The 144,179-nt window shown below is 41.0% G+C and overlaps 4 protein-coding genes and 2 long non-coding RNA genes across 9 annotated transcripts; 3 read left to right on the top strand and 3 right to left on the bottom strand.

The window, feature by feature from the left end:
• The first annotated feature begins 6,461 nt into the window (after nucleotides 1–6,461).
• bmp2b (bone morphogenetic protein 2b) lies at nucleotides 6,462–12,708 on the top strand. 2 transcript variants are annotated; one of them, XM_088324527.1, is made up of 3 exons: nucleotides 6,462–6,992; nucleotides 7,458–7,807; nucleotides 11,559–12,708. In XM_088324527.1, exons 2-3 carry the CDS (start codon nucleotides 7,471–7,473, stop codon nucleotides 12,464–12,466), a joined length of 1,245 nt encoding a protein of 414 aa, XP_088180653.1. In that variant the 5' UTR covers nucleotides 6,462–6,992; nucleotides 7,458–7,470; the 3' UTR covers nucleotides 12,467–12,708. The 2 variants fall into 2 exon arrangements, with proteins under 2 accessions (XP_088180653.1, XP_088180654.1); XM_088324528.1 differs by lacking the exon at nucleotides 6,462–6,992 and having other exon boundaries at nucleotides 7,338–7,807.
• Nucleotides 12,709–68,268: 55,560 nt separating this feature from the next.
• LOC148346094 (uncharacterized) lies at nucleotides 68,269–78,952 on the bottom strand. Its single transcript, XR_015848268.1, has 3 exons — nucleotides 78,887–78,952; nucleotides 70,734–70,850; nucleotides 68,269–68,914 (listed from the first exon to the last, which is right to left on the bottom strand). It is a non-coding gene; the product is annotated as an uncharacterized LOC148346094 (long non-coding RNA).
• A 7,457-nt stretch (nucleotides 78,953–86,409) lies between these two features.
• fermt1 (FERM domain containing kindlin 1) lies at nucleotides 86,410–107,487 on the top strand. Its single transcript, XM_088324949.1, has 16 exons — nucleotides 86,410–86,486; nucleotides 88,958–89,110; nucleotides 91,557–91,654; nucleotides 93,901–94,036; nucleotides 94,110–94,247; nucleotides 96,909–97,092; nucleotides 97,515–97,617; nucleotides 100,274–100,381; nucleotides 100,446–100,577; nucleotides 100,690–100,739; nucleotides 102,418–102,542; nucleotides 102,611–102,717; nucleotides 102,784–103,008; nucleotides 105,556–105,680; nucleotides 105,754–105,895; nucleotides 107,088–107,487. The coding sequence occupies exons 2-16, from the start codon at nucleotides 88,960–88,962 to the stop codon at nucleotides 107,259–107,261; spliced, it is 1,998 nt and encodes a 665-aa protein (XP_088181075.1). The 5' UTR covers nucleotides 86,410–86,486; nucleotides 88,958–88,959; the 3' UTR covers nucleotides 107,262–107,487.
• Nucleotides 101,730–117,137, bottom strand: LOC148346092 (uncharacterized). 3 transcript variants are annotated; one of them, XR_015848267.1, is made up of 3 exons: nucleotides 116,937–117,137; nucleotides 116,150–116,300; nucleotides 101,730–101,838 (listed from the first exon to the last, which is right to left on the bottom strand). It is a non-coding gene; the product is annotated as an uncharacterized LOC148346092 (long non-coding RNA). The 3 variants fall into 3 exon arrangements; XR_015848265.1 differs by lacking the exon at nucleotides 101,730–101,838 and adding an exon at nucleotides 102,006–102,166; XR_015848266.1 differs by lacking the exon at nucleotides 101,730–101,838 and adding an exon at nucleotides 102,177–102,985.
• On the top strand, nucleotides 111,689–130,722 carry trmt6 (tRNA methyltransferase 6 non-catalytic subunit). Its single transcript, XM_088324950.1, has 12 exons — nucleotides 111,689–111,969; nucleotides 112,167–112,300; nucleotides 116,086–116,195; nucleotides 116,266–116,357; nucleotides 117,823–117,906; nucleotides 117,987–118,111; nucleotides 121,313–121,477; nucleotides 123,315–123,457; nucleotides 123,524–123,609; nucleotides 126,886–126,988; nucleotides 129,483–129,569; nucleotides 129,645–130,722. The coding sequence occupies exons 1-12, from the start codon at nucleotides 111,866–111,868 to the stop codon at nucleotides 129,789–129,791; spliced, it is 1,380 nt and encodes a 459-aa protein (XP_088181076.1). The 5' UTR covers nucleotides 111,689–111,865; the 3' UTR covers nucleotides 129,792–130,722.
• Nucleotides 130,723–131,446: 724 nt separating this feature from the next.
• chgb (chromogranin B) lies at nucleotides 131,447–142,832 on the bottom strand. Its single transcript, XM_088325420.1, has 7 exons — nucleotides 142,749–142,832; nucleotides 142,588–142,634; nucleotides 139,763–139,853; nucleotides 137,910–139,686; nucleotides 137,738–137,834; nucleotides 137,573–137,674; nucleotides 131,447–131,793 (listed from the first exon to the last, which is right to left on the bottom strand). Exons 1-7 carry the CDS (start codon nucleotides 142,813–142,815, stop codon nucleotides 131,716–131,718), a joined length of 2,259 nt encoding a protein of 752 aa, XP_088181546.1. The 5' UTR covers nucleotides 142,816–142,832; the 3' UTR covers nucleotides 131,447–131,715.
• Between the last annotated feature and the right edge of the window lie 1,347 nt (nucleotides 142,833–144,179).

Raw genomic sequence — 144,179 nt, 5'->3', positions numbered from 1 at the left:
TCAAAAGTGGAATGTAGGTGATGACAAGCAAGGGCTGTCCAGAACGAAATGTAGACGTGAATACACGCAACGTGTCTTTTGTAAAATAAACAAATCAGGTTTTGTATTGACTCAAAAATCGGAGCACAGGAATCCGTCTGGAACGGATAAGTACCGCCTGACCAGCATCGGACGTCTTTCGAACGTTGGATTTTGGGCTAAATCTGGTCTGTTTTCGACATGATTTTGTCCAAAAGTAAACATCTAGAACTGAGTTTTGTTTTGCCTGTCCTACATAGACCAAATCTAGTGGTTATTTATCCTGCCTCGAGAGGGGTGACCGACAGCAAGACAAACACATACGCATAAAGAAAGAAAAGAAAAAGGAAAAAGTAGCAAAAAAACACCATGGCCAACCCAAATCCCCAAACACCCAACAAGTTAAGCACCTCAGCACCAAAGTTGGTCATGCTTTTGTCCATCCAGATGAAACGGGACACAAGAAAGAGGCCATGTCACCCAGGGTCAGGGTGACACAACACACTCTTCTGTTCAACAGCAGGGCCCGGCGGCTTTCACTGGTTTACCCCTGCCGCATCATACAAATGCCCTTCCCTTCCCTTAGAACACGTCTAAAAAACACACTATCCTTTCACAACACATCTCCACTCATTCCTATCACCAACAACAGGGTTGGGTAGGGTTACTTTAACATGATTACTTTCAATTACTATTGGATTACTCCAATACCAAATATGCTAATAAAAGACGAAATAAACTAAATATGAATAAAATTACGACTCACAACACGTGGTAAGCTTTATCTCCTGGCTTTGATCTCTTTGATCTCCGGCAAAACTAACATAAAATGCGACAGAAACAAAATGAAAATAAATCCAAACTTGCCAACATCATTTTTGCCGTTCCATGTATTCCGTTACTCCCCAAGCCTGCACAAAATTTTGTAATTTTATTCATTTTTAGTATATTTTGTTTTTTATTAGCATATTTCGTATTGGAGTAATCCAAAAGTAATTGAAAGTAATCAAGTTAAAATAACCCTACCCAACCCTGACCAACAAGAGCTCAAGCTTCCACTACATTTAGACCTCTTTCCTGCAGTGCACTTATAACACCATCCATCCACGTCAATCGCGGCCCTCCACTTGGTCTCCTTCCATTTACTTCTGCTCTGTAGATCCTCTTCCACCTTCGCTCCTTATCCATCCTCTCCATGTGTCCAAAACCAACAGAGTACTCTCTCATCCACACGCTTGCTCAGTTCCACTACTACTCCAGTTCTGTCCCTCACAATTTCATTCCTCAATCTATTTAATCTTGTCTCTCCTAACATACTCCTCAAACATTTCATCTCAAGAACATTTAATTTTGTTCTTAAATCTGCATTCAGGCTCCAAGTCTCTGCACTATACAACACAGTTAGCCCAATCACACTCTCAGACAGTCCTCTCTTACACAGCATCATCTCCAAACAGAAGAGCAGCTTCAGCGACAGACTGCTGTAACAGTCTTGTTCCACGGAAAGACTGAGGAGATCATTTATTCTTCATGCCATGAGGCTCTTTAACTCCACCCGGGGGAGTAAAAGCCGACATTAAACCCCACCCCAACATTTGCATATTACCCTATTTTTATTTCAGTGTGTATTTTCCGTAGCACTATTTAAATACTCTATATCAACACGTTATATTGGTTATTTTTGTATTCTATATCTCTTATTTTATTTTCCAACACAAGGATACTGCTGAAAGTGTGAATTTCCCTACGGGAATGAATAAAGCATCTATCTATCTATCCATCTCACATATATAGCCCCCCAAATCTTTTCAAGCTATTGAGACAGACGTTTTCTCAGCTTTGACTCTTCAAACCAAATAAGATGTCTTTAGGACGTCCAATTTGAGGCTTTTTAAACAGGATTTAGTTCATAGGTACATTTAGAATTGGGTAATGTGTTGCCCGTGCGACATGGATCAAATTGAGTCATTGTTGAGTTTATCCCCGTGTTCCAAATTTAGCCGAAAAAAAACATCTTTTCAACGTCATAAGACATTTTTACAACTTTGACTTTTAAACCAAAAAATAGATAGTTAAAATTGTTCTTAGTCGTCGTTGTGTTTACCTTGTGTATTGTGGTCCAAATTTAGCCCCAAAAAACATATTTTCAACAAATAAAGATGTATTTTGGATGTTCGCTTTTGAGCTCCATTCTAGATATATGTCAGTCCAAAAATAGACACCTAGAATTATGTTTTTGTGTGCCTGTCCATCGTGGACCAGATTTACTCGTGGTTATGTTTACCTCGTAGAATGAGGTCCAAACTCAGTCCTCAAAGACGTCTTTTCAACATTTTGGGAAATCAGACATCATGGACCAGATTTAGTCGTTAAAATGCTTACCTTGTTTATCGTGTTCCAGGATTAACCCTCCAAATGACGTCCTTTAAACGTCTTGAGAATGACGTCTTTCAACTTTGACTTTTCACCCCCCAAAAAATGTCTAATTTTGTGGTATATCTGATTTGGTTTGTTTTAGACACGATGTGGAACGAGACACACCTGACCCCAATCTCCACACACCTGTGCCTAATTATCCCAACACCTTATATTGCCTGCTGGGACAGCACACTGCGTCGGGTCATTCCATTTCTGTTTACACATTGGTCTTTGTTTTGAGTTTAGATATTGTCTGGATTATTTTCTTGGGACATTTTATTTTATTTGCGAACCCTCGTTTTTTACGTTGTTCTTCGTTTTGTTACTAACTACCATTCTTATTTTGAGTCCCTTGTTCCCCTCACTTCTGTAAACCCGCAAAACGAAATAGAATGGTCCAACCATCAAAGGACCCAGTGGTAAGCTCCCTCACCTCATACTGGTGGTGAGGAGAAAACCTGGATCCTCATTCTCATGTTCTCCAAATTCAGACCCCAAAAGATTTTTTTTAATGTCTTAAGAAAGACAATTTTTCAATTTTACATTTTCAACAGAATAAAGACATCTTTTAGACATTAATAGGTCCAAAATAGACATTTAGAATTGAGATTTGTTCTGCCCGTTTAACATAGTCTACATTTAGTCGTTTTAACTCATTTTAATTTGCTCCAAATTTAGCCCAGAAAAGACGTATTTTCAACGTCTTGAGAAAGACATGTTTTCAACTTTGAGTGTTCAATCAAATAAAGATCTTTTTTAAATGTTAAAACGCTGGTTATATCTGACCAGTTTTAGACATGAGTTAGTTAATACAGTTCAGGAATTGTTTTATTTTTTTCCCATCTAATGTGGAACAAATTTAGCCAATAGATGTCTTTTCAACATATTTAGAATATTATTCTTTAAATTGGAATTTTCAACAAAAAAATAGACATTTAGAATTTGGGTTTTGTTTGTTTATGTCTTTCACGGATCAAATAGAGTCATTTTTGTGTTTTACCTTTGTCTAACGTGGTCACTATGTAGCCCGCAAAACATAACAGAATGATCTTACCGCCAAAGGACCCAGGGGCTAGTTTCCAAATCACTGTCCCTGTCAGGACCAGAATGGAAACAGGACCCAATTGCGTTACGTTTCTCACAAGTTTTATCAAAGGAAAGAGGAAGGGCTGCGCCCACGATCCGATGTTCGCTAGGCGCGGGAGGCAAGTCGCTCGCGACGCGGAAGCTGATCTTCTGTGGCGAGCAATGGCGGTGTCGGGAAAGGAAAAACGGGTCAGTAACCGGGACAGGAGAGCAAAAACGAGGTCAGGTCGTAAGCGAGTCGTAAGCCAGGAAAGGGGAGTAAACGTGGTCGGGGACAAAAAGAGGTCGAAAGCCAGGACTGGAGAGTAGCTGTGGTCAGGATCAAAAACGGTTTGAAGCCGGGGGGACAGACGGGAGCAAAAAACTGGTGGGAAAAAAGCTTGCCTAGTGTTAACTGAAGTTCGCAGACGGACTGACAACAGGAGACAGATAGGAGTGGGTTTAAATAGGGACATGGAGCCAATCAGAGTCCGAGGCAGTTATCGCCAAAGGTGATTGACATCGGTAATCATGACAGTGCTGGGGAGACATCCTGTTTTCATCCTGTCCAAATTTAGCCCCAAAACATGTCTTTTTAACGTCTTGAGAAAGACATTTATTTTCAATTTGGCTTATTAGTCAAATAAAAACATCTTTTGGATGTTGAATTCTGGGCAAAATTTGGTCTGGTCCATAACAGGTCATTATTGTTTGCCATCCTCCTGCTTGGGGGACCCAAACACCTCAAAAAGGCCCTGGTGATAAAATGAGAAGTTAAATTGGCATGTTTTGGTCACTTTGTGTCTCTGTAGTTGGCTTTCTTCTTTGTGTGTTTTTAGCCCTGGCGTTCCGTTGCACTACACCACACAGTGACATCTAGTGGTCAACGAATACACAGTGTCACTTTAAGAAATTAATAGCAATCCATGTTTAGTATTGCTAGACCAGCAGAGGCCTGTCTGTATTTTAATTTCTACAGTAAGAGGATGAGCCGGGATTATCCCTCATTAAATATCATTGTTCGCGGGGAGGAGACAAAGATATCTCATGATCTCTGCAAGGTTTCACGTTGGCTGAAATAAGAGCAAGCACTTTGACCAAAACACGCAAGAATAAACAAAAAAAGAGCAACAAATACTTGATTCCACCACACACATCGCTTGACAAGTTCTCCGACGGCGGCAACAGGAAGCTTCCGGCCGCAAAAAGCGAAATAAGCAAACAGGTCCGCGCTATTTCCATTCGCACGTACTGTAAGGTCCGAGGTGTTGACTTTGCCTCTATTTTTATCACGGCACAAAAAATACACGCATAGTCAATGCGGTGGCTTGTCAAACAGTTATGGAAACGGAATCGAGGCCATATGTCTAGTCATGCTTTTCACAGTTAAAAAAAAAGAATACATAAAAAATACGTATATAATAAGTGAAAAAAGAGAGAAAAACCAACTATTTTTCTTGGAAGATCATCCTTTTTTGTTATTGTGGTCCAATAACTTCATGGTATTTCTAATTTTAGAGTGAATAACTAAGACTTTCCCCCAGGTTTCCTCCCACATTCCAAAAATATGCATATCAGGTTAATTGGCCGGTCCAAATTGTCCCTAGGTGTGAACGAGTGAGTGAGTTGTCCGTCCCTGTGCCCTGCGACTGGCTGGCAACCAGTTCAGGGTGTCCCCTGCCCACTGCCCTAAGATAGCTTGGATGGGCTCCAGCACCCCCGCGACCCTACTGAGGATAAGCGGTGCAGATAATGGATGGATAGGCAGCACGGCGGCGCAGTGGTTAGCGCTTGTGCGGCACAGTTCATGTCATGGGAACCTGTCGTGGGTTCAAATCCAGCTCCAGACTTCCTGTGCGGAGTTTGTATGTTCTCCCCGTGCTTGCGTGGGTTTTCCTCCAAGCACTCCGTTCCAAAAACATGCATTTCAGGTGAATTGGGCGGTCCAAATTGTCCCTAGGTGTGAATGAGCGAATGAGTTGTCTGTCCCTGTGTGCCCTGTGATTGGCTGGCAACCAGTTCAGGGTGTCCCCTGCCCACTGCCCGGAGATGGCTGGGATGGGCTCCAGCCCCCCCACGACCCTAATGAGGATAAGCGGTACGGCTGATGAGATGAGATGAGATATATTTAGTCTTATTTGAGTTCTATTTTTTGTTTTTTTTTTGGTTAAAATTGGATATTAAAATTTAAATAATTTGATAAATTATTGTATTCTGCATCAACTTTAATTTAAAATCCACCACAGAAAAAAGGGGCGAAAGGGGCTTTACATGTTTAACCAATTCAGATACATAATTTTTATCTAAGGCAGGGGTTTCTAACATGGTGCCCCCAAAGGGCAGCTGAAGTGCCCACAGAGCTGTTCTGATAATAGTTCATTGCAAATTTCAAATGAAATGATTTTTATTGGTGACTGAGTCTATTTAACCCTACTTCCGATAATCAACCTGGTTATAACATAGTAATAACATGTTAAATTGTTATTTTAGACATGCATTTAAAACTGGGTGCCCGTTGCACTAATTAGTAGCAAATAGTAGGTTTCAGCTTGAAAAAGGTTGGAGACCCAAGATGTAAGGTTTTGCAATTTGGTGTTAATCCAAATTAGCATTGTTATTTTAAGGTTACTATAGCTTTTCTTTATCATATAAGCCCCCCAAGGTGAGAAACCCGAAAGAAGCTTAAAGCGCTCAAATTCTATGAAGGAAAGAAAAGTTCGGGGAAGAGGGGGGTCATTTATTCTTGTTCGTGTTTATTTGCTGCAAGAGGGGAAAAAATGAGGAAAAAACTGTATCGGGTGTGACACCCACACCCCCCACTAGCGCTACTATACCGCCCGCCCCTGGCGTAAAAGTCCGCAGGAGGCGCTTTCATGATTGACAGCCCCTTGGTGACATCACCGGACGACAAAAAGAGTCGCCAACCGAGGGGAAGGCGCCTATCAATCGCTGCACTCCGCCTGTGGCGCACGGTGCGCGCGCAAGACCTTGCACCAATATCGCCTTTATAAAATCTGTTTTTTGGGACTTTTTTCAAAATGCAAACTCTTTTTCACGACCAGGAAAATGTTTCACTTTGAGAGCACGCGCTTGCCTGCGACGAAAACACGCCTGGTGTTTGGTTTTTGTGCGTAAAAAAAAGAGGAAAAGGCAACTCAGAGCTCGAGAAACGCAACCGAGAACGCGCCTGCTGTCCGGGTTTCGTGCGTAAAACAGGAAAAAGAACGCGGGGGCGCAAAAGACATAACCACGAGAAGGCGCCTGGTGTCTATGATTCGTGCGTAAAAGAAGAGCACGCAACGCAAGTGCTCAAGAAACGCAGCCGAGGGCGCCGACGAGTGACAAAATGTGCCCGATTGGATTTGGAAGCCAGTCGGGCTTTTGGTTTGTGGTCCTCCGTGGAGAAGCGGCGTGGATTTAACGCGACTTCATGTGGACTTTATTGGAGCCCAACCGTGGAACGACGACCGGACACAGCGCCTCCTCGTCAGGTAAGACGAAAAATATGTTTAATCTTGAGTTGACTTTGATCCCGTTTTCAGAAAAAAATCATTGGAACCATGTTTTTTTTTCCATCTGGCCCGAGTGTGGCCTACGTCAGATCTAACACCTGCAAGGCTCTTGAAGTAACCCTATCCCTTATGATTATACAGTCAAAGCCTCCGCAAATTGACGCTTGTAGCACCCGGCCGGCTGGCAAGCAGGCTGGGCCTCTTCTTTTCCAAATTCCCCCCCTCCCTTCTCACCCCCCCCCCCCCCTCCCTAAGAAGACTCTTTCATGCCTCTTCTGATCTCCTCGCCTGCATTCCTTCAGCGTATTTCTAATTGGAGACTTCTTTGATTTGCCCTTCCTGTCCTCCGTAGACTTCCTCTATCCTCATGCCGCCGGTTTATTCCCGACCCAAAGCCGATAGGCAGACTGACAGGACCCCCCCCTGTTTTCTCCTCCTTCGCAGGGACTGACTGATCATGGTCGCCGTGCTGGGCTCCGTCATGGTACTGCTCCTGGTTCAGGTGTTGATGGAAGGCGCCGCCGGACTCATCCCAGAGGTGGGCCGCAGGCGATATAGCCCGCAGCAGTCGTCGGACGCCCTGCGGCAGTTTGAGTCACGGCTCCTCGGCATGTTCGGATTGAAGCGGAGGCCCTCGCCGGGCAAGAACGCGGTGGTACCGCGATACATGGTGGACCTGTACCGGATGCATTCGGCCGACGGCGAACACGGCCCCCGTCGGCCAAAGAGCATGGGGAGGCATGCCGAGCGAGCAGCCAGTGAGGCCAACACGATTAGAAGCTTTCACCACGAAGGTGCGTATTAGCCGCATACCGTTTACCTACTGGCTCCTTTAGACATCTCAAACATGTACTTAAACATGACTCAGGTTGTTAGCACGCTGACTTCAGAGCACTGTTTTTATCACAGTGTTTTCGGAGTCATCCACAAGGTGGTTTGGTTCTTACCGTAGTTTCTGGATTATAAACTGCACACGTCGATGAGCCCCATTCTCTGGTTTTGGTGAATTATTGTTTTAAACGGTTTGGGCTAGTTAGCGTTCTAACACTTTGGAGCAGGGATGGGTCTTGGAGATTGCTTTTACATAGCTTTGATGACTTAATTGATTGAAGACTCTGGGAAACATTTGTCTGTACTTGAAATTCGGGGACTCTGGCGGTGACAAGAGGCCTCTGAGCAAACAAAGTTGTCTGGGAACTGGCAAACACTCCAAAACTAGAATGCAGTAGATTTTTCCGACAACCAAACTTGATCATTTACTTTTATGACGTTCTCACTCCATGCATTTAAAGTTATTCTTTTCAGTTTTTAAACCATTAGCGTCTGTACTTCTATCCACGTCTCCTGGACACAGCTGTCGCGAGGGCATTAAAACAACTCTAAGCAGCCGTGGAATCCCAGGGGGGGTGAATTTGTTACTTAATAATTGATGGTGTTTGCAGTCCGCCTCTGAAAACAGTTTTTCCAGACATGCACCAGAGGAGCGGGATAAAGGACTGCGTTTGCCTTTGTGCAGGTGATCGCTCCGGGCCCTGGTTACTTCAGCAACACGCAACAAGGCATTAGAGCTGGATTCCAAATTGTTAACCGGGATAAATAACAACCTTTGTGTAGGATTTACGATTAACTTGTTAACCACCTGCATCGGTGAACATACAGAAACCGTTGAGTGTGTGTAACATGAATAAGTTTCCATCTGTGTGAGTCAGGTTCATGTTTACTAGAGTGTGATGACACCCGGTGATGATTCAGGTTAGTGTGTATTCCAGACTACGTGAGGACCCTAGCAGAGAGTGAGCAAACGAAGAGTTTCGGTAAAAAAATAGAAAAAAAAGTTGAACACTGGCATTAGAGCAAAGGCTAGACCTGCTGAAGACTAGAACCGAGTAATCGATATGTAAGACAAAAGGCATATCGAGGCAGTGTGGCCCACTCCAGATGTAGAACAGGAACACATGCGTGAGATCAGAATTAAGAGATGAGACATGTTTTTTTTTTACTGATTAGAGAGTAGGCAAGACCAGTTGAGGATTAGGAACTTCTGCAGGGTAGTGTGTATGTCAGACTATATGAGGACCTTAGTAAAGGTTCAAGAAACAAAGTGTGTGGGTATAAAAACATGAGAACAAAAAGGTAGAACTGATGAAGAACAACAAATTTACAAATGAGGAAGAAGTGGATAGCAAGGATGTGAAGCCCAGAGCAGATGAAGAACAGAAACTCCTGCATGGAAACAAAAATCTTAAAAGAGGGAGCAGCTGCTTTTTTTGATTAGAGAGTAGCCAAAACCAGTTGAGGATCAGAAACCTCTGCAGGAGATTTGAAACTTAGTGGGCCCTAAGGTAATGTGTCAAGGATTACCCCAGGTTCTCAAAATTGCTTAAAAAATCTTTCTGATTACATCTTCTCTATAACTGAGCCATGCGACACCTAAGGTTGAGGACCAGGAAATTTTGAAAAGCTCTGCAAGCAGTCGGACACCCAGAGTCAGAGAGTAGGCCAGATCATTTTACAATTAGGAACCTCTGCAGGAGATTTGAAATGCAAGGGATCTTCACAACTTTTCTGAGGGATCTAACCCAAGGACTTCATAACTGAGTCAAGGTTTAGGACCAGGAAACTTCTAAAGGTTGCTGTTCGATGAGGTTTTGGTCTGTGTGTAAACTAGACTGATTAGGAGCCCTGGTAAAGGGTGCAGAACCAGGGCCAGTGATCACTTGATTTTAGGGCAAAGAGTGATGCTGTTTCTAGGTCTCAAGTAAGTGTAAAACATAGACTTTTGAGATCGTGGTTTTCTGTGTTTATGCTCCCCAACGACGTTTCCATTCCATGCAACGGCTCCTCCGATCTCTAGAGACGGATACAAACTAAATAAACTGCTGTTCACATCTGCTCATGATAATCGTTTTCCCCACACCGCCCATTTAGCCGAAACCAGGAGACAGAGACCGCCAGGTACAACTCGAACAGACTAGTTTCGTCTCGGTGCGTCTAAAAAAAAAATCGGCAATGTTAATCAACGCAATCTATGGTTTCTAACAAGCCTGTTCATGTCGGCTGAGGAGGAGGAGGGCCGGGGAAGGGAAGCTAAAGACGGCGTGACAGAGAGCGAGACGGAGCAAAGAGGATTTGCTACACGGAGAACAGGAGGATTTGGGTGAAAAAAAAGAAGGAAAGACAAGGTGGAGTGGGGGCAAGCAGGGGCTTTCCCACATCAAATAAGAAGCGATACGCCTAATTGAGGTCTTTGTGCCTCTGGTGGGAGCTTTAGGATGAGATGGTGGAATTTCCTAAATGGCTCCTTTGAGCCATGGCGTGCACAGTTCAAAGTTTTGCCACGACGTGTGCGCACTGCCGCTCGTCATGCTCACAAGTAAGAGTTCAAAGCGGGACCGCGGCTAAGAAAATTGCACGCCGCACTATAATTTGTGTCACTTACCCAGCGAGAAGGGAAATACCAATGAGTCTATATACTGTGCTTACTTAAACCTGCCCCAGGGCAGCCGTAATAACCTAGCCACTCTACTGTAAACGCACTATCAAGGAACGAGATTGGTAAAACTGTCCTGATCCTAAATATATATCCAGTTTTTCTCCTAGTTCTGCAGAAACAGTAGTCTTAAGACCCTTATGCCTTTCAGTAACCTAAAGTCATATTCATGGTTTTGTAAGCCTGGATTACACTGGTGATTTGTAATTCCAGTGGCCCGCCAGGCTTTCTTGCCCTCTAGAGTTCAGTGTTGACAAACAACAAATGATAATCCCTTTAAATTGGTTAGTCAGTTGTCTGTTGTATTAAATATCGGCAGTTGTCGTTTAATGACCTCGTCGTTCCCTTCCATTCCTTGATTCTCTGTTTGTCTTTGACCCCCATAGTGAGAAAATTTTATAAAGAAAAGCCTGCACAACCTTCTAGGTTATTAAAGTTTAACATGAGAAAAATCAGTGTACAGAACTATGAACTATACCATGCCAAAGTTGGATTCCGGCCTTCCAATCAGTGGAGGGGGGAAATCTTGTACTCTAAAAACAGTTGGGTTGAAAGAACCCTTAATGGGGGAAAACAAATTGTAATACTCTGGGTTGTTTTACTCTAATTGATCCCATTGTTTGGGTTGTTCTAAACAAAATAACCCAGACAGTTTCATATAAAATTCAATTATAAAAAAACCATGACACCATTTTTGTGGGGGGTTGTTTCAAGGATACAACACAGGATGTCGGGTAGAATAAACTCAAGTATTGAGTTGGTCCATTTAAACACAAACTTGAGTTAATTTCACCTAAACGTTTTAGTGTGAGGCTAAGGTTTTCCACTAAAGGTGCAACAACTATTCAATTGTGACTCTTGTGAATCTAGTACAAAACGAATCACTTCATCAATATTCTTTAAAGTTCCATGGACTCACTATTCTTAATCCCAAAACTTTCAGTTTTTCAACTGTTTCACGTGACAGTCACGTGCTAACACAGAGTTGCTGAAGATCTATTTGTGGTAGGTCGCCAGAACTACTTACCTAATCTTGTGTGTTTTGTCTTTTCCAGAGTCTATGGAAGCCCTGGCCAGCCTGAAAGGCAAAACCACCCAGCAATTTTACTTCAACCTCACTTCCGTCCCCGAGGAGGAGCGCATCACCTCTGCGGAGCTTCGCATCTACAGAGACCAAGTCATGGGACTCAACACCGCCTCCCCCGGCAACCTTTCCTCAAACGTCAGCTTGGCAGACGCCGGCTTTCATCGCATTAACATTTACGAGATATTTGGGGCACCCAAATCCGTCAGCGGGGAGCCTCTCGTCCGCTTGCTAGACACTCGGTTGGTGAAGGACTCTTTGAGCCGGTGGGAGAGCTTTGACGTCAGCCCTGCTATCTCTCAGTGGACCTCCGGGAAAGCTCACAACCATGGTTTCATGGTGGAGGTGCACCACCCGGCCGACTCTCGGACCAGCGAGGAACACGCTCGCAAGCGGGGCGGCCACGTGCGTGTAAGCAGGTCCCTGCACCGGGACCAGGACTCGTGGCCTCAAGCCAGGCCCCTGCTAGTGACCTACAGCCATGACGGGCGTGGGGACTCTGTGCTGCACTCTCGGGAGAAGCGCCAAACCGCGCCTCGGAAACCGCGGCGCAAGCATCAGCACAAGGCCAGCTGCAAGCGGCACTCGCTTTACGTGGACTTCAGTGACGTAGGCTGGAACGAGTGGATCGTGGCGCCTCCTGGCTACCATGCCTTTTACTGCCACGGGGAGTGTCCCTTCCCTTTGGCAGACCATCTCAATTCCACCAACCACGCCATTGTGCAGACGCTGGTCAACTCTGTGAACTCAAATATTCCCAAGGCTTGTTGTGTTCCCACGGACTTGAGCCCCATCTCCCTCCTCTACCTGGACGAATCCGAAAAAGTCATCCTTAAAAACTACCAAGACATGGTAGTGGAGGGATGCGGCTGCCGGTAAGAACGGCAGAGCGGACATGAAAGAATTTATGGACACCCGGTTTCCCAATGAAGACATTATTTATATGAAAAGACACAAACAAAGCTATCCCAGAAGAAAATTAAAAGAACAATATATGAATATATTTATGTCTATGTAAAGTTGGGAAATAAATATTTTAATCAGAGGAACATATTCCTTTTACTGGTTTTGGAAATTGTATTTTTTATTGTACATTTCCAAATGGGTGCAATACCACATGAAGTATAATGCTCAGATTTTTATTTTGTATTTATTTCTATTATAACCACTCTATTTGTAAATAAATGTGTATTTATCGTGACAATGTGTGCTCTGCCTTTTCCGACGTAGAGATAATCTAATCCCTCGTTTATTGTAGTCAATGAACGCCCGCCATATGCAAAAATCCGTGACATAGCATCCCTCCATTTTTAACACGTGCTTTGTCTGCCCCAGTTCTCTGTAATAGTCTACTGAGAATAATGGATCGCGGCCAGGCAGACCCTCTTCATTTTAGGCTTAAAAGAGCTGCCGAACTTGACGGAAATGGGGTATCATGGCTCTAGCATAGTCACCTGGGGATAATGGTTCAAGGCTAAAATAGCACAGTTAATTTAAGCATCCCACAGTTGCATGCTTTTACCTGCCTGAACTGAAAGAAATGTGTTCTGTTTGCGTGCTCTCTAAGCAATGGTTGGCCCGGGAAAACGGGTTGTGGCAGCACAAAATCTGCTCAGTTTTAGGCTAAAAGACGGGTGAAGGAAGCTGCCATGCATGACGGATATTTTATCTCCCATCCCCGCTCTGAGCAACAGTCGACTGGGGATAATGAACGGTGGCAAAATAGTGTAGTTCATTTTAGTCGGGACACAAGAGCACACTAAAAAAAACATGCCCTTGGGATAATGGATCGTGGCCAGACAGATGCTGTTCCTTCTAAGCAAAAGAACTGATTAAAAAAAAAAAAAAAAAACACAGATGACTCACATTAGGTCTCTTGGCTTTCAGCAATAGTCAACTGAGGTTAAGGGATCACGGCCAAAACAGACATTTAATTTTAGGTGACCCACAATGTCGCGCTTCGGTGGTCTCCCGTGCTCTCTGCATTGGTCAACTGAAAATTATGGGTCGCAGTCGCACAGGTACTGTTCATTTCAGACTAATGAAGGGGAAAAGAAGAATCACCACCCAGGACACAGATTTTTACTTTGACCTCACCAATAGTCAATTAGGGATAATGGAATATGGACAAAACAAAGTGAAGTTCCTATTAGGTGGGCGATAATAGCACCCTCCTGCAGCACCCAAAAAAAACAGCACTCTATCGGCTCCTGCTCTCAGCAACAGTCCACAGGGGACAATGGATCTTGGCCATGGCGGTAAATTAAATTTGAGAAGAACAGCATGCCTCCAAACAAAAGTGTATTCTACCAGGCCCATCTTGCACCAATATGAGATTGGGGATAATGGACCTCGGCTGAACAAGCAAAGTTCATTTCAGGAGGAAAGAAAACAACAAAAATAGAGCTAACAGGCCCAACAAAAGTGCACTCTGCCTTTCCCCAATCATAGCAAAATGCAGTTGGAGATAATGGATTGCTTCAGAGGACCGAACTGTAAAACAAATGCGCTTCAAAATCATTCAACCTGTACATATGCCGCAAAGCTTGAATTTTTGTTTACATATTTTTATAATTCATAGTTTTCAACCTGTGACGCACAAAAAGTGCAAATTAGCGAGGGGATCGCAGTATAAGCAACGCGAAACCAGAAGCCCCTTTTCTAAAAAAATAAAAAAAAGGTAAGTGTAATTGGAGCGCAACGACAATAGTGTAGCCGGCGGAGGTCAGAGTAACACCCAGGCGATGAGCCGCACTCGTAGACAAGTTACACGAGCGCGATAGACTCCCACAGGGGGTCTTATAAAAACATGGAGGTTCGTTTTCCGAGAATGATGGGAAAGACCCCCTAGACTCTTGCGAAAGCCAGTTTGTGGTGTTTTTCCCTGTCAAATTAGCAGACCAAAATGTGTGTTCTCACCTGACAGCTTTGGGATCCGCGTATCCGGGTCTGGAAACGGGGGCTGGAGCGTCAGTAAGGGAACCCGGACCTCCCCCGGCCGCCTCGTCCAACTCATCCGACGGGCCGTTTCCAAGGCGAATAACCAAATTGAAGGAGTGAACAGGGCCCGAATGTAGTTTGATGTAAAGGAGGACCAAAACATAGGTTATCACCTCGTCTTTTGGACTAGACGGGCAATGTTGACCAACATTTTCTTACAATGGACGAGTCTAAAGGGACAGTGTGTATTATTTAGCTCCTTCTTGAGCTACAAAAACTTTTAATCAATAGGAAAAAAACTATACTTATTTAAATAATGAGCAAAAATGCATGGGCGCATTTTTAAAAATACTCTATCGGTCCATCCATTATCTGCACCGCTTATCCTCAGTAGGGTCGCGGGGGTGCTGGAGCCCATCCCAGCTATCTTCGGGCAGAGACCAGGGGACACCCTGAACTGATTGCCAGCCAGTTGCAGGACACACATGAACAGACAACTCACTTGCTCATTCACACCTAGGGACAATTTGGACCGGCCAATTAATGTGACATGCATGTTTTTGGAATGTGGGAGGAAACCGGAGTGCCCGGAGGAACACCACGCAAACAGAGGGAGAACATGCAAACTCCACACAGGAAGGTTTGATCTCATGACCTCAGAACTGTGCCGCACATGCGCCAACCACTGCGTCGCTGTGCTGCCCTTTAAAATTACTCATAGGTCAAAAAATGTACATTTATTTTACATCGCCTGAGCCTAAGTCATAAGTTTATGGTTTAGTAGACACTCAATAAGGAGAGAAGACATCAATGAATTTTGAACTTGCAGAGAGAACAGGAGAGAACTGTACAAGAAACCCTCACTGTGTCAAATTCCAAATCTGTTCTAAAAGCCTTCTTTATTGAATCTCTTAGGTTACATAGATGACACACAGATCTACCCTAAATAGTGTGAAAAATCCAAGAACTGCAACATTATTGGCCGTAAAAAAGGAAAAATAATCAAAGTAACAAACAATAGTGAGGTACAAAATAACAAACTGTCATTCTCTGCAATCTTCTCTGCAGTTTGGTAGAAATAACTAGAAATAAAGTCGCCTGACTCAAAATGCTAAGAGCATTATTTTATATTCTGTTCAGAAGCATTAAACCAAATAACAGGTCTGAACTTGGTTCTTAATTAAAGAAAGGAAGTTGATTCACCGTCAAATTTCGTTTTCAGGCATCAAAAGTGTCAGACGGAGACTGTGCCAACGGGCCCTTAGGGCAAAATTTCTTCTTTTTTTAATGAATTCAAGACAAACCCACCTACACCTGTTCACAAACTCATGCTCAGACAGATGAGTTGTTTACATGCATGCAATAATGCGATTAAAAACGGAATACTGCCAGTGTTTAGATTCTGTAAAGCAAAGAAATCCAATTAAAATTTGAATCCCACTGCGAGTATTCCAATTGTAATGGTTGGGTTAATCATTAAATTTCCTGATAACCCGTGCCCGCATACACATTCAAGTAATCCAATTGCTCGTACGCACAGGCAGTTTTCCTTATTCGTTCATGCTACAAAGCACTGTGAGACTACTGTAGTATAATACGAATTATATACGCAAACTGGTTTACTCTTGTGTCGTTTCCCTAATTTCTCAGGGACATTTATTTCCCTTGGATTTTCTGCCCCTAGGCCAAAATGCCACAGTTGTATCCATCTATTTATAATGTAAGTCTAAGCCACGGATAAGCAGACCTTGTAAACAAGCGCGGTAGTTTGTTGAATTTTGTGAGTGGTGTGAATGAATCGTCCTTTATTTCATGTCAAAAATTAAATGCAAAAACGATGTCTATTTGTGTAATGACGTAGCTCACGCTTTGCCCTTGTCATCGGAAAACTGTTATCCCTCATCTAGGAAATCTACAAAGCATTCTCCCCTATTTTAACATTTGCTCTGACTGCCCCCAGTCGCACCAAGGATAATAGATCGCGGCCGCACAAGTGATGTTGATTTTAGACTGAAAGAATGGAAGAAAAAAAACACCACTCATGAGACATATTTTTTATATTGGTCCCCGCTCTCAGCAATAGTTAACTTGGGATGATGGATCGTGGTCAAAAGAGTGCAATTTGTTTTAGGTGGGCCCCAATGGCACCCTTGAGCGTTCAGAACTCCAGAAAATAGTGAATGAGATATAACGGTTTACGGACACAACTTTACATTTAGTTTTAAGTAGGCCGACAAAAGTTCCCCCTGCCAGTCCCTGCTCCCATCAATATGGTATTGGGCATAATGGATCAAGACCCCATGACTGCAGTTCATTTTAGGCAGAACGAATGGAAAAGAAATAGCCGCCACCCATGTCAAAAATATGCTCTCTCGGCCCCCGCTATCAGCAAACATAGATCACAGTCACAACCATACATTTCATTTTAGGCTGGCGAGAACAGCACGTGTTCCGACAAAATTGCCACCTTACGGTTCCTACTTGCAGCAATATTACATTGGGGATGAGGGATTGTGGCCAAATGAGTGCAGTTCATTTTAGGCAGAAACAAAATAGCTGCAGGAGAAGAGTCGCCAGGCCCTCTGCCAGTCACTGTTTGCAGCAGTATGTAATCGTGGATTATGGATAACATGAGTGCAGTTGACTTTCTGGTGGAAAGAACAGCAAAAATAGCCGCCTGGTCCTACAAAATTGTGCGCTGATGGCCCCCACTTCCAGCAATGTGAGATTGCGATATGGGATTGTGGTAGCATGAGTGCAGTTCATTTTTGGGCAGACAGAACAGCAATGATAGAACCTTGATAAAATGTGCTCTGCTGGCCCTCGCTCGCAGCAATATACAATCAAGGTTAAGGGATTGTGCCCGCTCGAGTGCAGTTCATTTTAGGCAGGAACACAAAAACTGCAGGAGAAGACTTGCCAAGTCCTTTGTTTTGCAGCAATATGCAATCAGATATCATGGATAACACGAGTGCAGTTAACTTTGTGGTGGAAAAACAGCAAAAATAGCTGCCAGGTCTGACAAAAATGTGCGCTGATGGCCCCCGCATGCAGAAATTCGGGATCGTGGCAGCATGAGTGCAGCTTACTTTTTGACAGACAGAACAGCAAAACAGAACTTTTAAGCTTGAAAAAAAAATGTCCTCTGCCCCCCGTTCGCAGCAATACATTTAGGGATAACGGATCGTGGTCGCTCAAGTGCAGTTCTTTTTACGCAGAAACTCAGCAGCGGTAAGCCCAATGAAAGCGCGCTTTAGCAATCTCCACTCGCAGGAGTATTTGATCGGGGATAACGAATCGCGCAATATTTCATACCTGCGATGCAATGCGGTCGCAGATTACAAAGCCAAGTAGCAGGGGATAACGGTAGTTGCAAATGCCATGTCTAAAGGATTATTCGACTGTCTCCCGTTCCAAAGATCGGAATCCCGATCACTGTTGGACTATTCCCTGCGTGTAAACCAAGTCTATAGCATACCTGTCAAGCTCCACGGCTCCATGCCCTTACAAACTGTCGTATTTTCCCTTACAAAATACAAAATAATCTTACACCATATTTTTTTTATCAAACATATTTATTTATGTAGTTTAACATGCTATATTGTACATGTGTTTCGTTATATCATATATATTGTTAATTAACATTTTGTTGTGAGATACTGAGTTGCTCGACATGAATGAGGTTTATTATTTAAAAAAAAATCAAAAATGAAGTCGCTGTGACGTTCACTGTAGAAGGAAAAATACATGCAAATATAATTAAGTAGAATAATACGTTTTCTTATTCAAATTATGGATTCATTTTCTGCATTAAATTATTGTTGGTAATATACTGATTAAAGGGATAACCACAAATCTGTCTTTTTTCATTTTCTCCTTTTATACCTTTTTTTCTGAACTTCTTTATACAACATAATAATTCGTAATATAATGCATCAAAGTAAGTGAGCCGTTTGACAGCCTCTCTTTAATGAGTTGAGCCGAAAAAGCCGGTTCTCTAAAAAGAGACGGACTTCCTTTCACTACACAACTACCACGGAATGATGCATGATGGGAAATCCCCAGGCGGCAGACGCATCCGCACAGTAGCATCAAACCGCTTGCTTTTTACAACGAAAAAAACGATACCGAGATAGAGGCTACCGCGGCGAACTCGTTTGACTTGATTGATTTGCCGTTAGTCGGTGTATACCGGGTGGTACCCATAACTAACAAATTTGCATTTTTCCGTTCGGATTTTCTTGTACGTCTTAAAATGCATAATAAGCGTACTTTGTACGGCAAAAACGTACAGGTTGACAGGTAGGCTATAAAAAAAGGTCAGAATTGAGGAATGTGTCACAACTGCAAAACAAAAAGCGCTACGCTAACAGAGAGAAGGGAGTCTTATTGGCTAAGACAGTGGGAATGGGGCGACTGGCAGAAACCAAACATATCAAGTGTTGCAGCGAGACAGTCTCAAGCAGGAACACCTGTGTCAATATCTTCCTGCGTGCAATGTTTGGATGATGGAGGCACTGTCATTTTCAGCCTTCGCTAAAAACCAAGCTATATATAAAACTGCAGTGGGGGGGCTACAATGGCAGAATCAGATAATAAGACGTGGTGCGTAAGAGAAAACAAGCCCGGGGTAATACTCGCACCGTTTTTTGACCCGTTCGCCTTTTCTGCCGTGTTTGCATTAGAGAACGGCTCTCTCTAAAAGCTCTAAATAGATTTCTTTTTTTTTTCACGAGCGCATCGGGACCGAGGAATGTTGGTTTTCAATCTCGGACACATGAAACGCTCGCATGGAAAAGCAGCGCCGCAGTTGTTTTTTCAATCATCTATTCGAGGGCTTCCTGGTGGCTGCGGAAAAACAATCGTGGACGTTACGTTTGAAAACGCTGGCAGCAGAGTCGGATATGAGCGGGCGAGGGAGAACGGCGCTTTTGAGGGGCCGGTGGCGATAATCGATTCTCCCGAAATAATAATGATTGACTTCTGTTCGTGCTGATGCGACTCACCTGTGCCCCCTCATTTGGCGCCAACCGCCGCAGGTTCTGATTGGCTCCCTGTCACTATTTGAACCCTGTCCTGTCAATCCCTTGTTGTCAGTCCGTCTGCGAATCTCCGTGTATACTAGGCAAGCCTTTTTTTGACCCTGACTCACGCCTGTCCTGTTTTTTGCTCCTGGTGGTCTCCCGCTACAACCTGATTTGATCCCGACCACGTCTGCTCTCCCGTCCCGAATTACGATCCGTTTTTGATCCCGACCACGTCCGCTACTGACCAGTTTTCCGCTCCTGACCCCGCTAAGAACCACTTCCGCGTTCGGCCACAATCCGAGTACGAGAGCAACTTGCTTCCCGCGCCCAGTGAACACCGGATTGTCTCTCTTTTAATAAAACTTGTGGTAAACGTCACGCAAGTGGGTCCTGTTCCCGTTCTGGTCCTGACAATTTTGCCTATTATGAGTGCATTTCTTTCTTGTTTTAAGATAATAGCATAGGCCTCCTTATAGTATTTTATCAAGGTGAAAGGTTGCATTAATTTGTGCCTTCTAGTGGCAGAAAAAAAGTTATATTTATTTTACATAAGATGAGCGTCATCTAGAAGGAGCCGACACAACGGTCTGCCATGGTTACCCCCCAAAACACAAAAACCTGAGCAGAAAAAGTTTTCCTAGTTTAGATTCTTCCATGTGTTTTGTAGAATTAGATTAAGAACATTCAACAATCCATTATCCCTGATCGCAAATTGAGTCAAGCATGGGCCAGTAGAGTGTACATTTGTCAGGACTGGCGATTCTTTTTTGCCGTTATGTCCACCCAAAAAGTGAACTGCACTCATGCTGCTGCATTCCATTATCACTACTTGCTAATTGCTAAAAGCAGGGTATTTTTGAGCATACATTTGCCGTGTCTGAAGACTTTATTCTACCGTTCTCTCCACCAAAAAGTGAACTGCACTCATGCTGCTGCATTCCATTATCACTACTTGCTAATTGCTAAAAGCAGGGTATTTTTGAGCGTACATTTGCCGTGTCTGAAGACTTTATTCTGCCGTTCTCTCCACCAAAAAGTGAACTGCACTCATGCTGCTGCATTCCATTATCACTACTTGCTAATTACTGCAAGCAGGGGATTTTTAAGCGTACACTTGCCGTGTCCGGAGACTCTTTTTAGCCGTTCTGTCCACAAAAAGGGAACTGCACTCCTGCTGCTGCATTCCATTATCACTACTTAATAGTTGCTAAAAGCAGGGGATTTTTGAGCATACATTTGCCATGTCTGGGGACTCTTTTGTTGCTGTTCTGTCCACCAGAATGTGAACTGCAGTCATGCTGCTGCGAGCCTAAATCCCTACTTGGAAATTGTTGAAGGCAGGGGATTTTTGAGCGTACATTTGCCGTGCCCAGAGATTTTTTTTTTGACGTTTAGTTTACCAAAATTGAACTGCACTCATGATGCTGCGATCCATTATCACTACTTGCTAATTGCTAAAAGCGTGGGGGGTTTGAGCGTACATTGGCCGTGTCTGGAGACTCTTTTCTGCCGTTCTGTCCACCAAAAAGTGAACTGCATTCGTGCGGCCTAAATTCTCAATGCAAATGTCAGTAAATCAAATAATTTAATCAAAACAAAAATATATAATACAACAATAAATACTATGACTCGATTCAAGTCGGGTTTTTTTTTTTTAACTGCCAATGATTTTTTCCAATGATGCTTTCGCAAGAAATATCACTTTACTGCCGTAGTGGATGACTGAGTTGATTAATCGGATAAGATTAAATACCTTGTGACCAAAATTCCAACATATATCTAAATAGTAATTTAATTACAAGTATTTTTTTATTTTTTTATTTGTAAGGAATATTGCTAAACTCCAACCCCATACATTTTACGATATATAAATGCCAAATTTCATTTGGACTCTTCATTATATTAGTTCTTAGTTAGTTAGTTAGTTAGTTAGTTAGTTAGTTAGTTAGTTAGTTAGTTAGTTAGTTAGTTTGTTCCTTTGTGTCTTTGTTTCCTTATCCTCACTGTAAATGTGGAACTGGAGTCGTCCAATTTCGTTGTCACAGCATATCCCATGTTGTAACAATGACAATAAAGGCATATTCTATTCTATTCTATTCTATTCTATTCTATTATATACCGTATTTTCCGCACTAAGGCGCACCGTGTTATAAGGTGGACCTTCAATGAATGATATATTTTAAAACTTTTTCCATTCATAAGGCGCACCACATTATAAGGCGCTACAGTAGAGGCTGTAGTTATGTTATGCAACCATTAGATGGTGCCGCGCTAAAGGGATTGTCAACAAAACAGTCGGATAGGTCAGTCAAAGTTTATTAATGGATAACAAACAAGCTTTCCACAACTCCATTCACTTCCAAAATGAATAAACAGATGTTTTATTATTTTCTCTGAGGTAGAGCATTTTAACATCTTTGAACAACAGCAAGGCATAACATTTTACTTTTCCTCCATTTAGTCAACACGCAAAAAAAACGTCTGATACTGTTATGGTAAATTAAACGTTAGTGCAATCGCCACCTCTGAATTATTTAATGTTAAGTTCCCGTGCAAGCGCTGTTGCCTTCATTCGAATAGTGATTGTACTGACACTTCTACTTGCTGCTCTTTGTTCAACAACCCACTGTTCAAGTGTGTCCTCTAACTTTGGCCATCTCGCTTTATTGCCACGGAAACTTTGTTTAGTCTTCTTTACTTGGCGGAGCTCATCCTCATGCTTCCTCCACTTCCGGACCATCGATTCATTAATGTTAAACTCTCTCGCTGCTGCTCTATTTCCGTGTTCTACTGCGTGACTGATCGCCTTGAGTTTAAACTCTGCGTTGTAAGCGTGTCTCTTAATAGGAGCTATTTCAGGGTCTTTATACAAACGCACTCATAAAAGAGAATCGTTGTTTAATACTTCCCAGTATGCACAGCACACTTCTTCTTCTACGCAAAAATTGGAGTCGGTGGCTGCTTACCGTAAGTTGCGAGACCTTGTAGTTCAATATTGATCCATATATAAGGCGCATTGGATTATAAGGCGCACAGTCAGCTTTTTTTAAAAAAAAACAGATTTTATGTGCGCCTTATAGTGCGGAAAATACGGTACTTATTATATTATAGGCAAACAATTCAAAACACAATTGTAATAAATTGCACCTTATATTGACAAAATTTTGGAGTTCTCCTATTTGCCACTGCGGCTAAGCAACATTGATGTCTAGGCTAAAATGCTGCATTTGACTGCTAGATGGCAGGCTGTCCAAACAAATATAATAGATTGAATACTTTCCCATGATTTACCAATACTACCTCAGTAATCCACCGGTAGATGGCGATCTATGTAATGAGCACCCCAGTTTTATAGCATCATAATCAGACTACAACAGGTGAGTTTTTTCTTCTCGTTCATGCAAACCTATTCAATGTATCCGATCCCTTCTCCTTCTTTTCTTTCTTTTGAACCTTCAATATACGCTAACTTGAGTTAGCTGACTAAATGAAATGAAATGAAATGATCTGCATTTATATAGCGCTTTTCAAGTCAATGACTTCCCAAAGTGCTTTACAAAGTGCTTCACATTTCCCAATAGCGGTCGTGCAGCCATGTAAGGCGCTAACCTGCTTATTGGGGGCATTAGGGGTTCAGTGTCTTACCCAAGGACACTTCGACATGTAACACGGACGAGCCGGGATTCGAACTGGGATCCCTTGATCCCAAGACGAGCGCTCTACCTCCTGAGCTACTGCCGCCCCAATTAGCCTCAGCAGACAACAGTGATTTCTCCCCGACATTTTCACATATTTTTCCGTCGCTACGGCGAAAATGCCAAATTTGTATTCGTCCACATATCGTGTAAACCGGCACTTCGTGCGAGCAGAACACACGGCACCCCCATCTGGTGTCCATTTCTCCCACCATATACCGCAAGCCTGCACATGGGCTGCACATACTAGCGCTAGTAGCTGCTTTTAACAGCCTCTCTGAGGAAGTGCGTTTAATGAACATTTGATAAAAACAACATCGGACATTCCTGCGAGAGGACAAAAAGGGTGGGGGACTAGTGTAGTAGTTGGTCTTTATAGTTTAAGTCTATAAAGTTTTCATTGGTCCAAGGTAGAATCTTGCTCCTGAGACCCACCCCTGGAGCCATATAAGGCTTGCACTTCCTGTGACCGACCGCGTCAGTATCGGACCTCTTCTCCGGGGACCGATACTAAACTCCGATTGGAGGACAGGTGTCAAGGGTCAAAGTCATGAAGAGCGATTATCCCTGTCGATACTAGCGACTCGTGTTGCTGCGAAAGTATTTTCTTTCTTTAGGGAGAAAGGATTTGAAAGGAAAGGAGAAAAAGATGTGTTTTCAATCAGTCTGCAAAGCACAACAATGCGATTTTGGAAAGCGTCCCCTTCACCTGCTGCACAGACTTGGACCCGAAACCCCCGACGCTGCTCTTGTTTCTGGTGCAACATCTGGCACAACGGTTAAAGGCGCTTATTTTCGACCGTAAAGTATGCGTCTCAAAAACAGATGCTCGAAAACTGTCGGACGTTTTATTTACTTCCATTCGTTCCATTCGAACGGTCCCTTCAATATTTGGTCAATTTAAATGTTTTAGTTTCTATTTCAATACCCTGTATTTAACACAATAACGTCATTAAAATATACAAAATAGGTACAATAGAGGCATAAGAGTAGTTTGAGTGATTTAAAAGGGACAGGGTGTAATATTTGAATGTAAATGAGTGCTACAGAGCACTCGGTAGCCTAGATGGTAAGGCGCCCGCTTTGAGACTGGGAGGTCGGTGGTTCGCGCCCCGGCCGAGTCATTCCTAAGACTTAAAAAGTGGTCGGCGGCGCCCTCTGTTGGCTGCGGCTGCATCGGCTCGCTACAACGGGTCAGGTGCAATCGACATTTCGTTCTGTGTACATTGTTACACAGAATGACAATACAAGGAAATTATTATTATTATTACAATGAATAATACAAACTACGGAGACTTAAAGTGACTAAACCGCGTTATTGCAGGGCAAAGGGCCCGATTGAAGATTGGATTCTGCTGCTTGGAGTGGTAGTGAGCTGCAGTGATGAATTTAGCCGGCAGAGACTCCACCAAAACAGACTACATGAAAGCAGATGTTTATCGATTTAGTCGGTATTGATTGAGGGTGCCTGCTCATTGTTTTGCTTTGACAAGGTTTTTGTTCTTGACCTAAAAATTCTTATAAAAATGAACAATGTCGTAATCTTTTTTTGCATTTTTTTATTATTATTTAAATCAATGTTTTATTACAGTTTTAAATGAATGTTTTTTTACCAATAGGGGGTGCTATAAAATGTCTGTGTATTGTTTGTTTTTGCAAAATACGTTGCAGCCTGGTCATCCTGGAAGGGGGATCAACTCATGAGCGGTCCGTTCTCAACGTTTTTTCATTTTCCTTATCTTGAGATTTTTGAGTTTTTCCTTGCTCTCATGTAAGTTTTAGATCAGGGGGTCAGGTAATAATAGTCTGTCGTTTGCAATAGTCGGTGGTCTGTCCAGCCTGTTGAGACTCCTTGTGATTAAAGGCGTTTTTCCTTGCCCTCTTGTAGGTTTTAGATCATGGGATAGTGTAATAAAAGTCTGTGGCTTGCAATAATATGTGCTCTGTGCAGCCCTTTGAGACTCTTTGTGATTAAGGGTGTCACAAATAAACATGACTTAACTGAGGTTTTTGAGTTTTTCCTTGCCCTCATTTAGGTTTTAGATCAGGGGATGGTGTAATAATGGTCTGTGGTTTGCAAGTCTGTTGTCTTTGCAACCCTTTGAGGCTCCTTGTGATTAAGGGCGTCACAAATAAACATGACTTGACTGAGGTTTTTTAGTTTTTCCTTGCCTTTATGTAGGATTTAGATCGTGGGATTGTGTAATAATAGTCTGTAGTTTGGTCTGTGGTCTGTGCAGCCCGTTGAGACTCCTTGTGATTAAGGGCGTCACAAATAAACATGACCTGACTGAGGTATTTGGGTTTTTCCTTGCCCTCTTGTAGGTTTTGGATCATGGGATGGTGTAATAATAGTCTGTAGTCTGTGCAGTCCTTTGAGACTTCTTGTGATCAAGGGCGTCACAAATAAACATGACTTGACTGAGGTTTTTGGGTTTTTCCTTGCCCTCATGTAGGTTTTAGATCAGGGGATGGTGTAATAATAGTCTGTAGTTTGCAAGTCTGTGGTCTGTGCAACTCTTTGAGGCTCCTTGTGATTAAGGGCGTTACAAATAAACATGAATTGAGCAAGGTTTTAGAGTTTTTCCTTGCCCTCATGTATGTTTTAGGTCATGGGATGGTGTAATAATAGTCTGTGGTCTGTACAGCCCTTTGAGACTCTTTGTCAAGTCAAGTCAAGTCAAGTCAAGTCAAATTTATTTATATAGCCCTTAATCACAAAAATGTCTCAAAGGACTGCACAGGATTACAGTTACAAAATTACACAATTACCTGATCTTAAACTAGCAAACCAGCATGCGGGCAAGGAAAAACTCAAAAACCTCAGTGTGAGGAGAAAAGAGAAACCTTGAGAAAGGACCTCACATGTGGTAATCCCCCTTCCAGGATTGAACAGGGTGAATTACAATTAGCATCACTGTACACAGAATAGTAAGCACTAGGTAAGATGTTGAAAATGTCCGGAAAGAGCATGACATCAACGACGACGCCAGCTGGTAAATGCAGGGGTTGACATGCTGCAGGTCAGACCCCGGTCCGCTGACCCATCCCAAATCATCCTTCTCCTTCGTATCAGCCAGGCAGGCCTCAGAAAAAGACAGGACAAAACAGAATACGAGGTGGGCATCAATCATATGCTTTGGAATAGAAGTGTGTCTTAAGCCTCAATTTAAAAACTTCCGTTGAGGTTGCAGATCTTATCTCCAGAGGCAGGGCATTCCACAACACCGGGGCCCGGATGGAGAACGCTCTCGAGCCCGCAGACTTCTTGGCTCTCGGAATCACAAGTAGACCGGCATTTTCCGAGCGCAGACTCCGTGCAGGAACATAGGGGGAAATCAAATCAGAGAGATAAGAGGGTGCAAGCCCATGCAAACATTTATATGTTAATAAGAGAACCTTAAAGTCACATCTTAAGTGGACTGGGAGCCAGTGCAAGTTGGCCAATACAGGTGTAATATGCTCAAACTTTTTAGTCTTAGTCAAAAGTCTAGCTGCCGCATTCTGAACCAGCTGCAAACTTTTAATGCTAGACATCGGGAGACCAGAAAGCAATACATTACAGTAATCAAGCCGAGAAGTAATAAACGCATGAATTAAAATCTCTGCATCTGATTGGGACAGCATTGAACGAATCTTTGCAATATTACGGAGGTGGTAGAAAGCTATTCTAGTAATATTTTTCACATGTAACTGAAACGACAGATTAGGATCAAATATAACACCTAGATTTTTGACCGAGTCACTATGGGTGATATTACATTTGTCTAGGTTCAGGGTAATGTTTGAAAACAAATGACGACAGTGAGCTGGACCAATAATCAACATTTCAGTTTTTTCTGGGTTAAGGCGTAAAAAATTATTTGACATCCATCTTTGAATCTCAGTAAGGCAATCCTCCAGATTTCTAAAACTTAAATGTCCAGTTTTTTCCAGTGGCACATACAGTTGAGTGTCATCTGCATAGCAATGGAAACTAATATTATACTTGCGGATAATGTCACCAAGCGGGATCATATAAATACTAAAAAGAAGGGGGCCAAGTACAGAGCCTTGAGGAACACCACAAGGGACATTAGATTGTTTAGAGGTCATATTGCCATAGTTAACACATTGCATCCTGTCTGACAGGTAGGACCTAAACCACGAGAGTACAGTTCCTGAGATACCAATGCGTTCTAGACGAATCAATAATATGTTGTGGTCGACCGTATCAAAAGCAGCGCTGAGATCCAGCAGCAGTAACATTGATGAGGCACCAGAATCTATTGTTAAAAGGAGATCATTGGTTACTTTTGCAAGGGCTGTCTCAGTAGAATGATTTGCTCTAAATGCTGACTGGACAGTTTCAAAAAGGTTATTTTCTGACATGTAGTCATTTAGCTGCTGTGCAACGACCTTTTCAAGTAATTTCGCAAGAAATGGCAGATTTGACACTGGCCTATAATTACCTAGGCTTTCTGGGTCAAGGTTAGGTCGCTTAAGCGTGGGTTTAATGACGGCAGACTTGAAGGCTACAGGAACAATACCAGAGGATAGCGATATATTAATAATATTTAAAACTGATGGTCCTAAGATCTCAAACAGATCCTTTACCAGTGAAGCTGGAAACGGATCAAGCAGGCACGTAGTTTGTTTGGCCCTACTGACCATCTGTGTTAGATTATCAAGGGACAATTCATTGAAACTGGAGAATGTTTCTAAACAACCGCTGACACAGTCCATACCTAGCACCTCCACATCTTTGATATAGGAGGAGGAAACAGAGCGTTCTTTTAAAATTTCATTCCTGATTAGTTGAATCTTTTTATTAAAAAATTCCATAATGTCATTAGCAGAATGAGTGCAACCATTTGGGTTAAGTTGTTGTCTGGTAAGTTTCGCCACTGTGTCAAATAAAAATTTTGGATTATTCTTATGTTCAACAATAATCTTAGAGAAATACGAAGCTTTAGCTGAGGCAAGAGCTACTTTATATTTCAGCAAACTGTCACACCAGGCCAGTCGAAAAACCTCCAGCTTAGTAGTGCGCCATTTTCGTTCAATTTTTCTGCAACTTTGTTTGAGTAACCTAGTTTCTTCAGTAAACCAAGGTGTATTCTTCTTGGGTCGGAATTTATACTTTAGGGGCGCCACAGAATCAAGAACATTTACCAAAGCAGTATTGAAGTTGTTTGTAAGTGAGTCAACAGACCCAGTGTACGAAGGGAAGGCTGCAGTTACCGTAGGTAATAATTCTTTTAAGGCTAACACCGTTTTAGGGCGGATATTGCGACTGCTAAAGCCTATATTTTCCTTATCACAGTAAACATTAAACAACACCTCACATTTAACAAAATAGTGATCAGAGATGGCATTAGGATACGGTAACACTGTAACATTTGAGGCTACAACGCCACGGGTCAGGACAAGATCTAGAGTGTTCCCATCTTTATGAGTTGGCACATCAACTATTTGATTGAAACCAAATGTATCCATCAGTGACTTAAATGCAATTGCAAGTGAATTTGATGGGGAGTTTATGTGAACATTAAAATCACCAATAATTACAACATTATCCGCATACGTAACTAAGTCTGTTAACAAATCAGAAAATTCTTCCAAAAAATTTGAGTATGGTCCAGGTGGGCGATACACAACAACTACATAAATTGGTGTTGACATTAAGGACCTCATAACAAGTGCTTCAAACGTTTTAAAACTAGTAGGGGTATTAGAAGTAAATTTCAACCTATTTTCCGATATAAGAGCAACACCTCCACCTTTTTTGCATGGTCGTGCCAAGTGCGCACTCACAAAGTTAGGGGGAGAAGCCTCATTTAACACTACAAACTCATTTGGTTTCAACCAGGTCTCACAAAGGCCAATAAGGTTAAGATTGTGTTCATTAATAAGGTCATTAACAAGTAAAGCTTTGGAGGCTAGTGATCTAATATTAAGAAGGCCAAGCTTCAGCACTGTGGACTGAGCTGAAACCTTTCGCGAGTTTTGCACCTTAGTGGTAACCACCACAGGATTCGACTGCCGGTCCCGGGTCTTGTGCCTTGCATGACGGCAGATGCGGCCCGAATTCCATACCACAGGAATATTGTTGACCGGTGGAGTAGCAGGATGACTATTGGTAGAAAATAATGTTATTTCTTCTCCCTCCTCACCTAACAAGGGAGAAACAGAGGTAAGAGGCACAGAAGAAGATGCTATAGAATAGTATAAATCAGGGTGTATGTTTGTGATTAAGGGCATTACAAATAAACATGACTTGACTGTTATTTTAATTCCTTGGAAAAATATTTTGAAAACATATAATTAATAAAGTAGGCAAAATATTATTTATACATTAGGTAACAACATAAAATATAGAAAAAATATAAAGTATAACAAAAAGGAGGTTGTTTAAGGTAAATATATATTTCTTTTATTGTTATCATTTTACATATATTTTTAAACATAATAAAAATATAGTAAAATAGGGAAAATATTCGTCATTATCTTATAAAAACCTAGAATGTTTTAAAAATTCAGTCAAAAAGTATTTCTGGAATTAATAGTTTAGGTAGTTTTGTCATGATGCCTTGGAAAATTTTCCAGAAAACTCAAACGCATTCCTATATTCCTATATCTTGATACTTTGAACTGATAACACTGAAAATGTATTTAAAAAAAAAGTTGAAAAATGAAGTTTCTCCTTAATATTTCAAGACTATTAAGTCTTCTATCACAGTTGTGAGTGTATAGGTTTGGCTGAGGATTAAAATTATACAAAAGGTTATGTGAGAAAAATATTTTAGAATCAATATATATATTTCTAAATCTAAAATACTTTATAAATCTACATTTGTGTGTCTATGTGTGTGTACGTGACATATAGGCTCCAAAACAGATGAAGCGATTTTAGTGAAATTGTACACAGTTATACGTTAGGCCCCCATGAGTGTCTGTATTTAGGTTTTATGTCAATCAATACCGCCAAAATCGATAAACATCTGCTTTCGTGTAGTCTGCTTTGGTGGAGTCTCTGCCGGCTAAAGTAATCACTGCAGCTCACGACCACTCCAAGCAGCCAAATCCAATCTTCAATTGGGCCCTTTGGCCTGCAATAACTCATTTTTAATTGCCATGAACTTGATATTTGATTGATTGGCGATGAATCGATGAGTGTGGTGACAATAGTCCATCTTTGGGTACGTTTTGCCGGTCCGGTTGGACCTTGGTTAGCGGCGGTGCCCATTGGTGTTCCCCGTTCCAGGATTTTGGCATCAATGGCTGCTCTCCCCCACAAATCAACAAACAGACCTCGGAGCTGAACTGGAGCAAGCGGCCTGGGAAGCTCAAGGAAAAAATTCTGGGGCGGATTTAGTGGTCGGACGGAAAATGGCAGGGTGCAGACACAAAAGAGCAGGTGCGGTGGGCATGCTTGTGACACAAACTTACCCAAAAGCTGGGATATAAAATTGCATTTCCAGATTCCTGGCGTGGGCTCCGACGAGGAATATAGTTACAGGCTACTTGTATCTTTGTTGAGAGAGGCTAAGGGTGGGTAAAGATTTGACTCACGTGCAGCAAGGGTTCGGAAATATGGCAAGCCCAGGAAGCGACAAAAATAGATTGATTCGATTTGAATAACTGGCGATACAAAATCTCAATCTAATAAAGGTGTCAGGACCAAAACGGAGATAGGACCCACTCGTGTGATGCTTCTCACAGTTTTATTGGGAAGAAGGTAAAGGAGTGCACACACGATCCGGAGATCGCTGGTCGAGGGGAGTAGGTTGCTCAGACGCGGAAGTGGGACTTCCATAGCTAGCGATGGCGGTGTCGGGAACGGAAAAAAACGAGTTAGTAGCCAGGATAGAAGAGCAAAAATGTGGGCGATATCAGAAAATGAGTCGTTATTCGGGATGGGAGAACAGATGTGGTCGAGATCAAAATAGGTCGTAATTCGGAACGGGAGAGCGGACGTGGTCGAGATCAAACAAATCGTAGCGGGAGAAAAACAGGAGCAAAAACACAGGACAGGCGAAAAAGGGCTTGCAGTGTAAAAACGGAGATTCATAGACGGATCGACAAAAGGGGACTGACAGGACAGAGTTTAAATACTGACAGGGAGCCAATCCATCAACCAGCTGCAGCTGACGCCACTCGGGCGGGGCCAATTGGGCGCCATGGCAACCTTGACAAAAGGACCAGGTCATCCAATCGGGTTTGGAACACTCAGAATTCAAGCTAATTGCTTACTAACTGAACAATCGTTCTCTGAACTCTGACTCTAACACTCAACTTTGACCACATTCCTATCTCATTTTATCTGGTATAAAAAGAAACTGAAAGTAAAAATAGAAGCCGAGCTGGTAAATTGTTCCATTGAAGCTTTTCGATGGTGTGCCAAACTTGTCGTGACCAGAACGGAGAAAGGACCCACTTGCGTTACTTTTCTCACAAGTTTTTTATTGGAAGGAAGAGAAAGGGCTGTGCCCACGATCCGGTGTTCGCTGGACGCGGGAAGCAAGTCGCTCTTGTACTCGGATTTTGCTCCGAACGCGCAAGTGGATCTTCCGTGGCGAGCGATGGCGGTGTCGGGGATGAAAAGCGGGTCAGTAGCCTGGGACAGGAGAGCAAAAACGTGGTCAGGGTCAGAAGCGAATCGTAAGCAAGAAAAGGAGAGAAGACGTAGTCGGGGACAAAAAGAGGTCGGAAGCCGGGACGGGAGAGCAGACGTGGTCAGGATAAAAACGGGTTGAAGCCGGGGACAGACGGGAGCAAAAAACGGCACAGTTGGGAGTCAGGGTCGAAAAGGGCTTGCCAAGTGTTCACTGAGGTTTGCAGACGGACTGACAAAAGGGGACAGACAGGACTGGGTTCAAATACTGATCTGGAGCCAATCAGAACCTGCGGCAGTTGGCGCCAAAAGAGCGGGCACAGCTGAGTCACATCAGTAATCATGACAAAACTGCTTAATTCAGTTCTGTTTGCGCATGTATTGGAATTGGTCACTGTAAATAGTCATAATTGTGTGTACATTATTTTAATTCTTTTAAACAATCATATCAATATTTCAATGAAGTGTGTCATTTAGTGGTTAAAAAAATGGAACAGTATATCCATTTATCTAGTCTTTACATTGTTCTCAGTGGTGTTCCGATTCACTGTTGGGAGACCTTGAGACTTATTAAACCACCTGCAAGGTTCAGTTACGATAAAGTACTGGTGTGAAGCTGGAGCCTTGGGAATTTTCCACAAACTTTTGTATATTAATGAGAGTCAGGCAATTTGAAAATGCACTTACAAGATCAGAATACTATCTCATAAGTTTAATTGTAATGAATACCTCAAAATCCTCACTCCAGCGCTTGTATTAACCCGTCTCTGGACCAGGATGTTGGTTAGAACCAAGATAGAAGCAAATGTCTGTCCTCGTTCACAGCTCCGAACGGATGTTGTCGTCGACGTGTGGTTCTGGCATGCTCATTTTAACTGAAATTGGGAGAAAATGTAACTAGAAGGAGACACTTTGCCAATATACTAATCAGTCCAAGCTTCACAATTGATCTATGCAAGTGCAAAAGTGATCCATGCAGTTTTGTTTCATCTCCTTACATAGGCTAGTTCGACTCCGTTTAGCAAGGTTTTCAAAATAAAGGCTGAGATGTGAGAACATTTTATTTACAGAATATTCTGGGCATAAATGACCGACAGAAAAGTGCTGTAAAAATTCAACACAAATGCAAAGACTGATGTGGTTTATCATCATTCTTATACAAAAAAGGCGGTTTGTCAATCTACCAGGCTTCAAAACTGGTTCTACGCATGCACACAAGTCCTGAATGCAGTCGTGTTTGCGTATGTGTAGAACTAAGAAATGCGGCTATGCATGTGTGCAAGTGCTCAAGTCAGTTCTGTTTGATGTACTCAATAGTGTCAAATTTGGTGTGATTCTGCTCTTTCTAAATGAAATGTGGATAACATGAAAGTAAAAAGAGAAGCCTTGCTGGCAATGTTCCCTGTAATTTTCCACGGGTCTGAGCGTTCACACAAAGTCGGTGAGCAACGCTTGAAACAACAGTGAGCCACCATAATCCCAAGTGTGGCACGATAAATAATCATCAAACATGTCCAAAACTTGACATCAAGTTACATTTTGCTGAGTTTCCGGCAATGCAAAATTCTTTTTCTCTTTTGAATGAATTGACTCATGTACTATTGCAAAGGTTGTACGGCCGACAAACGTGGTTTGTTCTTACAATTCTTTCACAAGATATCCATTTCTTTTTTTTTTCCTGATATATTTTGTCGCATAATATTAACATTTTTGGGGGCTTATTTAGTCGGTTGCAAAATACAGAACTGTACTTAGTCACATTTTTTAGTGGAAGTACAATGTTGGCAACAAGATTCACTTGATACAATTGGAAATTGTTTGAATGCAACACAAACTTTTTCTTCTTTTTTCTGTGTTTTTTTTACTGTTTTTAAAATTCCTTTAAAAAAAGTCTCATTGTGTTGATTTTTTCCGAGCTGTTACTTTTTTCTTTTTGTTCTCCATTTACTTTTTTTCCTACGTTTCTTTCTTTTCTATTTTACTGGCTTTTTTCTAAATTTTTCTCTTCCTTTTCTTTCTTTTTTTCCCAGCTTATCACTACTTTTTCATTTTGGTATTTTTTTCTTTTTGGTTCTATTCCCCCTTCTTTTAAGTCATTTTGTGCATAGTTTTACATAATACTTGGTCCTGTTGGGATTAAAGATGCAAAAACAACCTGAAGAGCCGTTTAGGACCCGAAAGAGCCGGTTCCTTTTAGTGAGCCGAGCCGAAGAAGCCGGTTCTCAACATACTCTACTAACTTTACTTTTCAACTTCGTTCGACATTGACTTCAAAATACCGCATTTAGGACACAACATCAGGGGAACCCGTGTATTTTTACCTTCATGCACTGTAACTTTGACTTAAGTCGCTTCTTAATTAGTAATTTTGAGCCCTCATTTTTGTGCGCTGGCTAAATTTTCTTGTGCGCTGAGAATGTGCGAGCAGTGCGCAATCGCGCACGCGCGCAGCTTAGAGGGAACACTGCTTGCAGGTAAAATGTTCAGTTGAAGCTTGGAACGGATGCTGTACTCAACAAAGTTCAACATGATTTGAATATGCTCCTCTAAATGAAATTTCGAGAAAATGAAAGTAAAAGAGTCATGGCTAGTGAACTGTTCAGTTCAAGCATCCTAATGGGGCTCAATGCATTTCTGTTAGCGCATGCGCATAACCCAGCACGGCAGCTAAGAACGAACGGTCTACTCCACAACGTACAATGCGGTTCGAGTCCCGCTCGCTAATTTTAGAGGTGGTGCCGGTGGTGTTTTTTCCATATTCCGAGAACAGCCGGGCGAGATGACGTCCGACATAGCTCAGAATGCGGCATCTGCACTGCAGCTCTGAACACATCAAACGGATACGAGTCCGCAGGATCGGGGGCAAATGAGGAAATTATTCTGCTCTTCGGCGTACATGTGCCGCCGATTAACTGGTTTTTGGGACTTTCATCGCTAGGTTTACGTAGCGGAACCCGGGCGGGGATCGATTATTCTTACATGTGTTCAGCCAGTTCAGCGTCGTAAGAGTTTATCGCCCGTACGATTACTGCCGAGTTGTCCCGGAGTGACATACTGAGGTCTTTACCTCTGGTCTTGGAGGGGAGTCCTTTATAAGCCGGTTCTGCAGTTAAACGGTGGTTTGATCCAGTTAGTTCCGTAGGGAGAGGTCAAATGGAACCTTTGATGGACAATCCCTTGCGCCAGACAATTTTTCGAAAAGGAAAATAGATTAAAAACCGGTTGAAATGTGATTCAAATACAGGAAACTAAACACCCATTAAATGTATTATGTCACAATCGCCGTGGTGTATTAATACATTTGCGGTAAGGAACGTCCAGTTCGAGCCCCTTGCAGGACATAACAGTGCTAGCCAACTGCTCCAAATGCTGAAAATAGAATATTGGCGTAAAAATACTTCGAGGCCTCAGTTTTTGGATCGTGTAGTGCAATAACCGTGAGTGGAATTTGATTGTGATAAATCACAGAGCCCTACCCAAAGAGTATTAGTAGTTTATAAAGATTTCTTAAATCCTTATAATTTTTCACGATTTTTTTTAAAGTTATCATAACTGGAGTGGTGAGTGCTCTAAGACTTCAGTGCGAGTAAGCGCGATTTTGATCTGTTGTTACTACAAAATATACAATTATCGCTGTCTTGGAAGACAATTTTAATAATTTAATCTTATTGTTTTTCCTATTACTGTCTCGGTTGCCATGGCGCCCAATTGGCCCCGCCCGTGTGGCGCCAGCTGCGGCTCGTTGACTGATTGGCTATCCTGCTATTTAAGTTCAGTGTTCCACGAAAAAGAGGTGGGTTTTGACTCGGTCCTGCTTCCTGTTCCCATTTCCTATCCAGTATTGTTCCTGTTAATTCTTTGTCCTGTTTATTATTCTCTCCAGTTTTCGTTCCCGTCTAGTTTGTCCTGTTTAATTTCGATATCCTGTTTTGATATCAATCCTGTCTGTCCCCTCTGGTCCGGTATCGATCCCATCTGTCCGATATCTACTCGGGCAATTGGTATCGATCTCGTCGGCCTCTGGCTTCCTATCATCCATGCCAGACTGCTGTCTAATGGCATGACTCCCCATTTCCCGTAAAATAAAATGGCTTGTGTGAGGAACGTCACACGTTTAGGTCCTGATCCTGTTCTGCTTTATGACAATTACACTCTTATTTGCGTAAATCAGGCAAAATATTTATCCCATTTTTTTAGATTAAAAATAAAAATACAATAAAATAAAAAAGTAAAATTACTCAAAAAAAATTCATGTCTCAAATATATGTCTATATATACATATAATTTATGACTAAATACATAACTATATTATAAACTACAATTTGTTTATTATCAGAAAAAAATCTACGTCAGATATCTCATTCTTTGGCCCAAAACCAAGACAAAATTTGTAAGTATCCATCGATACTACATATCGATACCAGTGGTACATAAAATTTATACTGTGAAAAAAAGACAAGAAAAAAGGGAATTTTAAAAGAAATACTTATAAATCCAATCGTCGTATTTGACAATTACTATCAAAATTTACAATTATCCATCCATCTGCCCCGCTTATCCTCAGTAGGGTCGCGGGGGTGCTGGAGCCAGCTATCTGGGCAGGCGGCAAGGGACACCCTGAACTAGTGGCCAGTGATTAGCGCATCTGCGGCACAGGTTATGAGATTGAACCTTCCTGTGTGGAGTTTGCATGTTCTCCCTGTGCTTGCGTGGGTTTCCTCCGGGCACTCTGGTTGCCTCCCACATTCCAAAAACATGCATGTCAGGTTGATTGGCCTAACCAAATTGTTCCTAGGTGTGAATGAGCGAGCAAATTGTCTGTCCCTGTGTGCCCTGAGACTGGCTGGCAACCAGTTCAGGGTGTCCCCTGCCCACTGCCCGAAGATAGCTGGGATGGGATGCTGAGGATAAGCGGTGCAGATGATGGATGGATAGCACGAAATCCTTGGCCTTAAACACAAATGATTTAGACAAAATATTCCTTTAAAACCGAAACTGTACCCAACTGAAACCACGAAGCAAACTTATTTTAGGGTGGGTAGCTTAGCACTAGACCCCCTTGAATCTCGTACTTTCCCAAGGATCCAGATCAAGCAACCATCAAAGAAAGGGGAAATTCGACTTCCGTCGTCTTTCTACTTTTATTTGACTGTCGCTCTGTGATCAAATAAGTTCAGGATGTGTCCCCGGCCCTTTGTTCGCCAACACGTTTTCTAGAGGATACAGGAAGGACTTGCATATGGACCACATATGAACTTCTAAAACAGGCTGGGCAATGGATTTGCCTGCAGATACCGATCCAAGGTCAGCGCTGTGTTTATTCCTGTGGATGGTTACAGTCATTTTTCAGGGGGGGGGGCAAAAGCCACTGGTGACTAGGACGCTCTCCCGAAGGGCGTGTCCTTTGCCCGCTGCTTAAAACTCTACGCGTTCACCGGAACGTCCGCCTCGTCCCCCTCGTCCGCCTCGTCCGCCTCGTCCGCCCCGTCTGCCCCGTCCGCCCCGTCCGCCCCGTCCGCCCCGTCCGCCCCTGTCTTTGTAGCAGGAAGTGAAGAGATCAATCAAATTCAGCTAGCGACATGACATCCCGCGGCACGCCTGTTAAATAAACGTCCGTCCGCCAGACAGTAAATCTTGCCCCCCCCCCCGTTGACGGGCGAAGATCTGTCGGATTTTCGTGCAGGAAAAGCGCTCAGGTTTAGCCGAGGTGCGATGATCGCATAAGACCAAGGATAATATTGTGGCAGGTTAGTACAATGTCGATGCAGCTCCTTGAGAGGCTCACGGGCTATGAAAGGAGACCTGTTGAGCAGTTTTAGGAGGTAGGGGGTTGGCTCACTTGGTGGTCTATGAGAACAAGCTGGTGCTGAAATTTTTGTACTTAGCGCAGATTACCAGATGGGGAGCGCCAACGAGAGGTGACGGGCTCTCCTTTGCTTGGGTGGTATGGACGAATTTTTAGCATGCTTTTTTTTAGCTTAATACTCTTTGCATTGTATTACAATCTGACTATTATATTCCAAATATGCTTTTATTCGGATTGCTAATAGTCCCGACAAGTAGCCTTTTGAGACTCTTTGTGATTAAGGGCTATACAAATAAACATGACTCGACTTGACTTGACTTGACTTGACTAATGTTGGGTTTTCCTTTTAGCAACAAACTATTAACATGTTAATCACAATAGGGAACTCGAAGAGCACAATATATATTTCTCAAAGGCAGAACAGTTACCGTATGCAGTATCATTTAATCGTAACTATGCTTTTCCAATTTCACCCGCCCTATTTTCTCGTACATAAGGATGACCAGATTATAAGGTGCACTTTCAAACTTCTGGCCAACTTTGGGTTTTTCGGTGCACCTTCACGGTTTCCAGATCCCTTAACCTACTGGGTCATTGGGGCACCACTGAGGACAGCTTTCTCAACTTCCTAGCCTATTGTTGGGTAATGGCAAAGTATGCTCCAGTCCATTCCCTTATGTTGTTGGCCTAGTTCATTTTATGTTTTGCTCTCCTCCTGCCCCCTTGGACTGTGCCCTGGAGAAGGATCTTGGCCCATCCTGAGGATCTTGAGACGTGACCATGCCACAGCAGTTTTTGTTTTGCACAGTTGACAACAGTTCTTCGTAGGGTCCCCCTGATGCTTTTGCGTACTGTTTCGTTTGTCACATGGGCTATGTAGCTGATGACTAGAAGCTAGCATCGCAACTCCAAGGCCTGGATTTTATTTTACAGTTTTGCTATGAGAGTCCATGTTTTGCAAGCATATAGGAAGATGGAAGTAACCAGTGCCTGTATGAGTCTTATCTTTGGTTTCACTGCTATATTCTTGTCCCTCCAGATGGGTTTAGTCTAGCAAGTGCAGCAGTGGTTTGAGCTACCCTGATCATGATTTTTGGTTCTGACCCCTGTTCCGATATGACAGCTCCAAGATATTTAAGGTTTGAGCTCTTGGTGCTTGATGGTGATGTCTGTGGTGATAGGTCATTACTTTTGTTTTCCTGTGCTGATTTCCATTCCATACTGTATTGATGCTTTCTTGATAAGTTCCTGTTCCTTTCCTGCAAATATGGCAATATCATCAGTGACGTTACGTCCTCCAATGCTGACTGTACCTTCATAGATGCACCTTAAAGTCCGGAAAATATTGCAGTTGTTGCACCTCGTGTTTACGTACCGTGATTCATATAACAGGTAAAATATCCTAATAAATGCGTCCTCTGTAGCACCCGCCCCTGATGACTAATGCCGGCTACAATAATATTCTCTATGTTCTCCTAGCACATGCTAATGAGCCCCCTTAAAGTCCCGACGTCACCTCAGCCGCAAGGTGCATTTTGTCACGACCGAATGACGGAGTTCTACCGGAGCTTCCCGTTACTCACTTCCCATACCCCGCCCAGTTCTGCACCTGCACCTGATGTCATGGAAGCTTTTACCTCTCCTCCCGTCATGGCATCATGCATCAGCATCCATCAAAGGTTCCATGCAAACAAGCAGTTACTTTGAAGCTCAAAGAGAGAAGCTCTTGGAGTGGGAGTCCGTTTCTTTTCCGGTTGGGGGAGCAAAAACTTTAGATGCCCTCGATATATGGGGGAATAATTACAGCGCTACTTTATACCATCAGTGACCGCAGGGAAATGATAGATTGAGAAGGGCGCAAGAAGCGACTTGGACGGGGGCGAATGGAAATACTTTTAGAGCGCCAGTACGGTACTTTTTTTTTCCATGTTTTTTATTTTTTTTTCAAATATTTATGGGGAGCTTGTTCGTCAACGGCAAGCAGAGAAGGAACCAATAAAAAAGTTCAAATTTGTTTTTTCCTCTGTTACTGTGGAAAAGGGAAAAATCATACAAATTCTCAGTACCGATATTTTACTTTCCAGTTAAATCAGGAGTCATTTAATAACCTCAGAAGTCCCTCATAATCATCATTTGGATCCGATGTGTTAGGGGAGCATTAACATTTATTTTGACCCCCATCAAATGAAAGGAGTCATTTTAGCCATATTAAATGTCAAGAGTGTCATGATTACTGATGTGACTCAGCTGTGCTCGCTCATTTGACGCCACCCGCCGCAGGTTCTGATTGGCTCCCTGACACTATTTGAACTCAGTCCTGTCAATCTCCTGTCGTTAGTCCGTCTGCAAATCTTTGTGTATACAAGGCAAGCTGTTTTTCGATCATGACTCCCGCCAGTCCCGTTTTTGCTCCCGTTTGTCTCCGGCTATGACCTGTTTTAATCCCGACCATGTCTGCTCTCCCGTCACGACTTACGACCCGTTTTTTGATCCTGACCACGTCTGCTCTCCCGTCCTGGCTTACGACCCGTTTCTGTCCCCGACCACGTTTTTGCTCTCCTCTACCGGCAATCGACCTGTTTTTCCGTCCCTGACACCGCCATCTCCCGCTACGGAAGATCCGCTTCCGTGTTCAGATCACAATCCGATTGTGAGAGCGACTTGCTTCCCGCGCCTATCGAGCACCGGATCACGGGCGCTGCCCTTCCTCTCTCTTTCAATAAAACTTGTGGTAAACGTCTCGCAAGTGGGTCCTGTTTCCATTCCGGTCCTGTCAAGAGTCCAAAAAACTCTCAAGACCACTGTTGAAATGTTGGCCACACCCCTCTTCCATAAGACATAAACAGGAGCGTTTACAGAACTATAAACAAGATTTGATATGAGTAAATATTGCCGGCAAGGCGGGTGGGTGGTTATCGCGCAGCCCCACTGTGCATGGGTTCAGGGTTCAAGTCCAGGTACTGCAGCCTCCCCGTGTGGAGTTTGCATGTTTTCCCTGTGCCTGCGTGGGTTTTCCTCAGGGCATTCTGGTTTCCTCCCACATTCCAAAAACATCATATAATATATATAGATGGGTGGTTGATTGGATCCCTTAACCACTCAGGTCCTAGGGACTATTTCCTGTGGTGTGTCTAGTTCAAGTACAGCCTTGTGGCGCCCATCCCTCTCCAGGCCAAGGCCTCCAAATGTTTCCATCCGGTCTCTTGGTCTCTCTCTCTCACATAGATATGGGTGGTTGGTTGGATCCCTTAACCACTCAGGTCAGGTCATAAGGGCACCATTTCCTGCGGTGTGTCATGGGTGTTGGGCAAGTACAGCCTTGTGGCGCCCATCCCTCTCCAGACCAAGGCCTAGAAATGTTTCTACCCGGTCTCTCGGTCTCTTTGGGTCTCTCTCGGTCTCTCTCTGTCTCTCTCGCTCTCTCTCTCTCTCAGATTGATACGGGTGGTTGATTGGATTCCTTAACCACTTTGGTTTGTATGGCTACCATTTCTTGTGGTTTGCTTGGGCGAGTACAGCCATATGGTGCCCAACCCTCTTCAAGTCCAAAAAATCTTTCCACCCGGGGTGTCTCTCTCTCTCTCTCTCTCTCTCTCTCTCTCTCTCTCTCTGTCTCTCTCTCTCTGTCTCTCTCTCTCTCTCTCTCTCTCTCTCTCTCTCTCTCTCTCTCTCTCTCTCTCTCCCACATGGATATGGGTGGTTGGTTGGATCCCTAACCTCTGTAGTTGTAGGGCTACCATTTCCTGTGGTGTGTCTTGAGCAAGTACAGCCTGATGGCGCCCAACCCTCTACAAGCCAACAAATGTTTCCATATATATATATATAAAGTATTGCAATAAAACCCAGAATAATAAAACAATCTCAAGGTATTTTCAGCAACGGACAGCTCACAGAAAGTATCATTTTCGTTTGGCAGACACGGTCATGATAGATTGCGCCCAATTTTTTCAAGGCAACCAAATATATCCCCCCCCCGACTTTCAGCCGTACAATCGGCATCGGTAAGCTTCGCAGTTTACCAAGACACAAAATTCGAGAGTGGAAAGAATCCGGGCCCTGTCATTGAGCAAACACGAGGCGTTGTGTTGACTGGAGCACAAAATAGCGCTGTCGGCTTTTGGCTTTTCAGTATATTGAGTCCATGTGGAGAGCGCATTTTGAATCGGAGCCTTAGCCACACTCCTTCCTGTTTCTAATTTGGCGCTGCAGTGGTTTTGTCCTTAGGCCAAAAAGCTTCTCTTGCACAGAGTGTCTATTTCCTCTCAAGTGAATAGTAGCAGGTGTGCTGGCCCTGCTTGCTTATGAATGGCCCACATCTCCTTCTCTTTTTGCTCCTTTCATTTTCCTTCTTTCCTTTTACTCTCGGCTTTACTGTCAGACTCGCGTTCTCTTCCGTCTACTTCCGTTGTTGTTGTGTCTTCGGCGCTCTTTTGTTTCTACAGTCGCTGTTTTTTTTTACTTTGAAGAGTTTTAGGGCGCAGAAAAAAGGACCGTGACAAGACCAAGGTCGGTGTAGTAAAATCGTAACCCCCGCCAGAACTGCGGTTGTCATAGATATCATACGCAGTGGCGTGCACAGAATGACAGTAGGTGGTGTTGAAGTTCTGTCTGTCCTTTCGAAGTATTTTTTTTTAAATTTAGATTCTACAGAAGGACCAAAGAGAGCATTCTGGCCACCTGTATCACCATGTGGCATGACGCCTCCACTGTGTCCTGCTGAAAGGTCATGGGTGTCCCCCTTACACTCCTCTTTGACATCCTTACCCTGACCACCAGGATTACAGGTGACCAATGTTCCCTCTAAGCTGCGCGCGTGCGCAATTGGGCACCGCTCGCACATTCTCAGCACACAAAAATGAGGGCTCAAAATTACTAATTAAGAAGCGACTTAAGTCAAAGTTACAGTGCATGAAGGTAAAAATACACGGGTTCCCCTGACGCTGTGTTCTAAATGCGGTATTTTGAAGTCATGGTCGAAGTAGAACGAAGTTGAGTAAAGTCAGTTTTTCGAGAACCGGCTACTTCGGCTCGGCTCACTAAAAGGAACCGGCTCTTTCGGGGCCTAAACGGCTCTTCAGGTTGTTTTTGCTTCTTTAATCCCTATATGACCAAATATCATGTAGAATTATGTACAAAATGACTTAAAGGAAGGGGGAATAGAACAAAAAAGAAAAAAATACCAAAATGAAAAAGTAGTGAAAATCTGAGGAAAAAGAAACAAAAAGAAGAGAAAAAAGAAGGAAAATTTCAGAAAAAAAGCCACAAAAAAGAAAACAAACAAACAAAGGAAAAAAAAGTAAATAGAGAACAAAAAGAAAAAAGTAACAGCTAAGAAAAATAAACACAATAAGATGTTTTTAAGGAATTCATTTTTTTTTTCAAACAGGGAAAAAGAAGAAAAAGTTTGTGTTGCATTCAAATAATTTCCAATTATACCAAGTCAATCTTGTTGTCAACATTGTACTTCCACTAAAAAAATGTGAATAAATACAGTTGTGTATCGTGCAACCGACTAAATAAGCCCCCCAAAATGTTAGTATTATGCGACAAAAGACACCAGGAAAAAGAAGAAATGGATATCTTGTGAAAGAATTGTAAGAACAAACAACGTTTGTAGGCTGCACAAACTTTGCAACAATACATCAGTCAATTCATTCAAAAGTGAAAAATGTTTTTGCATTGCCGGGAACTCAGCAAAATGTAATGTGATGTCAAGTTTTGGATATGTTTGATAATGACTTAGTTGCTACACTTGGGGTTGCTGTTGCCCACTGTTGTTTCAAGCGTTGCTCACCGACTTTGTGGAAAAATACAGGGAACATTGCAGGTGACCCCAACAACCCATCCCAAAACCTCTTCAACCTGTTGCTGTCGGGGAAAAGAGTGAACAGTCTCAGAGCCAGAACCAGAAGGCTCAAGGACAGCTTCTCCCACCAGGCTGTCAGGACACTGAGCTACCCTACCCCCTTCTCTGCGTTCTGCCAAATCAATGCAAAACAGCTTTATGTAGATTCCAGCAGTACTTTGCACATTTTTCATTTAAACCTTGTATTTTTTATATTTTTATAAGCATACATTCTTCTTTTTTTTACCTTGCTGCTATTAGTTGTTTGTATTATGCCTCAAGAAGAAGTTAATGTATCTGTGCTATATGTTGTGCATATAGCATATTTGACAATAAAGTTGAAGTCATGATGAGTTCAGTACTTATATAATGATTTACGTGGTTGGATTTGATGCTTTTATCATTTAAATATATTCATTTATTTATTGAGATTTATTTATTTGGATCGGACTCATTTGTGTGTCTCATGAATACCACACACAGTGGCATGCAGAGATACACAGTCGGGGGTGTTGTAGGTCCTGCGCATCTTCTTTATCTATCTAAAAAGATGTACTCCTTTAATTATTTATGTGTTTCTATTGATACTTTTATTAATTTATATTTACCTATTTAGCTTTTCTAAATATAGATTGATTGATTTAATCTGATCTATTTCTTATTCAGGGCAGTGGTTAGCGCGTGTGCAGCACGGTTCTGAGGTCATGAGATCGAACCTCATGTGTGGAGTTTGCATGTTCTCCCCGTGCGTCTGTGGGTTTCCTCCGGTCACTCCGGTTTCCTCTCGCATTCAAAAATCATGCATGTTAGGTTAATTGACCGATCCAAATTGTCCCTAGGTGTGAATGAGCGAGCAAATTGTCAGTACCTGTGTTCCCTTCATCTGGCTGGCAACCACTTCAGGGTGTCCCCTGCCCACTGCCCGAAGACAGCTGGGATGGGCTCCAGCACCCCCGCGACCCTACTGAGGATAAGCTGTGCAGCTAATGGATGGGTGGATGGATAGTCTGTGGTTTATGCAGCCTTTTGAGATTAAGGCCTATACAAATAACCATGACTTGACTTGACTAACATATTTACAGTAATTAATTATGTTTTATAATCTGACTTATTTATTTGGATTTCTTTTTTTTTGTTTTTTTGTTTTTATTTTTTTTATTATCTTATATAAATGTTTCACTTAGATCCTTTCTTTTTAGAGTAATTTTATTTAATTTTATTCACATTATTAATTTTACTTTTTCTTTTTTTAAATATATATTTTCCAATTTCCTATTGATTTGTTTCTTTGGCATTATTTGTTTATTTATTGATTAATACATTATTAGATGTTTTATTAATATATTTCTTATGATTTTTTTCAATTTTCAATATTTTTTTAAATCAGATGTTTTCATTTCATGCATGCGCATATTAAAATATCAAAAGAAATATCCATGCACCCCAAGAAAAAATCACACGGACAAGAAATAATCTGTCCAAACATCTGAATTAAGTACAAAAAGAAGAACAAGAAAATAGAACATACCTGGACTCCATTCAAAAGGGCCACCGAACAATAAATTAAGCGTGTCACTGGGAACTCATCCAATCTATGAGTGGAGGAGACATGCTGTCACGCTCGCTTTAGGAATTGGAATTAACCTTCAATGACCTTCACTTCCCGGTCACTCGCCCCCTTCCGTCACCAAAATACGCTCCTTAATGAGTTGGACTTGACAAAATACAATTTACGCTTTAAAACAAATCAAATCTTAATGATAATCGCTACAGAGAGTCGTTCCTGTTTGATGGGGGTAGGCAAATGTTTTGATTGGCAGGGCATTTTACGTGAATAAAATTGGAAGAAGACCGGGAAGGGACAAAAAAGATTTTTTTTAAATCTACCAATCCAGTCTTCTGTCATGAGCCAGAACAGGATCAGGACCCAAAAGCGTGACGTTACTCACACAAGCCTTTTATTTCATGGGAAATGGGGAGTCATGCACGTTTGGCAGCAGTCTGGCGTGAAATGATAGGAAGCCGGAGGCCGACGAGATCGATACCAATTGCCCGAGTTGATATCGGACAGATGGGGTCGATACCGGACAGGACGGGACAGACAGGATAGATAATGAAACAGGATATCGAAAATAACAGGACAAACTAGACGGGAACGAAAACTGGAGAAAATTAATAAACAGACCAAAAATAGACGGAAACAAAACAGGACAAAACAACCGGGAACAATACTGGACAGGAAATACCAACAGGAACCAGACTGAGTCGAAACCCACGTCTTGCAGGGCCAAAGTTCATTGACGAACTGACAAAAGAAAAATGAGAGCACTGAGCTTAAATAGACAGAAAGCCAATCTGTCAATGAGCCGCAGCTGGTGCCACATGGGCAGGGCCAATTGGGCGCCATGGCAACCATGACATCCTCAATCCGATACCACGGCAATATATATTCAACACGTTGTTATCAGTAGCTGATAAGACTATTTTGTTTTTGATATTGAACACCTTCAAAAGAGATTGCATAGCATTCCAGTTCACATTTTGACTATTATACCTCACTGTTGTTCATTGTTTTGACTATTATGCACCGTTCACATTATTAGCGCTATTAGCAAATCATGTCGCTGTTCTTTGATTTGCACACCTTTTAGAGCAAATCTGCTTTTAGAATTTCTTATCCAGGGTTTGCGCTCTTGCTTGTTCTACTTACAAGTTCAAAATCGATTGATGTCTTTGCTCCTTATTCTGAGTGCCTACTCAACTACAAACTACAAAAATTTGTATACACATTTTCGTATTCTTAGCAATTTAAAAGCATGATGGGCTGTAGTTTGACCATTTTTGTTCTATGGCATCACTTAACCACATCCCCCGTACGGTCTCAAACGAGCCATGATCCAAACGTAACATTTTAAGACGCTATAGCGTTAGTTTTCAACCCCCCCAGGGGCAATCGAGGTTACAAAGCCTCAACTTTGGTGATTCCTGCCAAAATCCACCACCGACATTTACGTTTTCCAGTCGTTCCTGGCAAGGGCCGGTGTTTACACGAGCCATTCGAACTTGAAGCTTCATTTGGACATAAAGTTGATTAATATAAGATCGCCATGACCGTTTCCTTCTGGTCAGGGCGGGGAAGAGATTTTGCACACCAGTACATCCAGAAAGTATTTTCAGACTACTCAGATGTGGATTGATGTCACCCGCGAGTTCCCACAAGCTTACATGTGGTTGGATTTGTGTGGTGTGGTGTGGAGTATTTTCCTAAAAATCGACTGCGTACCCTGGCAACGGTTCCATTCCCACATTAATGGCTTAAAATCAGACATGGGACCAAGTCACACATGTGCAAGTCTCAAGTAAGTCTCAAGTCTTCACCTTCAAGTCCCAAGTAAGTCCCAAGTATTTTTTTCTTGGGCAAGTCAAGTCACAAGTCAAGTCCCGAGTCTTAGATTGCCAAGTCCAAGTCAAGTCACAAGTCATAAAAACAGCGACTCGAGTCGACTCGAGTCCAAGTCACTAAGTCTCAAGTCCCCATGTCTGCTTAAAATGGTCTTGCTTTGTATTGGTAACAGCAAAAAAATGGCTCATCGCCGCAGCGTACCTTGGTCTGTGATCGGCAGATTGACCGTAATATTCCTCCACATCAGTAGGTGGCAGCGTATCGCTATTTGATTTGTAGTCAGTTTCGCAAAAATGCCAATTCTAAAGTAGATATTGTACAAAATTAAGACCTTGAAGTATTATTTAACAATATTTTGATTTGGTTTTTGTGGATGTAACAAAATAAAATCTGTTATGACTACCGTTTGGTGAAAAATATAGTGAGGAGTCCAGTAAAAAAGGTGTAGTAAAAAGGGTTACATATTGTTAATTTCCAAGTCATTACTTTGTAAAATAAGAAAATGAAATAATAAAGGAAATCATAAAAATACATAAATTGTCATGATAACTGATGTGATTCACCTGTGCCCGCTCATTTGGCGCCAACCGCCGCGGGTTCTGATTGGCTCCCTGTCACTATTTGAACCCAGTCTTGTCTGTCACCTGTTGTCAGTCCGTATGCGAACTTCAGTGTAAAATAGGCAAGCCTTTCTTGACCCTGACTCCCACCTGTCCCGTTTTTGCTCCCGTCTGTCTCTGACTACGACCTGTTTTGCTCCTTACCACGTCTGCTCTCCCATCCTGGCTGACAACCCGTTTTGTCCCCGACTACGTCTACTCTCCCGTTTTGGCTTACCACTTGTTTCCGACCCTGACCATGGCCTTGCTCTCCCAGTCCCGGCTACCGTTGACAATATCTGTTTCACGTTGACAATATCTGTGTTTTTGTTATTGCAACATCCATTGCAGCCTGGTCACTCAGGAAGGGGGATTAGCTCATGTGTGGTCCATTCACAAGTTTTTTAGGTTTTTCCTTGCCCTCATGTAGGTTTTAGATCAGGGGATGGTGTAATAATAGTCTGTGGTCTGTGCCGCCATTTGAGACTCCTTGTGATTAAGAGCTATACAAATAAACATAACTTGATAGGAGTTACATGATATAACATTTTCTCCAGGCCTCTGCGGACAAAAACTATTACATCCTTTGAGAATAGAAAATCCAGCAGAATCCTAAATTGCTTTCCGACCTTTCCCGGAGTTTATTTGTCCTGGCTAAGCACTTCCGAAGTTTGTTTCCCAGTAGTGTTAATTGTTTCTCACTCCAAAGGATGCCCTCCAGTTAGGATGCTTTGTGGCTCCTCACCTGGCTTCATTCAACGGATGCCGGATTGTGCGCTTTGGCGGCGCTCCAACGGCCCATCTGGTCCTAGCTCGCGCAACTAGCTCGACGGTCAGCCTAATTGTATCACATTCTCCGGGCTTTGTCCTAGCCAGCTAAAGGTTGCAAAAATCTCATCCGCCACATCAGAGGGGATCTATTAACCCTCGACCCCTAGTTGGTGTGTGTGGACAAGGCCGGTCCTCACACCCAACGCCGGGCCCATTAACACGTCGCCCTGCGGCAGAAAAACTATTTTGACGGGCCGTAATTGGCGCTAAGTGACGGCGGACAAAGACCCCCTCTGTGCCGGCCGTTGGATCGCGCGGCAAAGCTTCACGCTTGACATTTCCTTTCCGGGTCTGAGCTGGAGAAGCCCCCTTCCCGTCGGTTCCCCCGTCCCCTTTTGCTCCTCGCCACGGCGTCGCTTTGAAAACGTGAGATAATGAGGGGGCGAGCCGGCCCGGAGCGGGACGGGCCGACGAATCCGACGGCGGGGCCGTTCCTTTCAGAGCCGGCCTAATTAGTTTATGTTAGCTGCGGAAGGTCAGGGGACGTGTTTGACTGGGGCCTTTTCTTTAAATGCCACAATGGTGCCATGATCTGAGGGTGCAGGTGCAGCCGCCGACCGCTCGCTTTTTCGGTCGAGTTGCAAACCGGCATGGACAATGAACTCTTTTTCACTCGTGATGTTTGACATTTCTCTTGTTTTGACGGCTTTTTGAGTTCATCTGTCGTGAACTCAGATATTATTCCATGTATGGGGACATTTCGTTTCAGATAATGTAGCTACAACCATTGAACTCCAGGTATTCATGTAGACATGACACTATGAATGCTCGTACAAACTTAAGAACTTCCTAGATTTCATTCATTCAGAGCTTAAAATTGATTAAGCTAGCCACTCCTTTGCACATCTGTTCTCCTCTGCACTATCGTACTCCAGTGTTATTGTTATTGTATAGTGACTTGTTTACCTGACTGCCCATTTTGCACATCTGGTAAGCTGCTCCTCTTGCACTCTTTGCACTACTGTATAATACTATACATAGCTAAAACTATTTAGTATATTATTAGTACTTCAACACTCCAACTCAATACATTTTATTTATATCTGCACATTCAAGGAAACTGTGCGGGTCAGATGTATCGACATTTAGTTCTGTATACACGTGTACAAGAATGACAATAAAGTATATCTGAATCTGAATCTCTGAATCTCTGAAATTGTGAGAGACAGAATTGGAGTAGTAGTGGAACTGAGCAAGCGTGTGGATAAGAGAGTACTCGGTTGGTTTGGACACATGGAGAGGGTGGATGAGGAGCGAAGGTTGAAGAGGATCTACAGAGCAGAAGTAAATGGAAGGAGACCACGAAGAAGGCCGCGATGGTGGTAGATGGATGGTGTATTGAGTGCAATGTCGCTACAACTATTGAACTCCAGGTTTTTCATGTAGACATGACACGATGAATGCTCATACAAACTTAAGTACTTCCTAGATTTCATTCATTCAGAGCCTAAAATTGATTGAGAAATGAAATTGTGAGAGACAGAACTGGAGTAGTAGTGGAACTGAGCAAGCGTGTGGATAAGAGAGTACTTGGTTGGTTTGGACACACGGAGAGGATGGATGAGGAGCGAATGTTGAAGAGGATCTACAGAGCAGAAGACAATGGAAGGAGACCAAGAGGGAGGCCGCGATTGACGTAGATGGATGGTGTTATGAGTGCACTGCAGGAAAGAGGTCGAAATCTAGTGGAAGCTAGAGCTCTTGTTGATGATAGGAATGAGAGGAGAGGTGTTGTAAAAGGATTGAGGGATGGTTAGACGCGTTCTAAGGTAGGTAGGTAGGTAGGTGGGTAGTTAGGTAGATAGAGCTTAAAATACACATTTTTTTATCCTGCCATGTGACCAATAAGAGCAAAGCTAGCCAGCAAGAACTTCAAGTGGACTACCAAGAGGCACAAGAAGACCCAGGAAAGCTTGCTGGTGTTGCGCTAGCGAGATGTTCATCCCTAGAGATGGTATCACGCTGAGAAGCTTGATTTGAGTGACATCAAGGATCCGTCTATCTATTTGGAGAAATATCGCTAAACATCTATCCATACAATACTCTATCTACTGTAGCTAAAGGACTAAAGATCTATCTAATCCAAGGGTGTCAAGTTCATATTAACTCAGGGGCCACACGATAGAACAAACATTCTCTCGGGGGCCGGAGTAGTAGATTAGAGAGAAAGTAAAAAAGAGAAAGAAATAAGAGAAAGAGAGGGAGAGAAAAAGAGAGAGTGTAGGGCAAGGAAAGAGAGAAAGTGTAAAATATTGAGAGAGAGGGAGAAAGAAAGAGGGATAAAGAAAGAAATCCAAAGATAAATTGAAAGAGAGAAGGGGAGAAAAGAGGAGAGAAAAAGAGAGGGGGGAAGCAGGAGAGAGAGAAAAGGAGAGAACAGAGAAAGCAAAATCAGATAAAAATACAGAGAGAGAGAGAAAGAGACAAAGAGGAACAAATAAAGAGAAAAAGTGGGACAGAGAAACAGGCAGGCAGCCTGCGGGCCGGTTGAGGCCCGCTAAGGGATTGAATCCGGCCCGCGAGACAACGCTGAGAGAAGCGCAAGAGAGAAACGAGCTACAGGTTTAAATGTGTGCACTTGGTGTTGCCAAAGCCAGGTGCCTCTCACAAAGACGCTGTACTTATATTTTTCTTTCTCTCTCTCTTCCTCCCTTTTTCTCTCACTCTCTATCTCTGTCTTTCACTCTCCCTGTCCCTCCTTTTCTTTCTTTATTCCTTTTTGTCTCTTTCTATCTCTCTCTGTCTTTTTACCTTATTTTTCTCTCTCTTCCTTTTTTCTTTCCCTTTCTTTCTCCGTCTCTTTAGCTTTCCCCTTCTCTCTTTCTCCCATTCTCTCTTTCTCTCCTTCTCTTTTCTCCCATATTAGCGTCTCTGGATTTCTTTCTTTCTCTCTCTTTCTCTCCCCCTCTCTCACTATTTCTCTATCTCTTTAGTTTCTCACGTTCTATCTCTCTCACTCTCTTTCTTTTCTCTCTCCCCTTCTCTCTTTCTTTGTCCCACCCTTTTTCCTCTCTCTCTTTCTTTTATTTCTCGCTCTATATTTTTCTTTCACTATGATCTAATGTTTGTTCTATCATGTTGCCCCCAGGGTAAATTGAGTTTGACACCCCTGATCTAAAGAGCTATGTAAAAATCTCCACTGTATCTAAAGATCTATCCGTGTAAACATCTTAAGATTAATCTTGAGATCCATCCAAAGATCTATCCATATAAAGATGGAAATAAATGATAACGATCTAAAGGTCTTTCTAAATATCTCGCTTCTGTATCTCAAGATCGATCTAAAGATCTATCTGATGAAGAATATATCTAAAGATCTATCTAAAGTTCTTCACTGTATTTCAAGATCTCTCCATCTAAAGTTTGAAAGATCAATCTCAAGATATATCATCAAAAGATCTATCCTCTGTATCTACAGATCAGTACATCAAAAGATCAATCTAAAGACCTCTATCTACAGTATCCAAACATCTATCTATCTAGAACACGTCCAAAGATCTATTTGAAGATCTTGGTAGGTCTCAGAGCACAGCATTTAATATCACCCTTGCTTAAAGCATACTGGGAAATGAATTCAATCACATTATGCTACCTGAATTTTGGATCAATTTTCCACCATAAGGGGCCGCTATCCAACACCCATGGGATTTTTCTTCCCCAAAGGGGCATGCCACGATCTCCACCCCCATATTTTACAGTGCGATGTCTGACTGGAATACGAAAGGTCTGGCCCTGTCATTACCCGGCCGTGTGAGTGATGTGGGAAAGCCTGGGTCCTGCCCGTCCTCCCGGCCCCTATAGGGCAGGCCGCCTCTTCGGTCCAAACCCAACTGAAAAATACAGGACAGGCTTGGGGTTGACATCAAGGAGGAAGTGGGATCTTGGAGACCTCTCTGTGGTCGGGGTAAGGAGAGAAGGCTAGATTTGAATCTTCTGTTTTCATCTCAACGAGAAATATCCGATGGTAAAGGCGGGAATCTAATACGATCCGTTACCATGGAATGCTGATTAAACTGTGTGCTTTAAAGGAGACATATTGACTCGATGAACAGACGGCCCGCGAGCTACATCAGGCCCGCTAAGGGATTGATTCCGGCCCGCGAGATAACGCTCAGAGAAGCGCAAGAGAAAAACGAGCTGCAGGTTGAAATATGTCCACTTGATGTTGCCAAAGCCAGGTGCCTCTCACAAATGCTGTACTTGTATTTCTCTCTCTCTCTCTCTCTCTCTCTCTCTCTCTCCCTCCCTTTTTTCTCACTCCCTATTTCTCTCTCACTCTCCTTGTATCACTTTTTCTCTTTCTTTGTTCCTTATTGTCTCTCTCTCTCTGTCTTTTTACCTTATTTTGCTCTCTCTTTTATCTTTCCCTTTCTTTCTCTCTCTTTGGCTTTCCCCTTCTCTCTTGCTCCCATTCTCTCTCACTCTCTCTCTTGCTTTTCTTTTATCCCTATTTCTTTCTCTTTCTTTCTTTAGCTCTCTCTTTCTATCTGGATCTAATTCTCCCCTTAACTATCTCTCTTTTTTCTTTCTCCCTTATTTGTCTTTCCTTCTCATCATCCCTCTCTTTTCCTTTTTTTCCATTCCCTTTGTCTTTCTCTCTTTCATCTCGCTTTTTTGTCCTTTTTGCACGTTTTCTTTCACTCTCTCTGTCTCTCTTTCTTTGTTCCTCTTTCTCTCTACCTTCTTTTGCTCTCTGTGTTCCCTTTTTTTTCTTTTCTCTCTCTTTTCTCTTTGTCTCTCTCTCTCTCTCTCTCTCTCTTTCTCCTTCTCTCTTTCTTTCCTTCTCTCCTCCTCGCTTTCTATTTCTCTTCGGATTTCGTTCTTTGTCTCTCTTTCTTTCCCTCTCTCTCACAATTTCTCTTTCTATCTCTTTTATTTTAAACGCTCTCTCTCTCTCTATTTCTCTCTCTCTCTCTCTCTCTCTCTCTCTATCTCTCTCTCTCTCTCTCTCTCTCTCTCTCTCTCTCTCTCTCTCTCTCTCTCTACTTTTCTCTCCCTCTCTTTCTCTTATTTTTTTCTCTCTTATCTACTTGTCCGGCCCCTATGTTTGTTCTATCGTGTGGCCCTCCGAGTTAAAATGAGTTTGACACCCCTGCTATATGATTTTCAAGATCATTTCAAAACAGCATTTGAAGTGATTGGCTGTACAAAATCAAGTTGTACGTGATTAAAAGAAACTGTAGTGAAATTTATAGATGAATCAATCATTTTTCAGGGCTGAACACAATTATTAATCCTGAAGAAGGCCATTGACTAAAATGAAATAAATGAATTATTAAATGAAAAAAGACATCTAAATACATAAACAAACAACTAAACAAACAAATAAATGAGTAAATTAATAAATAAAGGAATTAGTGTTCGCTATTAAATATTATATTGCATATATTTTCAAAATATCTGGAAATAGCTCGACAGTGACGGTTCATTGTGATTTTCCAGGAAATGTATATTCTAAATAAGCTTATTGAGATTAAAATTATCCTTAAATACATGATTGTCAGGACCAGAACGGAAACAGGACCCAATTGCGTAGCGTTTACCACAAGTTTTAGTGAAGGAAAGAGGAAGGGCTGCGCCCACGATCCAGTGTTCGCTGGACATGGGAAGCAAGTTGCTCTCGTACTCGAATTGTGATCCGAACACGGAAGTGGATCTTCCGTAGCGAGCGATGGCGGTGTCAGGGACGGAAAAACTGGTCGGTAGCAAGGCGTGGTCGGGGTCGGAAACGAGTCGTAAGCCAGAACAAGAGAGTAGACTTAGTAGACAGAACAAGAGAGTAGACTTAGTCGGGGACAAAAGAGGTCGTAAGCCAGGATGGGAGAACAGACGTGGTCAGGAGCAAAACAGGCCATAGCCAGAGACAGACGGGAGCAAAAACGGCACAGGTGGGAGTTAGGGTCGAAAAAAGGCTTGCCTATTATACACTGAGGTTCGCAGACGGACTGGCCACAGTGGACGGACAGGAGTGGCGTCAAATAGTGACAGGGAGCCAATCAGTACCCACGGCGGTTGGCGCCAAATGAGCGGGCACAGGTGAATCACATCAGTAATCATGAGAATAATCAATTCTTCCAAAACTATTTTTAAAATCAGCCTGAACCTAATACACGCAAATCACTCTTATTGTAATGTAATGTAATGTAATGTATTTGTATTCAGCCAGTATAAACCATAAACATGATATATACAAGAAATCATTTGACACGCTAACTCTCAATAATGATAATATAATAGATGTAAAAGAATAGAGTAATAAAGATATTGTAGTGTATAATACAAGGTAATTATATAGAATAGTTGAAAAATAAATAATATGTAAATAACAAGACTAGAGTAGAATAGGTCGGAGGAACGTCATTGGCATAATAATACTATACATAATAACCTAATCATTTCTCGTTGAACATGCGAATAGCGGAAAGGTGAAAACTCTCTTTAAGACGTGTAGTAGCAATTACAATCTACTAATAACATAATATCAACATAGTAACAACATGATAATAGCATGATATGGTGTTATGTTAGAAATACAAATAAAATTGATATGCTTTCGTGTTAATCTATCACAAGAAAGCTCTTCAAAAGGGTAATTGATCCCTGTTTTAGGGGCAGAATGACCTCAAATTTACAGTTCTGTTTTAGTGAATCAATGTTTTACACTACTATTCTATAAATTTTAAATGGAACAAGGACCCCAGAGGCCCATGTGTTATTTCTCCTGCTCCATCCAAACCAGAGAATCGAGGTGTGAACACACCCTCGGACCTAACGTCCAACATCATCACCAAATCTCTGCAGTATTAGCGGCGGTTTATTTACAAACTGGCGATATGAAAACCGTATTTACTAATACTCCGAACCCCGCTAGGGCCGATTTTCCAACAACTGCCGTCTGATGTGGTCTTCTATGAACGGGACACCTGCAGGGCCCGGAGATCCCGCTTGGCTCTGTGAAAGCATCTGAGGGCTTGGAAAGGGGGGCGTAGGAGCCCAGACCCCAGGTTTGTGCCTGGATGGCCTTAACTATCACTGGGGTCCGCGGGTTGCCTTTGGCCTTGCTAACTGTTCCATGAAATGGGCCCCAGGAACAGTGCAAACCTCCCAGAAACAGGCGGCTCACTGTTAGCCAACAGTGCTGCCTTTGTGTGGGAATTGTCAAAGCCGACTCGTTGCTGAAGCCCGTGCTGCCTTTTCTTTCCAGCCTCAGCTGTGAACAAACAAAGCTGGCTAAAAAGCTTTGCATGACGGTTAGCTAGGTATCTGGCTAGCTGCCGCTGTGCATGTGTCCGTGAGAGGAACCATGTGTTTGTGTGTCTTGCAGGTGGGGCTTCAATGGATGCGGTCAATGGACGCTGGATGAGGCCCCTTCGGGTTTTTCGTTTGTTTTCTGGGACTGTGGTTTTCCGATGAGGTACGTCAGTATGTGTGAAATTTTGTTTAAAAAAATAGAAGCAATTCTATTAAAATCTTTATAATAATGTTATTATCACAGAAGCATACGGGTACTGTGCATTTTAAAGAAATACATCAATCTGTCAAGACCAGAACGGAGATAGGACCCACTTGCGTTGCGTTTCTCACAAGTTAAAGTGGCTCAGGAGGTAGAGCGCTCGTCTTGGGATCAAGAGATCGCAGTTCAAATCCCGGCTCCTCCGTGTTACATGTCAAAGTGTCCTCGGGTAAGACACTGAACCCCTAATACCCCCCAATAAGCAGGTTAGCGCCTTACATGGCTGCACGGCCGCTATTGGGAAATGTGAAGCACACTGTAAAGTGTTTTGGGAAGTCTTGACTTGAAAAGCGCAATATAAATGCAAATCATTTCATTTCATTTCAAGAAAGGGAAAGGGTTGCGCCCACGATCCGGCGATTGCTGGACGCAGGAAGCAGGTCGCTCTGATCTTCCATGGCGAGCGATGGCGGTGTCGGGAACGGAAAAACGGGTCAGTAGCCGAGAAAGGAGAGCAAAAACGTGGTCGGGAGCGAGTCGTATACCAGGAAAGGAGAGTAGATGCCGGGACGGGAGAGTAGATGTGGTCGGGATCAAAAACGGGTCGAAGCCGGGGGACAGACAGGAGCAAAAACGGGACAGGTGGGAGTCAGGGTCGAAAAAGGCTTGCCTAGTGTTCACTGAGGTTCACAGACGGACTGACAAACGGGCACAGAAAGGAGTGGGTTTAAATAGGGACAGAGAGCCAATCAGAGTCAGAGGCAGTTGGCGCCAAAGGAGCGGGCACAGCTGATTGACATGGGTAATCATGACACAATCTTTTAATTTAATATTTCTAATGGTCACATTGTTTTTACATTGTAAAATGAATAAAATCTTGTTCTGTTGGCTTGATTTGTAGACACTCAAAATAAGGAGAGAAGACCTCAATGGATTTTGAACTTCCAGGGAAGCCTTCAGACAAGAAATTCCAACCTGTTCCAAAGGCCCTCCCCTGAGCCCTTTCTTTAAATTAAATCTACTAGGTTATAAAAAAGAGATTTGTCTTTAAGGGTGTTAATCAATGAACAGCAAAGTGACTGGCAGATAGTGGCAATGATGTAATAGTGAAAAGAACGAACATTAGTCAAAATAACTGGCATCCCATGAAATCTTCGTGCAGGTGTCCAATATTAAAAACAGGATTAACTTAGCAGTAGAAAATGTCATACTTGTTTCTTTATTTCATTGCTTTTAAAAAAATACTTCAATTTATGTTTGTTTTTTTGAGTAATTTGTATTTTTAAATCCTCACTGTCAAGGTTGCCATGGCGCCCAATCGGCCCCGCCCATGTGGCACCAGCTGCTGCTCATTGACAGATTGGCTTTCTGTCTGTTTAAGCTCAGTGCTTTCATTTTTCCTTTGTCAGTCCGCCAACGAACCTCTGCCCCGCAAGTTGTGGGTTTTGACTCCAATTGCCCAAGCCGATATCGGACAGATGGGGTCAATACCGGACAGGACGGGACGGACAGGATTGATATCAAAACAGGATATCGAAAATAAACAGGACAAACTAGACGGGAACAAAACTGGAAACCGATATTAAACAGGACAAAATAAATGGTAACCATACCGGACAGGAAATACCAACAGGAAACAGGACCGAGTCAAAACCCACGTCTTGGGGGGCAGAGGTTCTCGACCGACTGACCAAGGAGGAGTGAGAGCACTGAGCTTAAATAGACGGAAAGCCAATCCGTCAACGAGCTCCAGATGGCGCCACACGGGCGGGGCCAATTGGGCGCCATGGCAACTGTGACATGTTATCATTAAAAGGTAGATTTTTTTTTCCTATTGTATGTACCGTATACTATAAATGTTCAACTTTTCTAGTGAAATAAGAAAAGACAATTTTAGGAAATTGTTCAATTGAAGTCTTATTTTTCTTATTTTACTACTTTTATGATATTTTATTTTTTTAATTGAAAAAAAATTAACCAGTAAAATAATAAAAGTATTTCTATTTTCGTATTACTTTATTAAAAAACTAAAATTATTTGTATAAAAATATATATATAAACAATCATGTACAAGTATGTATACAGTGGTACTTGTATCTTATTTTAATGTATTTATTACATTCATATTTTTCTGTCAAGACAAAATAGGCCAGGCAAAGAAAAACACTAGTAGCACTTTGGCAGTTTTTCCCATTTTTTTTTCTTTTTTCTTTTTTAAAAATTGTTCCCTAGATGCTATTTTGTTTTGTTTTTTATATGCGGGCTATCCGCGCCAATATAATTTGACATCCACAGCCAAGCCAAATATTTGCAGCATGGCCTGCGCTTCTAAACTGAGCGGCAGTTTTTGGGCAACGGGCTCTGTCCCTGCAAGCACTGATATAAATCGGATACAAATTCACCTTTATACCACTTAAGTTTCTGATTCAGATTTAGATAGAAGTCTAAAGAATTGTCCATCAATACATCTGCTTCTGTCTAAAGGTCTATTCTAAAAATCTCTCTGGATAAAGACCTATCTGAAGATTTAGCTAAAACTCTATCAATCTTTTCATCAATCTACCGGTCTCAAACTTAGCATCTATGTTATGATTTATCTAAGGATCTATTTATCTAAAAGTCCATTTGTCTGAAAATCTATCCAACAATCAGTTTAAAGATCACTGTCTAAATGTATTTCTGCATAAACAGCAATCTAACTATCTGTTTAAAGATCTACCGTCTAAAATTAAAGGTCTATTGTCTTAACATGTATATAAAGTTTTGCTGAAACATCTGTCCATCTATCAATGTAGCCATGAATCTAGATGTATCTACATAAAGATCAATTTGTCTAAAGGTATATATAAAGATGTTTCTGTCTGAAAATCTATTGAACAATCCATCCATCTATCAATCAGTCCACCTGTCTGTCTAAAGATCTGCTGAAAGGTCTATCTTTTTAAATATCACTCTAAAGATCTGTCTAGAGATTTACTGACTAAAGTTCTCTGTTTTATTTTATCAATAAATGTGTCCATCTTTACGTTTCGGTCTATAGATTCTATATGAACATGTGTCTAAAGCTCTGTCTTAATATTTTCAGGGACCAGAACGAAAACAGGACTCACTCGCGTAACGTTTACCACAAGTTTCATTGAAGGAACGAGGAATGGGTGCGCCCATGATCTGGTGTTCGCTCTCGTACTCGGCTTGTAATCCGAACACGGAAGTGGACGGGAGAGCAGCCGCGGTCGGGATCAAAAACGGATCGTAATTCGGGACGGGAGAGCAGACGTGGTCAAGATCAGGTCGTAGCGGGAGACAAACCAGAGCAAAAAAAACGGGATAGGTGTGAGTCAGGGTCGAAAAAGCCTTGCCTATGATGCACGGAGATTCGCAGACGGACTGACCACAGGGGACTGACAGGGGTGGATTCAAATAGTGACAGGCAGCCAATCAGAAAGCCCGCAGCGACCGGCGCCAAATGAGCAGGCACAGGTGATTCCAGTCGGTAATCATGACAAATATTTATTTGTCTCAAGCTCTGTCAGAAGATCCGTCCAACTTTTTAAAAACCCATTCAAAGATCGGGAAATCTGCCTTTAAATGTATCCAGCTAAAAATCAATCCATTAATCAATACATCCATCTGTCCCCGCTATCAATATACCCATCTGTCTCTGTCTAAAGATATATCTTAAAATCTGTCCAATGATCCGTCTAAATATTTGCGACCTATCTATTGGTCTATTAAAATATCCACCAATCTGTCTGTCTCTGTCCATAGATACATCTTAAGATCTGTCTCAAGATCTATCTTAAGATCCTTGCGTCTAAGGCTCTGTCGGAAGTTCTGTCTAACGATCTTTCTAAAAACCTATCCAAAGATCGGGAAATCTGCCTTTAAATGTATCGAGCTAAAAATCAATCAATCAATAAATCCATCTGTCCCCGTCTGATAATCGATGATAGTCTTAAGAACTATTATCCATCCATCCATCCATCCATTATCTGCACCGCTTATCCTCAGTAGGGTCGCGGGGGTGCTGGTGCCCATCCCAGCTATCTTTGGGCAGTGGGCAGGGGACACCCTGAACTGGTTGCCAGCCAGGCGCAGGGCACACAGAGACAGACAATTCACTCGCTCATTCACACCTAGGGACAATTTGGACCTGCAAATTAATCTGACATGCATGTTTCTGGAATGTGTGAGAAAACCGGGGTGCCCGGATGAAACCCACGGTAGCACGGGGAGACCATGCAAACTCCATACAGAGGTTCAATTTCATGACCCAGGAACTGTGCCGCACAAGCACTAACCACTGCCCCGCCGTTCTGACCTAAAATCTTTTAATCTATCAATATATCATCCCATCTATCTTAAAATCTGTCCAAAGATCTGTCTAAATATTTGCTATCAATCTATTAGTCTATGAAAATATCCACCAATCTGTCTGTCCCTGTCCATAGATACATCTTAAGATCTGTCTCCATATCCATCTTAAGATCTATCCGTCTAAGGCTCTGTCAGAAGATCTGTCTAAGGATCTATCCAAAAATCTAACTAAAGATCCATCTGTCTGTAGATCTGTCTGAAAAACCAACATTTATAATCAATCTATGTATCAATAAATCCATCTGTCACCATCTAAAGATTTAGCTTAAGATCTGTCAAAATATCGGTCTAAAGAGTTGCTGGGTAAAGATCCATCTGAAGTTATCTCTGACCATCTAGGTATCCATGTGACAATCTTTCCATTAACACATGTGTCTCTGTCTGAAGATCTATTTTAAGATCTATCTTAAGATCTATTAGTCTATCAATATATCATCAATCCATCATCATCCCATCTGTCTCTGTCCGAAGATCGATCTTAAAATCTGTCCAACAATCTGTCTAAATATTTGCGAACTATCTATTAGTCTCTTAAAATATCCACCAATCTGTCTGTCTCTGTCCATAGATACATTCTAAGATCTGTCTCAAGATCCATCTTAAGATGTGTCCGTCGAAGGCTCTGTCAGAAGATCTGTCTTAGGATCTATCCAAAAATCTAACTAAAGATACATCTGTCTATCGATCTGTCTAAAAATCTTAAAAAAATATATCTATTTATAATCAATCTATGTATCAATAAATCCATCCGTCACCATCTAAAGATCTAGCTTAAGATCTGTCAAAATATCGGTCTAAAGATTTGCTGGCTAAAGATCCATCTGACGTTATCTCTGACCATCTAGGTATCCATGTGACAATCTTTCCATTAATACATGTGTCTCTGTCTGAAAATCTATCTGATGATTTATCTTAAGACGTATCCATCTGTCTATCTCATTCTAGTAAGAGCTTCTTACTCAATAAATAATTCACCAAGTGAAGATATACAACTTTCTTAAGCCCTCGTCGGACGTTTTGTTCCACATAAATCCTCAGCTTGCGTCACAGCAGGCCAAATTGAGTTACCACTTCTCAGGAACACATAAGAAGTACTAGCGCCGGAATCCTTCACAATTGGTTGGGCGCAGAAATTTCATGGGGAAATATTTGTAATGGTTTCCATCCAGATCTGGGTCACTTGCTTCCACAGTCACGGCACAGGTGAGAACAGCCCCTCTCGTTCAGAGTGTGTTTTGGCACGCCGGGTCCGCAATCACGCATGATTAGCCCCCAAAACTCGGCCGGGCCGGGCCTTGTTCCTGTCACCCTGTCAGATTTGATATTTACCTACCACTTTTCCCAAGTGCAGCGAGAAATAAAGAGGGGATTGAGTGATCGATGGAAATGGGGCAGGTGTGCAATGTTGACTTAAATATTTGGAACCCCCCCGCCCCCTGGCGTCTCCCCCACGCCGTCTCTGAAAACATAAAAACACAGATGGCCTCATGTAGGGTTCCACTTCACTTAAAGAAGTCAAGAAAGATTTTATGTCGGTGGTTGATTGACCTAATAAACAGAAGAATGGACGGACTAACAGAAAAACTTTGCAGCGGAAACCCATGAAATGTTATTGGCATGGGTGCAGACTCGTGGATTTTATTTCCCACCTTTGTTAATATTACGACCTGTAAGCCGTGCCGGTCTAAATTTGTATTGTTTGGCCTTGGCGGAGGACCCACGGTCTCATGTATTTACTTTTCGGCTAATTTCACCCAACAGGAGACTGAGGGCGGCAATAAAACTGGCCATGGGAAACTGCAGTATACGCTGACTCAGTCAAACCCCAAAAAGGGGACTTGCATATCTACGTTTAGAAAAACTTGAACCGTGAGGGAAACTGAGGGCTGGGAGAACATGGGAACACTGATGTTTAACTTGATCATTTTCAAGTTTTTGACGTCAATGGCACTGAATAAATGAAATTCGTGCTGCAACACAGCATTATCTTCCTAATTACCGTATTTTACGCACTATAAGGCGCACCGGGTTATAGGGCGCACCCCGAAAAAATAGTTTTTGGTCCTATTTTTGACATACATAAGACGCACCAGATTATAAGGCACTACAATGGGAACGTGGACAAAACAGTCAGATAGTTCAGTCCAACTTATTACCCCCTTAACATTCCGAAAGCTTGCAAAGACGCAAATACGTGTCGAGAACACGTGCGGATGCGGTGTCCGTAAGATGTCACTCAAATGCATCGTTCCATCATTCAAAAGGTTAAAGTCTTGGGATTCAAGAAATGCTAACCATTCCTTAGTATCTATTTTCTTTTTCGCTCGCAACTTTACCGTGCATATGACAATAAACACTTGAAATTGAGTTGAATTTAAAAATAGACACTCCATTCCATCCATTATCTGCACCGCTTATCACAGAAACATCGAGTTCAGTCTGAAACAAGATACAGGGACAATATAAAACCCGGAGTAGCTCACCGAAGTCGTTGTGTTCATAATAATGTGCAGCAAATGTGCTCTTATATCCGTGAGGGTAGTAAATCCAGGAGAATACAATATTTACAAATACAGAATAGAAAAAAATGCTTTCTCTATGCCGTCAGCCACATGCTATACGCAATCATCTTTTTCAGCCAATTGCAGGCTTTGTTTGCCGTTTAAGCCAATGCCAGCCTGTAAATGATAAAAAGGATCCGCCCCTTGACCTCCGAATAACTTTAGCCAATAGTGATCGATTCAAATAATGATTGACACCTTGGTTAGCCAATGAAACGCCGGTAAATAAATCCCAGCATACACCGCGTACTACTTGGCGTTCGGGGGAAAATCTAGTCGGCGGCTGCAAGTTAGTTGGAAAACTTTGCAATTTTAAAATTGATCCATAAACAAGGCGCACTGTATTATAAGGCGCATGGTCAGCTTTTGAAAAAAATAAAGGCTTTTAGGTGCGCCTTATAGTGCGGAAAATACGGTAATACATCTGTTGAATATTTTGTCAAATTATCTAATAAACAAGATTTCATTGTACCCAAAAAATAGGTTCAGTGAGGTAATAAAGAAAACATACATTGATTTGAGGGGGCCCTATCGTGGATGCAGAGCCGGAGCCAAGGCTAAGCAGCTAGCGGCGTTATAAGTCTTCGGTACCGTCCGTAATCCTGGTAAATGTGAACTGTCTACCAAATAAGACAGACAAACTGGCTGGTCTGGTGAAAAACATCAAAGCGTACAGGGAGTGCCGTTTGCTGTGTTTTACGGAAACGTGGCTCACGTCTAGCATCCCGGACGCTAACGTGGAGCTACCCGGCTTCAGCGCTGTTAGGGCAGACAGAGAAACAAAAGCCTAGGGGAAGCGGAGAGGAGGAGGAGGAGGACTCGCTATCTATGTGAACACGAGATGGTGTAACCCTGGGCACAAAGATTTCCATCTGCTGCAGGGACGTCGAACTTTTGGACTAGCGTGTGACGTTATCCACTCTGCTGTTGCTAAACTACAACACAGCACCCGAGGCCATCCTGTTAAGAAACAACAAAAGGATACTGCTGGAAGTGTGAATTTCCCTACAGGGAGGAATAAAGTATCTACTTATCTGTCTATCTATTTAGTATCAGAACCAGAACGGAGACAGGACCAACTTGCGTTACGTTTCTCTCAGTTTTATTGGGAAGAAAGGAAAAGGTTTGCACCCACGATCCGGTGATCGCTGGTCGCGGGAAGCAGGTCGCTCTGAACGAGCGATGACGTGTCGGGCAGGAGAGCAAAAAACATGGTTGGGATCGGAAACGAGTCGAAAGCCAGGAGAGGAGAGAAGATGTGGTCAGGATCAAAAAACAGGTCGAAGCCGGGGAACAGACGGGAGCAGAAATAGGAGTGAGTCAGAGTCGAAAAAAGCTCGCCTGGAGTAAACTGAGGTTCGCAGACGGACTGACAACAGGTAACAGAAAGGAGTGGGTTTGAATAGTGACAGGGAACCAATCAGAGTCCGAAGCAGTTGGCGTCTAAGGAGCAGGCACTGGTGCATCACATCGGTAATCATGACATTTAGTAAGTTAGACAGAAATCGAAAAAAAATACATAATTATTTATCAAACATTATCGATAGAGGCAGGACCAAACTCTGCTCCATCATGAATTATGTCTTTTAACCACAAAACTGCTAATAATTTGCAAAATAACAAGAACAATTATCAATATTTTTTTAAACGTTACTCGAGTGTGACTATAATGTTTTAACACAAAGATAAGCTAAATGTTGGGTTAATTATCAGCCAAAAATAACTGATCTTGTCATGATGACTGATTAGTATCACCTGTGCTTGCTCATTGGCGGCAGCCGCTGCGGGCTACGTGATTGGTTCCCTGTCCTTTTTAAGCCCAGTCCTTTCACTCGCCTGTTGTCAGTCCGTCAGTGAACTTCTGTTTCTACAAGGCAAGCACTCTGACTCCCATCGGTCCCGCTTTTTGCACCTATTTTTCCACCCGTCCGTTCCTGTCTCCGACTACGACCTGTTTTTTGATCCCGACCACGTTTTTGCTCTCCTGTCCTGGCTATCGACCTGTTTTTTTCCGTCCTCCACACCGCCATCGACAAATATTTGATTTTAATTGCACTATTAGTAAGAATGATGAATATCGGTGCTGATAAATCTGTATGACAGGAGACCACAGGACATATATTGATCCAAAAGAGGATTGTATTATGTATTGTATTATAGATTGTATGTGTGACTATTGCATAACTCCATGCCCTTACAAACTGTCGTAATTTTCCTCAAAAGATACAAAATAATCTTACACCATATTTTTTTTTCAAACGTGTTTATTTATGTAGTTTAACATGTTATATTGTACATGTGTTTCGTTATATCATATATATTGTTAATTAACATTTTGTTGCGAGATCCTGAGTTGCTTGACATGAATGAGGTTTATTATAAAAAAAAGTTCAAAAATGAAGTAGCTTGGACGTTCACTGTAGAAGAAAAAAAATACATGCAAATATATTTAAGTAGAATCATACATTTTCTTATTCAAATTATGAATTCATTTTCTGCATTAAATTATTGTTGGTAATATACTGATTAAAGGGATCACCACAAACCGGTCTTTTTTCATTTTCTCCTTTTATACTTCCTTCTTTTCTTAACTTCTTTATACAACATGATAATTCGTAATATAATGCATCAAAGCAGGTGAGCTGTTTGAGAGCCGGCTCTCTTTAATGAGTTGAGCCGAAAAAGCCGGTTCTCTAAAAAGAGACGGACTTCCTTTCACTACGCTCGCTTCGTTTGCAACGAAAAAAACAATAAAGATAAAGGCTACCACGGCGAACTCGTTTGACTTGATTGATTTGCCGTTTCGTGATAGTCGGTGTATCCCGGATTGTTACCCATAATTGACAAATTTGCGTTTTTCCATAGAGATTTTCTCGTACGTCGTACACGTCTTAAAATGCATAATAAAGGTACTACGATGGCAAAAACGAACAGGTTGACAGGTATGCAATTGGTGAGAGTCATGAACAGTGTTCCCTCTAAGCTGCGCGCGTGCGCAATTGCGCAATGCTCGCACATTCTCGGCGCACAAGAAAATCTAGCCAGCGCATAAAAATGAGGGCTCAAAGTTACTAATTAAGAAGCGACTCAAGTCAAAGTTACAGTGCATGAAGGTAAAAATACATGGGTTCCCCTGACGTTGTGTCCTAAATGCGGTATTTTGAAGTCGAGTCGAAGTAGAACGAATTGAGTAAAGTTAGTAGAGTTTGTCGCGAACCGGCTTCTTCGGCTCGGCTCACTAAAAGGAACCGGCTCTTTCGGGTCCTAAATGGCTCTTCAGGTTGTTTTTGCTTCTTTAATCCCAACATGACCAAATATTATGTAAAATTATGCACAAAATGACTTAAAAGAATGGGGGAATAGAACAAAAAAGAAAAAAATACCAAAATGAAAAAGTAGTGAAAAGCTGAGAAAAAAAGAAACAAAAGGAAGAGAAAAAAGAAGGAAAAATTGAGAAAAAAGCCAGAAAAAAAGAAAAGAAAGAAACGTAGGAATAAAGTAAATAGAGAACAAAAAGAAAAAAGTAACAGCTCGGAAAAAATAAACACAATGAGATTTTTTTTAAAGGAATTTAAAAAAAGAAGAAAAAGTTTGTGTTGCATTCAAATAATTTCCAATTATATCAAGTGAATCTTGTTGCCAACATTGTACTTCCACTAAAAAATGTGATTAAGTACAGTTCTGTATCTTGAAACGACTCAATAAGCCCCCCAAAATGTTAATATTATGCGACAAAATATATCAGGAAATAAAAAGAAATGGATATCTTGTGAAAGAATTGTAAGAAGAAACGACGTTTGTAGGCCGTACAACCTTTGCAATTGTACATGAGTCAATTCATTCAAAAGAGAAAAATCATTTTGCATTGCCAGCAAAATGTAACTTGATGTCAAGTTTTGGACATGTTTGATAATGACTTAGTTGCCACACTTGGGATTGCGGTTGCTCACTGTTGTTTCAAGCGTTGCTCACCGACTTTGTGTGAACGCTCAGACCCGTAAGGAAAATTACAGGGAACATTGGTCATGAAAAGACTTTGATTTCCTGTTCTTTCATTTCTCATGTACGAACAGATTCTAGCTTGTACGCCTTTTTCGTTGTTTTGTTTCCTCCCCCTGATATCTGAAAGATTTACGTAAAAGAACCCCTTCTTATCATAAACCACTTTACAGATTACGCAATCAAACTCCTGCTTTGCATCCCTCTCAATCCTTGACCCCGTTTGACACCCGATAAAAGAATGCGGCTCTGAGTTTTTAAATCCCCAGCTATGCGAGCGCAAAGCTAACCGGTGCTTGAAGTAGACCTTTCCTGTTATTTTTTTGATTTTTTTTTAGCTAGCTTAATGGCGAAAGCAGTCAGTGAACTGGAGAGGGAGTGAGCTCACCCCTGGCCGTCCACGGGCCCACAACAGGTGCAGGCTCCTCGCTTCCCTCTTCCTCGGGCTCATCTTGTTTTCCTCCTCCATGTGGAAAACATCTGCAGAGGTGGTCCGTCTCTGCACCCCCCCCTCTTCCCCGTTTCCCCGTCCAGTTATTTACTCCCACTGCACTCGACTTTCTTCCCCTTCTCTTGCCAGGAACACGGATTGTAAATACGAAGAGGTGTCACTCCTGGGAAAGAGGCGAGGTTTTTTTTCATTTTCTGGAAACTTTGCCAAGGCATATTTTTATCGTGAAAAGTCAACGTGGAATGACACGGTCTGGCCTGCTAATTTGTTTTAAAGCACGTACGACTGGCACGTGCTGTTGAAATGGACAAGGCTTGGGTCAATATGCACACCAGGGAAAACTCACAAATAGATCAGAAAGAGAGGAAAAAAACTGTGTTATTTAAAAATGGTGGGGCTCTCCATCCGTGTTTAAAAATGACGTTACAGTGGAACCTCGGTTTTCGAACGACTCTCGGTTCGAACGAATCGGAGTCCGAACAAAAAATTCGAGAAATTCTTGCTTCGTTGTTTGAACAAAAATCGGAGTTCGAACGCCGGGGTGGATGTTTCACATCACATTTTTTTACTCCTTTTAATTTTCTCAGGTGCAATTGCACCTCCAATACACTAGGGGACAACCGAGATTAAACAAATGTGTAGCAAATGGGCCGAGTTACAGAATTTTACCACACCGATGAAGCTGCAGCCACCAGAGTCATCATGACTTTAACGACACTGTCATGAACCACTTCCGAAAAGTGCTAAAAACAAGGCAGAATCAAGTGTCATTGGATAGATATTTTAAGTGAAGAGAACACCCTGTAGCCAGTCATCCGTAGCAAAGAGATTTGAACATGTGAGAAACCCTCAGACAGAAGAGCTCCGAAGTTTTTATGGAAGGGGACTCTCCTTCCAAACAATCATTTTCCTTCCTCCTCCATCCCTCTCACCGTCCATCTGCGCCTTCTGCTGACCACCACAAAGGTAAAAAAATCCTATTCATAATTCTTTTTTTTATCCTTTTTTTAAAATTTTTACACGTTCGCGTTAGCGTAGTCTTCCGTACGAAAGATTATGCTAAAGCGAACGTTACATTTATGTTATTTGTGTCTTAAAGGTAAACAAAGGTAAACATTCAGGGTGTTGGAACGGATTAAAACGATTTACATTATTTGTAATGGGAAAAATGATTTCTGTGTTCGAACAAATCGCTTTTCGAACAGGGTACTGGAACGGATTATGGTCGAGAACCGAGGTTCAACTGTATTTTGTAACATTGTGTCTGTGTCATGATTACTGCTGCAAGGCACCTGTGCCCGCTCCTTTGGCACCAACTGCCTCAGACTCTGATTGGCTCCCTGTCACTGTTTAAACCCACTCCTTTCTGTCACTTGTTGTCAGTCTGTCTGCAAACCTCAGTTTACTCTAGGCAAGCTTTTCAACATTGACTCACTCCTGTTTTGGCTCCCGTCTGTTTCCCGGCTTCGACTCGTTTTTTGATCTTGACCACGTCTACTCTCCTCTCCTGGTTTTCAACTCGTTGCTGATCTCGACCACGTTTTTTGCTCTCCTGTCCCGGCTACCGACCTCTTTTTTCCGCTCCCGACACCGCTCGCCATGGAAGTGCCACTTCCACGTTCAGAGCAACCTTCTCCCCGCGAACAGCGATCACGGGATCGTGTGTGCAATTCTTTCCCTTCTTCCCAATAAAACGGAGAGAACGTACGCAAGCGGGTCCTGTCTCTGTTCTGGTCTTGACAATCTGTACAAACAGAAGGAATAAATAAATCAATCAACATTAAAGGAGCAGTTTGTGATGTCACTGAACATACATCAAACACACGCCCCATTGGATGATTCAATCTACCCCACAATAAACTTACGAGCATGTGTTGGATTTGTGAAAGAGCTTCTGCTTAAGTTTGTATAGCGTGCTGTATTGGTTCAGGTGTAAATCTGCACCCAGTCAACAGTTAAATAAACAGTTAACACATTCAATGCCAAACATGAAAATCCTTTTTTTGCCAATCATTGGGGAATACAGTAAATGTATTATGTGTCCAACAGATGCCTTGTTATCCGACATAGTAATATGTAGGGTATGCTTCTAAAGTAGTATCTGGCCCCAGAGGTATCCCTCCTGGGAAGGTGGCGGAGTGTTTTTTTTCTGAAAACTTTGCAAGGGCATATTTTTATCGTGAAAAGTCAACGCGGAAGGACACAGTCATGAGCAGCTGCCCTGCTATTTTGTTTTAAACCACGTATGAATCAGACGAATCACACGTGCCCTAAAAACAAGGCTTACTTCAACAAGCACTAGGAAAAACTCCCAAAGAGATCGGAAAGAGAGGCAGACTCGCGTAAAATAATTCCACTAATGCGGCTGCGATCCATTAACCCCGGACTTATATTGTTGCGAGAGGGGGCGAAGCACATGTTTGTCAGGAGACATGCATTTCTGGCCCGCCTAAAATGAAATGCAAGGTTGTGGCTGCGATCCATTATCACAGGTCGACTATTGCGGAAAGTGGCTAATGGAAGAGTGCACTTTTCTCAGGTTCTGAAGATTGTGGTCCGCTTAAAATGAACTGCACTGTTTTGGGCATGATACATTATGCCCAGTGGAATATTGCTGAGAGCGGGGCCATGAAGGCAAATGTGTGAGGTGCCTCTTTTTTTTCGCTTAAAACGAACAGCAGCCGTGCTGCAGGGATCCATTATCCCCGGTTGACCATTATTGTGAGCTTGGCCAAGCTAAGTGCATGTTACTGATGTAGGGGGGCTATTTGGCGAATGTTCTCGTACTGGGGTTTGTTTGGTTGGTTGGTTGGTTGGTTGGTTGGTTGGTTGGTTGGTTGGTTTAGTTGGTTTAGATGGTTGGTTGGTTTGGTTGGTGGGTTCCCTTAACCACTATGGTTGTAGGGGCACCATACCCTATGTTGTGTCTTGGGCAAGTATATCCTGGTGGCGCCCATCCCTCTCCAGGCCAGCAATGACATTAGCAGCTACATATTTCCAAAATGAGGGTAGAGAAATAAATATGATTATACATTTTTCTACACATACCCAAGATGTATTTTCACAGTCTTGTGTGCTTGGTTAAGGAGCCAGGCCTACAGTTTAAAATCTAGGGAATAGATGATGTGCTTTTTTAAGTGAGAAAAATTGAAGAAAGCGACAGGTTGAGGGAAATAATGCTTTTAACAAATGGACGACTGAAAAAAATATATGTCTGAGCCACTAAATAAACGATTTTAAAGCATTAAGCTAGGTGCTAATGAACCGGCCCCTGACAGGGTTGGCTTTCCACCCCCCACAATAGCCCCTTTCACACAAATCCGGCCACGGAAAGTGTCGGTAAAGTTACCCCCGGCTCGAGTTTACGCAACCTTTACTAACCCTCAGTACGTCTTTCCCTTCTCCCCCTCCCCCAAAATTTGCCCTTTAAGGTCGAAGCCAAAGACAACACTAACCAGCATCAGCTGATACAAACCCGAGCTAGCCGCATTTACATGATTCCGAATGGCAGCCATTCACCGGCCCTCGGAAAAGTGAGGCCCCCGCTTCCTTTTACACTCTACCTGCAGGAATCGGTCACGGCATCTCGGAGGTGTTTTGGGGGGGGCTTCATCCGCAGCACAGCATGAGGCGGCACGGCATCGAATCACTTCCACGTCCTTGCCTGTGAAATCCAGACCCTGTGGAGGAAAAGGGGGTATTTTAAAACCATTATGAGGGCAGTGTTTCCTTCTGGCGTCTCGGAGGACTTTGACAAAGCTAATAAAAGTCACGGGGGCGCATATGGATTCGTTCAGCACACCTGACATTCACGCAGGGATGCAGAAAAGAAACAAAAAAGGAGAGAAAAAAGGTCATCAAACCTTCCCCTCGTGATGCCTGACAGTGACGAGGAAAGAGAGAAATTGAATGGTACACGACCAAAAAAAGAATATAAGATTCTCTGCACTTTGGCAGAAAATGTTCAACAACGTAAAAAGGAGAAAAAAAGGGCATCAAACTTTTCCCTCAAAATGTCCGTCAGTGACAAAGAGAATGAGAGGTTACACGACCAAAAGAATGATAAAACATTCTCATCACACTTGAAGATAATGGTCAAAAACAAACAAACAAAAAAGGAACAAAAGGGGCATCAAACTTTCCCCTCGTGATGCCTGACAGTGACGAAGAAAGAGAGATATTGAAGGGTACACGACCGAAAAAACGAATATAAAATTCTCTGCACTTTAGCAGAAAATGTTCAACAATGTAAAAAGGAGAGAAAAAAGGTCATCAAACTTTCCCCTCGTGATGCCTGACAGCGATGAAGAAAGAGAGAGAAATTGAAGGGTACACGACCAAAAAAAGAATATAAGATTCTCTGCACTTTGGCAAAAAATGTTCAACAACATAAATAGGAGAAAAAAGGTCATCAAACTTTCCCCTCGTGATGCCTGACAGTGATGAAAGAAAGAGAGAGAAATTGAAGGGTACACGACCAAAAGAAGAATATAAGATTCTCTGCACTTTGGCAGAAAATGTTCAACAACGTAAAAAGGAGAAAAAAAGGGCATCAAACTTTTCCCTCATAATGTCCGTCAGTGACAAAGAGAATGAGAGGTTACACGACCAAAAGAATGATAAAACATTCTCATCACACTTGTAGATAATGGTCAAAAACAAACAAACAAAAAAGGAACAAAAGGGGCATCAAACCTTCCCCTCGTGATGCCTGACAGTGACGAAGAAAGAGTGAAATTGAAGGGTACACGACCCCAAAAAAAATACAATTGGTCAGTTAGTTTGTGTAAAAGGGAAAAGTGTGAAGCACATTGTAAAGTGCTTTGAGAGGTCTTCAATGACTTGAAAAGCGCTATATAAATGCAGACCATTTACCATTTACATTTAATCTGCACTTTGGCAGAAAATATTCAACAAAGAAAAAAGGAGAAAAAAGGGCATCAAACTTCCCTCTCGTGATGCCTGACATTGACAAAGAAAGAGAGAAACTGAAGGGTACACGACCAAAAAAGACAATATAAATTCTCAACATTTTGGCAGAAAATATTCAACAAAGAAAAACAGAGAAAATAAGGGCATCAAACTTTTCCCTCATAATCTCCGTTAGTGACAAAGAGAGGGAGAGGTTACACGACCAAAAGAATGATAAAACATTCTCATCGGTCTTGTAGATAATGGTCAAAAACAAACCAAAAAAAGGAGAAAAAAAGATCATCAAACCTTCCCCTCGTGATGCTAGACAGTGGCGAAGAAAGAGAGAGAAATTAAAGGGTACACGACCAAAAAAAGAATATAAAATTCTCTGCACTTTGGCAGAAAATGTTCAACAACAAAAAAAAGGAGAAAAAAAGGGCATCAAACTTTTACCTCATAATGTCCGTCAGTGACAAAGAGAGTGAGAGGTTACACGATCAAAAGAGTAATAAAACATTCTCATCACACTTGCAGATTATGGTCAAAAACAAACAAAAAAAAAGGAGCAAAAGGGGCATCAAACCTTCCCCTCGTGATGCCTGACAGTGACGAGGAAAGAGAGAAATTGAAGGGTACTTGACCAAAATAAGAATTTAAAATTCTCGGCACCTTGGCAGAAAATATTCAACAACAAAAAGGAGCAAAAAGAGCATCAAACTTTCCCCTCATGACATCTCGCAGTGAGGAATAAGGAGAGAGGTTACAGGACCAAAAGAAAATACAGATTCTCATCACACTGGCAGAAAATGGTCAAACACAAACAAACAAAAAGGAGCAAAAGGGGAATCAAACATTCCCCCTCATGATGTCTAAAAGTGAAAAAGAACGAGGTTACACATCCAAGAGAAAAAAAAATTCTCACCACACTCATGCTCAAAAATAAAAAAGAACTGAAGGGCCATCAGACTTTCCCCCCTGATGTCTGGCAGAAAGAATTAGTGAACTTGAAGGGTACACAACCCCGACCCCCCCAGAAAAAAAAAAAAAAATCTCATCAACCTGGTAGAAGAATATATTTTTAAAAAGTTGCGCCCTGGCGTCAAATTTCCCCCACATAATATCTGACAGTGAGGTAAAAGAAAGGAGGTTACACGACCAAAAGACAAACAAAAGTTCACCCCACTGGTTTCAGAAAATGTTAAACAAAACAAAAAAAGGAATGAAAGGGGCATCAAACTTACCCCACGTGACATTTGACACTGAGGAATAAAGAGTGAGGTTACACAGCCAAAATGAAAAAAACATTCTCATCACACTGATAAAGAATGTTAAAATAAAGGGAGTAAAAGAGCCATCAAATGTTCCTTTCCTGATATCTGACACTGAGAAAGAGAGGTTACATGACCAACATAAATCATTCTTACCCCACTGCCGGAAATTGTTAAAAAAAGGAGCAAAAGGGGATTCAAACATTCACCTAACGCCTGACTGTGAGGAAGAAAGAAATACGTTACACGACCAAAAGGAAGACAATATAATCTCATCACACTGGCAGAAAATGTTATAAAAACAGAGCAAAGGAGCATCATACTTTCCCCAAATAATGTCTGATATTAATAAAGAGGTTACACGACCAAATAAAAAATAAAACATTCTCATCACAATGGCAAAAAATGGTCACACACATAAAATAATACATTCAAAAAGGAGCCAAAGGGACATCAAACTTCATTGTCATGATTGCTGATTCGGGGCACCCGCAAATGCCCCGTTGGCGCCAACAGCCCTGGTAGCTGATTGGTTCCCTGACTCTTTGTAAAACCCCGGCTTCCAAGAGGAAGCTGTCAGACCGTCCTGCGAACCTACGCTTTCAGCTAGGCAAGCTCTGTACCTTCCGACAATCTCCTGCCCTGTTTTCTCCTGCCTGATACCTGTTGCCGACCTGTTTCTGGACCCGTTTCTGCCCTGCTCTTCTGTCCCGGCCATCGACCTGTTTTGCCCCGTTGCCTGCCTGATACCTGTTGCTGACCTCTTTTCTGGACTCATTACCGCCCTGCTCTCCCGTCCTGGCCATCTGGCTATCGACCAGTTTTCCCGCTGCCTACGACTATCCTCGCTCGACACGGAAGTGCCCCTTCCGCGTTCCTGCCATCAGCTACCCATATCTGACGATCATCGGATCGTGGAAGCAAGCACTTCTCTCTTTCTCAATAAAACTGAGTAAAAACGAACGCTATTGGGTCCTGTGTCCGTTTCTGGCTCGTGACAATCACAACCAAAAGAAAAAGACAAAAATTCTAATCACACTGTCAGAAAATGTGGCAAAGGAAAGAGTTAAGGGGACTCAAACTTTATCCTCGTGACGTTTGGCAGTGACAAAGAAAGAGAGGTTACACGACCAAGAGAAAATAAACTCACAACACGAGAATAGTAGGACAGGTTATAAATACGTTTGCAATAATATCTCCCATCATCTAATATCAGATCATTTTATCCCATTTCCATTTTTTTTTCCAAATTTTACTGAGTAGAAGAACAGTATATATATCCATCCATCCATTATCTGCACCGCTTATCCTCAGTAGGGTCGCGGGGGTGCTGGAGCCCATCCCAGCCATCCTCGGGCAGTGGGCAGGGGACACCCTGAACTGGTTGCCAACCAGTCGCAGGGCACACAGGGACAGACAATTCGCTCGCTCATCCACACCTAGGGACAATTTGGTTAGGCCAATTAACCTGACATAGAAGCACGGGGAGAACATGCAAACTCCACACAGGAAGGTTTGATCTCATGACCTCAGAACTGTGCTGCATACGAGCTAACCACTGCGCCGCTGTGCTGCCAGTATATTTATATCATGTTATTACTACGTTATTATTATGTAACTATCACATTGCAATTACTAGAAGTGGGGGACTACTCAGGAGTTGTTAGGGGACTACCTGATGCTCATGAGGACCACATTGGGGATCTCCGTTCTAGATTTTCCCACAGACCGAATTTTCAATGACTCCATGCTCATAAAATAAACACTTAAAGTGGAAAGAGAAGAACCTTTATTCCAAGCTTCTTTTCAGTAAGAAAACCCACGATCAATCCATTCGTTTTAAAAAGAACGTTCTCAAACTTCTTGTAAACCAAATAAGCAAGCCTGAGAGTTACGTGGGGGCAACAGGGGATGTCGTGACCTCAAAAGGGGTCGAAGGCTTCCGAAAAAAATAAATGAAGAAGCCCAGGCCGGAGAAGTATTTTCAGGAGGGCCATGAATCTAGGCTTTTACCATCGACGGGGGCCTTAGGGCACCGTCCCCAGAGTCGGGCGCTGTCAAGAACTTCTCTTTCCGTGCTACTTCTCAGGCCTCCCCCTTACCTCTTTCTGCACTATTCCCACAGGAACTAGCAGAGGTGAGAGCCTCGTTGGGACGGTGGGGGTGGGCGGGCGACTTTAGGAAAATAAGACTTTTGGAACGATGTTTACCTCCGCGCCCATATTGAGTCATGAATTAGGCCCTCCGTCAAGCCATCAAAGCCAGTGGGTGAGGTAGTTCCTTGTTGCCTTCAAGGCCAGTGTCGGGAGTAACGCGTTCCTAGTGCATAGGGAGGGTCATTTTAAAATTGATACGGTTACTAGTTACCGTATTTTCCGCACTATAAGGCGCACCTAAAGGCCTTTATTTTTTTCAAAAGCTGACCAAGCGCCTTATAATACAGTGCGCCTTATTTATAGAGCTATATTAAGTCGCTTGGTCTTGCAACTAATGCAGCAGCCGCCGACTAGATTTTCCCCCGAACGCGAAGTAGTCAGCGGTGTATGCTGGGATTTATATACCGGCGTTTCATTGGCTAGCCAATGTGTCAATCATCATTTGAATCGATCACTATTGGCTAAAGTTATTCGGAGGTAAAGGGGGCGGATCCTTTTTATCATTTACAGGCTGGCATAGGCTAAAGGGGCAAAACAAAGCCTGCAATTGGCCGAAAAAGATGAATGTGAATAGCATGTTGTGTTGACGGCATAGAGAAAACAGTATTTTACTATTCTGTACTGTATTTGTAAATATTTTACACCCCTGGATTTACTACACTCACGGATACAAGAGGACCATGCACATTATTATTGAACATAACGACCTCGGTGAGCTACTCCGGCTATATATTTTTCCTGTATCTTGTTTCAGACTGAACTCGATGTTTCTTGTGTTTAGCGGTGCAGATAAGGGATGGAATGGAGTGTCTATTTTTAAATTAAACTCAATTCCAAGTGTTTATTGTCATATGCACAGTAAAGTTGCGTGCGAAAAAGAAAATAGAAACAAAGGAATGGTTGGCATTTCTTGAATCCCAAGACTTTAACCTTCCGAATGATAGAACGATGCATTTGAGTGACATCGTACGGACACCGCATCCGCACGTGTTCTCGACACGTATTTGCTTATTTGCAAGCTTCCGGAATGTTAAGGGGGTAATAAGTTGGACTGAACTATCTGACTGTTTTGTCGACGTTCCCATTGTAGCGCCTTATAATTCGGTGCGTTTTATGTATGTCAAATATAGGACCAAAAACTATTTTTTCGGGGTGCGCCCCATAACCCGGTGCGCCTTAAAGTGCGGAAAATACGGTACATGTTAAAAAACAGTAGATTTAGATCTTAGATTTCGCAGGCCAGATACGACCAGTGTTTTAATTTTTACTGGCCAGGGCCTCTGTCGTAAAATTGATATGTGGCCCGCCAGTGATGTTGATCGCAGTATAAAATACATTTCTACCAAGAAAAAAATCACCGTTTCACCAGATGGTGGCAGTAGACCTTTGGCCACCGTCCCCATTTCCGACATGGCGACTGTCAAGATCAGAACAGAGACAGGACCCACTTCCGTACGTTTTTCTCAGTTTTATTGGGAAGAAGGGAAAGGATTACATACACGATCGCAAAAAACAGGTCAGTAGCGACAGGAGAGCAAAAAACGTGGTCGAGATCAGAAAATGGGTCGAAGACGGGAAACAGACGGGAGCCAAAACAGGAGTGAGTCAGGGCCGAAAAGTTTGCCTAGTGTAAACTGAGGTTTGCAGACGGACTGACAACAGGTGACAGAAAGGAGTGGATTAAAATAGGGACAGGGAGCCAATCAGAGGCAGTTGGCACCAAAGGAGCGGGCACAGGTGCCTCGCATCAGTAATCATGACAGGCGACTGTAAATAAAAAAGGAAAGTTGACTGTGAGGGACGCCGGTCCAGGACAAGTGGAAATTGGTGTATTTTTCCCCCGAAATCAGAAACAACTGTGCTTCCAGAATTTAACACGCGAGGGAGGAAGTTATTGTGCATTGAAGCTCGAGTCAAGAGACCTTAAAACATTAGTGTGCGTCAAGCAAAGCGAAACGCCACTAGTAAGTCCTCCTTCATGATACTCCAGTTTGACTGCTATTGTTATTATTGCTGTTGTTATTATTATTTTTTTCACTTTAAGCAGTTTAATATTGGTGTCTTTGTTATCACTGTTTTAGTTGAGTTTTGCGGTTCCCAAATGTTTAGACTAGGCACGGTCACATGACCGCACTTCCGCAAAGCAGTGATTTATGGGTATTGTCGTTCCCCTCTTCAAACGTTTGTAGGGAGTTAGGATAGTGAATGTTGCTTTCAAATATATATCATTTACCGTATTTTCCGCAATATAAGGCGCACCGGGTTATAGGGCGCACCCCCAAAAAATGGTTTTTGGTCCTATATTTTCCATACATAAGGCGCACCGGATTATAAGGCGCTACAATGGGAACGTGGACAAAACAGTCAGATAGTTCAGTCCAACTTATTACCCCCTTAACATTCCGGAAGCTTGCAAAGAAGCAAATACGTGTCGTAGACACGTGCGGATGCGGTGTCCGTACGATGTCACCAAATAAATATTTCTTAGTTTCCATTTTATTTTTTGCTGGCAACTGTGTGGACAGCAAAGTAAGAATTTGATTGTGCAGGGAAACGGGGTTCTTTACCGTGCATATGACAATAAACACTTTGAATTGAATTTAGTTTAAAAATAGACTCATCACATAAACATCAAGATCGTTCTCAAACAAGATACCGGGAAAATATAAATCCGCATAGCTCACCTAAGTTCTCTTGTAGCCTTCATGTTACAAATACAGAATAGTAAAACATGTTTTTTCTATGCCGTAGTGCAACCCAACTTGTGATTCACATTCATCTTTTTCGGCCAATTGCAGGCTTTGTTTCGCCCCTTTAGCCTATGCGAGCCTGTAAATGATAAAAAGGATCCGCCCCCTTTACCTCTGAATAACTTTAGCCAATAGTGACTGATTGAAATGATGATTGACACATTGGTTAGGAAATGAAACGCCGGTATATAAATCCCAGCATACACCGCGGACGACTTCACCTTCGGGGGAAAATCTAGTCGGCAAGACTTTGCGACTTAATATTGATCCATATATAAGGCGCACTGTATTATTTTAGGTGCGCCTTATAGTGCGGAAAATACGGTAATTGCTTTATTGTTTATTTGGAACTTGAAATGAAGGTAAAGTAAATTATTGTTATTTTATTTTGGGTCTATAACCTACCTGACTGCGTAAATGTAACACTGATTTCGCGTACTTGGCATCATTTTCAATGGGGAGAAGCCGAAAAAAACGTACACCGTGAGTCCAATGAAAATGAAACAAAGGCAAGCTACGAGGTCGCAAGACGGATCGCCAATTATTGCGAACCTTTAATGGACGGGTAATTTATTGAAGACTGTGTCACAAAAATGGTCAAGAATATTCAATCACATTTTCAGCTCACCGAATCTGGCCCGCTTTCTGAAGAGTTTGGACAACCCTGCTTAGGGAATTTCACTTCCACCAACTGTGCCGGGGGGAAACAACAGAAATTACAATACAAAATGACATTGGGACAATGGGGACAGACTGATTGGATGGGTCAGCAGGGCCTATCGTACAGAATGGCAGAGGAGATCAGGCTTTTCCCAAGGCTTGCCTACCTGAATCTTATGGTCCCCTGTCTGGGCCCTGATGGTGTAGTGGGTGAGTCATATCCTGGACTATTGTGTTTACCAGTCGGATGTTGGGCCTGTAATTTAAGTCCAAGAGGATGAGTGTGGGTAGGTCAATGATTTTAGCTGCTGTGTAAGTCATACTTGTTAGTTTGGTCCGTGACCGAAAGCAGCGTGAATAAACCCGAGGAGCAGTGCAGAAGAATGGTTTGAACAATACTTTGGTAGAGTAGTAACAGGATGTGAGGTACAACGTATAGTGAGTTTACAGATGACTGACAGTCTTTCTTGTCCGTGGTATGCAACAGTTACTTGATTACTTTGAATTACTTTTAGATTACTCCAAATATGCGAATAAAAGACTAATTCAACATAATAGAGATAAAATTACTGAATTTGGTTTAATAAAACCTCGAAAAATAATTGGAGGGACCCAAGGTCAGGTAATTACTTGTAGTCCGAGTTACTTTCAGAATAACGTGCTACTTTTGGGTGTCAGTATTTTTTGAGGGGGGCTTGTTTTTTAAAATGAAGTAACTAATAACTGTAACTACCGTAAATTCCGGACTATAGAGCGCACCCACCACATTTCGGGAGGCAAACCGATTTTGTACATATACAAGCCGCACCTGTATATTAGCCGCATGCGCCTGCATTGAAAAAAACGCAATACAGTACAAACACGAAATGTTTTGGGGGTTTGAACAATTTTATTGACACTAGTAACATCAAATAAACAATGTGAGGTTTGAACATTTTTTCTCGATAATCTTAGCAGCAATTAACCCATACCCGATACAGGCCAAAAAACACAGCCGGCAAAATGAACGGAAAATGATACCGGTACTTAACATTCAATGCAGAACTGCAGAGTCTGGGTGCCCGTTGATAGTAATCCAAGGAAAAAAGTGTACATTTCCAAAGGTAAGGGTGGGAAAAATATATATCCACTATTGTCGGCCGCGTCCACAAACACGTCTCACCTTTACTCCACTTCCCGTCAGCCCGCGTTTGCCCCGCCCCTTCTTTCTCATTTGCTCGTGCAAGACATCAGAATAAGTTTCTAAAATGAATACATTACAAAAACACACAGTTGCAAATACATATTATACATGGTTACACATATTTACAAAGAAAGACGGTACACCGAGAGAGTTTTCAAAGCTTTAATAAAAATAATATTATAACTTTCATCCCAAACCGTGCCTGTGAAGGGTAGCAAAACGCTACTAGCAACACGCTCGCTACACAGTAAATAGCTCCGTTAAAAAACATACCGTGCTTGTAGAAAGCACAATAAACCGTCCTTATCTTCCTCCTTATAACTGATGTCATCAAAGTTGTCTTTCTTCAGTTTGGGATAAAGACTTTATCATGTAGACGTCGTCCCACACTCCCTTTTTCAAAAACACGCTAGCATCACGCTCGCAAAGTAAAGTTCACGTGCGGTAGCTTTGTTTCCTTCCATGTCGGACAGCTCGATTGCGTTTAGCTTGAAAGTTGCGTCATGTGCCTTTGTTTTTGCAGTTTGCATGATGAGGATATGTCTACGCTAATTTAATTTGTGCACAAGCTAAGAAGTTGCAGTCTAAATCTTACCTTTTGTACTCGAGCGCCGCTGGAGGCCGTTAGAAAAATGACATAAATTGGCCGCATCACTGAATAAGCCGCAGGGTTGAACGTTTGGGGAAAAAAATAGCGGCTTATAGTCCGGAAATTACGGTAATTACTTTTCTTCAGTAAGGCACCCAACACTGTTCACGAGTCCAAGAGTCTATGCCAGGCTAAGACCCCGCAAGAACCCCGGCCGCAGAGCAGCTCCCCCCCACTGAATCTTCCCTGCGGCATGAATGGGTCATTGTGATGCGTCTCCATCGCGGGGGCCAATGTTTTCACTTGCATTTGATCCATAGGCCAGGTTGCTAATTGGGTAAGCGTGTTCCCAGGTCACCGGGAGGTTTTCCCTTTCCGTAAATACGGAAAAGCCCCCGGAGATGTCGTTTCTATTGGATTTATAGCGCATGAAACAGGGTACTTTATTATCAATATTCCCACTGCAGGTGTTTCAAGGAAGAGGGTGACTTTCTGAAAGCCTAGAGTTTGTTTGTTATTTTTAAGTTCCCTTATGTACAATTTACATTTCCTCTCATGCTGCTGTGATCTCATTTCCCAGCATGACACACTCAACGTGTTTGTAGGCACGTAGACGGGTTTGGAAAACGGGATCATCGGTTTGATACTTCACAAATACTAGCAAATAATTTGCTAGTATTAAGGAGAATTATGTGAAAACACTGTGAAATAAGGCTCTCGTCACCTGTATTTACTTTTTAACAAGTTTTATCAAAGAGGAGATTAAGGGCAAAAAAAAGCAGGTTTCCATTAAATATAATACTACAATACAGTGGAACCTCGCTAGTTCGCGGTTCCACTTTTGTGGGTTCAGAGCTTCGCGGGTCTAAAAAATATACCTTACCTTCTCAATAAAAGCATTTATTGACTGGACGCCATTGAGCGCGAGCTTATGTCAACTGAGGACACGGTGTGGACACTCTTATTGTGAAGGGGAGGGGGAGGCCCTGACACAATGCTTAGTCATTGCCGCTTCGCTCACGCCCCCCCTCCTTCAACTCTTCCCACCTCACCCCTTTCTTATGTGGCGCTCAGTTTATCAAGGAGGGAACTCTGCGATGCGACGTAAGTATATTCTCTTCTGTCACATTTCATCTCAAGTTTGACTTTATTATACCAAAATTGAGCGGTTGTTTGTACTACCTAAACACAGCTAATTGTGTGTGGTTTCGTGTATTTGTCGTAAAAGCGGTTCGATGCCGCTAGCTAAAGTATGTTGTTATTGTCAGAAGGTAGCTCTTTCACTTTCATTAAAATGAACACAGACCATTTTTTGAACTGTTGTTTCCCAAAACGTTTCACAAACACTCATCAAATATCACATTTTCATTGTTTTTATTTTCAATATGTAACCGGTAGTGTTAACGAGCGAAATAAACTGCGATTGCTGCATGTGGTTGAGAGCAGTTAATACAATCATACTGAAAGGTTCGTAGTGGTTTCGCCGCAGTCCTATTCCGTGTACATACAACATATTTTACAGGTTTTTTTTGTTATAACACGAATTTCACTCTCTCTCTCTCTACCCGTATTCTATATGGTGTACGTATTCTATATTGTGTACTGTATACAGGGGGGGTTTACTGTATACCTGTATACGTTTTTTTTTAAGCATTTTTGGAGGGGCGCCGCTACTTCGCGGATTTTCAGTTTTCGTGGGTGGTCTTGGTCCCCATTAACCGCAAAAACCGAGGGATTACTGGATTCAGCTGACATTCACTGTAGCAATGAGTGAGTTAACTTGACTGATTTTATCCAAGAAGACAATAAGGGCAACAAGAAAATGGTCAGCAATGGAAACTCTCGAGTATAATACAGCAACACACGGAGGTAACATATAGCAAAACGTTATCCAAAAAGAGAATATGGCTGACAATAAAAATGGCAGATACAGACAAAGTGAAAACTCTCCAGTTTACTAGCGAAGCAGTCCAAGTTAACAATCAATATAGGGTTCTGCGATCAATGCATTTCACGTTTTATATAATAATGCACCATCAAGAACTAGAAAAGGATGCCATGATAAACGCATCAAAACAAGAGTTTTCCCATATTTCTCTGGGGGACTAATTTTATCCAAGAGGAGACTATGGAGCCACCTACTAGACAACATGGGATATGGACCTGGGATAGGACAAGGCAACAGTTTAAGGTAAGTAGATAAATGATAGCCGAGCACAATGGACAGTAAAATGGACTTTTCACATTAAACAAGCCCCACAAATATCCAGTCTAGTTTGCTTTCTCTTAAATTGGAAAAACTCGGAAGTGGAATGACTGTGTTGTACGGAATGACGGTGAAGGAGTCACCTAAGTGACGTCAGAGTTTTAAAGAAATGGGGCCACCTCCTGACACTCCTAATATGGGCAAATGTCGGGACTTGTTCTCTTACGACACAACTCTGACGCGGTGTTTTAGCGCCGCTGTGTGGTGGTAAAAGTGAAGTTCAATCTGGGGGAAAAAATCAGCAATCTTTAAAGAAATGACGAATTGTTTACTATTAATTTGCTTTTCAGTTATTTCTTTTGTGCGCAGTGAGGTGAATAAAAGTCAACTTAGTCACCTTCCTGGTTATTGAGTGACTAAACGTCTCATCTGCGTAAATAATTACTCAACTGTCTGAAAAGAGTCATAACTGAGTTACGTCATAGTTTTATGAAAAGATGGAATTTCATAGCCGATTTTTAGATAGTGGTCTATTTAATTGCTAATGCTATAAACGAAAGTCCCTAATCGAGTAATCAAGTTAAATTATAAAATAATAAATGTAACAACATTTTAAGTCGTGTTTTGCTTGTTTAAAATATGTTTTGCTTATGTTACGTTTTATTTGTTCTTATTTTTTCATTAAAAAAGACGAAAATTATGTTTTTATCTCACTACAATCAATGCATAACTATTGGTTGTATTGGATAAAACACAAGATTCTTGAAATTTGTTTTCCAGAAGACTAAAAATAAATTGAATTTGAAATTAAATTTACACAAAAAAACAATATTTAAAAAAATAAAATGAGCCAATCAGCTAAATCAAATTTTGATTTAGTTACTTTTAAAATAATTCAAACAATACTGTTATGAGCCGTGTAATTTTGCTATAAAATACATTTGAGATTTATATATATATATATATATATATATATATATATATATATATACATCCATACATAAATACATATAAAATGTAATAAATATAATCGTTTTTAATGTTATTTTTTCCAGGAAAGTGACTTTATATAACTACAAGTCAATACTATTTGATAAAATACAAAACAAAAAAACAAAAAAAAACGAGAAAACGAGGAAAAATGCTACGTGTTTTGAACTGTCAAATGACCTTGAATTAAAACTGTACTTTTACCCTGTTTTTATGTTTATTATGTTTTTATTTCACTACAATCAATGTATAACCAAAATACAAGATTTTCGAACTTGGTTTTCTAGAGGACTACAAATAAACTGTATTTGATATTAACTTTAAATTAAAAAAAAATAAAATGAGCAAAATAGCTCAATTAAATTTGGATTTTATTAATTTTAAAATTAAGTCAAATAGTACTTATTAAAAGCAATTTAATTTCGCTAGAAAATAAATTTGAGATTATATATAATTTGATAAATATAATCTTTTTAAATATTTTTCTCGTAAAGTGTCTTTATAAATAACTAAAATTGAGTAATATCTGATAAAATACCAAAAGAAAACTCTAGAAAACTAAGAAAAGTACTACTTGTAATTGTCAGGACCAGAACGGAAACAGGACCCAATTGCGTGACGTTTCTCACAAGTTTTATTAAAGGAAAGAGGAAGGGCTGCGCCCACAATCCGGAGTTCGCTAGGTGCGGAAAGCAAGTTGCCCTCGTACTCGGATTGTGATCCGAACACGGAATTGGATCTTCCGTAGCGAGCAATGGCGGTGTCAAGGACGGATAAACAGGTCGGTAGCCGGGACAGGAGAGCAAAAATGTGGTCGGGGTCAGAAACAGGATGTAAGCCGGGACGGGAGAGCAGACGTGGTCGCGACCAAAAACGGGTCATAAGTCGGGATGGGAGAGCAGACGTGGTCAGGATCAAAAACGGGTCATAAGTTGGGATGGGAGAGCAGACGTGGTCAGGATCAAAACAGGTCGTAGCTGGAAACAGACAGGAGCAAAAACAAGACAGGTGGGAGTCAGCGTCGAAAAACGCTTGCCTAGTATTCACTGAGGTTCGCAGACGGACTGACAACATGGGACTGACAGGACTGGGTTCAAATAGTGACAAGAAGCCAATCAGAACCCGCGGTGGTTGGCGCCAAATGAGCAGGCACAGCTGAGTCACATCAGTAATCATGACAGTAATGTTGTTCTTGTTGAATGTTAATTAACAATAACTTCAAATTAAAACTATTTTTACCGTGTTTTCTAGTAAAAATGTGAAACAATATTGAAAATAAACATTTTAATTTAGCTAGAAAATAAGTAAAAGAAAGAAAAATGTACACATATATTATATATATATATATATATATATATATATATATATATATATATATATATATATATATATATATATATATATATATATATATATATATATATATATATATATATATATAAAGGGCAGCACTGCAGCACAGTGGTTAGCACGTGTGTGGCACATTTCTGAGGTCATGAGATCAAACCTTCCTGTGTGGAGTTTGCATGTTCTCCTCGTGCTTGCATGTCAGGTTAGTTGACCGGTCCAAATTGTCCTTAGATGTGAATGAGCGAGTGAGTTGTCTGTCTCTATGTGCCCTGCGATTGGCTAGCAACCAGTTCAGGGTGTCCCCTGCCCACTGCCCGATGATAGCTGGGATGGGCTCCAGCACCCCCGCGACCCTACTGAGGATAAGCGGTGCAGATGATGGATGGATTCTCGAACTTGGTTTTCTAGAGGACTACAAATAAACTGTATTTGATATTAACTTTAAATTTTAAAAAAATAAAATGAGCAAAATAGCGAAATTAAATTTGGATTTTATTAATTTTAAAATTAAGTCATATATATATATATATATATATATATATATATATATATATATATATATATATATATATATATATATATATATATGTCTTCTTTTAATAATAATAATAATAATGCTTAAAACAATCAAATTGCCCCACCTCATTTTCTTGCAGTGTACTACAATAAAAAAGGTAAATATTTCAGTTTAACAAACACAATCAGATGACAAGTCACCGTAACACATAAAAATTCATAAATCATCAATGAGGTAAACGATTTCTAAAGAACTGATGACACATGCTGATTCACTCTCCGGACGTTATTTGGGCAAAACAGGGGAGCAATTGTTCATCTTGGGTTTTTATTGAATATTATTTAATAGGAAAAAGAAGGAGAACTAGAATTCCCTCGCTGATGTGTTATTATCATCAATATTATCATTATTTTAATCAGTTTGGTCAGGAACGATCTGAGGTGAGGCATGAATCAAACTACCTTCCTAAAGGTGCTAATTCCTCCTCTTTTTGTTTGTTCAAGTCTGAGAATAAAAACAACTGAATTGTGCGTTTTGATTCCAAAACATAACCGTTGTTGTCCTAAAATAAACACAATGGACACCTATGATAGACGTTCACTTTCGTATACGTCACTCACCTGGTTGAAAGGGGCGTGGCTTCCCTCCGAAACGAGCTCTCGTTCACACAAGCGAATTTAGGCCACTTCTCACGAGAACTCCGCCAGGAGCGCAACTGTTTTCATAAATCCAGGTAAGAAGGCTTTTAAACTTTATTTTAACGGACAAAATAAGAATTAAGGGGAATGCTTTTAAAAGCGTTTTGAGTCCGTTTTGACGCAAAACAATATAGTTAATGATACATTTCGGTGTTTTGTTTCCCCAACAACAAAAGATTATTATTAAACTTTAGGTTATAATAGTAAAGACAATTGTTTTAGTCATAATGTTCTACTTTTGCTTTTTGGATTTGCATGAGACTTCTAAGTAAACTAAAGCAGCTCACTCTTACCTGTTATTTATTCAAATTTGCCCTTTTGATAACGAGGACACGAGGGCCTTAATGAATGCGTTGTAATTATAAATTGGAATGATGACATTTTCAACGTTTTGCTGACTCGCAACCTGCAGCAAATTGATGTTGTGTGCAACATATTCGTGTCCCTGCTCGTCATGCATTCCACAGCGGAAACCTCCCTGATACACCTCCCCTCTCAATACCTGAACACCCCATGCTTTTTATTCCGTGTATTATTGTATGTTAAGTCGAATTAAGTAGCTAAAACGAGAAACATGAGGACACATTGGGTGAAAAATGAAAAATTGTAATCAAATGGATTTTACAATAGTGGAGGATTCTTTTTTCTTAGAATGTGAACCTTGTTTTTTTTTGTTTATTGGTTTGTATCTTGTTCATTGTGCTCTTAAAGTAGCAAAAAGTTTGAATTACCAGTACATAAGGAATGAAAAATTTAGACAAACTATCTGGATTCAGTAGATCTAAATTGTTTGGATGAAAACGACTCCATAAGTGGGAAGGTTCGAAGAAAAATAACACAATTTGGGGGATATTATTGTAAACAAACTAGCAACTACAGTTTTATGTCTATTATGTCTTTATATATTTCAAGATTGCAGCACGGCGGCGCAGTGGTTAGCGCTTGTGCGGCACAGTTCATGTCATGGGAACCTGTGGTGGGTTCAAATCCAGCTCCAGACTTCCTGTGCGGAGTTTGTATGTTCTCCCCGTGCCTGCGTGGGTTTCCTCCGGGCACTCCGGTTTCCTCCCACGTTCCAAAAACATGCATTTCAGGTGGATTGGCCGGTCCAAATTGTCCCTAGGTGTGAATGAGCGAATGAGTTGTCTGTCCCTGTGTGCCCTGCGATTGGCTGGCAACCAGTTCAGGGTGTCCCCCTGCCCATTGCCCGGAGATGGCTGGGATGGGCTAATGAGGATAAGCGGTACGGATAATGAGATGAGATGAGATGAGACATTTCAAGATTAAGTTTTTTGTTTTTGTGTTTCTTTCTTTTTCTTTTTCTTTTCTCAGAAAGACCCCTTTTTATGCTGATTATTGGGAAAAAGTTATCTGAAATTATTTAAAGAATAACAATATGCTTTTAACTTGAATTATTAAAAAAAAAAATGTTTTGGAGCTGTCTTATTTGAAGCTAGCCGCTCAAACTGCGTTGAGTTTTATTTTTTATTTTTTGGATAAAATTGAGCATAGTTCTGATAATTGATCATTTTAAAAGAATCCTCGTTTTTAGGGAGTTATTAAAAACTATTTGCACTATTTATATACTCTTGTTTATAGAAAACAGGCCCTTTTTGTGGCTTTTTTACAAATCTTTTAGGAGTTACTTTAAAGTTATTTTATTTATCATAATATTTGATGGCAAAAGGAAACAATTTTATTTAATTTTGTATGTATTTTTTTTTGTTATTTTGAAAACCTGTGTTTCAAATATCGTTGAGAATTTGGTGAATTTTACCATAATTGTGTTTTTTTTTTAATATAAATGTAAAGCTTTCTTTTCCTCAATATGACCCAATTAATTTCTACACAACACCACCTTTTTTTGGATCATTAAAAAAACATACAGTATTATTGTAGTTATTTTATAGTAATTGTGTTAAAAATAAAATGTATTTATTTGATTTATATTTGGACTGAAATAAAACTATTTTGGGAAAAGAGTTGTGCAAAATATCACAGAAAATTGGGTTATATGAATCAAGTAGGCCTCTATTGACCCAAGTTTTCGACCCAAGAGTCTAATCTTGATAATTTCAGAGGCTGTTGGGAAACACCTTCTGAGTCGGATCTTATTGTTGTCTTATTTTCCCCAAAGTCCAAAACTAAAATTATTTGGTGGGAGCCAGTTGAGGTGGCTCGGGCATCTGATAAGGATGCCTCCTGGACGAGGTGTTCCGGGCATGTCCCACCGGCAGGAGGCCCCGGGGGCAACCCAGGACACACTGGAGAGGCTATGTCTCTAGGCTGGCCTGGGAACGCCTCAGGATACCGTTGGATAAGCTGGAGGAAGTGGCTGGGGGATTGGAACGTTTGGGTATCCCTGTTAAGGCTGTTCCCCCTGCGACCCGACCCCGGATAAGCGGAAGACAATGGATGGATGGATGCATGGAATTGTCAAGTTTTGGCGTTTGTATTCAATCCATTAAATTCCCTGCATCGTACGTATTTCATTCTCTTGTTTCAGCCATGATCACGGCAGCCGAGTACGGGGAGACGTCATGGGAGCTTCAGGTGCACGTGGACCAAAAAGATGGCGACGAGTCCATGCGCTTCAAGCTACGAGTGAAGGGCGACCTGCACATCGGGGGACTCATGTTGAAGCTGGTGGAGAAGATCAGTAGGTGGCAAATGCTGTTGAGCACCAGAGAGTACCGTTTACTGGGCCGCACCTTTGTTTGGGCTGCATTGCTTCACACCCCAGTGCTTTTGTTTTCAAACACAATGGGTCAGGTGGCCACGGGGTGCAAAGTTTAGCGGAGATCTAATCCGAGCCTACACAAAATAGCTTCAAGTAAATGACAATCAAAGGAGAGCATTGTCAAATAGGATAGAATTGTCTTCATTGTCATTGATAACAATGTAGTGGACATTGTTGACTACACAATTAGACAAGGCACTAAAAAGTGGGTAAATATGAAATATTTACAAGAGACTGGCCGAAGTCCAAAGTATACCAGAGCGTTCGTGCAAAAAACTATTTCCAAGATAAGAGTTGAGAAATAAAACATGAATATTCTTTTTTATATACATTGGTGAGTTATATATTTTATCTAAAGTAAAGCTCATGTGTATTTAAGGTCACAAATTTTCAAGGAAAAACAGATACTATTTTACAAAATTCTGTTTTTAATACTGTACAAATGCGAAGGAGATTTCATTGGATGGCTCTTCCTTTTTTTGATTCACTTATATTTGTTGTTTTGACTATGACATCATTGTCGTTATCCGCCTGTCATGTTGCTGTTCTTTGATACGCGCACCTTTTAGGACTGATCTGTTCTTGTAACCTTGGAAGATTTGGAGGAAGGCTGGAGGAAGGAATGATATTGGCCTATGACTAAGCCTCGCCCTCAAACGCGATGAGCCAATCAGAGTGCGCGTAGCAAACCCGTAGACTCGGACATTGTGATTTCCCCTCGTCCGTAGAAATGTATTGCAGTTTTTTTTAGTTTTTATTTGTTTTTTAAATATTCTTTCTTACATTTTACATTTTCAAATGGCCAAACGGTGTGCATGGGGTACAAGCATTCCTGATTTGAGTTATCCTGAGAAGCTGGGTTTGATGTGGATTTTTTACCCCTTCCAAAGACACATATTAACCGATACAAGTGTTTGCTTTCGATAAAGCTATGTGGTCGTCCACAGCACCAACTCAACGTGGATAAAGTTTATAGGGATTTCTACATCTGTTTTAAGGTCAGTCAACAAAGTATTTAAGGCAACATATTGTCACTTTGCTGGAGAGAAATTTAAAGTTATTTATGGCGTTTACATCTCTAATGTTCAGCTGACGTTAGCTAACATTAGCTCTTGGCTGCGTTCTAACACGAAGCTTTAACAAGGTTTGGATTAATACAATCTTGTAGCAATAACAAAGCCTATTTTACACGTCAAGTGAAGTTAGGTTAATCAGTCGAAGGTAAATCAAATTTTTTATCCTGCAGTGCATGAGCAATGCTGATCCTCTAGCTTGTTGTTTAAGATGGTGATGACTACAAGAGGAGGTTTATTATTTACATGTGACCTCTATATTTTTTGCCTGAAGCTGAAGCTTTTTATTGACTCGCTCAACAATCAAATCATTAGTATTCAGGCCCTTTTGGTTATTTGGAGATGATATGTGATCTTTCAGGGCCCAGCAAGCATCAAATGTCTTCTACTCTGACACTTGCTACAGCGCTCTTCCCAGAAAGTTGAATGGTTGTCTAAGTGAGTAAACGGGGATTGGCTTAGCCATAGGTCAATTCTCTTATCTGAAAGATCCTCTTCCAAGCCCTCATTGTAAAATCCATTGGTGTCTTCTCACCTTATTTTGAGTGTCTACTATAGTTTAAACTTATCAGCCACTGTCTAAAGTGGCAAATTCAGGAGACACCCCCCACAAATGAACACACACACACACGAAATTATGAGATATGAATACAAAAAATAGATATGATAATATATAACTAAAAGAATATAAATATAAAATAAGAAGTAACAAATACTAAAATAATTAAAGAATGAAATAAATTAATAAATAAGTATTTAAAAATTGGTAAATTTATGACAAAAAAGTCAAATTAATGGGAAATCATTTAGAAAATCAGCAACTCAATAAAGTGGCAAACGTACAAAAAATATTTATAATGTTGCAATTTTTTGAGTTTATTTGTCCTGAATTTTGACATTAAATTTGGAGAAAAAAATCTCTCAAATTAATTATAATTTGAATCGTCTTAATTGTCATCGATCAGCCGAGGACACCTAGATATGATGGCTTGGTTTTGATATCTCAAGTTGGCAATGTCTTTTGGACTGGGCAGAGAACAAACAGCTAATGATTTTCTGGGCCGCGTTGATGTCTCTCTGTGTATTTTTTCCGCCTGCTGCCGTGTTCCCAGCATATAACATTTTTACGTGAGAGGTTAATAAATAAATACATAAACATGGGAAAGAATGTTCATGCAGATGAAAAAAAATGTGTTTTTATTTAATGTATTTATGTATTTACTTAATTTCTTACTTAATTTCTTCACATGGCTTTTAAATGTTACGTCACATCTGTGATATTTTATTTGCAGAGGCTCCACAAGACTGGTCGGATCATGCTCTATGGTGGGAACAGAGGAATTGCTGGCTGCTCAAGACACACTGGACCTTGGACAAGTACGGAATTCAGGTAAGACGTACCTACTGTCATAATCTAACCTTTTTATTGCAACGACCTCAGAGTCGCATTGCTTTTCAATTTCATTTAATGCTGCTATTACTCTCAAAGACCACTCCAGGCCGAAGCATTTGTCAGAGGCAAAATCAATGAGAGTACAACAATTTATTTTATTATTTTATGTTTACATTTTTCCATTTCTTAGACCATAACATTATAGTTCCTTTTTATTTTGATTTTTTTTGGTGAGTGCAGGCATGTGTGTCTGAGCATTTGTGCTCTTCAGTATATTCCTTCATAGAACCATTCACGTACAGTGGGACCTTGCTACTTCGCGGTTCCACGTTCGCGGGTTCAGAGCTTCGCGGGTCTAAAAAATAAAAATAATAAAATAAGATAATTTATTTATTTATTTATTTATTTATTTATTTTTTAAACATTTTTGAAGGGGCATCGCTACTTCGTGGTTCCACGTTCGCGGGTTCGGAGCTTCGTGGGTCTAAAAAAAAAAAAATATATTAAATATATATATATTTTTTTAAAGTTTTTTTTTTTAAAGCATTTTTGAAGGAGCGTCGCTACTTGGCGGATTTTCACTTTTTGCGGGTGGTTTTGGTCCCCATTAACCGCGATAACCGAGGGATTACTGTATATTTTCAACTCCTAGCACACTCAAGTAGTCATGAAAATGAAAAACCTAAAACACAATATTTCTGATAAGGGGATACAAAAAAGGCACAAAAGAATTATGGGCTGGGGTGGACGGTATAAAAAGATTCTAAATAAGAGAGAAAGAAAAGAGGAAATACAACAGTATTTTTGTTTTTACCTGGAAGGGAAGGAAACATATACTTCAGATGAAATAGCTGACGGGAAGAAAGGATACAAAATTATAATAGAAAAAGATCTCGTCTATGTAATATTTTATTTTTTTAATCTATTTTTTAATTACTAGTTATCACTATTTATTACTATATATTTTTATTTCTTTTTTTATATTTTTTATTATTAATTAACCAGTATTATTAATAATGATTGCTTTCGCCTGTGCCCGCTCGTTTGGCGCCGGCCGCTGCTGGCTTCTTGATTGGTTCCCCATCCTACTTGAGCTCCGTCCTTTCACTCGCCTGTTGTCAGTCCGTCAGCGAACCTCTGTTTCCGCGGGGCATGCATTTTTTTACTCTGGCTTCCGTCGCTCCCGTTTTTCACCCATTTTCCGCCCGTCCGTTTCTGGTTTCCCCGTTTGTCTCCGGCTACGACCTGTTTTTTGACCCTGACCACTTTCTGGTCTCCCGTCCCGACTGGCGACCTGTTTTTTCCGTCTACTACGCTGCGATCTCCTGCTCCAGGGGCTCCGCTTTCGCATTCGGAACACGTTCCGATTCTGTGAGTGGCTTCCTTCCAGCGTCCTGCGATCACCGGGTCGCAGGCACTGCCTATCCTCTATACCTCAATAAACTTGTGATTAACGTTACGCATCTGGGTCCTACTTCCGTTCTAGCCAGGACAATTTTGTATTTCATCTTATTTATTTATTACTATTTTTACGAAAAAACATAAAAAAAATAATTCCGAATACTTTTATATTTTTTTAATTTATTTTTTGTATTTATTCGTTTTTAATTTTTAGTGTTTTTTTTTATTGATCTATTTTTTATTAATTTTATTATTTGTAATTTTTTGTTAAATTGTATTCATTTTTTATTTTTATTTTCTAAGTTTTATTTCTGGATTTTTTAGTTTATTTATATGTTTTCTTTATTTTTCAATGTCTCATCTCATCTCATCAGCCGTACCGCTTATCCTCATTAAGGTCGCGGGGGGGCTGGAGCCCATCCCAGCCATCTCCGGGCAGTGGGCAGGGGACACCCTGAACTGTTTGCCAGCCAGTCGCAGGGCACACAGGGACAGACAACTCATTCGCTCATTCACACCTAGGGACAATTTGGACCGGCCAATTCACCTGAAATGCATGTTTTTGGAACGTGGGAGGAAACCGGAGTGCCCGGAGGAAACCCACGCAAGCACGGGGAGAACATACAAACTCCGCACAGGAAGTCTGGAGCTGGATTTGAACCCACGACAGGTTCCCATGACATGAACTGTGCCGCACAAGCGCTAACCACTGCGCCGCCGTTCTGCCCCCTATTTTTCAATGTATTCTTATGTTATATTTTATTATAGTCTTTTTTTTTTAACTTCTTGCAGCTATCACTAGCCATTTCTTTTCCATTTTTTTCTATTATTCCTACACACAGGCAGATGCAGATCTTCACTACACCCCCCAACACAAAAGCTTACTTTTGCAACTCCCTAACATGAAAACGATCAAAATGGACGTCAGCTTCTCCTGCGTGGTCTTCAAAGCCGTATCCGACATCTGTCAGATCCTCAGTGAGTCTCTCCTCCCTTTTACCTTCTTTTCCCTCCAAATGTAATTTTATTCGTCTTTAATTCGTCTTATCAGACATCAGGCGGTCTGAGGAACTTTCCCTGATTCAACCTCCGGATGATCTCTCCAAAAAGAAGAAAAAACGAGGCAAGAATTCTTCACTGGACGACATTTGGGACATCGATTTAGTCAGTGGTGGTCCAGGAGGATCAGGTACTTCTAATAAAGACAATTCTATTCCATTTTATTTGATATTCTTCCATTCTATGTCATTCGATTTCAAAGTATAGGAACAGAGTCATGTATCAAAAGTATTAATGGTATTGATGCTTGGTATCGAATTAGTGAGTCGTGTACTGGGTATTTGAAAAATATCATATCCCTAAACCGGGAGGGCCATTCCCGATACCAAGTATTGATAGTGATGTCAATACCAATCTGATAGGTACTTAACGATACTGATACCAGCTGAGCCCTAGTGGCTGATTCATAATGACAAGACGTCAGAGGAATAATAAATTACCTTTTATTTGATTTTAACATGTTTTGATTTACAATTATCCCAGCAAAATATCAGTCTATTTCCAGGTCATTAAATGGAAAACACGGTCTATGTAGTAGTAGTATCAGTTTCTGGTTATCAATGTCTAGTCAAGAGTTTAGTATCAGTATCAAGTGATGATTGATACCGCATCAGACCGATACTATATATTGAGTATTATTTCATACCGACACCACAAACAATGACTATTCAAGAGTCAAGCTTCTGTCAAGATTGGGAACAAGAGGAGGACCCAGAAGCATGACGTTTCTCACGCAAGCTTTATTTTACGGGAAATGGGGCAGTCATGCACGTTAACCCAAAACGTCAGTGATTAGGAGATCGTTGGGCGGAAGACGTAATGACAGGAAGCCAGAGGCCGACGAGATCGATACCAATTGCACGAGCAGATATCGGACAGATGGGGTCGATACCGGATAAGACGGTACAGACACGATTGATATCAGGCACTGGAGACTGGAGTCCGATAACAAGCAGGACGAGATAGACGAAAACAAGACCAGACACTGGAGATCGAAATTAAACAGGATGAACTAGACGGGAACGCTACCAGACACTGGAGATCAACAACAAACAGAACAAAATAGCCGGGAACAAAACTAGAGATCGATATTAAACAGGACAAAAATAGATGGGAACAATACCGAACAGGAAACACAGGCAGGAAACCGGACAGGGTCAAAACCCACGTCTTGCGGGTGCAGAGGTTCGTTGACGGACTGACAAAGGGTGAGTGAGAGCACTGAGCTTAAATAGGAGGGAAGCCAATCAGTCAACGAGCCTCAGCTCGCGCCAAACGGGCGGGGCCCATCGGGTGCCATGGGCAACTTTGACAGCTTCAGTGTCAAGTGATGTCTGATAGCATTTTTTTCAGACCAATATTTTGAGTTATCAACCACAAGTCCACGGCACTACTACATAGGATGAGTTTTGCCTCTGATTGGTATTTTTAAATAAATAAATTTAACCCCCAATTAAATTGTTTAAATTATATTACCTATTTATAAAAGCATTTATGATTTGTTATATTACCTGGTATCGGTACTCATTCATCACTGTCAAGATTCGCAGTTGAAGGTGCAGGGTCCTCGAGGGTGCATGGGAGTTTGCCTATCCATCCGGTCTATGTGTGTTTTGTGGACTTGGAGAAGGCATTCGACCTTGTTCTTCAGGAAGCCCTGTGGGCGTTGCTTCTGGAGCATGGGGTACCGCACAGTCTTATCAGGGCTATGCGGTCCCTGTATGCCCTGCGCCAGAGTTGGGTCTGCATTGATGGCAGTAAGTCAGATTCGTTTCAAGTGGGAGTTGGACTCCACCAAGCCTGCCCTTTGTCACAGACTCTGTTCATAACTTTATGGACAGAATTTCTAGGCACAGCCTTTGCGGGAAAGGGGTCCGGTTTGGAGGCCACAGCATACATCTCTGCTTTATGCAGACAATATGGTATGGTTAGCTTTCTCAAGCCGTAATCCTCAGCTCTCACTGTAGCGATTCAAAGCCAAGTGTGACGCTGTCGAGATCAAGACCAATGCCTCCAAGTCCGAGACCATGGTACTCAGACTAAAATTGTGGCGTGCTCCTTCCAAGGTTGGGGATGAGATCCTGTCCCCAGTGGAGGGGTTGAAGTATCCTGGGGTCTTGTTCATGAGTGAGGGTAGGATGAAACAGGAGATTGCCAGGCGGACCGGTGCAGTGTCTGCTGTCATGCGGACCCTCAGGCCGGTCTGTTGTGGTGAAGGAGTTGAGCTGAAAGGCAAAGCTCTCGATTTACTGGTCGATCTGTGGTCATGATATATGGGTCATGAACGAAGGAACAAGATCCTCGAAACAAGCGGCTGAAATGAGCTTCCTCCGCAGAGTGCTGGGTTCTCCCTTGGAGATAAGGTGAGAAACTCTGTCATCTGAGTGGAGCCGCTGCTCCTCCGCATTGAGAGGAGCCAGTTAAGGTGCTCGGGCATTTATTTTGGATGCCTCCTGGACGCCCCCCCCCGGAAGGGGTTCCAGGCATGTCCCACCGGCAGGAAGCCCCGGAGACAGCCCAGGACGCGCTGGAGAGACTACTCACCCGACCCCGAATAAGCGAAAGAAAATGGATGGATTTCATCAAACCATATAACGTCACACAGTGCTAAAGAATTAGCTTTTGTCTGGAGAGCGGGTTTATCAGTTTTACCTTAAAATATATGGTGTGGCTCTCTCAAAGAAAATCAATTTTTTTGTTTAATGGCTTTTTGGGTCAAAAAGGTTCTCTACCCCTGCTCTAACTTCTATAATTACTTGCCATGCCATTGAACCTCCCTCTTTTAAACAAGGTCCCATGTACAGCAAGACAATGACGGCCACCTACGACCCCGAGAACGGGATGCCGGTGTCAGCTACCAGCCTTTGGTTCGGGGAGAACCCCCTCGCAGATTGCCAGCCCAACCTCCCTCCTGCCGAGCTGGCCAAACTCTACCAACCTCTGTCCCTGGAAGACAAAGCCGTCAGAAACGCCGGGTAGGAAACGTCATACATTACTGACTTGTTTTGAATACTGAACACCCGCAAAAGAGATTGCATAGGATGCCGGATTGTTATTTTGACTATTATCGCACACTGTTGTTTGTTGTTTTGACTATTATGCTATCTTAACATCATTGTCACTATCGGCCAATCGTGGTACTGTTCTTTGATCTCGACACACTTTAGGGGAGATCTGCTTTCGTAACCTAGAATATTTCATAAAAAGAAAGGGTTCAGAGGAGGTCTTCTAGAACAGGTTGGACCTTCTTATCTGAGGTTTGGGCTTTCCTTTGTTCTCCTTGCAAGTTCACAATCCATTGATACCTTCTCTCCTTATTTAGAGTGTCTACTAAACTATTAACTTATCAGTTACGCAAGTAACTTTTTAAACATTTTCAATTTATTTTAACTGACAGGTGGCTGGATTCCTCGCGCTCCCTCATGGAGCAGGACGTTCAAGACAACGACAAACTGTTGCTGCGTTTTAAGTACAACGTCTTCTTTGATCTTAATCCCAAAGTAAGTTAGTTACAATGTCATTGATAATTATAGTCTTGTTTTCAGTGATGAGGTGTTTTTCTTGTTTTGTCTAGTCTGGTATGTATTAGTAGCTACAGTTTATATCTCATAGATTGTTGGATTTTAGTTTTTGCTGTCCTTTTTATTGTCAGTCTTTTCTTGTCCAGTCATCTTTTTCATTTTTTTGCAGTTACTATGGGAAATAGTTGTGCAGTTCATTTTCTAGTTACTGTTTCCTAGCAAAAATTGTTGTTGGTCTTATTTTGTTCTTTTGTTTTTTATGAATTCTCTTTGTTATAGTGTATTGTGTTGTCATTTTTGATAATGACTGTTACGATAGGAGATCATTTTTGCAGTCTTTTTTTTTACACAGTTGCTATGGGGAATTTTAGTCATCCTTATTTTGATTAGTCAGTTTATCGTCTAATTAGTCAGTCTGTTTTTGTCTCATCATCTTCAACGGAGATTTTTTTGTGTAATTTATTCTAGTGACTGTCGAATTGCTGCACTTAAATGTTCGTGTTTTGTTCATTTTATTTTGGTAAATCTATTTTTTTACAATGTATTTGCTAAGCAGTTACTATGTGACGTATTAATCATGTTTTGTCTGTGCAGTCTTCTTTTTTAATTACACGTTTGGTATGGCGCATTTTAGTCATTCTTACATTGATTTTTTTTTTTAAGAACGCTACAGTTTCTATGGTATGTTTAGGTTGTTCCTATTTTGTCTAGTTTTTGTAGTTTCTTTGCAGTTACGTCAAACATATTCTGTCGTATTTGCGCTTCCGATTGTCCAGTTGCAATTGAGACATTTTTTTTCAGTCTTGTTTTGTCTAATTTATTTTCTTTTTTGAATGTTATTATTTTGGCTAGTAATTTTATATGGACATGCTAAACAATTACTATGTGACATATTATCTGTTTTTATCTGTGTAGTTGTATTTATTTTGTTAAAATTATCATTTTATTCCATAGTTACTGCAGGTTATTTTAGGCAGTTTAATTTTGTCTAGTCTTTTTTAAATTTTTTATTAGTATTTTTTTTTTTGTCCTGTCATTCTAATACTGTATTTGCTAGACAGTTACGATGTGAACTCAGTGTCAGTTTGTCAAGTTATATTTTGTTTTACTTACTGTGCAGTTGCCACAAGACATTTTAATCAATCTTTTTTTTGTCTTATATTTGTTACCGTATTTTCACACCTATTAGGTGCACTGTTTTAAAGGGCGCGCTCTCCTTGGTTGGAAGTATTTTTTGCCGGCTCATATGGCGTACTGGCTTATTAGAAGCGATTATCACGCAAGCAACAAGTGTGCTTATGAAAACAATCAAACGACAGTCCGAGCAGAAACGCCAGCCCGAGCGTCCACAATCCATTCACAAATTGTGGCGTAACCCGCCCGGCATCCCCTCCCTATGGGCACAACACCGGTTGACACCAATGTCTAGCGGTTGAAGCTCCTTCATTAGCTCCCCTGAGATGATAGCAAGAACCAAGTTCATTTGTTTCACTATTTTTTTCACATCGGCTGTCAGATGGGCATCATAGAGTCATAAATCAAAAGCGAAGGGACGGCATGAAAGTAAACTACCGTAAATTCCGGACTATAGAGCGCACCTGATTATAAGCCGCACCCACTACATTTTAAGAGGATAACCGCTTTTGTACTTACACAAGCCGCACCTGTATATAAGCCGCACGCGCCCATATTAAAACATGTAACACAATCACGAAATTAACCCAAACCCGACTTTGAGTCCCGCAATTGTAACTGAATATGAAGTACACAGTTAAAAAAAAAACAGCCGGCAAATTGAACGTAAAATGGTACCGGTACTTAAGATATGACGCAGACCTGCAGAGTCTGGGTCCCGTTGAAAATAATCCAAGGGAAAAAAAATGTATATTTCCAAAGGTAAGGGTGGGAAAAATATATATCCACTATTGTCTGCTGCTACCACAAACACGTCTCACCTTTACCCCACTTCCCATCAGCCCCCTTCTTTTTGATTCGCCCGTGGAAAACATATCAGAATAAGTCTCTAAAACAAATACATTACAAAATTATACAGTTGCAAATACATATTATACATGGTTACACATATTTACAAAGAAAGACTGTACACCGAGAGAGTTTTCAAAGCTTTAATAATAATATTATAACTTTCATCCCAAACTGTGTCTGTGAAGGGTAGCAAAACGCTACTAGGAACACGCTCGCAACTCAAGGAAACGGGTCTGTTAAAAAAAAATACGGTACTTAAAAATCATGGTAAACCGTGCTCATCTTCCTCCTTATAACTGACGCCATTAAAGTCGTCTTCCCCAGTATGGGAAAGAGACTTTGTCATATAGACGTCGTCATACTCGCATATATTCCACCGGTCTAAATCTTACCTTTTGTACTCGAGCGCAGCTGGCGGCTGTTAGAAAAAATACATAAATTGGCCGCATCACTGAATAAGCCGCAGGGTTGAACATTTGGGAAAAAAGTAGCGGCTATAGTCCGGAATTTACAGTACCTGATCTTCTGGCATAGACATCCACCAGACATTCTTTCATCATGCTTTCGTGCTTTTGGGCGTGAAAATACGGTATTTTGTAGTTCCTATGGAGGCCTTTCCAACAGATAAACAAACACGTATCTGTTTCAGTACGACGCCGTGCGGATTACGCAATTGTACGAGCAGGCTCGCTGGTCCATCCTGCTGGAAGAGATCGACTGCACCGAAGAGGAGATGCTTATGTTTGCTTCGCTACAGGTAAATATGACTCTTTCTCTTCTTTTTCAATATGTCTTTGGATAATCTTTGTCTTTCTCTGCAGTATCACATCTGTAAACTGACCATGTCCAGCGAGCCGATGGACCGCTCCAACGAGCAGGAAATCGATGAAGTAGAAGCCGCCCTCTCCAACCTGGAGGTGACGCTGGAAGGCGGCGTATCGGACAGAGTCCTGGTAAACGGATTTCAGAGCCTTCAGCTTTAAAGCCTCAAAAATAGTTTACAAGCCGACATGTCCAAACTAAACCTGTATAGGATAATTGACACATGTTTATTCCATCCTCCAGGAAGACATTACAGACATTCCAGAGCTGGCAGACTATCTCCGCCTTTTCAGGTAAAAAGAGAACAAAAATGAATCTGTTCCCATTGCCTTCACTCTTGCCAATATCAATAAATCTTCCAGATTGGCCTCTTGAATTTTTTGGGTAAAAATTAATAAATGAACACTATTAAACAGGTCCCCAACTACTTTGGTTACTCTATTGCTACTGATTAACGAAAAATGCTACCAGTTTGATATGTATTTTTAAACTAGTTATCATGTTATTACTATGTTGTTACTATGTCATTACTATGTTATTCACGTTCCGAGGATCCCTTTACCCGCCTGTAACTATTAGAAGTAGGGCTGAAATTGGCCCAGTGAACCACCAAAAGAGGGCACTGAGTGATCCATATTTATACATACATACATTTAGACATTACAGTCTGATTTTTAAAACAATCTCGGAAGACTTGATCATGTATTTAAAGACACTGATCATGTCAATGATTTCCTAGAAAATGGCAATGACCGATGATTGACGAGCTAGTTGGTTTTAGGGTGCTATCATAGTGACCCCTGCTGAATAATGACAATATCTAGGTTCAAGATATGAAAGCTTTAACTCAATTTTAGCAATCAAAGACAAATTCACATTCGATAAAAGCAAATTACACCTTGAAAATACCGTATTGCGTCACCATTTTGCAATTTTAAACGTCATTTCCTTTTAAATAATTAAAAAAACAAATCCAAGAAGGGTTACCTGTTTGAAATACATTTTTTAAATGGCAACTTATCATCTTATTACTATGTTGTTACTATGTTATTAGCAGATTGTAATCATTAGAAGTTAAATAGGTTTAGTCAACCACTAAAGCATCACGCCAGTTAGAAATCAAATTTCCTGGAAAATTACAATAACCCGTTACTAGTGAGCTACTCGGATCAGGAGTTTTGTGCCCGTGGGCACCATGTTGGAGACCTTTAGTTTACATGACTAGTAATAAATATTTAAGGATGGTTTTGTTCATGTCACTCACCAAAATCAACGAAGTACCAGGCCTGTTTGCGTTTGCTGGTTACAAGGTGATGTCACACATAGCTTGCCAGAACTATAGACTTACACTGTATATGGATGGATACAACTGCTGTATTTTTCCCATGGAGCCTGAAAATAAATAGAAATGTCCTGGAGAAATCAAAACACATAAGGCTATCATTACATGGATCATTCCTGTCGTTGCAGTATCAAATATCCCGGTTTGGAAAAAAAACGCAAATTCAATGTCGGGACAAGAACAGAGAGAGGACCCACTTGCGTACGTTTCTCTCAGTTTTATTGGGAAGAAGGGAAAGGATTGCACACACAATCCGATGATCGCTGGTCGCGGGGAGCAGGTTGCTCTAAACGCGGAAGTGGCACATCCAAGGCACTTCCGAGTCGAAAGCCAGGAGAGGAGAGTAGACGTGGTCAAGATCAAAAAACGGGTCGAAGCCTGGTAAACAGACGGGAGCCAAAACAGGAGTGAGTCAGGGTCGAAAAGCTTGCCTAGAGTAAACTGAGGTCCGCAGACAGACTGACAACAGATGACAGATAGACGAGGGTTTAAATAGTGACAGGGAGCCAATCAGAGTCCAAGGCAGTTGGCGCCAAATGAGCGGGCACAGGTGCCTCGCATCAGTAATCATGACATTCAAGGGACTACTTTAAATTAAAAAATGTTAAATGTCATTTTTTCTTTATCAGACCAAAAAGACTAACATTACGGCCGTACAAAGAGTACTGGTTTGTATTCAAAGACACCACCATCTCATACTACAAGAACAAAGAGGCGGCCGCGGGAGAACCCATAGAGCAGTTCCACTTACGAGGTATTGTACGGCTTTAAGTATTCTGCCCTTATCAAAACAAGAGATATAAATTTGTGAAATATCCCCAGGCTGTGAAATTGTCCCTGACGTCAACGTGACGGACAAAAAATTCGGCATCAAGCTCCTTTTGCCGGTGGCGGACGGGATGAACGAGGTCTACATCCGATGTGACAACGTGAGGAATCGATGTTGTTTCTGTTCAGTTGCAATAGACCCTTAAAGTTTTTCCATGGTGTCCCAGGAGAACCAGTACGCCAAATGGAAGGCGGCTTGCATCCTAGCCTCCAAAGGCAAAACCATGGCGTACAGTTCCTATAAGTCGGAGGTGCGAAGCATTCAGTCCTTCCTGCAGATGAAGAGTATAGCGCCACCTCCTGGCCAGGCGGCACCTGACCTGGACGCCATGGAGATGAACGCCGAGTGTTTCGTGTCGCCGCGCTACGCTAAAAAGCATAAAACGAAGCAGGTTGGTGGAACGCACTTATATTTGCTTTTGTGTCCTGTGGACCCCAGGATATGGTATTAATACGTTGGGTTAGCAAAGTGAAATTGGAGTATAGAGGGGTTTAAAGACGTAGGATATTTAGCTAATGCGTTCAAAACTTTCAGTACCCCAGAAAAAGAAATAATATATACCGTAAATTCCCGACTATAGAGCGCACCTGATTATAAGCCGCACCACCACATTTTAAAAGGAAAACCGATTTTGTACTTACACAAGCCGCACCTGTATATAAGCCGCATGCGCCCACATTAAAAAAAATTAACACAAAATTAACCCAGTACCGCGATTGTAACAGAATATCCTTCATTAAAGTACACAGTCCAAAAATCAAAGCCGGCAAAATGAACGGAAAATGATACCGGTACTTAAGGTTTGATGCAGACTGGCAGAGTCCGGGTCCCGTTGAAAGTAATCCAAAGAAAAAAATGTATATTTCCAAAGGTAAGGGTGGGAAAAATATATATCCACTATTGTCCGCCGTGTCCACAAACACTCACCTTTACCGGTCCCCACTTCCCATCAGCCCGCGTTTGTTACGCCCCTTCTTTTTAATTCACCCGTCCAAAACATATTAGAATAAGTCTCTAGAATAAATACATTACAAAAATATACAGTTGCAAATACATATTATACATGGTTACACATATTTACAAAGAAAGACGGTACACCGAGAGAGTTTTCAAAGTTTAATAATAATAATATAACTTTCATCTGGGCAGTTAATGCTTGCAACAACCGTCCTCATCTTCCTCCTTAGAACTGAAGCCATTAAAGTCGTCTTCCTCAGTGTCGGAAAGAAACTTTGTCATATAGACGTCGTCCCACGCTCCCATCCACTCCTCTGTGCCCTCCTCTCTGTCACGCAGCAGACCGGCTTTCCGGAACCCGTTGGTGATGGTGGATTTTTTTTATGCTGCCCCACGCTTGCGAAAAAGTTGCCTTTCGCATGCGGCTAGTTTTAGTGAAAGATTTCTCGCCGCTAGTCAAGCCAAGAAGTTGCAGTCTTCCTCGGCGCATATATTCCACCGGTCTAAATCATACCTTTTGTACTCGAGCGGCGCTGGCGGCCGTTAGAAAAATTACATAAATTGGCCGCATCACTGAATAAGCCGCAGGGTTGAACGTTTGGGGAAAAAGTAGCGGCTTATAGTCCGGAATTTACGGTAGTAGGTACTACTTGTTTTTAATACATGTGTGTATGATTAAAAGTTGGGTGCCTCATTTGAGCTGTCCTTAAAAAGTTGAAAGTAAGTATTTGTTTATAATTCTCAACTAAGTTCAAAGAGCCCTTATACGTTTTTTTTTTCCACCGCACCTAACCGCTTTTGTATTACTTTTAGTAAAGCTGTTCGGGCTGCGTGATATTATAGATCGGAGGAAAGGGGTAAGGTGGGGTGGAGGGTGACTCTATGCCTGTCAAAGCAGTTTTTGGTAAAGTAGCATGAAAATGGTGAAAGTAAAAAAAGGTCTGTTTCTAGTATAATCCAAACGCCAACCCATACCCCAAAAATACAAAAAAAGCGCTTTATAAAATGCTCATACATAAAAGAGATTGAGAGAGGCTGCAATTATGACAGAAGCCAGAAGATGGCATCAGCAAGTAGAAAAGTTCTAAATTCGGTACAGCACCCTTAAATAACATAAAAAATATACATGTAAAGGAAATGTACATTTGATTTACCGTTGGTGTGATGTAACTTGAGCTGGTACAGTGGAATTAGTGGGTGGATGCATAAAAGAGAAGAGATGGCGGGTTAAAATCATAACTTTTTTTCAGACTTCCACTTGCAAGGATTGTCATGCCTTTAGAAAACTTGGTTACTTGGTTCCGAATTCTTAATAACTGTCCCATTTGTCAAATGGTTTCTGTCTTTTCATTTGCCTCCTTTATATCGAATTTGTTTCCATGGTTAACACAATTTTCCTTGTCACTTAGCATCACTGCAAAACAAGGGAGCTATAGCAAATACATTCTAAAAATATGTAGTGTTCTTTTTTTAATCACTGAGTCACAAAGTACACGAGATTCTGAACTGAATGGAGAGAAAGACATTGTGGGAGGTAGTTCAGCCAATAGCAAACAATTAGCAGACCAGCATCTTATATGACATCGACCAATATTTATTTTTATTCTTTTCAAATACTTGTACAGTGTTTTCATTATGTTATGTTCAATTCAAAGGTTTTTTGTTAAGTATGTCTTATTTGTGTACAGCACTTTGTCTTTAGCTGTGTCTGTTTTAAAGGGTTTCATAAATAAAGTTGAGTTCAGCTGAGAATAGCAAACTGGCATCTTAGAGACGTAACCCTAGATATGCACGGACACTTCAGAGTTTCATTTTTAAAAGATTTTGGCTGAAAAAAATAGTTGTCTTTGTCATATAATGGGGGAAACGCTGTAAAGAGGGCCTGAAAATCTTTTTATTCCACAACCTTTAGTGAAAACGGGGTCGCCTTATCCAGGGAGTTTACTCCCCAGAAATTTTAAAGGTGACTTTTTGTGTCAAGCTAACAGCTCGTATCCTGGAGGCCCATCAGAACATAGCACGCCTGTCCCTCATGGATGCCAAGATGAGATTCATCCAGGCTTGGCAGTCGCTCCCAGAGTTTGGGATCAACTATTACATTGTCAGGTAGGTCGAGAGGAGAAGATTCAATGTCATTCACGACGAGACTTTATCGTGGAAATATTCTTTGTCGGGTCAGGTTCAGGGGCAGCAAAAAGGATGAGATCCTCGGTATCTCGTACAATCGACTGATCCGTTTCGACATGTCCACCTGCCTTCCCGTCACCACGTGGAGGTTTGCCAACATGAAGCAGTGGAACGTCAACTGGGAGATAAGACAAGTGAGGTTTGACGAATAGCGAGGAAAGACAGGAGCTCGTGAATGAATCGCTTTTATAGTCATTATACAGACAGCTCGGTGGCTTTGGGGGTAGGGCGCCGAGACTGGGAGGTTGCTGGTTCAAGCCTCGGCCGGGTCATACCTAAGACTTATAACATTGGTACTCATTGCCTCCCTGCTTGGCGCTTGGCATTAGGGGTTGGAATTGGGGGGTTTGGTCACCTAATGACTCCCAACATATCAGTTGGGTTGAGCGAGGGGGCTGGGAATCCCCTCCTCTGTATCAATCTCCCAGAAAAGGTCAGAAATGACTCTAGTCACCTCCCACTGGGGGGATATGACTCCGGTATATATATATATAATAATACAGACGCTCCCCGACTTATGATCGAGATAGGTTCCGGACTATCGTTCGTAAGTTGAATTTTGTATGTTAAGGGATTGTATAAGTAACCTGTATTGTTTTGTACTAAAAACTGATTTCATAAAGTAATATGCTCTATAAAGATTAATAAAGAAAAAATTAACTTAATTTTGGAAGACAGGCTTCAACAGTTAGGACACTTCCTTCTCCGTGTTAGAAAGTGGCGGAAAAGAAGCGATCCAACCATTTTCTCAACCGCATCAAGCTTTCTTATTCCACTTTCATTTCAAAAGAAACGGCTCGCCTTTTCTTTACACTCTACAGTACACCAACCATATTGAATGGATGCACTAGATATTAAACAATAAAAATGTCAACGTTCTTAGCGCGCTGGAGATACAGTATAGAATGTTTACACACAAACTAGGAACGAGAAGCGGGATTTCTTCTTCGGAGTGGATACTGGGTGAGCTCTCACAGCGCCACCACACGCCGGTAGCGGTGGAAAGAAGCACTACAGTATTGTCCTGTACTCGGAAAAAGGTGCACACAATACAAAATCTAACTTACAGCAATATTTGGATATTTTTCGACATCCCAGAAAAAACATTTTTGTATCTACCGTTGTTCGTAACTCAAGTATTCGTAGGGGAGCGTCTGTACAAATAAACATGAATTAACTTAAAATTAAAGTAACAATTCTGGGCAGCCCTATGAAAAATGTCTTAAAATCCCACCGATTGAAGGAATCTATGCGGTTTTATGGATTTCATAGTCTCCTAACACTCTTGTTGCCATGGAAACCAAATATCGTACCCTGTGCTTGAAGGTGACCATCGAGTTCGACCAGAACGTGACCATAGCCTTCTGCTGCCTGAGCTGCGACTGCAAAGTTGTGCACGAGTTCATCGGCGGCTACATCTTCCTCTCCACGCGATCCAAAGACCAGAACGAGACCCTAGATGAAGAACTGTTCCACAAACTGACCGGGGGTCAAGAATGAGAAGCAAAAAAGGGGACGCTGATCTAGTAATGGGCCAAAGAGCAACTCAGTGATACATGATCATTCAGTCCCTGCAATGGATAAAGTCTCATGGTTTTACAAAAGAGGACTTCGCCATTTTTAGTTACTATTTATCTTCTTGTTTCAATCTTCCGTCAACGTGTTTTTGTGTAAATAATCATGTTCTCAATCTGTGTGTAATGAACTTTGTACAAATAAACTTTTTTTATGTTTTTATCACTTACGCGGCCCTAATACTCTGTTTTCAAAACAATAATTCTGTCAAGAACCGCAACAGGATCACCTAAATGCGTGACATTTCTCACACAAGCCTTTTATTTTACGGGAAATGGGGAGTCGTGCACGTTAGTGAGCAGTCTGGCGTGGAATGATAGGAAGCCCGAGGCCGACGAGATCGATACCAATTGCCCGAGCAGATATCGGACGGCTGGGGTCGATAACAGACAGGATGGGACAGCCAGGATTGATGTCAAAACAGGATATCGAAAATAAACAGGACAAACTAGACGGGAACGAAACTGGAAACCGATATTAAACAATGGGACCTACAGGATTGATATCAAAACAGGATATCAAAATTAAACAGGTCAAACTAGACGGGAACGAAATTGTTAACCGATATTAAACACTACAAGATAAACGGGAACAATACCGGACGGGAAATACCAACAGGAAACAGGACCGAGTCATAACCCACATCTTGCTGGGCAGAGGTTTGTTGACAGACTGACAAAAGGTGAGTGAGAGCACTGAGCTTAAACAGAAGGAAAGCCAATCTGTCAGCGAGTTGCAGCTAGCGCCACACGGGCGCGGCCAATTGGGTACCATGGTAACTGTGACAAATTTGGCATTTTATAAATCAGAGTGGTTTAAGATATGTTAAACAATGAGAAAAGTTGCGTATTTCAGTCATGTAAACCTGTTTTATTGTGAAAGATACGCTCCAAAAAATAATCTGGATAGTGAAAACCATGGCGAAGAAAAGGAATCTCAAACCTTTTTCGAGCCGAGAGCTACTTTGTGTTACTAATGACCTCAAAAGGCACCCAGTTTGATGAAAAGGGCAATATGTTTAGAATGCATTTCTAAAATAACTTAAATAACATTATCACTATGTTGTTACTATGTTATTACCTCGTTAATTATCAGAAGTAGGGTTAAATATTCATACATCCAGTAAAAAAGCATCTTAGTGGAAAATCACAATGACCCAGCATCACTGGTTCACTTTTTTCAGAAAGTCAAGTCATGTTTATTTGTGACGCCCTTAATCACAAAGAGTCTCAAAGGGCTGCACAGACCACAGATTATTGCAAACTACAGACCATTATTACATCATCCTCTGATCCACAACCTACATGAGGGCAAGGAAAAACTCATAAACCTCAACATGAGGAAGATGAAGAAATCTTGAGAAGGGACCGCACATGAGGTGTCACCCCCCTCCCAGGATGACCAGGCTGCAATGGATGTTGCACGATCAAATAATACACAGATATTGTCAAAATGAAATTTAGGTCATTCATAAGCTATAGAATAGAAGTGTGTTTTAAGCCTAGATTTAAAGAGTTCTACTGAGGTTGCAGATAGAATCTCAGACGGCAGAGTATTCCACACCACCAGGGCCCGTATGGAGAACGCTCTCCTGCAGATTTCTTCTTGGCTCTTGGGATAACTGGCAGACCAGGATTTTCCGAGCAAAGGCTCCGGACCGGAACCTAGGGAGAAATTAAATCTGAAAGATATGAGGGAGCAAGTCCATGCATGATTTTATACACTACCAACAGAACCCTAAAATCACATCTTAAGCTAATATTACTAAGAAAGGGTCCGTGGGCACATCAACTGTCCTTAAGGGGGCACTTTGGTGCTCATGGGGACCACGTTCGCGGGTTGCAAACTCGTAAATGAATGGCCTAAAATGTAGGCTTGAAGATCTTTTAGTGCCTCACTATCAAATTATGAGTGCTGCGTTTGACACAGTGCACCACAATTTCCTACTAGAACGGTTGGAAAAATGGATTGGTCTCTCAGGAACCGTCCTCTCGTGGTTCAAATCCTACCTCTCAGATAGGACGCACTGTGTTAAATATGGTGAAATGACATCTGAGCCCTTTAATGTTACCTGCGGTGTTCCACAGGGTTCAGTGCTTGGCCCCCTTCTTTTCAGCATTTACATGCTTCCATTAGGTGATATTATTCGCAAGTACAATATCAGCTTCCACTGCTACGCAGACGACACTCAACTATATCTTCCGTTGGAGGAATCTCCCACACTAAACTGTGGAAATTTGGAGGCCTGCCTCATTGAGATAAAAGAGTGGATGTCACTCAATTTCTTGCGTCTTAACTCTGAAAAGACCGAAATGTTAGTCATTGGTCCATCTAAATGCCGTGACTTATTCTCAAAAACTGCTGTGAACATTGACAAATGCCACATCACACAGAGTGACTCAGTTAAAAATTTAGGTGTCATATTTGACCCCGATCTGTCCTTTCAAACACATGTGAAGAACATTACTAAAACCGCTTTCTTCCATCTTCGTAACATTGCTAAAATCCGTTCAATACTGTCTCAGTCGGATGCGGAAATTATAATTCATGCGTTTGTTACCTCCCGTCTCGATTACTGTAATGCACTACTCTCCGGTCTCCCGAAGTCTAGAACCAAGTCTCTTCAGCTGGTACAAAATGCCGCAGTGAGGCTTTTAACTAGGAAAAAAATGTACGATCACATAACACCGATTTTGGCTAACCTGCATTGGCTCCCAGTTAGCCTTAGATGTGATTTCAAGGTTCTCTTAGTATTATACAAAATCATACATGGACTTGCTCCCTCTTATCTTTCAGATCTGATTTGGCCCTATGTCCCGGTCCAAAGCCTACGATCTGAGAGTGCCGGTCTTCTGGTGATCCCAAGAGCAAAGAAGTGTTCTGCTGGTTCGAGAGCGTTCTCCATCCGGGCACCGGTGCTGTGGAATGCTGTTCCCCCTGAGATCCGATCTGCAACCTCAGTGGAAATGTTTAAATCTAAACTTAAAACTCACTTCTACTCCATAGCATATGAATAACCTACTCTTCTCGTCGGCTGAAAAATAGTCTGTGTAATATAGTGTAATAATCTGTGAAGCCCTTTGAGACTCTTCGTGATTTAGGGCTATACAAATAAAAACGACTTGACTTGACTTGATTCAGGAGTATAAGATTTCATCTCATCTCATCTCATCTCATTAGCCGTACCGCTTATCCTCATTAGGGTCGCGGGGGGGGGGGGGCTGGAGCCCATCCCAGCCATCTCCGGGCAGTGGGCAGGGGAGACCCTGAACTGGTTGCCAGCCAATTGCAGGGCACACAGGGACAGACAACTCATTCGCTCATTCACACCTATGGACAATTTGGACCGGCCAATTCACCTGAAATGCATGTTTTTGGAACGTGGGAGGAAACCGGAGTGCCCGGAGGAAACCCACGCAAGCACGGGGAGAACATACAAACTCCGCACAGGAAGTCTGGAGCTGGATTTGAACCCACGACAGGTTCCCATGACATGAACTGTGCCGCACAAGCGCTAACCACTGCGCCGCCGTGCTGCATGAGTATAAGATTTGATTCTAAAAAAAAAAAAAAAAAAAAAAAATCCTCAATATGTTTTTTTTCTTTCACAAAAATTTAATCTCTATGAGTTCATTAACAGCTTTTCATAAAAAAAAATATAAAAAAATAAAAAGCAAAACAGCAATTAATTTCATTTCCACGTGAAAAATACAGCACAAAAAACAGCGATTTATATAACGTTTTAAATGTTTTTCTCTAGTTTTGTTTTTTTAATGAATATTTTCGCCATTATTTGGGAACTTTGCTGCTTTTAATGTTCTCTGGTTGATAAATAGTTGTCAGCAAATACAGCTACTGTAGGTGGACTATTTTATAAATATCCCGTGGACACATTTAAAACTGCAGGTCATTGTTTGCAGCTCATTTTTCTCTTAAACTTCTCATAGCCGTTTCATGGGCTGGATTATATCTGTTGGTGAGCCTGATCTGTTCCACAGACTGTATGTTTGACACCACTGATGCCCTTTTTTATCATTATTATCATGCAATTATATACTGTATTATACATTGAAATCAAAGACAAATAACTCTTTACAGGCTGAATCGTTTTTTAACAAATAAAAGTACTTTGTGAACGTGAACAGAAAGTGGAAAAATTATTTAGCCAATCAGAATGCAGAACACGATGCTAACCGGTGAATTTGTATGACCGCGAATTAAAGAACCGTGTTACAGCGAGGGTTCAATGTATTTATTTAAAAATAAATATTTAATCGATTTTTCTGAAATCGACATCATCTCTGCGCGCCATTGGCTGGCTACGTTCAGTACAGACCAATCAGCGTCGACAATGAGGGAAAACGCGGAAGTAGGATCATTCTGCTCGTCCTGACAAGACAAGTGAACGATAGATAACACGTGCGCCCCCGAGTTTAAATCAAATTATTACTAATTTCATACATCTCTGTGACTTTTATTTATCATAAATTTCCTGATATTAAAACGTCTATTCGTTAGTTTGACTGATAATGGCTGCCGGTGGGGACGTTGACTCATACAGAATCAACGAGGGCGACTACGTTATGCTGAAGCGCGGGGAGGTCTACAAAGCTGTGCAAATTCTGGCAAAAAAGTGTGTTTAAAAACGTTTAATGCATGCCGTTTTAGTCATAGGTTAGGATTACGTATCTGGTGTGAGTTTCACGCCTGTGTGAATAGTTGAACAGTATTTAAGTGGTGGTTAAACTTAATGTGGGTGTTGTCTTCTTAGGGGTTCCGTGTTTGTGTTATGATCTATTCATACGCTTTGCATTTTTACTTCTACAATAGGAAAGTGCAGTTTGAGAAGCAGTGGTTCTTCCTGGACAACGCTGTGGGACACCTTTACAGCACTGCTTTTGAAATGGTTCCTGGAGGACAGTTGCAGCCCGTGAAACCAAAAGAACTGCCAAGTGTTGCATCTGGTTGGTATTTAGGTGTATAATGGTGCCTCAGCTTTCAAACTGATTCATTCCTGGTTGGCGGTCGATGTCTTAATGTATTTTTTTCTCATTAAAAAAATGTCACATTTACTCAATACCCATTTTAAAAGTTCCCATTTCCCCCCTCAGTACGTTTATCTAATCAACAATCTAATCCCAAACATCCATCCATCTGCACCGCTTATCCTCAGTAGGGTCGCGGGGGCGTTGGAGCCCATCCCAGCTATCTTCGGGCAGTGGGCAGGGAACACCCTGAACTAGTTGCCAGCCAGTCGCAGGGCACACAGGGACAGACAATTCGCTCGCTCACACCTAGGGACAATTTGGACTGGAAACCAGAGTGCCCGAAGGAAACCCACGCAAGCACGGGGATAACATGCAAACTCCACACAGGAGGTTCGATCTCATGACCTCAGAACTGTGCCGCACACGCGCTAACCACTGCTCCGCTGTTCTGCCCTCGTCCCAAACATATATACAGTAATATAATAATAACTGAGTTGTGATTGAAATAGAATCATATCTAGTGTCACTGATATTACAATACACATAAAATGTGGGCATGTGTATATTTAAATAGGTGTTTGAATATGTATGTGCAACGACCCTCAATCATGCGCGACACAAGGGTTCACAGTTACTCGGTTTATTGCCTGCATTCACTAAACAATACAAATAGTCAAATATGTGATTATAATAATTATTATAATTATTGTTATCTGACCTATGTAATAAGTATATCCACAAGATTTTGTTATATTAGACATAAGAGTAAAGGAGGATTTGTAAAATGTATTTAATAGGGAAGATAAAGGGGTAGGAAAAATAATCATCTGCTTCTGACTACCCCTTTTCGAACATGTTATGTGACATTATTTTGTTGTTGACGCATTGTTTCTGTCCTGTTTTTATTTTAATGTTCGAAATAAAAGTTTTCATTAATTAATTCATTCATTCAAATAAGTCAGGGTGTCTGTGCACGACTGCATAAATCTTCAACATGAGGTGAAATAGCTGAAGGTACGGCAAGCGCAGAAGCCCATAAAGTGCCAAACGAAAAAGGCAGCCGCACACGTCCATGGCTTATGGCAAATGAATGTAGCAGAGTTTTAACAGTAATGCAACAAAAACACAAGATTTTGTGAGAATTTAAAAAAAAAACTCAAAACAATCAGTTCAACTCTGTTACATATGCCTATATATATTTATCCAAGAGTTTATATACATGTAGTGTTGTATACGTTTATATGTATGTATGTGTGTCGGTGTATAAATGTGCATATATTTATATTAGGGCGGTGCGGTGTTTAGCGCGTGTGCGGCACAGTTCTGAGGTCATGGGTTGAAATCCAGCTACCAACCTTCCTGTGCGGAGTTTGCATGTTCTCCCCGTGCTTGCGTGGGTTTCCTCCGGGCACTCCGGTTTCCTCCCACATTCCAAAAACATGCATGTCAGGTTGATTGGCCGGTCCAAATTGTCCCTAGGTGTGAATGAGCGAGTGAATTGTCTGTCTCTGTGTGCCCTGCGACTGGATGGCAATCACTTCAGGGTGTCCCCTGCCCACTGCCCGTAGATGGCTGGATGGGCTCCAGCACCCCCGCGACCCCACTGAAGATAAGCGGTCCAGATAATAGATGGATGTTTTTTTTTTATATTAGTTTTGTTTTTCTCAAGGTGTGAGAGCTAATAAGCACTGCTTCATCTCCCTCCCTTCTAAATATTTTACTTCGTTTTGTGGTTGATGTAGCTTCCTCATTTTTCTTTTTTCCAATTTTACATGTTTTTATCTCCCGATTTTTTGGGGGGGGCAATGATCAGGAAGCCTTGCACTGCTTGTGATACATATTCTGAATTAATAAATGGCAATTATAACAACAACAACATAGGGGACATTGTTTATCACGAGATAAAATAGAATAAGAATATTCGGATCAATAAGCAAATATCTGCAAGAGACCGGCCTAAGTCATAAGTGCATCAGGACTGTAGTGTGATTAAAAGTAGTGCAAAGACAGTAGCAGTAACACAATTCAAAAGTCAAGGAATACAATATAAAACAATATTTTGTCTTCATAGGCGATATATATATTTTTTCCCTATCTTGTGTGCTTGTTTAGGGGGTTGACAGCCCATGGGAAAAATGATTGAGCGCATGTAGGTCCCTTTTAGGGGACATGTAGCATCTGTCAGAGGGCAGCAGGTCAAAGAGGTGGTGACCAGGGTGAGAGAAGTCCTTTATAATTTTGATGCCTCTGCTGCAGTATTGTAAGCCGGCAATTTCCTCCAGACCTGGCAGAGAGCAGCCAATGATTTTCTGGACTGTGTTGATGACTGGGTGAACGCAATCACGTATTTGTGTCATTCTGTTGTCTGTTGATTTCCACACACATTTTGTTCAGTATTGAAGTACTTTCTGTCAGATGTCAAGTCATTTTTATTTGTATAGCCCTTAATCACAAGATGTCTCAAAGACTGCAATGATTAATACTTCCCATAACCATCAGGGCACTGCTATTAACCGAAAATCTAACCGACATTGTTATGTGACGTAATGCGAGTGAGTAATCCTATGACACCTAATTTTTCTAGTATTTATTGGCAGCAACCCTAACAAAGCTCCCCAGAAGAGGGCACTATTTAATTAAATTTAACCCTTGCAAAATTCACATTAAATCTCAATCCAGGACTCACCAAAAGTAAATTGTAGTATCTGGACCGTTTTGGTCTCTTTTTTAAGGAAACACTCTCAGGTTTTGTACCCCAACTGAAATAATCACTGCAAGTGCAACTAACATTGCGTCATCTAAGTTGGAACACACAGAAATAGACTTTTATTCTTTTCCAATAAAATGTCTTCTGATGAGTGTAGCATGGGCATCTTAGCTGGAAAACGGCTAAGACAATACCATAAAGCCCTACCTGGTCCCAGGGCAAAGTTCATTATCATCTGCACAACTAAACATTAGTGTTTATACATTTTCTACGGTTGTGTCTAGGCGTGACTGGTGACATCATACAGACAAGTTTTTTGCCTCTCAATATTCTGACGGCCCTGAGACTAGCATTAACCCTTGAATGCATAAGTGGGATAAAAAAATACCCCATGGGTTGTTATTCTTTAAAATCTTGAAAACTAAAAAAGTTGTAATCCTGTCATATTCCAAGTATTCCTCATAAAACATGTGTATGAAATGATGCCATTAGTATTTTTATCCCACCCGCCCACTACTTACTGCATATGGAAGAGTGTATGTACTGTAAAGTCATGGAGCCAAGGGCTAAGTACGAAAATAACTAGCACAGAAAATGTACCTTTCTATTAAAATCGAAAATTCGTATCTACCGTTTTTCGTAAATCGAAAGTTGTAAGTAGGGGAGCGTCCTTACTGGTCTGGTGTAGCCCCACTAACCGTGTTTGTTTACCTTCTCAACTCTTCCAGACAACAATGTATTTGTGGAACAACACCTTTATCATTTCGGATACCTGTTCCTTGCTTAAATCTTCAGACGAGCCATGACTGGCTTTTAAGGTATAGCCCTCGACTCTGCCATGCTCTCAGCTCGACGCGGTCGTTCGAATGTTGAAATTCAGTAGCGAGCGAAGACGATTTATTCTATTTTGGTTGAGGGTCCAGTTGGTAAGGGACAGATATTCAAAGCTGAGGCACCACTGATTGTATTTTTTAATGTATTTTTTTGGCAAACACTGGCACCAATCTTATCTACTAAGCCAAATGCTGCTTCACCACAACACTTTCTCCAACAGACACTAAGGAAGCAGGTGTCGATAACAGGAACATCCAAGATGACGGCAAGTCGCAGAAGCTTACCCGAGACGACATCGAGACGCTCAAAGAGCAAGGGGTGAAGGGTCAGGTAATGAGGCATGCTTGATGCCGCCCACCAACGCTGTTTAGTACTTCATTTTATCGTCTTTGCTTCTCAGGAAATCATCCAGCAGCTCATTGATAACAGCGCCACCTTCAAGAATAAGACCGAATACGCTCAGGATAAATATATCAAGAAGAAAAAAAAGAAGTGAGCCTCAAACCTCACACTGATATCATTCGAGTTTAGTTTATTGTATACACAACATTAATCTGTATTGGGGTGGAGATCACAAAGTGTAATTTCCATATATTCGAGGATAGAAATCTGTGGTAATAAGTTTCAAACTGCTGGTACCCCAAATGTAAACATAATAACAAAGTAGTTTATAAATTATTAAGTACTACTTATGTGTAATATTTGGCATAGGATTAAATGACAATCTAAATATACAATACATGTCAAGGAAAAATGGGATTTAATTTACCTATGGTTAGGGCTCCAACCAACGATTATTTTAATAATCGATTAATAAGATTATTTTTTCGATCTATCGGTTAAAAACAAAAGAAAACACTATTCATTTATTTTTCTTCATTTAGGTATTAAAATTTGTGGAAAAATAAGAAAGTTGAACACATAAGAGAATATTCCACAATATTAATCGATGAAAACAATCAGTACTTGTCAAATAACAAACATCAGCTAGCTACCAGAGACGGAGGTTACGTTTCCACACTTCAAAACGCAAACAACAAACGAATAAAAACAAATAATGTATTTGCTTACGCTGCTACCGAGCTCCCTTTATCCTCGCTGGTGACTCCATGTTTTGGTTTTGATTGCTGCCTGATGATCGTGGTGCTCCCATGCCTTATCACTTTTTTTGAAGTCTCTGTTGAGTTCTCCCACACTTTTGCGGACTTGGGTCGAACTGTTTTTCAGTGTCTGTCATGTTTCATGAGTTGATATTACCGTAGCCTTTGAAAAAGGCGCATTTGTTTCGCACTCCACCTCACTCTGTCATGGTAGCTGATGTCATTTGCTCCGGGACGTGCTCAGTGACTCATAACTCACGCAACACAACAAATCGATGAACAATTTCATTGCCAAGGCTTTTGAACAGCGATTTTAATCGATTTCATCAATTCGTTGTTGCAGCTTTATGGTGTACCGTGACTAAAGCAGGTCAAGTGAAGTAGCAGGTGGATGCAGGGAGTGAGGACGAGACAGGGATGGTGGATTAAAAATAAAACTGACTTTTAAAACTTCATGCCCTTAGAAGATTTTGTTGCATTTATCGCCTCCTTATTCTCGTCCAGCCATTTTCCTTAGAGAAGGTAATGATGTATGTTCTTCGTATTTCTTGATAATCACAAGCTTAGTTTTCATGTTTATCGTGTTTTTACCTCTCCCTTACCATCACTGCAAGCTTTGGGACCCATAGCGAATGAATACAGGAGAAAAATACAGCATTATATCACCGACTCATTAAGTCTTTACATAGCACGGGGGATTCTGAAATGGCTGAGGAGATGGAAAGGTAATGTGGGATTGAGTTCAGCCAATACCCTATGGACTATTGGCAGAAAGGCACTTTAGAATCGTAACCTGTCATATGGGTGTCTACTGTACAGGTGTATATTTGAATGGACGGTTGTTTTTTTATGTTTAGATATGAAAACACCGTGACCATCCTGAAACCCACCTGCCGCATCATGGCGCTGATGTACCACGGACGAGAGCCTGCAAAGATATGGTAAATCCAGTTATTTATTCCCTTTGCCTCAGTCCGCTCAAAATGCACGACAGCGTGAATCATTTGCGCTTTTGTTTCAGTCACTTACGATTCGACACGCTGGCGCAGATGCTGACCTTGGCCAACATCCACGCCGGCAGCAAAGTGTTGGTGTTTGAGACGTGCGCTGGCCTCGTGCTGGGGGCTGTTATGGAGAGAATGGGAGGTGAGCGCGTTTTACATGTAACGCAGCATTTTAGTTGACATTTTACGGCACAATAATGTCAACACAATATATTTTAATCCGCTTATACAAGGGCAAAATAATTTAATTATATTGTATTTATACCGTATTTTCCATGCCATAACATAAGGCGGACCAGGCTATAAGGCATGTGAAATTGAGACCACGAAAGAGCTACTATGAGAATAACTATTTGACTCTTTATACACTTTCGGTATCCATTAGTGCAACGATTTACCAGTTGATAAGTGTCCCTGACAAAAATTGCAATACATTGTAAGCAATGGGAATCTAACCTGTGCCGCTTTTTTATCAGAGTGTTCATACAAGTGCTTGAAATCCTTTAAAATTTGAGAATTTTTTTGTGTTTTTAAGGTCAGGGAAATGCGTGAATTTTGGTTGAAGTGCTTGAAATTGTTGCCATGGCCATGCTTCTTGGCAGTCTGACTCGACAGACCACGCTTTTAATTGAAGAAATAAAAAGGTCGTAAAATATGCAGATGGTGGCTCCAGTCCTCGAGTTGTCAGTTAAGCGTTACTGCCCTCTACTGTCGCATCCAGAGGACCGGTTTATCAGACAAGTTATGGAAATTCCGGCTCTTTTTCGAAAAGTGGCTATTCTGGCTCGGCTCATTTTTTTATCAATCATAATAAAACTTTATGCACCCAATTATTTTGTAATGAGTAATTTAATTGGTTTTGCATGGGATCCCTGCAAAACACTTTTAATATATATTAAAATATTCACAGAAAATGTCCCTGAAAATGTAAGACAATAAAATATAAATTAAAAATGTAATCTCTCCAGTGCTATAAAATGATAAAATGTAAAAAACAAAAAAGGATTGACAATTTTACTCTCGCCAATTTAGACACAGATCTTCTGAAACAAAAGGCAAAGGTTAAGAATTCTCTAAGATTGCAAGGTTGAATGCACTCTGCTTCGGAGCAATCATTATCATTAAAATTGAATCAGAATATGGCTCATTTTTCTGCTTTTTATACTTGATAGCACTTTCTTTTTTTGTCTTCCGTATTGAACTCAATTATTATCTAACACTTATAGAGCCCTTTCCGTGTTTGTTAACAAGTGTGACATAGCCAAGCTGCGCGTGCATTGATGAAGCAGAATGGCAGAATTGATGTCAGTTTACATTAAGGATCGACTTATATGGGTTTTTCAGGGCCGGTACTGATTATTATTAGTAAGAGGGGGCCGTTAACTAATATTTGTAGCTGATATATACTTGCTGCAAAAGCTTGAAAACTAATAATAATGCAAAAAGACACAAAGAATATTTGTTCTAAATTCAAAGAAAACTTTAATAGCTCTCTGAACCATTTTACAATAAATAAAATGGAGTTTCAACACAATTAACATCACAGCGTGTATTCCTATGTAGTCTCCCATAGCCACTCGACACAGTATGTTTGAAGTGTGTCTTACTTCGCAAACATTGGATAGTCAGATTTTTAAATTCAATTCAAACATTTGTTTACTCTGGGAAATCCAATAAAACTAAGGACTCATTCACACTGGTTCTCTGGTTACAGTGATCGGTCAACATGCTTTACATTAAGGCTACTATAGCAGCTATATAAAGCCTACTTGTGTACAACTCATCGTGGTCAAAAATTGTATAGCGTTGAGCTACATTGGGTTGCCTCCAGTGTTGGTGACATCCGCTGGAATATGTCTTGATAAACTCATTATATAGACAACGGTCGCTTTTTTGTTTCAATCATATTAATCCGTATTACTTAATAAACGCATTGTACAACCTATGATCACGACACTCGTTCTAACATAGGCGACTACATTTCCTCGACATTTCAGTCAAGGGTAGTCCAAAAGGAGGGTGGAGAGAAAAAAAGGCAGTAAATGTGAATCTTAAAAACATTTGCGACTATGAAGAATATTAGCCAGAGCCCTAGCTCCAGTCTGCGCTCAGTTTGATGTGGGCTTCCTGCTTCAGTGGCGCCGCCCCCAGTCGCTTATCCAATCAAAAGGCGCGGGTGGATAGCGCTCGGGACAAAAGGCAGGAAAGGAAAATAAAAGTCCGGCCTAGCTGTTGCTCTGTGTTGTTTTGGATATTGGGCTTAATCAGCATAATAATATGTTGATACCAATATCCGTCAAATTCCCAAATATCGGTGCAGATAATGGGCCTGCCCTCTAATCTGTCAACCTCCTGTTTATAGCAGCCCATTGACACAAAAAGATCGTAGCTCATAGATGGGAGCCGCGCAAAATACCACAAATGTGTGCTAGCAGCAAGATGAAGACATTTTATTTTAGCCAACAAAGCCCAAAAAAAAAAAAAAACTTTGAGTTTCTTCCTCTGGAGGAACTGGAAACATGTGAAAAATTGCTTCGTACGTGCTTTAACTTGGCCCTTTCAAATGTGAACTAACCCTGTTATCACTAGACAACCAGCGGTGCAGATGACGTATGAAAAAGCGTTCGAGGTTATCTTATCGTCGCACTATTTATACTGACGATGCCAGTTACACTGATTTGCATTGTGCATTCTGATAAGTTAAACACTCTCCACTTCTTTACCAATGGAAGTTAGACAATGGAGAAAACAAAGTCAACAAATTACTACACAAGCTATTGACGTACAGGTGAAGAAGTGGAGAGACTGTTTAACCTATCAGTAGTATTTCTGGCACCCTGAGTAAAAATATTGTGATAATAAGATTCATTTTTTTATATGCAGTTTTCATATTTCATCTTTGCCACTAATATGGTAAACCTAACCCTAACCCTCTCACAACCACGCCTCAGGTTTGATTCCCATTGCCTGCCTTGTATTGTGATTTAGGTCAGCTATATTTATCCATATGATTAATCAATGCACAATCATTGCTCTAATTTGGTTGTATACTGTAAAACTGAATATGGTAATGCGTACCTATTATTGCTCTATGCATTTTCAATCTTATCTATCGTATTCTGCAGTATATTAGGTTCACCCGGTAATAAGGAGAATTTTTAATATTTTGGCTTAAGGTGCGCCTATATTCTGGAAAATACTGTATTGTGTGTTTTTTTTCCTCTACATTTGATTAGAACAAAAATATTTGAATGAAAATGTCGGCACCCAGTGGCCAGAAAACGCACCATTTTATTTAATTACCGGTTAATGACCCGTTTTCTTCTCCTGTTCCTCTTTCCAGGCTACGGCTCAGTGATCCAAATGTACCCGGGAAGAGAGCCGGCCCGGGCGGGAGTTGACAACTTTGGCTTCCCGGCTCACTTCCGAGACACGCTGCATGATTTTCCCATCTGCCACGTCAACGCTTTGCTAGCAGGCACGCTGGAAACGACTCTCAAGGACACAGGTAATGGCAAAATTTCAGCGGTATCCAGGATGAGAGAAGTGCCACCATTTTTATTTATTCATTTTTAAATAAAATAGTTTCGCCACTGTATGCTGCCACTGTAGTTGTTCTAATCTTGGTTAATTGTTTATACACTCCCGAGAATATTTAATAACTTGGGTATAGTCATCTTTATTACCTAACAAATGAGTTTCACTCCATTTATGTTCCTCTAAATCCTCTTAAAGCCTTTATGTACAGTAACTGTTAAATAAGTAGCTGGGACAAATATTTAGTCATGTGTTAACTCTTTCCATTATCTTCCCGGTCTATTGAAAGTACCCCTTGGGGTCCATGATATTTTTTACTGTCTTCAAAAATTTGCACGAATGCTAAACCACTGCACCTTTTTATTTGATTTTCTCCGATCATGCCTTATGGATCCCTTAACCATTAAGATCGTAGGGGCATCACTTTCTCGTGGTGTGTCTTAGGCAAGTACAGCCTGGTGGCGCCCTTCTCTTTCCAGGCATTTCTTTTTTTGGAGGGCAGGAGGGTTTTGCTCCCCCATGTGAAATAGGCACTAAATATTACACAATATCCTTTTAAGTAGAGTACACTCATAATGCCTTTTCGCATGTAAACCTGTTCATATGTACGTATGCATTCTTTTTTTTAGAGAAGTAGGGAAAAATTATGCTCGTGTATTTTTGGGGGTAGGAAAAATATATATTTTTTTAAATAAGTTATACTTGTATTAAAATAACATTTCCCCAGATTTACTTAATCCAAAATCATCTAGGTGATTTTTTTTTAAATATTGAATTTACCTACACTTCTAGAAATATTCTAGTTCCATTGGGGGTTATTTTTTCTGCATACAAATCACTAAAATACTAAGATTGTCTCTTTACTTTATTATTTACTTTAATATAATTTACTAAAATTTAAAAAAGGAAATACATACAAATTATACTGTAGAGTAGAATTTAAAAGAAAAGAAAAAGAGCTTCCAATTGCCCTAAAAAACAATTTGCCTCATTTTAATTCATATTTTGTCATTTCACTTTGGGAAAAAATGAGCGAAAATATTATTTTAAAAACATATTAAGATTAGCTGTCTGTGTGAAGATCACATTATTTATTTGTTTGCGGGGTTTATACTATGTCCTGATTGGCTGAAAAAAATATCTAACCTGGAATCTATCAATCAAAAGTCAATCACACTAGCAATATGTTGTTGTTACATTAATACACATTATTTTGAAAAGCTAACATTGGTTTTGGTTACGTTTATCAGTTGTACCGTACAATTAAAAGAAAAAAACTAAGCTTAAAGGTGGGTGTGTCATTTAAGGTGTACTCAAAAAATTGAAAGTACATTATTCATCCATTAAGTTTTGGTAAAAAAGCTCCTCTGAGTTCATAGAGCCATTTTCAAAAAAAATTCCACACAGCCTATCTGCTTTTATCTTACTTTTTCCAACACTGTTCAGGATGCGCGGCACAGTAGGAAATAGAAAAGGGGGGAAGTGGGGGGAGAAAGATTTCATGCTCCTCCCTGCGTTTTTTTGTTAGTGTAATAAAATGTGCGTGAAAATGGTGAAAGTCAGAAAACACTCACAACATGCAAAAAGAGTTTATTCGAGCGCTTCTAACAAATGCACGTACTTGCACGTACCAATAAAGGAGCTTGACAGAGGCTGCAATGATGACTTAAGCCAGAAGACAGTGTCAGCGAGTAAAAATGTCAAAATTCCGGACAGCAATCTGAACTTAGTCTTGAGAACTTCCCTCAACCCTTTTTTACGATTCTGCTCTAGACACTAACACAATTTTCCGTACGTTTTTTTTCCAGAGGCACTACATTCTGATGTGGCCACGGAGGAGCAGCCCAAAATGGAACCGAGTCACACTCCAGAAGAGGCTGCAAGTGCGGAGATTAAATCTACCGAGGACCAACGCGCGAAGGATGAACAGGAACGGGACAAAGAGGCCAAGGTATGGCTCTGATTGAGAAAAAAACTCTTAAGATATCCGCTCAAATTTCTGTTTGGAATATTTCAGGCTCAACTTAAGAGGTTGAAGCAGGAGGAGAAGCGCAAGAAGTTACTGGCGGCAGCTGCACTGTTGAAGGACATGAACGCAGATGGGTTAGTGTCACTTATAATACACAAGAAATACTTGGTTTGTATGGAATGACTCAAAAATACAGAAAGGTACTCGCAAGGACCCCAAAATACTCAAAAGCACTCAAAAGTAAAAGTACTGAAAGTATGTAAAATGTACCAAAACATTAAAGAAAATACTGAAATTACTGAAACCCAGTTACTAGTACTGAAAATTAGTGGAATGTACTGACACATCCCAAAAAGTATCCTATAGTACTGCAAAGAAATAAAAACAACAACAACTACTGAAAGGTACTTAAATGTACTATAAGGCGGTGAAACATTAAAAAAAGTGCTGAAAAGTCCTGCAAAATATTGAATATTACAATGAAGTTTTCAAAAGTATTATTTGGTAATTCAAAGTGCTGATCAGAATAGAAAAGAAATACAAATTACAGAAAGTACTGAAGTGGAGAAACATCCTAAAATACTGAACGTTTCCAAAACAGTGAAAAGTACGGAAAATATGGTAAAAAAAAATTGTAAAAATACTGATACATTCTGAAAAGTACTTAATTTTTCTATAAAGAACTTATGAGTATGGAAAATAGAGACAACAGTAAGTACTATATCTATATTTATAAACCAACAAACAATGAAATTAATAACTATAAAGGTGATGATGATGAAAACCAAACAAAATAACTGGGGATACAATCACATAGACATACATCTCAATAAGAACACAAAACAGACATGGTCTGCACATCTCATAGTTAGGTCAGACAAGCAGGAACTTGATGCTGAAAGCATCTGGCTCAAGCTCCCATGCCTCGTCTTTTTAATACACGGATCAGGACACTTAGCAATGGGTGGTTAAGCTGCCTGGGGGCGGACCCCCCATAGCAGCAGGTCTAAATATACTTCCATGATAGACAACACACACCACAACATGGTCAGTTCTTACCATTAGCACCCATGAGAGTGATTGTTATTATAATAGATACCCAGCAATGACAATAATTATGAAGGTGAATCTAGTGATGATGATGAAGTGGCTGGGCATCAAGAGACCCAATGTAAATATGTATATTCATAAGGGATTTACATGTATTTGTGAACAAGAGATTTAGCTGTAAGACACAATAATTAGGGAAGTCTGAGGGAAGAAATAAGCATATGCTTCTTCCTATTCCTTTTCGGGCATTAACATTGTTTTTGTTTTTTTGACATGTTTTGTTTTTATCATGTTCGAAATAAAGTTTCATTCATTTATTCATACTAAAATGTACTTTGACCTACTGGAAAGTATTGAAAAGGACTAAAAATGTCTGAAAAGTATTTAATAGTACTGCAAAGAACTTATCCGGACCGAAAAATAGTACTGAACCGCACTCCAACATATTGAAAAGTAGTAAAAGCTACTAAACATTCTGAAAGGTCTGAATAATACTATGAATTTTGGAAAATTTATATTGATCAAGTACTTATCAATGCGAAAATGAAATAAAACTACAGAAAGCAGTGAAAGGTACTCGAACGTACTGAAAAGTAGGTAAAGTTTCTTAAAAGCATTGAACAGTACTCAGTAGTACTGAAATGTACTAAAACATGCTGAAAAGTGCATGAAAATATTGAATAGGACTGAAAATGAAAGAAAAACACTTAAAATGATTTAATTACTGGTTCTATTAAACTGAAATATGATAAAAGGCAAATAAAACTACTCAAAAGATCTGAAAAGTACAAGTATAGTACCATTTATTACGGCTTAGTACTAAAAAGTGGGTTCCTTTATGATTTATTGATTCTCCTTGATCAGGGGTCCCCAACTCGGTGCCCGCGGGCACGTTGACGCCCAATTCTCGTGTCCGCGAGCCCTTTCTGAAAAAACCCACCGGTAATTGCGAACTATCAATGTCTGAAATGAGATTAAATTGTGTTGCAATATTTTTGCATCGATCTTGAGCGCCGCGAAGGAGTCGGTTTCTACACACTTACCGACCAATAAGGAGTCAGCCATGCAAGGCACCTACCTGCTTAATGGGGGCATTAGGGATTTCGTGTCTTGCCCAAGGACACTTCGACATATAATACGGAGGAGCCGGGAATCGAACCTGCGATCTCTTGATGCCAAGACGAGCGCTCTACCTCCTGAGCCAATGCCTCCCTTTTAAAGGAAGAATTATTAAGCAGCACAACATGGAGCGCCACTTCAGTACTTGTCACAAAGGCTTCCTTGATAATTACTCGTCCGGCAGCACACGACAAAAAGAAAAGGCACACCAGTTAAACTTCGGGCAAACGGCAGTCTTTTTTTACAAGGCCGGTGAAAAACACCAAAAAAGCAACCGAAGCCTCTTTTAGAGCTGCACATATTTCGATTAAGAAAAAGAAAGCATTTTCAGACGGGGAGGTTCTTAAAAAAAGCAATGTTAATTATTGCCAACACATTACTTAAAGATGATAAGAATGACAGCAATACCCTCTCTATTTTCTTCTATGTCCTCCTTGAATTACTCTTACAAGTGTTGGGTGCATATGTAGTTATTAGTAGAAACGTGATGAGAATTATTTCAAAAGTAGTTTATTTTTGTTAGTTCTCATTTGTAAAAACATGGTGCAGAGTTCATGATAGTGTCTTGAATAATTGAATGTGATTTCCTACAAAATGTTGTGAAAGTTGTCATTTGTAATTGAAACAATTGCGAAGGTAAAGATGAAATTAAATATTGCATGTTGAAGTTTGTGTTTCCTATCTCGTTGAATTATTCCTTATTTTTTATTAATCATTAAAAATCAGTTCTCATGTAAAATGTCAGTAAATATCTGTTTATTGTTTGTTATTGCAACATCAATTGCAGCCTGGTCATCCTGGAAGGGAGATTAACTCATGTGTAGTCCCTTCTCAAGGTTACTTCATTTTCCTCATGTTGAGGTTTTTGAGTTTTTCCTTACCCTCATGTAGGTTTTAGATCGGGGGATGGTGTAATAATAGTCTGTAGTTTGCAATAATCTGTGGTCTGTGCAGCCTTTTGAGACTCTTTGTGATTAGGGCTATACAAATAAACATGACTTGACTTAAATTAAATAAATTGAAATGATTGTTTCAGAAGTGTTTTCAAGGTGCCCTTTGTGCCACTCTGTGCCCTTAAAGTTGGTCTCGGCCTCTAAGAGGTTGGAGACCACTATCCTTGATTGTAGCATCTATATTATAACCACATAACCCCACTCCTGTCGTGCTAGTCGGCCCGAACGGCAACATTTCCAATAAAAAAGTATCAATGCCTTAATCCGTTTTGTTTTCCCTCTCGGCAGCTTGGTCATCGCCTCCCGTTTCCACCCGAGTCCGGTCCTGATGTGCCTGCTCCGGTTTCTGTCCCCCTCCAGGCCCTTTGTTGTCTACTCGCAGTATAAGGAGGTGAGCATTATGAATCTTCCTTTGAACCGAGCTCATTAAAAATTGCGCATCTAATTACTGCAAGACCCTGGTGGGAAACATGCACGAAAATACGAAGAAAAAATGTCAAGGAAATTAATCGGAAGACTGTGTAATAACGGCTTGGTACTAAAATCTCCACAATGGAATTGAGTGTTTATGTGTAATTGTTCCCAAGAGAAAAGGCTTTTCTTCTGCTTCTGTAAGAACATTTTATTTCTTTAGGAATCTCACTCTGTTCAGTTTCCTTGTTAAATCATTTTAAAATTCTTATTTCTTGAGTTTAGGGCACGTAGTAATTTTTAACCTTAGGAAGGTAACTTCTTTCAAATTGCAACAAGATCGTTACACATACTGTACATTATGTAATTCTGAGAAATCCAGGTTTGGAAACTGTATTTATTTGCTAATGCTAACTTGTCTAACCTTTGGAACCTAACTACATTTATTTTTCCCCCGGCCGCCCAAAACTTTGGACCCTACATTATATATAACTTTAAGGTCCTGGGTTACAAAAACAGTAGACCCGCCTGGATAAAATATTAATCCATTCTGAGATGGGGGTCTTAAGGTGAAATTGTCATATGGTGGGGAAAAGAATCCTATGATAATTAGCTTTTTCATTCTGAACAAAATTGTAAGTAAGTGCAGTACTACTTATATTTAATACATGTTTATATGATTTAACAACAGTATAAATAAACATGCATGTAAAGGAAAGAAAGACATTTTATTTATCTTTGGTGTAACAAAACTTGAGCTGGTACGGTGGTGTTAATGGGTGAATGCAAAAAATTGAAATATTTTCCTTATGAAATAACTGATGCTGTCCGGGGAATCTCCTCCCAGGGCATTACTGGGTTCCTGGAGCCACCAGATGGAGCTAAGCTTAAAATCCCACCGATGTTCTATTGGGTTTAGGTCAAGTAAATGTGTGTGTTGGTCAATGGTATCAATTCTGTTATCCTCCAAGAACTGCCTGCATACTTTAGCCGAAGGGTGAGCAAATTATAGCTGGCTTTTTAATCTGGCTAGCCAAACAAAAAATGGTAATAACATAATCATATATAATGGTAAAAAAAAGTACTGCCAATAAAGAAATATTGTAGTTCTGATGCAACTCTATTCCTCAGTGTCCCACAGTATGTCCCATCTCACCCTCAATATAAAGTGTATTTTTCATGAAGCATTAATTTAATAATTAATCGATCAACGCATATATTTGTAGTCCAAATCATTTATGTCTTTTGTTGATTAAAAAACTAGATGGATGAAAAAAGTAATTGTTCTTTTAAAAACCAAGAATAAATGATTTGAAATAAGTTGCATGAATACATAAATAAATCAATAAAATGCATCTATTAAAAATAAAAGAATGATACGAGAATTCCAATCAAAAAAATTTCTCACCACTACTCAAGTCACGAGGTCAGGAATTCATAGATCCGACAGCTAGCGCTAAGCCACGCCCACCATAGTGACAGTATCCACATATCACAACAGAAACAACAACAGCCAGCGATTCTTTACTTGATAGTCTTGATGGCGTAGCCGGATCATTTCTTCCGGATAATTCAAATTTATCCAGAAACGCTGACCTTGCAAGGGTGGATGCAAAATGTTGGCCCCGTACCAACTACACATAGAAATAGATTCAGATTTGTGAGAGATAACGGTATATAGAGGATCTACAATGAGAGATCTAGAATGTAGAGCAAATTTTTTGTCGTGGATATTTATCCAATTTCTACAAAATTCAAACAAACATTTTTATTCATACACATTAAATACTGGGATCCACTGCGTACACCGATCTCCTACTACGAAGTGACTGATGTCACATAAAACAAATTCGATGGCCAGAAACTCACGGTAGCACGGTCTCTCACTGACAACTAACCGACCCAACAACAGCGTAAAAAAAACCTCTTGCTGTAGAACAAATATAACTTTGTTTCGGTTCCCGTCGATCCTCTGCACGTTGAGTTGCTCGTGAAGCCACCAGCATGCCTTTATCCATCTCAAACATTTCTCCAAATTAGATTTTGTCTGAGGAAAAGGGACAAACTCTTCCCCTACCAATTGTTTTGGATACCTCTGATCTGCATGGCAAGTGCCCCAGACCTACTGCCCAACTATTTTGATACAAACACTGTATGTGCTTTTTTTGAGACAAAGATGGCAGACCAAAATGGGCAGCCTTGAGCTGTCGTCTGCCTCGCGTTCTGGCTGGCTGAAAACAAGCGCTGTCGGATCTATGAATTGCTGTGGATCAGGAGAAACCAAAGTCCCATTGCCCCACCTTAGGTTCTGACATTGGGTCAAAGGATTTCATCCCAGTACCTAATAGCAGTTATGGTGCCATTATCTAACTTTAAAGGTCAGAGCGTCCCTCCAGGGACCTTTGGGTTACCTACATTGGTACTGAGATGCTAGGTTTTCCCCCTTATCTCCTTCCTGGCTGTCCTCACTGCAGCCACTCATCGAGTGCTTCACAAAACTAAAGGAGCAAGGAGGCACAATCAACCTCCGCCTCACCGACACTTGGCTCCGGCATTACCAGGTGACCCACTGCCATCCAGTATTACCTCAATGTCCCGGTCTTCCACTTAACAGGTCTTGACTTTTCTCTCCCCAGGTGCTGCCCAACAGGACGCATCCAATGCTGCTGATGAGCGGCGGCGGCGGTTACGTCCTCTCGGGCATCACCGTATCGACCGAGTCCTCGGGCCCGGCTAGTTCGGAGGAGCCGGCGCCCAAAAAACAAAAACTGGCGGAAAACTGAGGAACTTTAAAGTCCCCCTTAGTTGTGTTTGGGGCTTTTAAGCAACCGGGCTGGCGGGATTGTCCGTTTGGATATATCACAAACGCATCCAAGCAGTTGTTGCGCAAGAAAGGCCTCTAACAGATTTTCTTGTCTGACTATTGGTCAGTGTTTTGTTTTATTATTCTTTTTATTACAGTAGAAATTTTATTTTCTGTATCATGACTGAACCTTTACAACCTTTTCTCACGGTATTCGCTTGTTACTTTCAAAAGCAAGAAGAATATACATAACAATATAATTGTTTGTTTTTGCATTGAGGAACTGGGAAAAAAATAGTAATTAATAAAATAAAAGAATAAAATTAAATATAGAAAATATTAAATGTAAAAGATGTTACCACCTTGGGCTCTACTTATTTTGGAGAGAACGTTGTTGGGCGTCGCCCCAAAGTATACGCAGAGAGGAGATATGGCAAAAAGGGAACGCTCTTCGGGACACGTTCAAAGTTCCAGATGTTCAACATTGGCCTTTATAGTGTCCTCAAATCAAGTCGTGATATCTCGTGAAGGTCGCCCGCCCCGGCTCATTTGGCATATCAGCTTGTGACCTCCTGCAACAACGTCATCCCACAACCTTCGCCAGATGCCTACATACTTATTATTAGTTATTATCCACATTCCACGACAATACTAACAAAATTTTTAAACATCTGCTTTCGTGGGGTCTGCTTTTGTGTGGTCTTTAATGCCCTCTCAGTCAAATTGGGCACTGCAGCTCCTAACCACCCCAAACAGCCAAATCCAATCTTTTATCGAACATTTGCTTGTTGAAAATAAGACGAATCATTTTTGAGGTAAACAAAATAACCTAGAAAATGGTAATTACCAGTGTTCATATTAAGATGTATGGTTCATTGACATTTGAATAAAATGCTTAAAATGAGAAATCATTTAACATCTTTTCGTTTACTCAATTTTGTTTATCACAGATTCATTTTGTCGTTGTATGAGAAAGAAACAAGTTTAAATATCTTGCTGGATGCATCTGGCTCAGGCTCGCATGCCTCGTCTTTTTTTGGGACGTTAATTATCCGCCACCATTTTACTCAGTTAGCCCATGTTAAACTGTATAAAGACTGCTTCAGAGTGCCTCACTGTTATGGTCGAGAGTAATTGCAGAAGTTTGATATTCAAGAGACATTTTGGAATTACAGAAACCTTAGATAACCCATCCATCCATCCATTAGCTGCGCCTCTTATCCTCAGTAGGGTGGCGGGGGTGCTGGAGCCCATCCCAGCTATCTCCGGGCAGTGGGCAGGGGATACCCTGAACTGGTTGCCAGCCAGTCGCAGGGCACACAGGGACAGACAATTTGCTCGCTCATCCACACCTAGGGACAATTTGGACCGGCCAATTAACCTGACATGCATGTTTTTTTGGAATGTGGGAGGAAACCTACGCAAGCACGGGGAGAACATGCAAACTCCGCACAGGAAGGTTGGTAGCTGGATTTAAACCCATGACCTCAGAAGTGTGCCGCACACACGATAACCACTGCGCCGCCGTGATGATTATATCATAATTATTTATCCTATTTGATGGGCCAAATATTCTGGTTACTATTATCAATTTTGATTGTACAAATATTGAAATACGACACTGTAAAGAGGATGCTTGTTCCCACAATAGCTTTAATGGAGCACAAACACTTGCAAAGACAATGACGTCAGACAGTTTCGGACGAGTTCTAATTATAAACATCAAAAACATTCCCGTGCACGGATGTCACATCGAAATAGCACAAATACGATAATGACAAGGTTACCCGTTTTTTTTTTGTTTGTTTTTTTAGCAAGGCTCCTGTTGGGAGTTTTATGTACTTGGCAGACGTGACAAATGACAAATTATTTTTGTAATCCCTGTGTAAACGGTACATAGCTTCTTATTCTTTCTCATGCAAGTTGGCAGCTATTTTCTTCATCTCCCCGTCGATTGCTGCCAGGTTTTCTAGCGCTTTCTCCTAAAATAAAGACGAATTGAAGCAGATTAGCTATTGCATTTATGCATTTTTCACATATGTAATCGCACTAGAGAATGAGATCAGAAAGTCTGATTAAAAATTGTTTGAAATTGCCCCTGATCAATAGCATGTACAAATTGACTAAGTGGTGCCGGAGCTCCTCCTTCTCTGCCCTGTTAAAAAAGTGCAATTTTGGAAATGGCTTTATAATAATGAACAAATATTTTACTGATGACAATAATGTCTGAATCTTACACCATAAGCTTTTGTGCAGAATTTCTACTTTTCTTTTTTCCCCAGCAAATTTTCTTGCAAAAAGACGGTTGGAAGCATATCGGTTACTGCAGCTATAGCAAGTCGCACCATAGCTTGAGATAAAGTCAGACACTGTTGGATCACTGGAAATTGACCCTGATTGGCAGTATGCACCGATTGACACTAAGTGGTGCAAGAGCTCCTACTCTTTCGCCTTATCAAAAAAGTGCCCTTTTTGTTTTTATCTCATTTCTAAACAGTTTACTGACGTCCAAGATGACCTGAGACTTGCACCATTAGCCCTTGTACAGAAGTCTTTTCTTTGTTTTCATGTTTTTTTTAACGCACCTTCTGCAAAAAAAAAAGTTTGAAAAAAATTGTTCGGAAAAATGTGATCAGATAGCTTGACCAAAACTGGCTTGATTGCTGGAAATTGACCCTCATAGTGCACAAATTGGCACTACGTGGTGCTAGAGCTCCTGCTTCTCTGCCATATAAAAAAGGACCAATTTGGAAAGTTATTTATTTTAAGATAATTAAGAAATTAACAAAAAGAAACACAATGGAGCTGAAATTTCTGAGTGTTATGATTAAAAAGTGGTGAATTTTTTTAGAACCATGCCATTATTTTAAAACCGTACCCTAAGCAAAGATTTTCATAAATTGCTTTTTTTTTGTTTAGACCGTTTTAAATATATGTGCTTATTAAAATTGTATTAGATATATATTTTTATAATGATTTTTTTTCTCGTTTTACTTATAATGGTCTATCAAATTTAATGTTGCCGCTGCCTGTAGCATTTTTTTTTTTAACAGATTTGGACTGAACATGTTGCCACCACATGTGACACTAGCTCTGGGGCTAAATTAGCGATTATTCTACAAGCTAAATTGTAAAAGTTGTGACTATTTACCCAAGACCGAACCCAAAAAGTCAGCATATAAATAAACTGCACTTAGCTAGCCATTTGCTTGTACAAGCTGTTTCCTGTTTCAAATGTTTGTTTAGCTTCGCACAGAAGCCACTGCTTGCCCTTTAATCTGAGACATAAGGATTACGATGCGGTAAACTTGGCTTTGAAAAATCTGCGGTAGATACAGCTAAAGCCTTCAGGCCTTGTATATAAAAAAAATCAGGCAGTGCAATGGTGCCAAAGTTCTGCTGCGGAATATTACAATTGTCCTTCGTACTTGATGTGCGCTCAACATGTCCGCGCGGAATGGACATTTCCATAATGAGCTAGCCTGTCTCCCCCCCCAGCCAGTTTGCGGAGGAGAGACTGGATGTGCTGCGCGGATTTCCCGGGTCAGCGAGCACGAGTGGGAACATAGTTTAGAGCGTCACGTTATTCAAATATTTATGATGATTTTCTAGCCTAGAATGTTTGAACAACGACCACCGATTGATATTTTTGTTTCGTGAGAAGTATAGGTTACAAACCGCAGGTGTCAAACAGGCGGCCCGCGGGCCAGATCGGGCCCGCTAAGGGATTGAATCCGGCCCGCGAGACAACACTCAGAGAAGCGCAATAGAAAAACAAGCTGCAGGTTGAAATATGTCAACTTGATGTTGCCAAAGAAAGGTGCCTCGGACAAAGACACTGTACTTATGTACTGTATTTATTTCTCTCTCTCTCTCTCTCTCTCTCTTCCACCTCTTTTCTCCCACTATCTGTCTCTTTCACTCTCTGTGTCTCTCTTTTTCTCTTCCTTTGTTGCTTTTTGTCTCTTTCTCTCTGTCTTTTTTAACTTCTTTTGCTCTAACTTTTTTCCTTTTCTCTTTCTCTCTTCATACCCTCCACGCTTTCTTTTCTCTTTTCTCTCCTTCTGTCTTTCTATTTCTCTTTGGATTTCTTTCTTTCTCTCCCATCCTTTCCCCCTCTCTCACGACTTCTCTTTTTATCTCTTTTGTTTCTCACGCTCTCTCTTTCTTTTTCCTGCCCTCTCTCCTTTTCCCTCCCTCTTTCTCTTATTTCTTTATCTCTCTTTTTCTTTCTCTTTAATCTACTAGTCCGGCCCCCGACAGAATGTTTCTTCTATAGTGTGGCCCCCGAGTTAAAATTTGTTTGACACCCCTGTTATAAACTGTATTGGGTTGCTGCAGCTAGGGTTTGGTTTGGTTTGGCCATATTGAGTAATAGAACCTCAAACAAAAGCACTGTTCTCAAATAATCAGACACACATATATACACTAGTGCTAGGATGAAAAATCAGAGGGTCAATTACACAGTAAATGGCGATAATCCCCTGCTTGATCCCAATTGTGTTTGGGAACACATCTCATTTTATTGGATTTTTTCCTCCTATTTCTGCCCAAAGGTAATGGGTCCAGAGAAAATAAGCGATAAGAGGAAGGAAAACAGTGACAACGATTGGGTAAGATGGAATTGATTGTAATATACAAAAACATTGTACAAGTGTTTACCAAATGTAAATGGTTTAAAACTGTTATATCTCTAGCTTTTTTTAAACCAGTGTATTGATCTTTAGTATTGACACAATTAAGTAATTGTAATTGTGGGTAGGAACTTCTTTTAGTATGTGGCTATTTTAAAGAAGTGGGTCACCGAAACTGTCAAGTCCCGAGGCGGAAAGCTACTTTTGGACTTATCAGTTTTTACTGTACAAGGCACTGAAGCCTCGAACTGTTTACCCACTAAATTAAAGGAACAGTCAAACTGAGTCCTTTTAAACATGCACATGTAGCCTCTGCAATTGTGCTGTTTTCTAATATTATGTATTTTACGTATGTTTTTTCTGTAAAAGCTCTTCTTGGGACAGACATTTAAAATTAGCTTTGACCAAAATGTTATAGTATGTTACATGAGTTTATGGAGCATACTTGTCCCTTTTCAAGTAAAACGAAATCAATCATTTGTGATGTAGACCAATGTTCCCTGTAATTTTCCTTACGGGTCTGAGCGTTCACACAAAGTCGGTGAGCAACGCTTGAAACAACAGTGAGCAACCATAATCCCAAGTGTGGCAAGATAATTATCAAACATGTCCAAAACTTGACATCAAGTTACATTTTGCCGAGTTTCCGGCAATGCAAAATTATTTTTCTCTTTTGAATGAATTGACTCATGTACTATTGCAAAGGTTGTACGGCCTACAAACGTGGTTTGTTCTTACGATTCTTTCACAAGATATCCATTTCTTTTTATTTCCTGATATATTTTGTCGCATAATATTAACATTTTGGGGGGCTTTTTTAGTCGGTTGCAAGATACAGAACTGTACTTAATCACATTTGTTATTGGAAGTACAATGTTGGCAACAAGATTCACTTGATATCATTGGAAATTATTTGAATGCAACACAAACGTTTTCTTATTTTTTCCATGTTTTTTTCTACTTTTTTTTTAATTCCTTTAAAAAAAATCTCATTGTGTTTATTTTTTCCGAGCCGTTACTTTTTTCTTTTTGTTCTCTGTTTACTTTTTTCCTACTTTTCTTTCTTTTCTTTTTTTTCTGGCTTTTTCTAAATGTTTCCTTCTTTTTTTCTCTTTGTTTCTTTTTTCTCAGCTTTTCACTACTTTATTTTGGTATTTTTTTCTTTTTTGTTCTATTCCCCCCTTCTTTTATGTCATTTTGTGCATAATTTTACTCAATATTTGGTCATGTTGGGATTAAAGAAGCAAAAACAACCTGAAGAGCCGTTTAGGACCCGAAAGAGCCGGTTCTTTTTAGTGAGCCGAGCCGAAGAAGCCGGGTCTCGACATACTCTACTAACTTTACTCAACTTCGTTCGACTTCAAAATACCGCATTTAGGACACAACGTCAGGGGAACCCGTGTATTTTTACCTTCATGCACTTTAACTTTGACTTGAGTCGCTTCTTAATTAGTAATTTTGAGCCCTCATTTTTGTGCGCTGGCTAGATTTTTTTGTGCGCTGAGAATCTGCGAGCAGTGCGCAATTGCGCACGCGTGCAGCTTAGAGCGAGCACTGATGTAGACTCATATGTGAGTATACACGGTACCTAAAGTCTTTTTGATTTAAAACTGCACAATGCTATTCTATTTTATCAATTTGACTATTGGAATTTTACTCATTTGGGTCACAGTTTGTCATTAGGATGGAATGGTGGGTCCTCGAGTCAGACCATGTGAGAACCACTGAATTAGAGTGTCACCTATTCAAATATTTCTGATTTTCCAGCCTAACATGTTGCTTGAAGAAACAACCACTGATTTATATTTTTGTTTCATAAGAAGCTAGGGTCATAAAGTGAACGTATTGGGGGTTAGCCGCAGCTCGGGTTCTTTTGAGGTTGGGCCACATAGTGTTTTCCATCAGAAAAGCTCAAAAAGACTTAAGAGATAGTGTGTAATATTTATTGCCACATAGCGGTAAAAAACAGTTGATTGAAATGGTAAGCTAATACACATGAACTATCATATAAGCGGGAATTTATTAAAATACTTGTAGGTTAAGAAATGTATTATCATTTACTTGACATAACGAATATCACCTAGAGGGAGCTGACATCATTGTCGGCCATCTTGCTGCTATGGGTGCCCCAAAACAAAAACCTTTAGAAGAATAAGAAAAATGGTGCGGCGGTGTCACTTTTAGTCTCTGTAGTTAGTATTCTCTCTTGCGCCTTTTAGCACTTGTTTTCGTTTGCATGACATAATACAGTGACATCTAATGGTCAAATAATACACAATGTCCCTTTAAGAAGCTGAAGTGAGTGGAAAAACCTAATTCTACAGTGACACCTCTGTTCTTGACCATTATCCAAAACTTTTATCATCATCATCTGAATATTTGAACATTTTCTCTAATATGAAGTAATGGTATTTATTTGAATCTATTCCTATGCATTCCAAAATACCACAAAAATGAATAAAGTGCCCACCTCATCGACAATATTTAGATGTTAAACATTAAAGATTGTATAAAACCATGTTAAATTTACTGTACCTTTAGGCAGCGCTTTGATGGCATCCTTCACAATTTAGTATTTTGCAGTCTTTTCGTTTTACAACTTGATTGTTCTTGTTCGCTGATCACCAACTAACTTTCCTGGGACCGATTATCAGCAAAAAAGGCAATAAAACGCACTAAATCACAGACATTTTATTCACGTTTTCCCTTCAGATGTTCAAATACAGACTCATTTGAGTACATAGGTATCGCTGTGTTTTGTGATGACATAGCCAAAATATTAAGCGGCTAATTAATCGAAACAGCTAATTTGTCAAAACTCCTAGTCTGATGTGTATGCACTGCCGTCGGTCAAGGGAGGAGCTAGCAAATCACGTACGTCAATTTTAAATATTAACATAGGAATTTCTAGCCCTGTCTTTCGCACAGAGGGAGCAACCGTACCAAACTAACACTAACATTAAGCTTTCTTGTCACGGCTGGGGCGCCAAACTATCGTCCTGCAAATGGTCTGTGGGCTGAGGGTTTGAGACCCCTGGTTTAAAGTGTGCACAGAAACAAGGCTTGAAATTAACCCGGTCATTTAATGAGGGATTTGGTATTTGTCAAGAAAGGTAGTCTAGCAAACCTCGTGCTGCTTGAGCGCCCTCGGTTGCATTGCGGCCTCCGTCGCCTCCTGGCGGGCGAGCTGGTTGATTTTGTAACGCAACAGCTGGGCTGCCACGTCCATCTGCACAATTCAAAATTCAGAACCAAATTCAAGTCCGTAAGTTTGACATTTCGATCGGACTACCTTGTCCGGGTCAGTATGGTCTTCTGGATTCCTTTTGTACCAGGCAGGATGGTAAAAGCCTCTGTAGATCCACGGGTTTCGTTTCTCAGCCAGGTTCCTGCAAAAGAGCTCAGTTAGGACAGTCCAGGATAAGGAAATCTTGGTGTAGTGCTCTGGTCGGAGACTTGAATACCTCAAAGCTTCAGCTGTTTCGTCGGGTATTTTGGAATCGCCTTTGAGCACTTCATCTGCAGACAACTCCCCGCCATGATTATATGTCTTCTTGTAGTGGGACAAATGTGATGGCCTTTCGCTGTCTCCGTCATGTCTCTTGTCAAAATTCCAGTACTCTTGACTACGTTCTCCATCTGACTCCTCCTCCTCTCGCTTAGGCTTTCTTTGGTAGTATCTCCAAGGCTTCCAGGCCTTCTTGTCCCTGTCGAAGTCCCAGTATTCTTGGCTACGTTCCTCATCGGGTTCCTCGAGCAGTGCCTCGTTCCGTTTGTGTGGCCTCTGGTAGTATCTTCCTGGCCTCCATTCCCTCTTGTATATGTCTGTGTCAAAATCCCAGTATTCTTGGCTACGTTCCTCATCTGGTTCCTCATCTCGCTTGTGTCTCCTCTGGTGGTACCTTCCTGGTCTCCAGTTTCGCTTGTATCTGTTGGTGTCAAAATCCCAGTACTCCTGGCTACGTTCCTCATCTGGATCCTCTGACAGTTCTTCATCACGTTTGTGTCTCCTTTGGTGATGTCTTCCCGGTCTCCAGTCTCTCTTGTATCTATCAGTGTCAATATCCCAAGACTCCTGGCTCCGTTCCTCATCCGGATCCTCTGACAGTTCCTCATCACGCTTGTGTCTCCTTTGGTGGTATCTCCCAGGTCGCCAGTCTCTCTTGTATCTGTCTGTGTCAAAGTCCCAAGATTCTTGACTGTGTTCCTCATCTGGGTCCTCTGAGATTTCTTCGTCTCGCTTTTGTCTCCTTTGGTGGGGTCTCCTGGACTTCCAGTCTCTCTTGTGTCTGTCATCATCAAAATCCCAAGATTCCTGGCTACGTTCCTCATCCCGATCATCTGAAAATTCCTCGTCTCGCTTTGGTTTCCTCTGGTGGTATGTACTAGGTCTCCAGTCCCTCTTTTCCTTCCCAGTGTCAAAGTCCCAAGATTCTTGACTGTGTTCCTCATCTGGGTCCTCTGAGATTTCTTCGTCTCGCTTTTGTCTCCTTTGGTGGGGTCTCCTGGACTTCCAGTCTCTCTTGTGTCTGTCATCATCAAAATCCCAAGATTCCTGGCTACGTTCCCCATCCAGATACTCTGAGAATTCCTCATCTCTTTTTTGTTTCCTTTGGTTAGGTCTCCGGGACCTCCATTCTCTTTTGTCCCGCCCGTCGTCAAGCCCCCATGATTCTTGGCTGCGTTCATAATCTGGTTCTTCTGGCAGCTCCTCATCACGCTCGTGTCTCCTTTGGTGGTATCTCCCAGGCCTCCAGTCCTTCTTATCCTTCCCAGTGACCAAATCCCAAGATTCCTGACTGCGCTCTTCATCTGGTTCCTCTGGTAGCTCTTCGTCCTTCTTGTGTCTCCTTTGGTGGTATCTTCCAGCCCTCCATTCCCTCTTGTCCCTCTCATCATCGAGTCCCCACGACTCTTGGCTTCGGTCATAGTCCTCCTCCTCTCCTCCCAGTGGTTCCTCATCACGTTTAGGCTTCTGGTGATACCTTCCTGGTCTCCAACTGCTTCTCTTCTCCCTTTCAGTCTGTTTTTCATCTTCACCATTATTTTGGTGTCTTTTCTCCAAACTCCAAGATTCCTGATTGTCTTCTTCCTTTACCGTGTTTTGTTTGGGTTCGATAGTTTGTAGGAGTTCTTGAATGTCTTGTACGTCTTTGGCCTCGGGATCTTGAATGTGATCTTTCGCCTGATCTTCATTGTTTGCCTCAATGCTCTTCTTGTCCGGCGGAGCGTGTTTAATCCCTGGAACAGCACAAAATAGGTCATGCACAGTTTGCCCTTTTATTTTTTATTGATCTATCTAGAACGTGACACACACCTGCTTGGATAATCTCTTTACACTCTTGGTCCAGTTGGGTGTCAGGTTGCGAGAGCGCTTTGGAAAGAACTTCCACCAAACATCGTGTCACCTGATTTTAAAATAAGCAACTTGTTGAATACCTACTTTTGCACCATCATGCTTATCAGCATTCCTTTAAAATGATACGTCTGGCCAAAAGGAAATCGGAACATGACAAAGGGTGTTGACATTTTTTTCCGATAAAACGGCTGTTCTTTTGAACCCTCACTTGGTTTTCAATACGATAATTTGTTTAATATATTAATTTAAAGTCAACCAAAAAAGAAAAAAACACACACACATATATATATATATATATATATAATGTTAAATAGTTTTTCTATTAACACAGAATTTTGTTTGGTTTTAGCGCCAATAGTTTTTAATTTATTTTTTAATTTTATTTTTAAGAAGAAAAAAATATAAAGAAAATTCTCCTCTAATTTGAAATATTTCAAAAAAATCCTTGCCACAAAATAATAAAATAATTAAAAGGGATATCCATCCATCCATTCTCTGCACCGCTTATCCTCAGTAGGGTCGCGGGGGTGCTGGAGCCCATCTCAGCTGTCTCCGGGCAGTGGGCAGGGCACTCAGGGACAGACAATTCGCTCGCTCATTCACACCTAGGGACAATTTGAACCAGCCAATTAACCTGACATGCATGTTTTTGGAATGTGGGAGGAAACCGTAGTGCCTGGAGGAAACTCACGCAAGCACGGGGAGAACATGCAAACTCCACACAGTTATCTGATAAATTAAAGAAATATAAGTTAAGATTATTTTATCTCACTAGAAAAATAAAAAGTTGGAACACACACAAAAACATTTTTTTAGAGAAAGAAACGCTACTAACTGATTTTGGCTATTTTATTCTTTAAAATTCTGGCCACTCTGTTTCCTATAAAACAAATGTGTATGAAAATTTGTATATTTAAAGGTATATTTAAAATTATAATTAAAATAAGTCAAATTAGCTGCTAACTTAAAACTGTTCATGTTGACTGACTTGAAAATACTAAAAATCTCAGAATATATTGTCAAATTATGTTTTGAAAAATATGGTAAAATAAGTAAAAGTATACATACTTAAAATGTCCAAATTTATATTAAACTTATATTTGTGCTTCAAAGTCTACTACAACCCCCCGTAATTTCAGCCCTCCGTCTTTTTTCTTTTTAATATGATTCTAATTCCTCATAAGCGTTTTATTTGCTGCAAGAAGAGATTGTTATTGCTGCAGGGGAAGTAAAGGCAATCAAACATTTTTACAAGACCCCTACGCAAATGAGTTTCTTCATTGTTAGGGAGATTGAACTCTTGACATCTATAAATACAATAATTATGAGAAACGAATTATGCTTTATGGAGAGCCACTGCCCATCGACCCATCATCTACAGGTAAGTCGTTTAAATATATTCAAGTTTTATTATATCCTTAACAAGAGTTTCTCAATTTCCTTGCAGTGATGCTTCCATTGCTTTCTAAAACACTGCTCACCTCATTTCTTTGCGCGCCTCTTCAAGAAAAAAAAAAGGGTGAGTAATAAATTCCTTTCATTTTCTACTTCACATGGGGTGGGTGGCAATAGGAGTATTTTTCCAATAAGGCAATTCCTGATTGTGCTCCTATGTTACGATCAGGTCCTGAACGCAAAATGCAGTATTACTTTTGACTCGACTTGCTTATAATAAACCAGTGTTTTTCCAAACGTTTTTGAGCCCAGGCACAGTTTCTTATTTCCAAAAATGTAGAGGCAAAACCTATTGAAGCATGTTTTAAAATAATTTCATTCTTAGCTGCCGTTTAAAATTTTAACTTCAAATTATCAGTTTTAAGGTGACAACTAAAATAAATGCATATAAAAATGAGAAAGAATAGTATGGTTTGTTCTTCTTGGAGAATAAGAAAAGAATCATCATCTCTATTAATCTATTAATCATTAATAAAAAAAAAATGATTTGATAAATAACTATACACGCAAAATTTTATTTAAAAGGTTACCAAAAACAAGATTTTCTCCTAAAACACACACATATATATATATATATATATATATATAGTTGACACTATGAAATAAACACAAATAAATTAACATATTAAAACTGACCATATTTTAAGATTTTTTTTTTGTATGCAGTATTTTTATGAATTTTATTAAAAGAAATATATTTATATGTCAAACTGGATTTTTCACATCTCATCATCAAACAAAAGTAGCATAAAGTAGCCCAGGTTTACAATATATAATCTGAATTTTAAATAAAGTATGATATTTAGGCATGTTTTTGTCTGCATTATTTTTTTTTTCCCGAAGAAAATAAGACATTTTTCAAGAATTTTTTATACATTCATAATTTATAAGAATAGGATAAATTGAATGAAATTATTCAAAAAATAAGTGAAATCACCTGCAAATGAAACAAGATTTTTTTGTTTTACATGAACAACACAATACGAAATAAAAAGGCAATGAAAAATAAAACATTTTTATAAATCATATACCAATCTATAATATATATATATATATATATATATATATTCTAATATTATTTTGAAAATGGTAAAATGTATCTGCCAGTGAAAGAGGATTTATTTTATTGTATTTTTTTGCATCAAAACTCAAACGTTGCCGTCAACCTTAAATTATTTACCCTTGCCACCTCTGGAGCATAACTGCTCATTAGTAGAAAACAATAAGATTTGTTCCCGAGTAGACAATATTCAACAATTTCTTGCCGCAAACAAACAAGATCGCACGACACACACTGGTTGCGAAACACTTTCATCGCTACGACTTACCACATCTTCCCTCCGGCCAGCTTTCCCCACTGGAAGCGCTTGATTCCCTGCACAGGAGATAAATATCATGCTTTTTTTGGTACTTTATATCAAAAACTAAGAAAAACAACAAAACTAAGACTTTAGTATCAATAAGTCGTTCTCCATGGTGCTGAACTCACCTACAAAACAAGCCAACCCAAGTAGGAGAAAAAGCGAAGGAGAAGTCATCTTGTTGAGCCTCCCCATGCAGCGGGAGTGATGCTCCTTGAAAACGGGGAGCAGCGCCTCCAATATAAAGGCACTCAGAATGGAGGAGGAGGGGGAGTGAAAGAGCGCAAGAGCATGGGAGGGGGGACTCGTGTCATGGCTCATTAGGAAGAAGCAGCGACAGCTCGTTTTCTTTTCTTTTTTTTTTGTAACGTAAATAAAATTAGCCATAACACAGGTGATGCTATTAACGTTATTGGTAGGTGCAGACGGGTGGTCCGCAGGAGGGGGGGTTCATGATGGGAACGGCAGTGATTGGCAATCACACACCCCGCAAATTTTATTATGGAGGGCCGTTTCATTTTAAAATAGCGTTCCTATAGAAAAGGTTTGAAATCACGCGTTATGTTTAAGGTATTTTTTTAATTCGTATTTCAGGACATTCAGCTTCAGTTCAGGGGTCTCGAACTGACAGCATTGGGCCAAATTGCAGCCGTCAGGATGATACTTTGAGGCCCCCGCCTTAATATAAAAGTCAAATGGGCAGTATGTCTTTTTGGACCACTATAATTTGCTGTATGGTGCGCTGCAACCAAAAACGAGATTTAGATAGATAGATAGATAGATTTCTCTCTTAAGGGAAATTCATTTCCTCCGACTGTACCGGCGGAAATCAACAGGCATTACATTCAATTACATTACAAAAAAAGTAAAAAGAAACGGCAAAATGACAAACATACATGACAGTGGGACAATGGAGCAGACTGATCGGATGGGTAAGTGGGCCCTTTTGTTCAGAAGGGGATCAGGCTTTTCCCGAGGCGTGCCTTCTTAAATCGTATTGTCTCGTATCTTCAGCCTGACCAACGCGGTTTGAAGTATTGGTGCAGTGGGTGAATGATGTCTTGGTCTATTGTGTTTGCCTGCAAGATGTTGTACCTCTTAAGTCTGAGGTTGGTTGGGGGTAGGCTGAGGATTTTAGCTGCTGTAAAAGTGATTCCTGTGAATTTGGTCCAGTTCGTGACAGAGCCAAGTGGAAAAACATGTAGAGCAGTACAGAAGGATGGGTTGAGCAATGCTTTGGTAGAGTAGTAACAGAAGGTGAGGTGCAACATATAGTCCTTTGAGTTTAGGGATGACTGACACACTCTTTCCTGACTTTTTTTTTTTTTAATGTCCGTGGTATGCTGATCAAAGGTGAGTTGGTTGTCCAGTGTTATTTCCGAGTACTTTAAGGATGTCCACTGTTTCAGCTAAACTATATTTATGCATCTGAATTGAACAACAATTAGTTATTTATCAAAAATGCTGAACTCTTCTTTTCGGCATCAATGTCAGGTTGCTGAGGTTTACTTTAAACCAAGATGAACAATAACAAGCAAATGCAAAATGTATTCATTACT

Source organism: Urocampus carinirostris, chromosome 20 (assembly GCF_059441175.1).
Source record: "Urocampus carinirostris isolate Australia breed hairy pipefish chromosome 20, RoL_Ucar_1.0, whole genome shotgun sequence".
Taxonomy (NCBI): domain Eukaryota; kingdom Metazoa; phylum Chordata; class Actinopteri; order Syngnathiformes; family Syngnathidae; genus Urocampus; species Urocampus carinirostris.
This window is presented reverse-complemented; position numbering and strand designations above follow the sequence as displayed.

Coding starts and splice junctions, on each gene's coding strand:
- bmp2b (XM_088324527.1), top strand. CDS start 7,471: ATGGTCGCCGTGCTGGGCTCCGTCATGGTACTGCTCCTGGTTCAGGTG. Junction 7,808..11,558: donor TAGAAGCTTTCACCACGAAG/GTGCGTATTAGC, acceptor TGTCTTTTCCAG/AGTCTATGGAAGCCCTGGCC.
- fermt1 (XM_088324949.1), top strand. CDS start 88,960: ATGATCACGGCAGCCGAGTACGGGGAGACGTCATGGGAGCTTCAGGTG. Junction 97,093..97,514: donor AAAGCCGTCAGAAACGCCGG/GTAGGAAACGTC, acceptor TTTAACTGACAG/GTGGCTGGATTCCTCGCGCT. Junction 100,740..102,417: donor GACTATCTCCGCCTTTTCAG/GTAAAAAGAGAA, acceptor TTTCTTTATCAG/ACCAAAAAGACTAACATTAC.
- trmt6 (XM_088324950.1), top strand. CDS start 111,866: ATGGCTGCCGGTGGGGACGTTGACTCATACAGAATCAACGAGGGCGAC. Junction 111,970..112,166: donor GTGCAAATTCTGGCAAAAAA/GTGTGTTTAAAA, acceptor CTTCTACAATAG/GAAAGTGCAGTTTGAGAAGC. Junction 116,196..116,265: donor AGCAAGGGGTGAAGGGTCAG/GTAATGAGGCAT, acceptor TTTGCTTCTCAG/GAAATCATCCAGCAGCTCAT.
- chgb (XM_088325420.1), bottom strand. CDS start 142,815: ATGGGGAGGCTCAACAAGATGACTTCTCCTTCGCTTTTTCTCCTACTT. Junction 142,635..142,748: donor TGGGTTGGCTTGTTTTGTAG/GTGAGTTCAGCA, acceptor TCTCCTGTGCAG/GGAATCAAGCGCTTCCAGTG. Junction 137,835..137,909: donor GAAACAGCTGAAGCTTTGAG/GTATTCAAGTCT, acceptor GCTCTTTTGCAG/GAACCTGGCTGAGAAACGAA.